At 36.9% G+C, this 111,979-nt stretch overlaps 2 protein-coding genes and 1 long non-coding RNA gene across 4 annotated transcripts; 2 read left to right on the top strand and 1 right to left on the bottom strand.

Annotated features, from left to right (window-relative positions):
- Positions 1 to 2,031: 2,031 nt before the first annotated feature.
- Positions 2,032 to 5,011, bottom strand: LOC128864828 (uncharacterized). The gene is made up of 3 exons (XM_054104586.1): positions 4,516 to 5,011; positions 2,091 to 2,416; positions 2,032 to 2,049 (listed from the first exon to the last, which is right to left on the bottom strand). The coding sequence occupies exons 1-3, from the start codon at positions 5,009 to 5,011 to the stop codon at positions 2,032 to 2,034; spliced, it is 840 nt and encodes a 279-aa protein (XP_053960561.1).
- Positions 5,012 to 5,147: 136 nt separating this feature from the next.
- LOC128863515 (neural cell adhesion molecule 1) lies at positions 5,148 to 83,474 on the top strand. Of its 2 annotated transcripts, XM_054102720.1 has the most exons (8): positions 5,148 to 5,217; positions 5,309 to 5,462; positions 48,076 to 48,270; positions 56,388 to 56,576; positions 57,158 to 57,289; positions 61,130 to 61,282; positions 72,487 to 72,975; positions 82,409 to 83,474. In XM_054102720.1, the coding sequence occupies exons 2-8, from the start codon at positions 5,375 to 5,377 to the stop codon at positions 82,630 to 82,632; spliced, it is 1,470 nt and encodes a 489-aa protein (XP_053958695.1). In that variant the 5' UTR covers positions 5,148 to 5,217; positions 5,309 to 5,374; the 3' UTR covers positions 82,633 to 83,474. The 2 variants fall into 2 exon arrangements, with proteins under 2 accessions (XP_053958695.1, XP_053958696.1); XM_054102721.1 differs by lacking the exons at positions 5,148 to 5,217; positions 5,309 to 5,462 and adding an exon at positions 27,703 to 28,886.
- LOC128863516 (uncharacterized) lies at positions 25,793 to 27,217 on the top strand. Its single transcript, XR_008454608.1, has 2 exons — positions 25,793 to 26,400; positions 26,578 to 27,217. It is a non-coding gene; the product is annotated as an uncharacterized LOC128863516 (long non-coding RNA).
- Positions 83,475 to 111,979: the final 28,505 nt, after the last annotated feature.

Here is a 111,979-nt window from a genome sequence, read left to right as displayed (position 1 = left end):
GGTTGTTCTTCTTGCCCAAATACTACAATTTTACTTATTTACGCAACCATTAGGCCAAAAATGGGTTTCATCGCTGAACACCGTAAGGTGGCCTGAGCGGGCTATGAACACTTTTCACAGAGTGCCGATTTTCGTAATAGAAGTGTAAGATTTATAAACGTTGTAAGGGGCGTAAGTCTTGCCATGATGAAAAGTTGAACGAAAAAAATTATGTATTTAGTTCGACAGTAGTCACGCGTGATCTGTCAAAAAACCCTTTATATGTCATTTGATTAAAAGAAGAAATTACAATAGTTGGCGCAAGGGGTGTGCGCTGAATTAAATTTTTCCAGTCTATTGTTGGGACCTCTTTGCATTTATTCTGCCTTTAGCGTTCTCCATGATTTTGCTTCTAAGTTACTAAATGTCTAAGCTGTCCAGCTAAGTATACAGAGTGATTCTGGACACATAAATACCTTCTTCTGATCTTCCTTTCTCCGATTCGTGGGTGACTTCTTTGCTCAGAATCCAGCAGTGAACAAATAATCAGCACAACGTAATCGTTTTTTTTTGTGCTACCAGAATCTGAAGCTGCGAGTCTCTCTAAAAAGATACCTATAAGGGCGCACTTCAAACCTGTCGGCAAGTTAATGTTGGCACCGGTTGATATTCGCAGCATCTCAGCTTGAAGTTAGGTGGGTTATTTTTTTTTTTTTTTTTTTTTTATAACTTACTTTATTTGCAATCTATCTACTATAAGACATTCAGCAAATTAGATGTTATAAGATAATGGCAGCGGTAGTTTTGCTTTTGTGCAAATCTACATAGAAATTACAACAGCTTATTAACTTGTACAGTTCGTTCTTAAATTATTAAAATTAATTAGTACTTCAAGATTGCTTAAATTCATTGTTTGTTAATATTATCACTTAAGATTAACTTACTTAATTTTACCTTCAAGTTTATAGGTTGAGTAGATTCATACTAGAGGAATGGCAAGTCTAATATATGATTGCGTTTTAACCGTATAGTTTCATTGGTTGGGTCTAATAAACAAATAGCAGCTGGATTTATGTGATTAGATAATCGTTTCAGATATCTAGTACTATATTTTCGAATTTGATTCTTTACAAAAGGAATACCTAAGTCCTTATGGATAGATTCATTGGTAATAAACCAAGGGGCATTAACAAGGCTTCGCAATGTTTTCGATTGGTAACGTTGCAAGATCTCCACATTGGAGTTGCTAGCAGTTCCCCATAGCTGTATTCCGTAGGTCCAAATGGGTTTCAGAATAGCTTTGTAGATCCGTATTTTGTTTTCTAGGCTAAGTTGAGAGTTACGGCCAAGCAGCCAGTGCATACGTGTTGTTTTAATTTTTAGTTGTTGTTGCTTAGCCTGAATGTGACTTTTCCACGTGAGGCGTCGATCAAGATGCATCCCTAAATATTTAACTCTGTCACTAGTGGGAATTTGTTTATTATTTAAAAATACAGCAGGGCATTGCTCTCTTCTTAATGTAAAAGTGACATGTGTAGATTTTTCGGAATTAACTTTTATTTTCCATTTGTTAAGCCAAGACTCCAAAATTTGGAGTTGATTTTGCAAAAGATATGAAGCTTCTACAGGGGACTCGTTATAAGCGATAAATGCTGTATCATCAGCAAAAGTTGCTACTTCTACTTTTTCTGAATTGGGCATATCAGCTGTAAATATAGTATAAAGGACAGGACCTAAGACACCACCTTGGGGTACACCGGCATTAATGTTATAAATTTCAGATGAGGCATCCCCGTACCTTACATAGAAGTGTCACTTAAATAAGATTTAAGTACCAGATAGAAATGTGCTGGTAATATCTTTTTTACTTTGAACAGAAGTCCCTGGTGCCATACCCTGTCAAATGCTTGTTCAACATCTAAAAAGGCTGCAGAACAGTATTTTTTCTCTTCCAGTGCAGCTGTAATTACATTTGCGACCCTGTGGCACTGCTCTGGTGTACCATGTCTTACTCTAAACCCAAACTGATGTTCAGGTATGATGTTATGATCCTCAATTACAGGCAACATTCTTTGCAAAAATATTCTTTCGAATATTTTCGAAAATGTTACCAGCAGACTAATAGGACGGTAAGACTTGACACTATTCTCGGGTTTATTGGGTTTTGGTACCATGACCACAATGGCACATTTCCACTGGGTGGGATAATGGTATAAATTAAGAATAGCATTGTATATTATGGTTAGGAATTGTATAGCTTTTTCAGGAAGAGCCTTAACTACTTTGCTATCGATGTAGTCATATCCAGGTGATTTGTAGTTATTTAATCTATGAATTTCTGTAGTAACTTCATTATTTGATATCTTACTGATTGGTAAGTCCATTTGACATGGAGATTCGAGAAAGTTCAATATCTCTACTTCATCACTGCTGGTACCTACGGAATTAGGTTGAAAAGTTTCAAAGAGGTGTTTTGCAAATGCCTCTGTTTTGGCTTCGTCACTCCTACACCATACGCCGACTGAATCTCGTACTGCTACTTTACGTTTGGTTGGTCGCTTAAGGTATTTGGTTGCTTTCCAAAGACTGTGATCATCATTTTTAGTGGGTTCAAGGTTCTTAATAAACGAGCTAAAAGTCTGGTTTTTAAAATCAGCAAGCTTTAATTTCAGTTGTTTCTTTGCTCTATTAAGATCTCTCTTTTGAGCAGGGTATCTATTTTCCTGCCAGGCTTTCCTTAATCTTCTTTTGGTATTAATGAGCAGCAATATCTCTGATGGGACTTGGGAATGGTTATTAGAAATGGGTTGGTCCTTTGTCGGGCTAGACAGGTATGCGGCCTCATGAATAAGGTTCGTAAATGATTCTATTGCTGCTTCTAGCTCAATTCCCGTTTCTAACGGCGCATTCAGATCAATATGTTTATCAATCCAATATTGAAAAGATTCGAGGTCAGTTTTTGGACGAAGTATTTTATATTTCTTGGAAATGTGATAAACGTTGTCATTGTATATAACAATTAAAGGAGAGTGATCTGAACTGAGATCATTACTGTTCTGAATGCTTAACTTACAACTGGGTATGCCAGTGTATACCACAAAGTCAAGAAGGTCCGGAATTTTTTTCGGATCGCTTGGCCAATAAGTTGGTGTACCTGTAGATAATATAGAAAAGTTTCTTTGGGTAATGCATCTTTCGAGTTCTTTGCCCTTTGGGTTGATGAGCCTAGAGCCCCACCAAGGGTGTTTTGCATTGAAGTCTCCACCAACAAAAAATTTGGGTCCAAAATTTTTAAAAATCTCAACATATTGGTCAGCTTTAAGATTGAATCGCGGAGGGAAGTATACTGAATATATTGGTAACTCATGGGTATAACATTTAATTTTAACCCCGGCTGCTTGTAAGCATTGTTCTTTGACTTCTTCCAGATTTTCATATTTGATCTCAGATCTAATTAAAATGGCTGAGCCACCATGGGCTTTGTTGCGTGGATGGTTTGCACAAATAAGATCGTACCCTACAATTTTAAAGTATGATTTAGTCGTGAAATGAGTTTCGGACACTAGCAAGATGTCAATATTGTTTAAATTGAGGAACATTGTTACTTCCTCGGTATGATTACTTAAACCATTGGCATTCCAGATCGCTATTCGTAGATTTACTTGCATAGTTTTTCCATTAAAAGGGACATCATTTTAAACAAGCTTTGAGTGAGTTCAATTTGTTTAGAAAGTAAGTTTTCAATTTTTTCAAGAACATTATTATCTTGATTAGAATTACTTTTGACACATTGGGCATACGATATGTTTGGATTGGCATTTATGTTTTCTCTTTGTGTAAAATTATTTAGTTGAGGAAAACCTTGAGCAGTGTAAGAATAGGATGCAAAATTTTGCCTCCTATCTGAAATGTTTGGTTTTTTGGCAAGGCTTTGGTACACCTTGCAACCCTTATAGTTCGCTGGGTGGTTTTGCAAACAGTTAATGCATTTGGCAGGAGTATCTTTGCTTTTTACGCATTCAGCTGTTGGGTGATCCAGACCACATTTCACACACCTGTACGGCTTAGAGCAGTATGATTTGAGGTGTCCGAACTCTTGACACCGATGGCATTGCACAACATCAATTACCCTCTTTGGCGGCTCAACCTTAACAATAGCATTACCAAGATGTTTCAAATTAAAGATATTTTTATTGTTGTTGTTTGGTTCTAAGTCGACAAAATGCATGCACAAGGGCATGTTAGTAAATCTACTTCTTATATTGCTGACGTTTCTAACTTGAAAACCTAATGCTTCTATTTCTTTCTTTATTTCACCTTCTGGAGTAGAAAAATGTAAATTCTTTAAGACAATTCTATATGCACGCTCCTGCTTAAGTTGATATGTATGAAAGTTAATTTCTTTCTCTTTCATAGCTTTTATTAAAGTTCTGTATGAATCTATAGACTTCACCATTACTCGAATTTGACCATCTCTCAGAGCTTTATAACTAAATTCGCATTTATTTATAACACTTACAAAATACTTAATCATACCGCTAATGTCGCTTATATTAGGTATAATAATTGGTGGTGGTTTTGGTGTAGTCTCTTCTTCATTCTGCTGTCCATTATTACCGTCTGATTCGTCTTGTAATCCGGCAAACATGTTTGTGCTGCTGGAATTGCTGATTATGATATTGTTGTGGTTGTTGTTTATAGTATTGTTAATATTTTCTACTATGTTTTTATTGCCTTCTGTCCTTGTTCGCTTGTGATCAATAGTGGGAGAGCCTAACTGACGTCTTTTGCTTGTCACAGTTTGCCATTCCACTTTACTATCACTTTCATTACTCATTTCAAAGTCCTCAGTAGCAGAATTATCATAATTTTCGCTCAAAGGTGTCACATTAATTGGGTTGCCTTGTAATACAGCATTTAGATTTGTTGTTTGCGTTTGGTATTGATAAACCAGAGCATTTAATTCATTGACTATGTCAGTTGATCTATGCACAGAGTGACCTTGCTCTGAAGGTGAGCGTTGGTCACTCATTTGTTCACGTGTTAAATGTTTACTGTGATAATTTAATTAACAAAACTTCACTTTGGGATAATAACACTGTTGAACTTAAATATGTTCAGCTTTAAAAAGCAATTGTTAATGTTTATTTGGTTGTTGTAATTAATATTGATAAATCGAAATCGACTTAGAGTTTCTGATTCACATGTGCACTTGTTCACTCTCAAAAATGCGAGCAGGTGGGTTATGAGGATAAAAAGTTAGGTGACATATTTATCTGCTTCTTTCCCACGGCACATATTTTTATCTTAATATTATTTTTTTTCTTAGAACATTGCGAGAATTTCGTAGAAATACACGAATCAAGAAATTTTCAAACTTTGACCAGTAATCAAGATGTGGCAAATCCTTTGTTTTGCTTTTCGATTGAGATTATCGTCTTTGCACTTCTTGCCGGCACAGATATTCCCAGTTGTAGTCCAAGGTAAAGAAATAAAAAAATATTGTTTTTTTTCTGTATCACATTTTCATGATTATTTTTTATTAACAAAAAATACTAAAAAGCAATAAAAATATATATATATAAAAGTATATAAAACACGCGACACCCTTAATTTAAAACATTGCTGTTATCCATAGATGAAATTGTTATTGCGAGAAATCATTAAACCAGAGCCAGGACCAAGTCGAAAATAATAGAAAGGAAATCAGAGTTTCATAGCGTCCTTCGATTCCATTTAACCATAGTAGACATATGGGTATGTGGCCACAGCGGGATAAGTGCTGTAGTAGAATTGCGGATTAGGCACAGGGTTGGGTCCGGCCACAGGTGTGGGCACGGCCATCGCAACAGCGAGGAGAGCGGCAATAACGAGAAGGATCTGCAAAGTGAAGGAAATGATTTTAAATAAATGATTTCGTTTTGAAGGATTCTCCAAGCAGTAAAAACTTACCAATTTCATCATTTTGTTGGATTTGTTTTTGTAGATATTACAAGTGCGAGAACTGCTAATGGAATGCTAACATTAAGTGCCCAAAGCGCTATTTATACCAAAGTTGATATTTTGTTTGTTTTGCTAGCTTCCTTTTGGTTTTGCTGCTTCTGCCGGACATTTTGTCATCGTTACCAAATTCGGCACTTTTTTGTAATAAATGCCCCAACAACAATGGAGAAAAATAATAACAATAACAATATCAATTAAAGCGACTACAAATATTTTTCGAAAATCCAAATTTCATTAACGACAATGACATAACATCATTACGCACATTACCATTAAGCAGTTAAGCCATTCCGCTACCCCACCGCCGCACTTATTGTCGTCCATTTAATACACACTGAGAACACTTTCGCTTTGTTAACTTGGCTTTTGAAATTTTAAATTCTGTGTGCGCCCTGACGAAGGTAAGTGCGAGCATTTCTACATGTACATACATACATACATACACAAACATGCATGTGCTCATACGAATTTATTTATTTACACGCATACCTATGAAGGGTACGTGCATATTTCTTATTCGCTCCAACAGTCGTCATCTTTTATTATTATTGTTTTGGTTTGTTTATGTCCACTGTTGGCTTGCTTTGCTTTGGGGGGAAAAAGCGAAAAATTCAGAAATTTCTAAAAATTTAAAAATAATTAAAAATTTATGATTTATGCCACAAACAAATTCTCAGTTAGTTGTTTTGTTGTGAAAAATCTTGAATGGTTCAGAGAAGGTAAATATGTGGCAGCTCTTTTTCTTTGTAAAATAATAATTTAAGTGCTATTTTTTGTTTAATAAATAGAAGTAATCGAGTTAATGTTGTAATTTTTTTAAGTTTAATAGTTAGCTCACATTAATTTATTTACTTATTTATTTTTGCTTTCTTCTTTCCATGAAATGGGGTTGGTTGGCTTGTTACAATGTTTTACATGAGCGCTTAGTTCAGGACCAGATTGACTCCCATAACGTCAGCTAAATACACTTCATTTGAAACTTCCGCTGTTTATTGTTGTTGCTGTTCAGTATTACATTTAAGCATTTCGACTTTTAACCTACGCTAGGTGAGTTAGGTTAGCCTGGTTGCTTGTCTAAGAAAAGATACTCGGAGCTCATACGGCCCATTGTGATATCTGAATTTAATTTGCTTCCCCTAACTAAGTTGCCTAAACCACTTGGTTCTTTTTAAGAAGGTAACTAGTCCCTCCATTGAGATATTTCGCAAATTTCCCAGGTCTTCAAAAAAATAATGGCCAACATATTTGGCACGGCTTCTTTGAAATGCAGGACATTCCCAGAGGAGGTGTGGTACCGACTCAATCTCTTCTTCATCTCTACAGCTCCGGCAGGAGTCATTATACACCCATTCTACTGATTAGTGGGATATGCAGTGATGTAGGGATATGAGGACGCTGGTGGTTGATCTGTTGAATCCACGAAGACAATTCGTCCTTTTAAGATACAGTTTTGGCCAGAGCGCTTTGGAGATTCTGCAGTTAGTAGTCAGAGATCACCTTCTATTGGTTTCTGCGATTACGCTCAAGTCAATCACAGTGCATAATTCGGTTAGAGGAACTCCAATGTATTCTACCACCCGCTGAAGGTCAAGCTCAGAACCTTTCCTTGCGGCCTCATCCGCTCTTTCATTTTTCTCCACTTCAGAGTGGCCGGAAACCCATCAAAGTGTGGTGTTGTGTTGTTGTATAAGCGAAAGCGACCTCCTGCAGTCGTCAACACATGTTGATCTGATACGCATTGAGACCAGTGCCTTGTTCGCTGCTTGACTACTTGCTCGAGGTAAGTCCATCAGCCTTATCGTTTTTGCTGCTTTGTCTAAAGCGTAGATCTTAGCTAAGAAGACGGAACACCGATCTGGGAGTCTGAAGGAGCAATTTATGGAAAAGCACAGACAGTGCACTCTGCTCAGCATGTGCATCTGCCCAGCCTTCGCTAGAATCAGGTTTCAGCTCTTTGGCACTGTTGCGTTAAAAGCTACAACCTTGGCTCCTTGGCACCACAAGATCTACTAAGATTTCTTCGGAGGTCGCGCAGATTTAAAGAAAATTAAAAAGGGAACCCGAGTGCAGTACAATGGACTTAATTGTGTCTGAGTGCTGTACTTGCTAGTCTGTCCCGACAAAACAAAAAAAGAAAAAAAGCTTTCGAAAATCTTTTTTCAGTTCTGCATTGAGCCGTTTACTCACAAAGCTGTTGTAAAACCATTCCATTACTTTTCTTAAGTGCACAGTTCCGGAATCAACTGCTTTATGACGTGCGCTTTAATTTGCCATTGTCTCAAGATTCCTGGCCTTGAGTAGCTAGGAAATTATGGTTGCCTTCTTCGTGAGAGATACATATGAAATGTTATGTATATTTCACGTCAGTGCAATTTATTTGGATTTTGACAGCCATTTCACGTGAAACGGGAGCTTAGTTCCATGCTTAAGTTGTTAAAGTTTTACCGGTGGCTAAGATATCTAGCTACGTTTACAGAGATATTCTGGACACATAAATATTGGGAGGTTGAATTAGTTTTAAAGGTGACACACAGATGGCGCTATTTATCACTTTATCGCGTTGGCAATACTGAATATATATTCATGACAAAGCCTCATCCCTAGGCTTTGTTTATCAGTATCTGTCATTTCGCTGAAGTATAAACAACGCAGTGTTTTCGTGCTCCGAGTATGTCAACTTTCGTGCCGTCGAAACGTAATTTGCGGGAAGCTTTGCTTTTCTGCTTCAATTTGAAAAAAAAATACAGCCCAAGCCCGTGAATTGCTGCAGGAGGCCTACCCAGACCATACTCCGTCGATTTTAACATGTGAGTACTGGTTTCGACGATTCAAAAGTGGTGATTTTCACACCGAAGACAAGGAGCGTCTTGGCCAGCCCAAAAAGTTCGAGGACGCGGAATTGGGGGAATCGGTAAACGAGGACTCGTGCCAAACCCAAGAAGAGCTTGCTGAATCATTGGGCGTTGATAAATCAACCGTTTGCAAGCGTCTAAAAGCGATGGGAATGATCCAAAAGCAAGGACATTGGGTCCCGTACGAGTTGAAGCTGCGCGACGTCGAACGGCGATTTTTTACGTGCGAATTGCTGATCGAGCGACAAAATCGGAAGGGTTTTTTGCATCGGGTGGTGACTGGCGACGAAAAATGGATCCACTACGATAACCCAAAACGCAAAAAATCATGGGGTTTGCCCGGCCACGCATCAACGTCGACGGCCAAGCAGAATATTCACGGCAAGAAAATCATGCTCTGCATTTGGTGGGATCAGGTCGGCGTCGTATATTTTGAGCTGCTCCAACCGGGCGAAACAATCACGGGGGATCGTTACCGACTGCAATTGATGCGTTTAAGCCGGGCATTGAAAGAAAAACGGCCGGAAACGGTAAAAAGGCACGACAAGGTTATTTTGCAACATGACAACGCTCGGCCGCATGTTGCTCAACCTGTCAAAAAATACCTTGGAACGCTTGGCTAGGAAGTGTTACCCCACCCGCCGTATAGTCCAGACATAGCTCCCTCCGATTATCATTTGTTCCGGCATATGAGTCTCGATTTGGCGGACCAGCGGTTCTACCAAAATATGGGTTGAGTCATGGATAGCCAAGCAGCGGCCAGAATTTTGGAGAAACGGCATCCGGAAATTACCCGAAAGATGGGCGAAAGTTGTAGCTAGCGATGGCCAATACTTCGAATAAAATATTTTGTACCGTTTTTTCACAATAAAGCCCCAAATCTTCGAAAAAAACCTTTAAAACTAATTCAACCTCCAATACGTTCCTTCGATTTTCCTCTTTTCAGCCCACGATCCAGCAGTGAACAAGTAATCAGCACAACATAATTGATTTTTTTGCTACCAGAAGCTGATCCTAAAAATATACCTGAAAGTGCACACTTCAAACTTCTAAACAGATTTATGCTGACTCTGATTGATATTCGTAAAGCCTCAGCCTGAAGCTGGTGGAAAGTTTCTATTGAAGTTTCTTAAGGGAAAATTTATAATTTTGCTAATGGCGTTGTAGCTCAATCATATTTGACACTTGTGAATTAGACAGCTGCAGTATACAAACAGACAAGCAATGGAGCGCGTAAAGGTCAAAGTTAGGATTTCCAACACTCAAACTAGTTTTTTTGTTCAGCACAAAAGTTATGCAAAATTAGCCGGTACACACGTCATCATAATAGCTTACAGGGTCCGGCACCCGAAGTGTAACCAACTTCAGACCGCTCGCGCATCTGATGCACCACCAGGAGGCAGTACCTGCCACAGGTAATGGTTTGGGCCGCTGTAACCCAGATAGGCGCTCCTTAATCGTTTTCATCGAGCCTGGCGCAAAGGTCAATGGGAAATAATATCGCGAAAGTATTCTGACGGTTGCCGTGGGCAAACAAACATTTCGGTGGCAGACTATGGACGTTTCAACAGGACTCCGCACCGCCTCACAATGTTCGGGTGAATCAAGAATGGCTAAAAAACAACGTTCCGAACTTCATAAGCTCCCAAATTCACCAGACTCGAATCCGATGATTCTCTTTGGGCTATTTTCGAGAGCAAGGCCCGAACTAAAAGATTCACCAGTCTCGAGGCGCTGGAAAAAGCCATCGTCCGCGAGTGGAACAAAATACCTGCAATTCACATTCAGGCAGCTTGTGATTCGTTCCTGAATTCTAAATTGATGACCTTTTTAATGGGTTCCACTTCGAGTGCCGGACCCTGTATTTAAAGTTTTACTTAATTATATATTAGTTATATTTTTTCATAAATGTTTCCCAACTATTCGAGTTTATATTTCCATAGATGTGTCCCACCTCGATCAAAAAGTTACCGGAATATATTCAGAAAATTCAAAATAAAAGTTTATTCCTCGAAGTGATATCATTCCCTCGTCTATGCCACAAATGTATTCGTCATCACAGGCTCTCTGCACTTCCGTTATACTTTGAATTTTTGAACAAACTTTGTTATTTGCTGGCTGCATATTTTAAAATAGTTAAGATTTCGAGACGTCAAAAAGTATTTTGAATCAACTGATTCTGCCAGCGGAATTTTAATACGAAACTAAAGCAAAATATTATTATTCTAAAAATACTTTGCTAATATACATATGTATGTACTCGTATGTACACTTGTGCTCACATAATTAAGTCACTTTATCTTTTTGCAATATTCCCAATACTTATCATGCTAACTTTTTTTCATTAATTTTCTATAAAAATATTTTTAATACACATAAAATTATATAAAATAAATAAATATATATAAAAGCTTTCCGAGCATGTGCTTTATATGGAAAAAAATTATCAACATTGTATGCGAAAAAGAGTTTTCATAAACCAATGCGAGTTTTGAGCGACTACAAACTTTGTTTTTATGTATTTAATTGTCTATAAAATTGCATACAAAAAAAAACTCCTAAAGATTCCGATTAAAAGTTGAATAGTTGAATGATAATTTTTCGGTATTTATTAAACTTTTATAAATTTTGTGCAAAGTTTGGAAGTTGGATTTATAAGGTATAGTTTTTGTTGCACAGCGAACTATATTTGTATAAAAAATTAACAATAAAACGAATATTGTAAAAAGCTAAAGTGACTTAATTATGTGATCACAAGTGTATATATTTTTGTGTACTAATGCTATTATTAGAATTAAATGAAGCAAAAAACCCGTAATCAACCAACATAAACTGAAAAGCCACTTTGCTTAATTGATATTCAAAAACCGTGCAGAATCTATGTAGGAAAATACTAAACAACTAAATTTTATTTATGTTGGTTTTTGGGCATTTCCGTGCGACAAAAATTAACTTTTTTGGTATCTAGGAAAATTTTCATATGGACGTGAAACTACTCGTATAGATTTTATGTAGTGATAGTCAGTATTTTATTTTATCAGGAATTTAGTTTTTAAAAGACTTTAAAGAACTAAATAATAAAAGAAAAGGGTTTAAATACTTATACTCGCTCTATAATATTAATATGGATAGCGGCAGAAGGAGAATATATGCAGCCAGATCAAATATGGATTTTTTAGAGTATCCATTCCTTTCGCAGAAGGAAGTCCAAATATTTTAAGTTTATTTATTTATTTTTTTGCGTTTTTTTATACAACAGGAAGAACGAAGTTGAAAGGTAAAGAAATATTTTTTTTAACAGCTGGATATTTCACATCCATATTAAAATCATCGAGTGAGTATAAGAATTTAAAACCATATATTAAAAAAGCAACCCTTAAAAAAATTAAATAGTTGTGAGAACGAAAAAATTAAAATTTTTTTAACTAAAAATTAAATGGCATAAATGCTACGAAAATTTATTTTCTTTCCAAAAAAATATAAATCACTACATATTATAAAACAAAGTCGCTTTTTCTGTCCCTATGTCCCCGTATACGCTTAAATCTTTAAAACTACGCAACGGATTTTGATGCGGTTTTTTTTTAAAGATAGATTGACTGCAGAGGAAGGTTTATATCTATATAATGTGAAGAAATATATAAAGGGGGCGTGGCAATCGGTCAAAATGCGGCAAAAAAACATGATTTTTTTGTTTTCAAGGCCATAAATCATAAACGAATGAACCAATTAAAATGAAACTTTCTTAGAGTTTAACTTTGAAATATTTACTTTCGTTCTGCATCAAAAAAAAAATTGATATATTTGTTATTTAACCAAAATTGTTTAAACAAAAGCAGCTCTTTTTCCAAAAAAAGCTGTTTGTGTGTTTGTTCGCTGTCAACCGAATGAAGCAACAGGCGTTAAGCGATAATCTCACCACACCTCATTAATGTTGAATTACATCGTATGGTGACGTATGTATGTATGTATTTACGAATCGCTCGCATTATTTCATTTAGGACGTATGTACATATGTATCTATGTATGTACTGAATTCCATGTAATTATATGCACATACAATTTTACAGCGAAATAAAACGCTATTTTCACGTTCTATATTAGTAAATCGCACATACAGTGTGCAAAGTTCGTATTAGTACACCCTCTTACAAATAAAAATACCACGTATATTTTCAAATTTACTTTAAAGCAATTGATTTCAGTCGTAGTGCGGTATTGTATAATTCATAAAAAAGTAGAATAATAACAAAAACTCCGAAACATTTGCATAGAATTGAAAAAATAGCTTTAGTAGCAGTGTAGCTATTTCTACTGCAGGCGAAATTCGTATTAGTACACTTAGTATGCGTTGAATTTGTAAACAATTTGTTGGTATTTACCTTTATTTTCGAAACGATTCAATGTTTAACCTTGGGCAGTTGCGTTTTAGTAGCCATTTGTTCAAGTTCGCGGAGTTAGCTTGCAATGTCGCCAAAGTTAAACGAAACTAGGAGATTAATAATAAATATGAACAAAAACGGAAAGTCTTTACGCGAAATTGCGAGAACATTGCAGAAAAGTGTGTCTACAATACAAAACTTAGTCAAAATTTTTAGAGACAGTGGAAGGATTGACAAAAAGCTTCGAAATGTGAACAGGGCAAAGCTTGGACAGAGGCACAAGACTTATTTGAAACGCCTTATGAGAAAAGACCCCACCGTCATTGGAGTTTCACTAGCTGCAGAACTAGAAAAATACTTTTCTATCAAAGTTACACCTCAAACAGTGCGCAATTATGTAAAAAAATTGGGATTTAGAAGCAGAACTGCGGTTAGAAAACCGTATGTAAGCTCAGTCAATAGAAGAAAGCGTGTTATATTCGCCAGGCAATATTTAAACAAAAATATGCGGTTTTGGAAAAGGGTAATTTTTTCAGACGAGTGTAAATTTAATATAAAAATGTCCGATGGACGCATAAAAATTTGGAGGGAGTGTAATACTGGCCTTCAAAAACGAAATCTGCAGCCTTCTTTCAAGCACGGTGGTGGTTCTCTGATGGTATGGGGATGTTTCGGGGCAAACGGAGTAGGAAAGTTGCATTTTATTGATGGAATTATGACTGCGAGGCAATATATTGATATTTTAAAAAAGAATCTACGCAAAGGTGCCAAAAAATTGGGTTGCAAAAAAAAATGTATATTCCAACAAGATAACAACCCTAAGCACACGGCGTTGGATACAAGGTTATGGATGCTTTATAACTGTCCAAATTATCTCAAAACACCACCACAAAGCCCGGATATTAATCCCATAGAAAATGTATGGTCGATTTTCAAAAAGCAGCTGGAACATCATCAAATAAGGAACCGAGAACATTTAAAAAAAGTCCTCAAATCAAAGTGGAAGAAGATTTCTCCAAATCTCAAAAAAAAATTGGTGGAATCTATGCCGAAGAGATTGTCTGCTGTTCTAAGGCAACGAGGGTATCCTACAAAATATTAATTTTCTGAACTATTTTTTATTTACTCTTTAAATCATTAAAAATACATGTGTACTAATACGAATTTTGCTTCTGTGAAAAGTGTTCATTTTTTTCTTTCTTATTTTTTTTTTGCATTTCAATACACTTTGTGAGCGGTTTTTTTATTTGGCCTTATTTTAGTTAATTATCTATAAAATAAAACGGTTTCAAGCATTTGTTTTAAAATTAATTTGAAAATATACGTGGTTTTTTTATTTATTAGGGGGTGTACTAATACGAATTTTGCATACTGTAATTAAAATACAGTTTTTGAATAGTTTTTATTGATTCGGAGCGCGTTTAGCTTGCTATCGATTCCATACAATAACATTTTTTGTCATTTACTTTTTACGACAACTAATAGCTTATTTTCGAAGCGATTTCAACAAATAGGTACAACATTAATCCTTATCCAATTAAATACCTTAAATACATTGTTGTTTTCATATAGATCTATGTATATGGCTCTTTACAGCATATAATTGAAAACAATATTTTTCAAGATATTACATCAGTAGTTAGTAATTGAGATCTACTGGAAAAATTGCGTTAGCTGTTGCGTCATCCGGCATTGCCGCTACTCCTTTGGAAGGAGGCCGAACCGCACACTCTACATTCAAGCTCCCGCTGAAAATCGCAACCGATGATGATAACAGCGTCTGTAGTGTTTCTAGACAGAGCAATACAGGAAAATTGATGCGTGACTGCTCATTAATAGTCTGGGACGAAGCTATCATGTCAAACAAGACGTCTGTGGAAGCATTGGATAGGACAATGCCCGATTTGAGCAACAAAAATTCACCTATGGGTGGATGTACAATTCTGTTCTCAGGAGATTTCCGTCAAATCCTACCAGTTGTGACTCGAGGAACACGTACTGACGAAATAAATGCTTCGCTAAAAAGATCCCACCTTTAGTCGCATGTCAATAAATTAGATCTTAAAACTAATATGAGGGTTTCGTCATCTTCACGTGAGAACAGGCTATTTCCAGAGATCCTGCTAAAAGTTGGCAATGGAGAATTAACACAAAGTGAGGGAAGGATTAACCTAGAAAACCTTTGTGTTTTGATAGACAACATCCAAGAGTTAGTCAACAATGTCTATCCTGACATTGATAACATAAGTTATAAGACAATATCTTGGTTTAAAGAAAGAGCTATTCTGTCACCAACTAATGAACAAGTAGATAAAGTAAATAATTTGATTATTTCAAAGATTGATGCGCCGACGAAAATATACTACTCGGTCGATACTGTTCTCGATTTAGAAGAAGCTGTTCAATTTCCTACAGAATTTCTAAATTCTTTGAACCCGTCTGAACTCCCTCCTCACAAAATGGAGCTGAAAATAGGTTGTCCTGTTATTTTATTAAGAAACCTAAGTCCACCTAAACTTTGCAATGGCTCGCGTTTGCTGGTAAAATCACTGAAAACTTTCATAATAGAGTGCACAATACTCACAGGATGTGGTACCGGAGAAGATGTATTGATTCCCCGAATCCCTCTGATACCATCGGATCTACCACTCCAATTTAAACGCTTACAATTTCCGGTAAAGACATCTTTTGCAATGACCATTAATAAATCTCAGGGTCAAACCTTCAACGTTGCAGGCTTAGATTTGAGTGTTGACTGTTTTTCACATGGCCAACTGTATGTCGCTCTTTCAAGAGTAACCTCTTGAGAAAACATGTTTGTATTGTCTAATGACAAGAAGGCTATGAACGTTGTATATAAAGACATTCTGTAATATACCATAGTAATTGTTGTAAAAATAAAATAAATACATATGTAAAAGTGAATATGCAAAAATGTAGGGTATGAATTTAGATATCCCAAAGATAGCAGGAAATCTTCATGCTGTAAAGAAAGGGGAATTGTTTTACTCCAAATTTAACGCGTGCGGGCCACGGGCAGTAATGAATAAGCCAAAACTACTGGATCGATTTTAATCATTTTTTCAGTGAGTGACATAGGGTATATATTTTATACCCGTGCGAAGCAGGGCGGGTTGCTAGTATTATATAAAGGAAAAAAAATTTGTAAAATATAAAATTTAGTTCAATGAATATTTGATTATAACTTTTTTTTAATTTTTGCAACAAAAAAAAATTAATAAATATTAAAAAAAAAATTATTATTATTTAAATTAAAATCTTTTTTTTTATTAAAAATTAAATGCCATAAATTCTACGAAAATTTATTTTCTTTGCAACAAAAATATAAATATTATATAAAGGAAAAAATGACAAATTTGTAAAATATAAAATTACACAAATTTATTTTTAAAAATTAAAAATTTAATTCAAAATTTAGTTCAATGAATATTTAATTATAACTTTTTTTCATTTCTGTATTACCTAAATTTAAAAAAAAAAATTATTTTGAAAAAATAAAAATTTAATTCAAAATTTAGTTTAATGAATATTTAATTACAATTTTTTTTTTCATTTTTATATTACAAAAATTTAAAATTAAAAATACAAAAAAAGAATTTTTTTATTCATTTAAATTTTGTTTTATCTTTACATAAAAAAAAATTTAAATTTAAATTAGAATTTTACATTACATTAAAAAATTTAAATTTTAATGTAAAATTCTAATTTTAATTTAAAATTTTTTAATGTAATTTTAATTTTAAATTTTTTAATGTTATGTAAAATTCTAATTTAAATTTTAAATTTTTTAGTGTAAAGATAGAAAAATTTAAATAAAAAAGAAGAGTTTTAAATTTTAATTTTAAAAGTTTTGAAAGAATTAAAAAAAAACATATAAAAAAATTATTAAAAAAAAGTTTCTTTGCTGAGTTGAAAGTTGTACCTTTAATGAGATCAGCTTTTTGTAAAGTGAAAGTCCACGCTTGCAACTTGGTAGAAAAGAAGCTGAACACAAAATAATCCACGTTCTTTGTATCGGTATAGAGATAGATCTCTGTAGACCAGTTAACTACGCCAGTTGAATTCGCAGCTGAATTGGCGAAGAAGGAAAATACGTGCCTAATAAAGAGTCTTCAAAAGACGCGCCTAGACGTTGTTTTGAAATGAAATAAGTAAAAATGTATTTGCTTAAGGTTTAACTTTTTTATTCGAAATACGGCTCTTAAAAATTAAATGTGAAAATTGTCATCATTTAAATGCCCACCATGAGTACGCCAACTGATAAAATCCGCCAAACAATCGAACCATGAATGCTTAATTGTTGAGAACGTCGGGATATCGCTGTTGAAGGTTGCTCAGCAACACTTATCGCTACAGCAGCAATATTCTCAACAGAACGTCCAGTTTTTGGTCTATCAGTTCTTTTTCTATTGTCGGCAGAACCAGTTTCCTGAAATTTGTTCATCAACCTTTGATTGCCGACTCATTCGGACAATTATTTCAACCAAAAAGTTATGAATTTTGCTATATGTTGTTTTTAAAGATCAACTATTTTCATAATAAGTTTCAATAATTTTAAAGTAAGAAAGGGTGTCGTCTAGGAATTATTGACTGACTGACATAACAAAATTTCCTCGAGTAGGCAAAAAAAAAGAAGAGGATCTGAAGAATCCATATGCGGGATAATATGTCAGATCTAGCCTCGAATGGATAAAAGAAGATTCCTGTGATGAAAACCAATACTTAATAATGCATGAAGGACAGTATAATGGGGTTTCCGGCAAACCAATTTTTTGCAGCTGACTCCTTGAAGATGCAGAAATAGAAATCGCGTAATATCAAGGGTCCATCAATTTTACTTACATCAACACTTCTTTGATTGCCTGCTCGACCAGCGTGCGATGATCATTTAATCAAACAAGCAGGTTCGGCTTTTAGAACAGCGGTACGACAATAATTGGGTATATCATCACAATGGGATCTCTGAGTCTAAAAGTGCCGCCTAAAAACTAACCTAGCCTAAGCTGTTTGCGGCCGACCTTAACTTCAAGAAAGACTTTACGGCACGTTTTCGATCGAGAGTCGAATGGAGCAAAGGGAAGGTGATTGGAAGATACGATATTGAAATTTGCACTGACGGTTCTAAGTTGAACTGTGGTGTGGGAGCTGGTTTCCATTCGGAGCCACTCAACCTATCTCAGTCAATTCGACTTCCTGACTATGCCAGCGTGTTTCAGGCAGAGCTTTTAGCGATCAGAGAAGCATGCAAATCACCAAAAGAAGTAAAAAGAAGTTGGTGCAAGAGTAGCTATCTTTTCAGATAGTCACGCAACTCTCAAGGCCTTAGACTCCAACTCCATTTCATCCAAACTAGTTTTACAGTTTAGAGAGGAACTAGAATTGCCTAGCCATTGACTTGAAATTACTCTGATATGGGTTCCCGATCATAGGAACATACGGGGTAATGAGATAGCGGATGAGCTAGCAAGAAAAGGTTCGACACTAGACATAGCAGAGGCGGTGGCGGTCTCCACCCCACTGAACACAATAAAAGCATCCACTGCTTCACATTATCATGCCTTAGCCGAAAGAGGATGGAAGCAATTAACTACATGTATTGCAGCAAAAAACACATGGTCGTCGTACAATATCCAAAGGACGAACCACCTGTCAGGATGTTCTCAACCAAACATCACTGCAACCCTTACAGGTCATTGGAAAGTAGGGGATCATGCAGCCCCAGACTCAACCTCCCCTTCAATTTCATCTGCAGCAGCTGTTAAGCGGAAGGAGTGAAGAAAAGTCTTCTCAATTCTTCTTCATCTTGATTGAACTTCAATTATGCCCTCTATGTTTGTTATATATTAAGTAATCCATTTGTTATTTGTCCACTAAGTAGCTCCAGGCATAAGTCCATTTGTGTGGACTGTTTTACTTAGAATAATTTATAGCATGGAATATGACGTATTATTTTCTGTTTGAAATCCAATCCGTTCTAATGTCCATAATTTGTATTGATTTGTACTTTCAGCTTTCTACTTTAGTACATACATATTTTAATACAAATTTATTAAAAAATAACAAAATGGCGAACGGATGCAAATGAGCTAATACATATGGTCGTATGCCTCTATGAATCTACCGGCTTAGACGAATATCACAAAATTTTGCTGCGTACAAAAACAAATATGAATATATAATTAAGTATGTAGTTGCACCCTGTAGGGTATTCCAGTAGAACCGAATTGGTCTTTAATGGAGAATTGAATTTGAACATGGCCATGCTCAAGGGAGTGTTAGGTATCATATATCTCGCTGCAAATTTTTCCCGATAGTTTGGAAGAAATGTTAAATTTGGCAAATAACGAAATCTAAAGGAAACAAAACTGTTACCTTGCTTTGGCATATTATTCATAAGGACTGTCGCGTATAGAGGTTATGTTTAGTTAGTAATATCTCTTGGAAGAACACACACCAAGTTTCAGCCTCGTTTAAATCGAGGAAGTCGACAAGACACCAGGTCATGCCTCAGCAGTTGTGGTCGCAAAATTAAAGGAAATAGGGCTCCATCTTGTTTCACATCCCTCCTATTCTTCACACGTGGCTCCCTCGGATCCCTCAGACTACTATTTATTCCCCAATTTGAAGAAATGGCTGGCAGGAAAAGGATTTTATTCAAAAGAGGAGGTGATTACAGAAAGAAATCGCTATTTTTTGGACTTGGACAAATCCTATTATTCGGAAGGAATCATCAAACTATAAGGAGAATAGCACTGGTCGAAGTGTTAAAGCCTAAAAGGATATTAAGTCCAAAAATAAGAAAGGTTTACCCCAAACAATTAAGTAGTTTTTATTTTTTCACGCACTTTTTAAACGATCCTCGTATATATATATATATATATAAGTACTTATTATCACCTTCAAAATGAGCCCTGCTTTTATTCCGCAAGTGTTCTATGCGAATATTCTATTTTTCGTAACAGTACAGGAAGTATCATATTATTGTGGACGCTCACCGCCGACAATTCTTTAGCGGAATTCAGCGAGAAAGTGAAGGTAGAAATGTAGACTTAAAATAACCACGTGGAGGTTCACAATTCTATGAATATAAAAAAACAAAAAAAAATCTACAGCTCATTTTCGCTCTTGAGGGAATTAGATTAGTCTATGGATTATCGTCATTTGTCATTTGAGGGCCGTAGGTAATTAATATATCCTTTGTAATAAGTTGAGGACATTTTATATGACATTATTTGAGGCAGACAATGGCTTAGTGACGAAGTGCTAACATATACTTATTGTCAAATATTATTTAATGTGCGGCCGCCGTAACCGAATGAGTTGCTGCGTGACTACCATTTGGGAGTGCGTTGTTTCGAATCTCCGTACATGAAGCAGAAAAATTACAGAAAAATTGTCTTCCAATAGCGGTTACCCCTCGGCAGACAATGGCAAACCTCTGCCATGAAAAACTACCAAATAAAAAAAATTGATGCTCGGAATCGGCTTAAAACTAAACCTACGTCCAGTATTGGAACAACATCAATATGCACGCCTCAAATAGGAAGAAGCTCAGCCAAAGACCTAACAGAAGTGTACGCGCCAATTATTTTTTATTTCTTTTTATGAGTATATTTGTTAGTATCATTGTTTGCATTCACTGTTTCGAGGCAGCAATATTAAAGAAAACATTGCTCTGCTCTCGCTACTGCTCTGAACTTGAACATATGAGTAGTAGAGCAGGTAGCGCACAACACGACATCAACAGTTTTCAATCTACTTTTCGTTACCGCCAGTAGCTGAGAGCAATAGCTAAAGCCATATCAAGTTGTGGCAGTAGTAGCAAAGAACTTGTAGTCAGCCGGAGCGCTACTTGTATAATTATTCATGCGTGCTCCAACTAACGCTATTGCTCTCGCTTCTGTTGCTCTGCTTCTACTTCCATAGCTGCTATTTAGTCCTGTTGGTTTTAGTTTTGTGGAATGCATTTTTGTGCGTTTTCCCGCTGCTGCATTGAAAATATAACCGACGAATTGTGTAATGTAGGTTGAAAGTATGGCTGAATACCACTTAATCAATCCACTGATGGCGTTTCACGTATGCGTATTTTTGCTCTACCAGCGTGAGTCTCTTCGTCAGTAGCAGTAGGACTTGTTGAGGAAATTAATGAAGTCGCACTAGTTTTGCAGAAGAAATTCGTTTTACAGCTCATGTTTTCCCTACAGGGTATGCAATCATATCTACTTATGTCTACCTATACTTACGCACACATTCATATGCATGCATACATATACAACTGTTTAAGTACTCAGAATTTTATCCAAGCGAAGTGACTCTCGCTTTTTCCTCTTTCCTCCTATTAGCGGATCACCAGCCCATTCAATTTTTGCCATTTGCCTGACCATACTTTTAAGCCATACATGAAATTATTATAAATGTGGTGAGCTACCAAATGGTTTTAGCTGTATATCCAGTAGGCATAATTTATTTGGGTACTGTAAAAACGATAATCATTTTGGTTTTGTTTTAAGCTATGGAAAAATATAATATAAATACAATGAGTACGTGATTTTTGCGGCACTATGTGTTGCCACTCCTCCTAATTTAAAATATTACTTTTCAGGTCTGATGTATTTATGTATGTAAAATTTGTAAATTAAACGGGATAATATTTGCAATAAAAACACCTTTCGGAAATTTTTGAGGATATCGAACAAAGCGGCAATAAAGTCGCTCTGAAAATAAATTAGAGTAAAACGAAGTACCTAAAGCTTCCCCGATGCGAAAGACAACGCCGACCGGAAAATACGAGTATAACTGTTGGAAGGTATTGTTTTGAAGGAACCGAAAACAATATGCGCTACACAATACAAAACCGAGTTGAGGCCTCAAACAAAAAATACTTTGCCAATATATAATCATGGACACTCACTCACGCAGATGAGCACTGCCTAGAAATTTTCGAGCGTAAGATACTCCGAAAAATCTTTGGACCACTCCAGGAAAGTGATAACACATGTAGAAAACGGTACAACGACGAAGTGTTATCTTTATGCAAAGGAGAAGATGTTGTTAAACACATTAAATTATAAAGAATACGTAGGTTGGGTCCTAGCAGAGGTGCTGTCTGAGGACATACCCCAGACTCAATTAGCACGAAAGGTGCCATTTTGGTACAGCACTAGTAATTGGCGTTCTATGTGGTAGAACACCCATACCTAGGCACTCACACAGATAGTGGAAAACTGTCTTGCTAGAATATTCTTAATTGCAACTTCTATATCTATCCGATAGGCCAATGGCCGGTTATTCTAAAGATGTTTGTTCTTGGCTTTCTTAACAGCTCGTCAGTTCTGAACTTGTTGTAATCTGGTCACGTTTCCGTCTGCTTCTGGAATTGCAAACTGATCTCCCTTTTGCAGACGGTTGGGTCTTCTTGAACGCATGAACAATGACCGCTCACCAAAAACCATGACCACTTACATATAATCTGCTGGTTTCGAAAGCACGAGGACGCCCAAAAGTGCATTGGCTAGACCAAGTCATGATTGACCTAAAAAAGATGCACATAAACCCTTGGAGGGAAACAGCCAAATATCTTGGCACCAGAAAGAAGATTGTAAATGAAGCTAAAGCTGCAACGCTGCCGGATGATGATATTTCCATAACTTTTGAAAAATAAATAATTGATTTAATTTCTTCGTTTGTTTTGTTAATAATATGTGTTTCTACATACTGATGCATATAAGTGTATATATGTATATATGTGAAATAATGTGCAAATGCTAAGAACATTTTTTATGGCAGGAATTATTCTTCCAAAAATAGTTCCTTGTCGATGGACGAGCAACTCACTGTTAAAAAACCATATCAAATCAATGATCTCTAAAATCTCACTCATAGAACACAAGGGCAAATCTTATCCGAAAAAAAGAGAAAGTTCTTAAAAGCTTATTTGATTATCTTCATAATATATAAAAAACTCGACTTTAGAGGCGCCATGCTTACTTGATATTAAATTGCTAGAGACTAAAAAATTTAGCAATCGATTCTTACTCTTCTGCAATTCACTGAAACTGACATCCAGAGAATACTTAATTTATGGAAGTAACAAGCGATTCATTATTAGCACATAAATTAAAACAACAAAGCTGACTTATTCTTGGTTGAGCATCCAAATAAAGAGTTAAATAATTTTAATGCAGAATAAAATAAAAAAAAATAAATAATTGGCGCGTACACTTCTGTTAGGTGTTTGGCCGAGCTCCTCCTCCTATTTGTGGTGTGCGTCTTGATGTTGTTCCACAAATGGAGGGACCTACAGTTTCAAGCCGACTCCGAACGGCAGATATTTTTATGAGGAGCTTTTTCATGGCAGAAATACATTCGGAGGTTTGCCATTGCCTGCCGAGGGGCGACCGCTATTAGAAAAATGTTTTTTATTAATTTTGCTTTCACCGAGATTCGAACCAACGACCTCTCTGTGAATTCCGAATGGTAATCACGCACCAACCCATTCGGCTACGGCGGCCGCCAAAACAGAATAGGGGCAGACTAATACAGCACTGGACTTTGAGTGGCACCGAAAAAGTCCATTTGCGGACAGATTGTGAAATTTGTGCAAAGCTGCACGTAACAAGACTACTTTGTTCTAAAAGTCCTTTGGTGCACATTGAGTAAAGGCTTCAACAGTGTGAGTTAAGCAGAGAAATGAAATTTCCACATATACGTCTGTATTCGGTTTAGATTAGCGTAGGTTAGTATGATGGCGAAAAGACTAAGTACGCAAATGGCAACAAAGTATGATTTTGATGCCATCGTTCTTGGATGATTGTCTTCAAATCGCGAAAGTAGTTGAATACACATTGTGGAGGATATGATTGAACACATCTAGCAGGCACATCCAGGCATTTCATTTGGGCTGGACGTCTGCAACGAATACGCTCAACTACCTTCTGTTGTAATAATTATTATTAGCTATGTCCAGCCTTCTGGCATGGACTCTCTCTGGCTAACTCGTTGTCGACCTAGTTGTCCTTTGATGCTACAGAGTAAAAATGCTTGACATAATAAAGTTCGATAGATCTTTGGTAATGGGCTAACGCTGTTAAAGTTCCGCACATCTTAAGCCCGAGGCTGATAGATGCTAGCCATGCAATATTAATTCTGCTACCCGCTGGTGATAGTTGGAAATTCAGACCGACAAAGACTTTGACGCTTTACTTGAAAAACAAAAAAAACGAAATTGTAGCGCTTAGCTGCCTTAGTCGCTTAGAATCCTTGACGATGGCAGGTATGTCTAAGTATAGAATAATTTTTTGCTTTTACAGTTTGGTAAACTTCAGAAGCTAAAGGTTAAGCTAGGTATATTTCGCTGATCTGAATAGGTCTCACATAGACCACAAGGGTCGTGATACTTTTCGCGGTGAGTTTTAATAAACAGCTCAAACTACCATCAGCAAAATCCTTCAGAGATTAAAAGTATACCGATACCAGGCAGTTGTAACGAGTTCTGCCTAGAGCAGGGAAGTGACAAAGGAGGTGTTTTACGTACCCCTTTCTTCTTCGCATAAGTTATACGCATCGTTCTGGAAAAATCCCATTTCAGATGCGTGATATGGAGTGAGGCAATGTTTTGCTAGTAATGAGTGATAAAATAAAGTTGGTTGTTTCAGAAGCTAAACATATCTCTAGGTGCGTGCGAAGTAAATGACGCAAGAGAACATTTATTTTGAGTCATTACATTGGCTAACGAAGCAAGGTTGATATTTACATAATCAACATTTAAGATGAAGTTGCATTGAGAAAGTTTCACTAGGCTTTCAATGAACTGCGGTTGGAACTTTCAACGAATTGTTGTTGAAACTTTCAAGGAGCTGCGTTTAAAACTTGGGAAGTTCAGTAATGAGACTCTGAAAAAAAGTTTCACAGCAGGTGCTCCAACAAATATACTGAGATTCCTTGGCGTTTATAGCTAACAATGAATTATTGCAGTCAGTGTCGTTATCTTTGAGTCGAGTTGAAAACTTAAAATGTATCTATATAAAAGTAGAAACTGTTATACAGCTTTCATATCGTTGTCCTTGCCATAAATTAGGCAGCTTTGGAGTTTCACCAACGTTGAAAGCTTTTCGAATGGACTTAACTACTAAACTTTTCTCTCTCTCACTCTTCCTTTCACTTGCCGGCGTTCACTCACATTTCACACATCTCTCAGTTACCCACATTTATTCACGCATGTTTGCTGCTCCTTTGGCAACATGTTGCCAGCAATAAGCTTCAGCGCCAGACGCACTCACACCTGCATGTACGAGCACTGGCGCCGCATGACATCATTTCGAGACTCGAAAAGTTGGCATTCATTGTGTCATGCAACATGCTCGATTCGCTGCTGATGATGCCATACGCAAAGGACTCGCATGCACACATACATACACACATGCTCATACCCAAACAGGCAGCAGCGACACAAAGTGTGTCAACATGTTTAACGAGTTGCATGAACTACATTTTTGGCCAAAATAAAGGATACGACAGGATGCGAAGTGACTTCAGTGCAATTTCTGTTACAGCCGAGATTTGAACGCGGCGTTCGACATTACGCTGAAATAACAGTAACCGTGGCGTGTGCGTATGTACGGCTGCTTTAGTTACGCTTTCAGTATTGGACTCGGTGCATTGATGCTTTTGCCTCAAATTTTTTTGTTCGGTTATTTAAGCGTGTTGCATTGTTATTGCCAGCGTTGGAGCATCGTGTAACCGAGTGAGTGAGCCACTCGTATACGCTTACTTTGCTAACCGTGTGGCAAGGATCTCAACTCGTGCGTGTTGGCCATCAACGACATCATCATTTGCATCCTTGGCTTGGCGGCAGAACAATTCAGTCATCATTCAGCAGTGGCGGCGAATCGACGCGCCTTCTCTTAGCCATGACTTATCGGCCAACGCTCGCCAACGTAAGGTTCGAAGGCTAATAGACGCGAGTGCAGTGCCTAAAGCGTAAAAAGATAATCGGGTAACAATACAAAGATTTTTTGCATAACAAATGCGGATGCAGTGAATACGAAATCCTTGAGTCGCTAGGCCGCTGCCGGTCGTTTTTGTTCGCGTGTGAGTGTGTTGTGTTGTTTTTGTGCGCTATTAACAAATCCGTTTGAAACTGGAATTTCATGTTTCAAGGATAGGTTGGTGGCAGTTTTGGAAATGTTGTCATCGCTGGCGGCATATCGCTGTGGGTGTTGTTGTTGCGAGTATGGTTTATAGGCCACCGTAAGGGAGGTGGTGGCGGCGGAATTGAGGTTATAGTGAGTTACTTTGCCAACACTATCTTCTTGGCAATTATGTGCTCGTATTGATAAAAGTTTCAGAATGATGTCATGCGGATATTCTGACAGTGAGAAAAATATTTATGACGACGTTGAATGAGTAAAATTGAGCAATGGTATGACGACAATAAGTGGCAAAGAAGTGAAAGATCAAAAAGAAAAAAAAGAAAAAGCAATATGAACAAAATAAATATTTTGGAAAAAATTAAGGGAATGAGAAACTTGAAAATGCAACAACAAAGAATGATGTAAAATAGAAAAAAAATATATAATAAAAAAGACAAACAAATTTTAATAGAATAAGGTGAAAAAATTAAGATAAAAATACAGGTAAAAAAATATTGTAATAAAAAAATAATAATAAAAATAATAAAACAACAAATTGTACAATAATCAAATAAAGAAAACAAAGTAAAATTAAACTAAGTGAAATAAAACAAATCAAAATAAAATGAAATGAAATAAAACAACATAAGAAATGTAAATGAAACAAAATAAAACAAAATAAAATTAAATAAACTAAAATAAAATACAATAATTTGACACATTAAAAAAATTAAAAAATTATAACAAATACAAATAAACCGAATGAAAAAAGTTAGTAAATAAAATCGAATAAAAAACAAATGAGTCAAAGTGGAATAAAATAAAATAACATAAAATCAATTAAATAAAAGTTAAAAAAAGAAATAAGCTGCAATAAAAATAATAATAAAAAAATATAAATATAAAGTGAAAGGTAAAATTAACCAAAATTATTATGAAACAAAATAAAACAAAAAAACCTTAATTAAATTAATTGGAATAAGGTGAAACAAAATAAAATAAGATCAATTAAAATAAAATACAATAACAAGAAATAAAGTTATAAAAAACTTTAAATAAAAAAGAAAATCGTATAAAATAAACAAAGTAAGTCAAGTGAAATAAAATGAAAGTAAATAAAATAAAATAGAATAAAAAAATACAAATAAAACAAATGATTATTATCTAAATTGAATGAAATCCAATGGAGCGAAGCAAAAGAAAATAAATTAAAATAAAAGTAGCTAAAATAAAATTAATAATAATAAAATATAAAAAGTAAAAAAGCCAAAACTAATATAATACAAAATAAAATAAAAAATAAAAATAATAAAATGAAATAAAATAAAATAAAATAAAATAAAAAAAATGAAAACAAATCAGAATAAATAAAACAAAATAAAATTATATAAATTGAATGAAATGAAGTAAGGCGAAACGAAAGGAAATAAAATATGCTGAAATAGAAAAAAACGATAAAAAAAGTAATTAGTAAAAAACAAATTAAAACGAATATAAAACTAAATAAAAAATAATAAAATAAAGTAAAAAACAAAATTTTAATAAACCGAAAAAAAATATCTAAATCAATGATATGAAATAACGTAAAGTAAATGAAATAAAATCGAATAAAAAACAAATGAGGCAAAGTAGAATAAAATAAAATAACATAAAATAAAATAAAATAAGCTACGATAAAAGTAATAAAACGTAAAAACAAAAAACGTAAAAACAAATAAACTAAGCCGAATATAAACTAAAAACAATAAAATAAAGTAAACTAAAATAAAATAGAAAAAACAGAAGAAAATAAAATAAACTGAAATAAAACAATTAATAAAAATATTAATGGAAAATAAAGAAGTAAAAGTAAAAAGGGAAATAAAACGAGCTAAAAAATAAAATAAAAATAAACAAAATAAAATAAGCTGCAATAAAAAAAAAATATAAAAAAAAAATAAAAGGTGAAAAGTAAAATTAACTAAAAATAATATAAAACAAAATAAAGTAAAATACAATAAAACAAAAAAAATAAGGTCACATTAAGTAAACTATATAAAAATAAGATAATATATAATAAGGCAATATAATAATAAAACACGGAAAAAAATCAACGTTCAAAATCTACAAAACAGCGTAACACCCCAGTAAAAATCCTTATATGCACTATCATTAAGAAAAGTTTGGTATATATCTCGCCACCATTCGACAATGCGTGTCGTGCAATATGGATTTAATTACCCATAAAGGATTACGCCTACACTGAAAGGGATAATTTAGCAACACATCAGCGCCGACCATTTTGGGGCAACCCAGCTCCAGCAGCAGACCAGCTGCATGCGTGTGGTTTAGTGGATTACATTCAATGTGACAAGAACAACAGCAAACAAATATCAAACATAAAATAGCGGCAATAATAACATTAAAACACGCGTGCGAGTGTGTGTGTGTGTGCCAGCTAACAAAACAGCAACCTTAACAATTCGCAATGGATTTATTATTTCTATTACAATTACTCGTCCTGCTCGTCAGTCAAAATGGTAATACGCTCATACACGCATACACACATACACTTACGTACATTAACTTTGTCAACATACTAATTGCACAACATGAATTCAGGCGTTTTGCGTATTATTTGAATGCTTAGTTTTTGTCTGTTTCATTTATTTGCGCACCGCAAATATCCCTTTCGGTTGTCAAGGTGTGCTCATAATGCATTCATAATGGTAAAATGTCATAAACTGTAATGTGATGAAGTTGGATGAGATCGTTTTGCTCGTATGATTTGTAAGCATGGATACCTGAATATTATGTGGCATTCCTCTGGTGGTATTTATTAGAGGACTGAGAGTAAATCCTAAGCATGCCGGCTTAGTTCAGGAAAGTTTAACAGGAAAGGTAAACTAGCCGCATTTCGAGGCTGATCCCCATACTTGAACCCCCTGTGCCCATATTTGCTTAGGTATGGATTTATGGATCAACATTTTGATATCCAGTGATAATGCAAATTTTTGATTGAGTAGCCAGTAAAGTGAACGAAGTTTTAAACTTTCAAGAATATATGTGGAAGCCACGGCGGCCTTCTACCGAGTTTAATACCCAGGTATTTTGCCTGATCAGCTTGCGGTTGTATTTTGCAGTGATTTAAAGTTTTTGGTGGACGCGAGTCTTTGTGGTGTGTGAAAGTTAGCTGATTTGGTTTGATTGGCTTTTATACGCCATTTGTTCAACCAGGTATTGACTTTGGCGAGGTTGTGCTGCAATAGGGATGAAGCTGTAGAGGCAATATCATTTTTTGCCATTATTTCGTTTATTTTAAGTCTAAAAGATAGTTACTGTTTTTACAGATTTTTAATTAGAGCTAAAAGAAAAGAGTTTAGAAATGTTTAAAATTCATTCTTTGAAACCGTAAAGTCAAGCGGAACAGAACTCGAGATCTCATTCAATTCTCTTAGAGCGCGGGCAATACGAGAATTACGCGCAAAATTCGTGTTAAGAAATTTAATATGAAATGGGAAAGTAGTAATGCGTAGAGCTCTAGTAGGAATATGGAAGTGAATGCCCTTAAATTACACTAAAAACAAAAGACAGTGAGAGTATAGACCTTTTACTCTCGAGAGACTTTAAATTAATTAAGATCAGACGGGAGTCATAGGAAGGGATAAAATAAAAATAAATAATTGGCGCGTACACCCTTTTTGGGTATTTGGCCGAGCTCCTCCTCCTATTTGTGGCGTGCGTCTTGATGTTGTTCCACAAATGGAGGGACCTACAGTTTCAAGCCGACTCCGAACGGCAGATATTTTTTATGAGGAGCTTTTTCATGGCAGAAATACATTCGGATATTTGCCATTGCCTGTCGAGAAACGACCGCTATTAGAAAAATGTTTTTCTTAATTTTGGTGTTTCACCGAGATTCGAACCGACGTTCTCTCTCTGAATTCCGAATGGTACTCACGCACAAGCCCATTCGACTACGGCGGCTAGGAAGGGATAGGATATGAGAATTTTAAGGTATCGTTCGCATATGTAGCTGTGTGTGTGTCCTTTGTCATGGGTAGATCGCCAGTACATAAAGTGGATGGGACAGGTCCCAGAACTCTAGCTCGAGGGATTTCTGTTCAATTTCGTGAAGACTAGTAACTTCATTGTTGATTTTACAAGAAAGTCTTTATGATTTAAGCACCTTATAATAGCAGTGAGGACGATTCATTTTGAGCTGATACATCAATCAAACCAAATCATCTAAGAGACAGTTTCGCAGCTACTCACTCTTTTCTAGCGCTTCTCTATTGAAATTCTATAGGCAAACCTAAAATTTATTATCAAATGTCCAAGAATCTATTTTGAACTACGCGCTTAGCACTTATCGTAACAAAGATCAAAACGTAATTCTAAATCACACGTCTTTAGACCCAGTCTTAAACGAGGTGACATCACTATCTGTGCAACATCGAAGACAGGCCTCAAACAGATACTTACTTTACGCTGTCAACCTAAAAGTTTTCCCTTCGATTAGGGGTCCTGAAGATGCTTCTAGTTTTCAATTAGAGATCAATAGATTGCACTTATGATGTTGTCGGTCTCTCCTTTTTATCGATATCAATAAATGTTATCATGTCACGTTCTCCGAACTACGTAACGTAGTATGAACTTCATTGCACGATTATATCTGGCAATACCCTTCTGTCTGTTGAGGAGCTCAAAGTCTTTGATGCCTCTTTTTCATTCTGCAACCACATCAATTTTATCAGATCTAAATCATATGCTGCGTTGGGCTTTGTTCGTCGAAATAGTTCTAATTTTACAGATATCTACACTCTGGAGTTACTCTATACATCTATACACTTTTAATCGTCCAAAGCTTGAATATGCTGCATTCCTCTGGAGGCCTCATCGCCAATTTACTATTGATGGAATTGAGCGTATTCTAAAAGTCTCCTTTAAATATTTCCTTTCTTCCCTTAATTTCTCCACTCCCATTCCTCCGTAAAATTTTCGCCTACTTTTGATTAACGTTAAGTCCCTCGAAAGCAGAAGGATTATTCTTTTTCTGTATTTTGTGCATGATTTGGTAAGTGATGTAATTGATTGCCCGGTATTTCTGCTAGGTATCCGATTTCTTATTCATGTGAGAGCACTTCGTGTTAATTTTCCTTCTTATGTCAAGTCCCTTGGTATGAATTACGCAAGAAATGCCCCATTAGCGCGTTCACTAAATATTTCGTTACTATTTAAATGATTCATTGCGTAATAATTTGAACTTATATTTAAATAGCGATAAATCAAACGCCAAAGAACTTGAAATGTGGTTAAACTCATTCAAAATTCTAATCAAAGTTCTTTTCGAGGCATAAACAGTTCTAACCCGCCGTAGGGGGTATGTGAAAATGAATGCGTTCTAAGAGTAAAGGCGAGTCAACTGTCCCATTTATAATAACGAATACAAAGCATATTGAAAATATATTAGGCTGGGAAATAAGTTTCGTAGCATTTTCACCGAAGCCTTTTATTATTTATTATATTTGAACAAAAAACAATAATTGTATCAATAAGTTAATCAACTATATATTCGCCGTTGCTGTTTACAACCTCTTCCCACCTCACGACCAATTTGTTGATGCCGATCCGCCAAAAACGCCTGGTCTGGTGTCAAAGAAGTTGTTGAGCCAGTTTTAAGGGCCTCTTTGTTATCGGAGGTAACGCCCTTCATATAGTTTGACAGGGAGCGGAAAAGATGGTAATCGGTCGGTGCAAGGTCCGGAGAATACGGCTGATGTTGAACAACCTCCTATTCGAGCTCTTGGAGTGCGACTTTCACGACTTGTGCAACATGGGGCTTGGCGTTGTCGTGAAGGAATATACCTCATGGAAATAAGTATATGTGCACAAATTTTTTTTTCTGTATCTCTACTAAAATTAACGGTACATTTATTTTTTATTTATTTTTGGTATACACAATTGAGCCTACTGCAAGAATATTACTGTAAAATTCTTCTTCGTCACCATTCGCGGTACCGTTATCATAGTTTTGTGTGTCATCATAGCACACTTCATAGGAAATAAGTATATGTGCAATATGACATTAGTGGGTATTTGGCAGCGATCGCGATCACATTAAAATATTTTGGCAATTCTTTTTAATTTTTTTTTAATTATTAATCACGTAAGTAATTAATTAAAAGCGTGAGCAATTAGAAATTGTCATATTGTTGTTGAATTGAACTGTAGAATGCCACGTGGGACCCATTTGACCGCTGAAGAGCGTGGTTTGATCCTGGGAATGAGAGAAAGTGGCAAAACAATTGCAGAAATTTCTTCCCGCGTAGATCATCACATCAACACCATAGCAAACTTTTGCAAAAATGCATCCAGTTATGGTAAAAGCAAGCGCAGCGGCCGACCAACGTCTCTTAAAGAACGCTCCAAAAGGGAGATTTGGCGTCTTGCTGCCCAAAAAGAGATGTCCTGCAGCGAAATTTGCAGCCATCTGAACCTCAACGTTTCCAGGAGACGAGTCAACCAAATAATTTGCGAAAATAAGAATCTGTCATATGCTTTGCGAGAGCCTGTACCAAAGCTACTACCACGTCACCTTAAGGCCCGCTTGGCATTCGCGAAAAAATACAAATTTTGGACTCACGAGTTCCGAAATGTGGTTTTTTCCGACGAGAAAAAATTTAATTTAGACGGTCCAGATGGCTGCCACAAGTATTGGCAAGATAAAAGACTGCCCCGACAAACCCGTCACAAACGCAACTTCGGTGGAGGGTCGTTAATGGTATGGGCTGCCTTTGGATATGCCGGAAAGTCCCGAATATGCTTTATTCCGACAAGAAGCAACGCGGAAATGTACATACAGCTTCTTGACCAAGAGCTCATTGATTATTCGGAAACATTTTATCCTGACAAGTGGACTTTTCAGCAGGACAATGCTCCAATACATACTGCAAACTTGTCCAAAATGTTTTTTTCATCACAAAATATTGATGTTTTAGAGTGGCCAGCATTAAGTCCTGACCTTAATCCAATAGAGGACCTTTGGGGCATACTTTCTGCCAAGGTTTACAAAAATGGACGTCAGTTTGAGTCCATTGTGCACCTCAAGGATGCTGTGGTCGCTGAGTGGGCAAAAATTAGCAAATCCACGCTAGAAAAATTGGCCGACTCAATGCCCACTCGCTTAAACAAAGTTATTTCAGCCAAAGGCAACCATATTAATTATTAAATTAAAAAAAATAAGTTGAAATCATTGAACTTCGGCAAGAAATGCGACAAAATTGTGAAATGCACATATAATTATTTCCTATTAAACTTTTTCATTTTATTTTTTATTTTTGTAAGTTAAAAAAAAAATGAAGTTTTTGTTATTGTTTTTTAATTGTTTTGATTAGATTTATAAGTAAAAAATAAGTCAATAAATTTTATTTCATTTGAAATATATTTTTTTCACATAAATTGTCATGCACATATACTTATTTCCATGAGGTAGTTTGACCATGTCGATCAGGTATTTTCAGCCGAATAGTCTCATTCACACGGTGTAGCTAGGCAATGTAGAGCTCACTTTTGACCGTGAACATTTCCCTGTGCACCATGCCATCCCCGTTCCAACCAAATACATCTTTCCTTCATATTGATGTATAGGCCACATAATTTCTCATCTCCCGTGACGATTCGGTACAAAAAGCACTGTTTATGAACGCGTGTTGCTCGATGACGGGCGATATGCTGAGAAGCAATTTGAAGGTGACTTGTTTTGTTTTTTTCGTTGAGCTCGTGAGGCTCCTAGGCTCCTAGGCTCCCAATTTTTCGGTAAATCCTATTGAAGGAAGGTGATTGAGAATCGTTTTAAGATTGCAGCTCATTTTCTCTGCAGCTCCCCCCTGGGAATTCTATTTTTAAGCCTCAAAACTAATAAAAAATTAAATAACTTCAAAATACAATTAACATAGTTTCGTAGAGCAGAAAGAGTTCGATCGACTGAATACTTTTTACCAAACAGCAAACAAATCGTTGTATAATAAAAGAAAATGTAAAAACGTTATGAACTTATTCCCAAATCCAATACTTCTACTTTGTAACGATTTTAAATTTAGTAATGCATACCTTGAATTGTATGAAGAAATCGGATCAGTGAAGTTCAAAGGTTTGAGTGCAAAGCGAAGAAATTTCTTTTGAGTGTCTTCGAGGCTATTGATGTGGCACTGATGATATGGCCTCCAGCTTGGATTCTGTGAGTGAAGTAAATAGTGGCTTTAAAGTGTAGGGGTCCGTAAAATCGGAAGCAAAATGTCAAATGAAGGCAAGTGTAGGAATACAATTTGGTGAAGACCAAATTCAAATGACTAAGACTCTGAAAAGGAGAGTCAAAGATTACTCCCAAATCAGTAATTTCAGCAAGAGTATTTGGGCGCGAGTTCTTAATATTATATTTAGTTGAAGTAAATTCCTATTACCCCATGCCACAACGTTGTTGAGGTCTGAATGAAAATTGAATGAATCAGACAGGCTTTGTATAGTTTTAAAAATTCTTAAGTCATCTGCATATAAAAGAAACTCAGAGAAATGGAAACATTCAGATATGTCATTAATAAAAATTACAAAAAATAAAGGGCCCACAAAGGCTGCCGTGAGGGACACCGGAAGAGACAATAAAATTATAAAAGGATACATCATCGACAACTCAATCTCGTTGCTGGAAGTCCATAGCGATACCAAATAGAGTTCATTAATTCTGCTTCTTCTTGATTGGTGCGATAACCGCTTACGAGATTTTGAGTGAGCTAAACAAAGCCCGCCAGTCGTTTATATAAAGGATGGTTAAATTTCAAGGACCAATGTTGAATGTGAACCACACCTAAACGTCAACGACACCGTTGGACTTCTTTCTTTGGGGTTATTTGAAATAAAAGGTGTACACCGATAAGCCAGCAACAACTTAAGAGCTAAAAGATGAGATAATTCGGCACATTAACGGCATAGAACCTCAATTATGCCTCAGCGTCATCGAAAATTTGGACCATGGGATGGAGGTGTGCCGCTAAAGCCGCGGCGGCCATTTGGCCGATATTTTGTTCTATACGTAATTGAGCTATACCAATATTATCATAATAAAGAGAATTGACAATAATTTCTTTAAAAATTGTATTTTATTCAAAATCAACGGCTGCCCTTGAAACTTAACCACCCTTTACCTTAAATTTTCGAGCGCAAGACCACCGGGACCCCTTAAGTATCAATTGGATAGTTTATTAATTATTTGCAGTATTTGCTCTTAAAGAGAAAAATATACAAGAATTACAAAAATGTATCCCAAAAAACAAATAGTAAAAAAATGGAAAGTATCGAATTATTCCTTGTGCTATGCATGGCTAAAAAATTTTCCTTAATAATTTCTTTTTGCTTAAACATTTCAACTTTAGTTTTTTTTAATTTCAGGTTTTTATTAGATCATATTTGTAATCAGTTGCTTTGTTTCTCAAGTAAATTGTTGCAAGTAAAAAAGTTGCCCAGTAAGAATTTGAAGCTCCCCCTGAAAATTAAATTCCATATTCCTCTCTAAATTTCCCCTTCCAAATTTTTTGTGTATGAAAGCATCATAACCAAGGATGCTTGATACCAGGTTTGCTCGTTAGGTATGGTGCAAAAAAATTTTTTTTGGGGGAACTTTGGATTCTACACTATGAAAGCTAAAATTTGAAACACAAAACGAATGAAATTTGCTCAGCACCGAATAACGGTCTGCTAGGTAGTACACCTCTAAAAATCTGTTCTCCATGCATCATAACCTTAAAAATTATCACGTACATGAATAGAAGTTAAGTTAACTCGAACAGCTGACTTTTGTTTACATGTAAAATTTTCTAACAACAGAGAGCTATCAGAGCTGCCTGTATTTTTATGCAAACTACATATTTCTGAGTTGCATTTTTGGCATTTGTGATTTTCACATAATGAGAGTGTTTACTTGGTATATTCGGGAAAATATATAACACTCACTATATGTGTATTGTAATGGTATTGTGGATGACCGAAAATTATTCCAACACTCAGGTAATATTGTGTATTGCATTTAAGCCCAAGAAAGAGGATTTAAAGAATGTGAATGAGACAGGTGGGGGGAACTAATTACTCCTCGCCAAACTTCCTAGTTTTTTTAAGAATCTTAGTAGTTTGCCAAGGAAAAGAGAATGCAGTTCGTAAATTATCTGTACATCTGACCGAAAAATGTACGACCTACGTAAGTCTGGCGGAAGCTGGACTGCGGCCAATAAAGTATTTCTAATACTGCTAACACTGATAATAAGCCATTTTCTATTGAGCCAACAAAAATGAGATAACTCCGCCCTGAAAGTGAATTAATGCAAATCGATACAAAACAAACAAAAAAAAAACAAAAATGCATGGCAATTTGGACATTAAAATTGTAGTTCTACATAAACTACAGTTAAACCTCAATGGAAATAGGCTATATAAAATTGGTTCCTCAGAATAAATATTATGCGTGCATTTTAGCGAATATTTGACTTAGGTTACGAACGAAGCGTGGAGTCTTAACGCAATGAAAAAGATGCTATATTTAAGGCAATCTACAGTGACTCACAGCTTATTTGATGCAGCCAAAAAAAAAAACTCATTAAAATATAAAGTATATTTTATGGTATTTCTATAACAGAAAAAATTCTCATTTTTGTTATTGTTACATAACATGTTTTATTTAATAACTTGATTCTTCATAAGAAAGATATGGCAAATAAAAATAACTTATTTACAGTTTTGAGGTCACATCTTAAATGATGCACTAAATTAAAATTATTCAAAAAACATAAACACATTAATATTTCGATTTCATGATTACGGCTTATACTTAGTGGGGTATCCCTTTTGATTCAGAACAGCTTTTAATCGCGAATTCATAGATTCTACAAGTTTTGCTGTACAATCGGAACTCATTTTAACCTCTTCCTCCTGTTGTTCCCGTTTCAGATCAGAGGCATTAGAAATATTGTGGTTTCTTATTTTATTTTCCAGCACTGTGCTGGTGTCTGTACTACATGTGGGCAGTTTCAGATAAGCCAAGTTTTTACAATACCAGACGTTTGCTTGGAATCGTTGCCTTGGTAGAACCTAAACGAATCTCTAATGCCCATTTTATACGCACTTTGTACTAAATTATCTTTTAGTAGATCCAGATACATCTCTTTATTCATGTTTCCTTCGATAAATGTTAAATTTCCGACGCCTGAATAGGACATGCAACCCTTTACCATCACACTGCCTCCGCCGTGTTTAACTCTAGAGCGCAAATTACATGGTTGAAGCGCGGTGTTTGGTTTTCTCCATACGCAGGACTTCCCATCAAACCTGAAAAGGTTCAATTTGCTTTCATCCGCAAAAACAACGGACTTCCAGAACGAAATGTCGTTGTTTAAATGTTGTCTGCACAACTCTATTCTTTGTTTTCTATTACGAGCATTAATCAACGACTTATTTCGGGCAGTACTTCCATGAAAATTATCTTCGCGGAGAACTCTACGAACATTTTCAGGATTACACATCTTGCCGAAGTATTTTTCGACTTCGTTCGTTAATTTTGGAGCACTTAAATCGGGGGTTTCTTAAACTTTGCGAACAATCCACCTCTTATCTGCATCATTAAATATTTTATTTGGCGCAGATCTGCCTTTATCTTCTATCCTGTTCTCGTAACGAAATCTTTCTACAATGTGCTGAACAGTTTTGGAACTAATAGCAAAAATTTCTGCAATTTTTCGTTGACTTTTTCCCTCTTTATAATGACGAATAATGTCTTCCCTTTTTTCAAGTGAGGTCCGTTTTCCCACTTTAAAAAATTTTAATTTTTTTAACTTTTCTTTACAATTTTTTTTTGAGAATGACTTAAGACGCTAAGCTTAACAGAAAAAAATACATTTCACCGTTATTGCATTTTCAGAGAAAATATAAAATACACTTCATCATTTAAGCTGTGAGCATATTTTGATGAGAAAACTATTTACTTCCATACTTTTTCAGCAAGCTTTGTTTTTGTTATTGTTCTTTCTGCAGTGGTAAACAATATATACATATCTAATTACAAGTCGTATACATTTTTTTTATTAAATTTAATAAACATGGAGTCATTTTCTTTTTTCTAAAAAAGTATTACCTGCATCAAATAAGCTGTGAGTCACTGTATGTTTATTTTGCGTAATTTACCCCTTGTTTAGGCCGGCGGGCCAATTAGATGTCCTAAATTCAGTAGTTTTCGCGAAGCGTTGTAGGATGAGAAAAAAAACAATTAGCCAAATGAAGTTTTGGGGATAGTTTAATATATATTTGAACTAAAAAAAAAAAATTTGTACAATCTCCAACAATATATTGTAAGCCGAGTTATCAATAGATTCCCAGAGCGCCTTGCCACTGAAGTATCCAACTTCTGTACAAGATACAACTTGCAATTTTCATCTGAAAACAAAAAAAAAAAGATTATTAATTTTGATGTAATTATCTTCGATGTGAACTAAGTAAATTGGGAGAAAACGTAAAATTCGAATTTTAAAAAAAAGTGGGTTTTCAAGGAAAAAAAAACTCTTCAACTGGGTAAAAAAGTCGCTTAAAAAAAGTTTTTGGATGTTTTTTTTAGGTCACATAGAAGAGAAAACAATTAGTTTTTTTGCAATCGTGTACATAAATTAGGTAAAATCGTGAAAATGAAAAGCCGAGAAAACGCGCTTCAAAGTTACAACAATAAGCGCACGGTTGCTCGACGCCGCACTACGCTCGGCTCTGTAGCTCTGCAAATACTTGGAATTTAACTCTGAAATTTTGTGTCTCATGTTCTTGAATATCTAAGCTATTGATTTCAGGAAAAAAAAATCGATTTTTTTGACCTTTTAATTGGCCCGCCGGCCTTTATAAAACCATATGCTTTGTTGACACTCATGAAGAGAGAGTGCGATATATGAGAAAATAGCGTTATAAATCACAGTCAATTATCGATTGGGCGAGTCTTGCGAATCGGGCACTTTATGGGAAGAGCCTTGTTCTTTTGAGAAGAATATGCAGGAAAAGCAGACAGGCAGTGTACGGAGTCAATTTGCCATTCGTAGGCCAACTGAGTGAGGCTGGGCAAATGAAATCATAAGCCAACAGCACATCTTGTTGCATACTTATAGGCGAGGAGAAATATTAAGCACAGCTCTCTTTGTATGACTTTGCATTCCTGTCCAATAGACAAGCATGTATTTGCACAACTTCATATTTACATATTAACGTAATTATTAAATTAATTCATCTTTCGAATATTTGTTTAAAATATAAAATGCTTAAAATTAAAAAAAAAAATCCCTTTTAAATTAAAAAAAAAAAAAAAAATTTATTGCAATTGCTTGTCAGTAATATTATTTACATGCTAATTGCAATACTATAACGTCCCTGTGAATTGTATAAGAAGCGTTAATAAAAAATAAGTAAATATAAAAAATGAAAATAAATATATTAAAAAAATAAACTAAAATAAAAAGATTAAAAACAAAAATATAAAAAAATTAAGAAATCATAGGTAGACATCTTCGCACAAAACCACAGAAAAGATGCGAGGTAAAAAGTTTATTCAGCTTTTTAATTATCTAATAATTGAGCGGAACTTGCAAATTGCCCGACTTTCGACCGTTGCGACATTTTCCATGTATAAGTAAATACGGCTACAACACAGTGCATTCAGCTGCAAGTCAAATGTTTCTGTCAGAACGGACGCTTCGTATTCATTCTGACGGAGCTATTCAAAGTGATTCTTCCGGTTGAGATTACATCCAGAAAATGACGCAATGCGCAGTTGGAATTGTGCAAACATTAACTGCTGCAGACAAATTGTAGCAACCTATTTAAAATCGAAATGCAGTAAATATATAAATATAACGGGTGTTTTGTTTCGACTACTTTATGTTGTAAGGTCACTGTTTTGTGTGGTTTGCGTAGCTGCAGATGTGTAGTTTATTTATTTATTTCAGTTTATGCACATAATTCATGCAGACTAGTAGAGGAACAGTTTAACGCTGCTAGTACAAATATTTGCATTGCAAAGTGGTTTGAAGAAGATTTAAAAAAGCTGGTTTTGTCACGGAGAAATCATTGACGATTCTTTAAGTTCTCGCCAGAGAAGCATTTCCAGCAAATCGTGTTTTGTATTTTGCTAAGTAAAATGGATAAGGCGCCCGAAGATTGCGCTTGGGAATATTGAAAATTATTCTATTCAAAAGACAAGGGCATTCTTACACACTAACTACACTGACGCCTTGAGTAACATTAACTCTCAAGGTTAAATTAGAGGTGTCATACCATAACGCCATAACCATAACCGCGCCCTTAACCATCATGATGTTTACTGCCATCTACTACTGGTGCCAAATCCGTAAACTGCTGATATTTACATACGCAGTCATTTTGTTGTTGTTTATTTCGAAAGTGCAAAAACTAAAGAAAATACTTCAACATGCGTCTCAGACCCTATGATCAAGAAGTACCGGGAATGTTTAATTTAAACGAACCGCGCATGTGGGAACCGGTCCATATTTTTTTCTTATGTTGGTAGGACTGTAAGACACACATCTGTCACTTTTTAGCAATAAATTCAATTCAATTTGCATGATGATATCGCGCCACCGCACCGAGCACAATTGTGCTGACGTATTTGACCAAACACCAAGTAAATACCATCGTGCAAGCACCAGATATAGCCCCATGCGACTTCTTTTTGTTCCCCAAGTTCCAAGTTACCACTTCGAGGAAGGAGTTTTCAGCCGATAGAGGAGATCAAAGAGAATGCGACGAAGGAGCTGAAGGACATGCCCTTCATCGGCCTAGCAGGGGTGCATGGAGGCACCTGGCACATGACTGTTGTTTCAGATGGATCATATTTTGAAGGAGATAAAATAAATTTGCCTGAAATATAACTCTGTTTTGTTTTCATTAAACATTCCCGGTACTTTCTGATCATAGGGTATGCCGAAGGGAAGAAATTAAAGTGGAACAGTCGATGGCATGCCCATGCCACTAAAATGGATTGATTGATTTGTCATACAAACACGGGCATCTTCGCACCAATTAATTTCTAAAAAATGTTGAAAATAAATAAAAACCCTGAATATGAAAAGAAGCGGAGTTGAAAATTGCAAATTAAAACTCACCGAAGTAAAGCGAAAGCGAAAAATAAAATCACCATTAAGCTCAGGGTGAGCTTTAGCTTCGTCCACAATCGTCTTCCAATCTGCACGGTTCATAGCAATAGACTTCCAGCTACTCACACGTAGATTTTACAGGTCGACTATGACTCGGTTAAGCCAGGTTAAACTTGGACATTCTCGGGCCAGGGTCGTTAATGAGCTTGTTTTTAATCAAGATTTTTGCTGTGTGCCCTAACCATCAAAGCCTTTTGGATTTAATGTGTTTAACGACACCTTCTCCCCGGCATAAGTTCAGCAACTCAGCAATAAAATAAAATTACCATAAATGCAATAAATCGGTAATTAGCTGTTTAAGGTTATAGAGAAAACTTCAAAATTTCATTGATATCTATCAAGGCGAATCTATTAAAGCTGATAGCAGTAGACCGGCTGATTCGCTTTTTCCCTTTAGCCGTGTATATTCGGATGCCAGCATAAAATGAAATGACGAAAAGTCGTTCCATTCGCACTATCGTCGTATGTGTCTAGCTTCAAATGAATGTCGGCTATTGAACGAAGTTCCTCCTTTTCTCTTTATTTTCTATTTTCTTCTGTCACCACATTCCAATCTACTACACGTTGTTGTTGGTCTAGTGAGAACATCTTAAATGAATGCGCCTTGATATCTATGTGTACGGTTATGGTTATGGCATTCTGGTATGAAACAGCTGATTTGGATGGCTATAAAAATGACACCGTTAATTTCAACTTTACGCTCTAGCGTTTCAAGATTTACAAGGTTTGCTCTTTAGGTAGGTAGGTAGGTAAGTATAGCGGTCGTCGGTTGACACACCTAGACCTGCTGTAGGTCCATTGTGATACCACCAGGGATGTCCCCTCTCCTCCCTCTACATTGTCCTCATTGAACCAACCTGTGGCTTTAATATATCTAACAAGGCTGGTTATTTTTATACTGTTGGCTACTTCTGCCAAGTTATTCAGGGAACTGTTTCCTAAAATATTGAACCTTCTTCTATCCAGAGCCATGCACCCGCATAGAAAGTGTTCTATAGTCTCTTCTTCTTCAATGTCGTTACAGCTGCTGTAATAGTCGTTATAGGGTGATCCCAGTTTACTGGGATGCCTGCCAATCAGACAATGACCTGTTAGGACCCCGAGAAGATTTCTCATGTTCTTCCTGTTTTAACAGTCGGTTTGCGCGGCCGATGTTCCATTCCGACCACGTCATTCTACTAGTTGCACAGGTCAGGGACTGAGACCATAGCCTGTTGGCAGCCCTGATAGTGTGTTTATCTATGAGCATTTTACAAGTTTCTAAAGGTATAGGTATGTATGTTCGCTTTGTCTGGTTGGATCGGTATTGTGGTACCCAATCTCGCTATTTCATCTGCTTTGCTGTTGCCTTCTATGTCTCTATGAGCCGGCACCCAGAACAAGTTTATTACAAAATATTGTGATAGTTCTGTCAGAATGTCGAAACATTCTTTTTTCGTATTCGAGTTAATATTAGGCGATTTTAAAGCTTTCAGGCCCGATTGGCTATTTGAATATATGTTTATATCTCTTGTGGTGAGGACACTTTTATTTAGGGTTAGCAGGCCTTCCCTGATAGCCAGAATTTCAGCTTGAAATACATACAGTGAGATGTTGGCATTCATTCCTTCAGAATGAAGACCTCCGCCTACATGATCATTTAGCCTGGAACTATCAGTATAGATGCTGATTCCGCTTCTATTGTCTATTACCCCACTGTCCCATACTTCTCTCGTTGAGAAAGTTGTGGTAAAGGTTGTGTTTAAATGCAACTCTACTGAGTTACAAAAGTCTGTCGTTTGATGTATGTAGGAAGGGATATTCGACTAGTATTCTTGCGTGACCCCTTCTGTTAGTGGCTAAGTTAGAAGATTCTCTTAACCTAAGTGCCGATTTCGCCGTCAGCTGTTTGATGTAGGCCTCAATCGGTAATAAGTGCAGCATGACAGTCACCACTGTTGTGGGCCTAATCTTTAGTGCCCCGCCCATGCAGAGACTAGCACCCCTTTGGTTGCTCCGATTTTTTCTCGAATGTAAAGATGCCATGCATGAAAGATTCTGTAACTGAAAATGTATATATAGCCTCTTCTGTTGCACGTCATTTAAAATCAGCATGGAATATGCAAATAAAAGACATTCTGGTCCTTTCCATGATATGAATAAATTTACTGGAAAAGAAATACCTCTGGATCTTAGCTTCATAAAATGATATCTGCTTTCAATATTTGACGTTGGTGATTCCAAATTCATATATTTTGCTAACTGACAACTTTTGCATCAGCTCACTTAATTACCTACTGGGTTGCTTTTAGGTAGCAGTTCTGTCGTGTTGAACACCACAGCCGCCGTTTCATTTTTGCCGACCGCTGATTTACGGCTTTCCAAAGATTGTAAATCTTTCAGCTTGCGAGATGTCTGAGAAGAAATAAGACCCTCAAATTTCAGCGACCGTAGAGCAGATGTAAGCAAAATATTTTGTATACTTTCTATTCTGTTTATTGAAAGTTGGAACATTCAAACTAATTCGGCATATTCGAGATGAGAACGCCCAAAACTTGTAAACAAAGTTTTCAGATTGCTTTACCCCTTCTCTGAAGTTCGAGCCAATGTACCTACTACTGTAAAGATTCATAATCTTTTAACCATCCGTTGGGCACCGGAACTGGACAAACTGGCTTTTTCGACTTTGGGCGGGAATTTATTTATTTCATATTTCTATTAAAGCTAACGACTTGAGCTTCGAGGTAGTTTACTAAACTTTAATGTTCTATCGATTTCTGAAAATAACCTTTTAAAAAGGATCCCAACCGAAGGTTTTAAAAAAGGTGTCCAATAGAGGGGCATTAATTCTTTGTATTTTATTAAAAGAAAAAAAACAATTCCTCAACTGTAAACACACACATTTGCAAGTTGCAAGAAATCATAAAACGCTCTTACGTCCAGGCGTGATGTGCTTTTAGTATTGAAAGAGAAGCAAAACATTTTCACTATAAAAAGTAGGTAAGCGGCTTTAACTGCTAGAATAAAAATCGAAAGTATGTCGTAAATTTACAATGTTATGAAAAAGCAAAATATACGAAGTTTAGTTTTTTACAGTAGTATCTTCATGCTGACACATAAAATGCCACATATAAATATACGCCATATAAACTTGCTCAGACATTTTATTTTACTCAAAAGCCAGATTTTCAGAAATTCCTTCCTGAGTCAACTCCAATTCCAATTCCTCCGATTCCCGTTGAGTTTGCCGTTTACACTGACGTTAAGGTAGTTTAACTTCGAGAAGGTTGTGAGCTCCACACTGTTTGAGCTGGGAGGCTTGAGAGAGAATATTTTTTCGAAAACAGTACGATTTCGGTTTGGCAGGGTTAGCATGAAATTTGCTCATCCTACTCCTCATATTCATGTTTTATTCAGCTCGTTAAATTGTACGGTGTACAGAATACAGAAGGTGGCGCCTTCCAAAAAAAGGGAACTTAATTTTTCGAAATTTTAACAAACGGATGATGTCAGCAGTGCAAGTAAACAAACAAAAGGAAGGGAAGTTACTTTACTGATTTTAAAGTTCGACAATTTAAATTGAACAAACTAATAAATTTTAAGTGCCGCGTGCTAAATTGTGAAAGTATGAACAGCAAAAGTACCGCCTACATTTTTCGCTTTTCTTCCGATTACGCCGTGGCAAGAAAGATTGCAATACTTTCCTCTACTTTTCTTTTTTCTTTTTGTTTATTTGTTCTCAGCTCTGACGTCACGGCGAATTGGGAAGGCGCAATCTTGTATTCTATCTAAGGTGGTATCAGTAAATCAGCTGATTTGTTTTTTTTTTTCATTCGCCGGGTTCATCCAGACGCCAGCATAAAATGAAATGACGGCAATGACATTCACACCATTGCTTCTAGCTCCAACTTCATGTCGTGATATTACAATGTACAAAACATTGTTGTTGGTCTAGTGCCACCAGCTTTAATGAATGCACCTTGATTCTATCATTATTGGTTAAATTCAATGGCAAAAGGGATAAAACGTTTGCCTGGGATATAGCACAACTCATCCTATGTATAATTATGAATGCATCCCCATTGGCGGCAACGTTTTGTATTTGCAAGAAAGTTGACGGGCTCAGAAAAAGTGATGCGATACGAAGTTTTAATCGAACACACTGGTCCTTGCAAACATCGAAAATCGTATGAATAATCCCGACCAACCCATTTGGCTACGGCGGCCGCCATTTATATTTTACTGTAGGTAAAAATCCAGTATGTCAACAGTACTCAAAAAACTCTTATACATGCTTTGTTAGCCTTCCACCGAATCCATAAATGAATATAACGAACAAAGCAAAAAAATCATGTTTTCCAGAAACCAAAATATTTTCAGCGGTTATTTTTGCTTCCGTAGGTAGCTGAATGTATGCCAAAACCAATGAAAAAGGTAAGAAATTAAAAATGCATTGTAAATGCTGCGCGTTTGCCACATATTACCATGCAAATGCATGTATATACTTAGAGGTCTGGTTAGACCCGGTGCCCAATCCAATTTTTTAAAAAATATGTATAAAGAAGGGTTAACATAGTTATGTATTGCTAAGTATCCTTGTCCAAATTGTGGTACCATTCGGCAGTAAGCAGACACTTTCTCACCTGCTATCCAAAAGCTGCACCCGGTGGTTGATAAGTAATCAATGGATTAGTGTTGCTTCCATTTTCATTGCATTAGTTTACTTGGTAACCACAGAAGCTAATTGAGTAGCCCAAGAACTACTTGTTCGGGCTTGCCCTATATATTCTTTGACCTGCATGACTTTTGTTCAATCAAAGCTGGCCATCTGGGCCCTCAAAGAAATGGTTGCTCAAAAATTTGTAACGAAGAAAGTGCGGGTCGTTCTTTCTCCTGTATTGATCCTACTTCTTTCTCGTATCTGTAGCTTTCACATAAGTTGACCCCATATACACATTACTACTTCTTTGAAAAACCTTGTTTTTGAGAACTTTAGTAAGTGTCGTCTTCTTCCTTCATCTGCATCTCCTTCCTTCAGTGCGAATGCGATCCTAGGCATAGGTAAGCTCTTATTCAATTTGTGAATATAACACCTGTCTCAAATCCGTGCTTCTCATTTCCTACCACGCAGATTGATGCTGTGTTTTCGAAGAGCTTGTAAAATCTTCGACATCCTAGAACAAATTTCGAGTTAGACGTTATCGACTCAAGGGTCTTGATTGCAGTTTGACTATTTGTTTGACAAAGAGTCCGAGTCTTGAGGGAGTGAGGTACCATGTAAATTGCACAGTCTGGAAATCTGTACCTTATTCTCAATGAGAATAGATAGACGACAGCTCCTAATCCAAAATCTATTTTTAACAAGTCTGTATGAATTGGAATCTCTTCAGCGAGTAGAATGACGTAAGATTACTTGTCATATCTGTCAGAGAGAGAACGTAAAAGTTATGACAAAAGCCGAACCATTGTGGCCCTGCGTATATAAGTATGTTCTGTGTAAGATAGGGGCATCCCCATTATCCGCAGCACGCTAGACTCCCTACGCCTGAGCATTTGAAATGTATGTACAATTTCAACAAGTTTCTATAGCATCACCTGAGGCGCCGAGCGAACTTCCGCCGCTACACAGAGACGTACCAATCGTTGCAGCTTTTGCAATTTGAGCAGATAATCTCATTTCTTCTTGATTGGTCCTATAACCCCGTAAGCAATTTTGGCCGTGCTAACCGGCGCTAGTTGGACACACCAAGTGAAGCCAAGTCTTTCTCTACCTAATCTTTCCAACGCAGAGGAGATCTTCCTCTTTCTCTGCTACCACCAGCTGGTAACGCATCGAATACTTTGAGAACCGGAGCGTTTGCATCTATTCGGACGACATGACCCAGGTAACGTAGCCGCTGGATCTTTATTGGCTGCGCTTTTAAGTGGCGGGTCCCAAACCCAGCGCACAACCAGCTATCCTGGGGTGCTTCGTCTTCTCACGTTGGCTCACTTCCGAACAGGTGTTCGGAAGCTACCCAGAGGATACTTGGGCTATTCCCGGAAGATGTGAGCTGCTTGAACCATATGTAGAAGAATCGTCGTGCCCACTCCCAAGTGAATGGCGATCAGTAACTTTCCCTACTTGCGTGGACTTCTAGATATGGATCCTCCTATAATTTCATTTAGTTGCGACAATTTTGCCAATCCCCATAACAACTAAAGCACAGTAAAAGTGAGTGCATCCGCTCCTGGGTGTGAACGCAACGCTCTGTGAATATTTTTTACTGACAAATGAAGACCATTTTTTAAAAGCAGCTTGGCCATTATTAAATATGTGGTAATACTAAATAAAAGTATGGTATGACATAGCAAATTAACTGTTCAAATTCAAAGAATTTTCATCTTCATTTGTTATGCGTGTTTTCTGTTTTAAATTTTTTGATTACACTTTTGCTCATTTTCCTTAATTTGACTGGAATTGTGTGTACAAAAAGAAATTATATATTTGCTCTCTTTCTTCTTGCAGTTGCTGTACTTGGCCAATTGGATGGCAGCTGGCTAACCTTGGCACCCTCAACGCCATCTATCACACATTTTGTAAATGATTCCTTCATTATATTCTGTAAAACAGTACAAAAAGATGTGAGTGCGAAATGGAAGGATCCAAAAGGGGTGCCAAGGGAAAATACAAAGGGTCGTGTGCATATCGAAAAGAAAACGGGTGGGTAAAATAGTATTTTATGGTTTTTATGTTCTTATTTTTGCGTTACAACTGAAGCTGAATCATTGATGAGTCACCGGGCGCCTACAATACCAGACCCTTCCATTTTCCCTGCCAGTTAGTTAGAAATTTTTTAATCTACCTTACAGCGTTTTTAATTGTGTATAATTATATGTGGGTTTCCATGCAACTTGGTGTCAACATGTGTAATCAATTAAAAACAAAAATTAAATAAGTAAATAAGTAAAAAAAAAAAAATTAAAAAATCTGACCAACAAATTACGTGCCATGTCAACTATCCACGGCAACTCGTCATGTCACATCCCACATCCCACTTCTCTCATCCAACTTAATCCGCTATTATCTCTGACACTACTCCAACTCCGAGTTACGAGCCCTATTAGCTCTCTTCCGCTGCTGCTGTGACTGTTTCTGTTCTTTGCTACTGACAGCCTTCGAATTATGCAAAAGAACCAACGCCTTTTCAACTACGGCATCATCACACAGTCAGAGCTGCTTTAAAAGGCTGAAAACAGCGCTGCATACCAGACTTTGAGAAGGAGGGGTTGTAGATTTTATAATATGAAAATTTCCTTTTTTTATTTTATTCATACATTACATAACAATAAAATTATTAAATAAACTAAACTAACGCAGCGCTAGCTTCGTGAAAATGGAAAACATTTAATTATTTTAGCTTTTATAGTTTTATTCTATAGAAAACAATTTTATTTATCTGCCTTTGATCTATTTTTACCAATTTTTTTGTTCACGCAGAGTTCTCAAAAAATGCACAAATTTCACAATTTTCTTTAATAATTCCCCACTTTTTTACCTGTCTCAAATATTTACTGAAATAAATAGTTTTTTCAACTTTAAAGTAAAGAAAAAGTGCATGTAAGATAATAAATAAATAAAAATGTCATGCATCCGATTATTGCTGATTTTACGGACCGTCGATTCAAATTATACAATTTTTTCGGTGTTTAGCTCTTTTTCTACAGGGTCCGATTTAAAAGATTCACCAGTCTAGAGGCGCTGAAAAAAGCCATTGTCCGCGAGTGGGCCAAAATAACTCCAAGTCACATTCGGGCAGCTTGCGATTCGTTTCTGGACCGTCTCAAAGCCCCAGTCAAGGCAAAAGGTGGTCATATCGAGCAAAAGTAAATTGATGCTTAATTTTGTATTATTTTCACACATTTTTTACTTTGAATTTAAAAAGAATAATTATCCAAACTAAATTCATGCCCTTTTTAATTGGTTACACTTCGAGTGTCGGACCCTGTATTTAAAGCTTTACGTAAATATAAATCACATTTTCATAAATGTTTTCCAACTATTCGCCTTCAAAGTACTCCCCATCAATGTACGTATACCAGCGCTTAATCCAGCTCTCCAAACATTTCTAGTGCTCTATTTTCGGCGGCCGCCGTAGCCGAATGGGTTGGTGCGTGATTACCATTCGGAATTCACAGAGAGGTCGTTGGTTCGAATCTCGGTGAAAGCAAAATTAATCAAAACATTTTTCTAATAGCGGTTGCCCCTCGGCAGGCAATGGCAAACCTCCGAGTGTATTTCTGCCATGAAAAAGCTCCTCATAAAAATATCTGCCGTTCGGAGTCGGCTTGAAACTGTAGGCCCCTCCATTTGTGGAACAACATCAAGACGCACACCACAAATAGGAGGAGGAGCTCGGCCAAATACCTAACAGAAGTGTACGCGCCAATTATTTATTTTTATTTTATTTTCGGTAGAGCCATCAAAGCCGTTCCCATTACTTTCTTTCGGTTGTTAAAACGCGTTCGCCGGATTGATTCTTTGACTCGATCAAACAGAAAAGAATCACAGGGAGCCATATCAGGTAAATTTGATGACTGTTGGATTGTACTCGTCTCGTTCTTGGTCAAAAATTCACGGATACTGATGCCACTATGCGATTGAGCGTTATCACGGTGCAAAATTGTTTTCCCGCATATCCTTCCGTTTTTGCCGATTTGCTTTACTTAAACGTCTCATTAAGGCCCAAATAATAGTCCTCTCTGACCTACTGGCAAAAAATCGTGGTGTGCAATACCGTCCATGTATACACAGATGGCTCAAAGCTCGAAGACAGGGTGGGCAGATGGGGCATCTGGGGATCTCCTTCAGTTTTCGGCTTCCCCACTACTGTAGTGTCTTTCAAGCTGAACTGATGGCAAAAATGAAAGCCGTGACACTGGACAACCTCCAAGATAGCCATGAAATGCCGCGCATCTCTTATCGAGATGGCTGAGTCATTTCACCTAATGATAACATTGAGGGGAACTGCAGAGCCGATGAACTAGCGCAAATCGGTACCAAATTTACTGATAAGTACAAACATGTAAACTACGTATCCGCGAGGAAATTGTAAGAGTAGCGAATGAAAGATGGCGTAATGAAGCCACTTGCAAAAACGCCCACAGTTGTGGCCGACTCTCAATGCTAAATGCACGGAACTTCTACTAAGAAGAGATAAACACAGTCTTAACACACTGATTTCAGTTATCACGGGGCTCTGCCTAATCGGTGTGCAAACACATTATTTCTGCAGAAGTTGCCTAGTCGAGAAAGAGGTAGAAACGATTGTGCACCTTCTGTGTCACCGACCTGCTCTATCCAGATGTAGACGCGCCATTTTGGGCACCTTCTGTGTCACTGACCTGCTCTGTCCAGATATAGACTCGCCATTTTGGATGGACAATCCTTTAATGAATTGGAAGATCTCGGCTCTGTCGAAATTAAGGATCTTACAAAATTTTTGAAAAGTACACATTGGTTTTGGGAGGGATAAGGGCTAGTTCCCCATGCGGCATCACAATGGGCTATGAGCCTGAGTGTGGACAACCGCTTCAACCTAACCTAACCTAATACCGTTCTGATCCGTAACGCTTTCTTTTTTTACTGAAAACTACGTGGTTATTTTGGTCTTGGTTCATGTAGAGCTCCCCACCCACTCGTTAATTGCCTGGCTCTCGTTAGCTTGCGTGCAGTTCTCATAAACATACGTCTCGTCTCCACAATTGATACGTTTGATGAATGTCGGGACGGATGCAGCATTGCAAATCATGACTTTGATGATATTTACGCGTTTTTGCATGAAATTCAGTTCCAACTTGGGATCACCTTTGCAGCAACATGGCACAAACCTAAAATCATTGATTACAATGTCCTGAAAGGATCCATAAGCAATGTTCAAGTCTTCTGCTAGCTCGTTGATGGTTCATTTGCGGTTATTGATTAACTTTTCTTTCACTTTATTGATGTTTTCATCAGTTTTAAGTTCGCCCTCCTCGATCTCTACTGGCTGCCCGAAGCCACGCAGAGAGCATTTTGGGCCATAGGGATACCAGGTCAGAGTGCTGATGTGTAGATTTACTCAAGACGGCGTAACTTTTACAAATGTCAATTCCGGTGGTATTTTTTGTAATCTATACTATAAAGGTGAATGTACGTTGTCCGCGCATCACTACGAAACGACAACACCAAATGACGTAAAAATTTTTATATATTCATATTTTCACCCAATGATGGTTATAGTCATGTTTTTATGATTGAACTCCCTTCCCACAGCCCCCAGGCCGCGCCAGCACTCTCATTCGTCATTAATAATCGAATACTTGCTTAAATTTAATCTAAAAAATCTTAGTTTTTCCTATTTCCCACTATTTATAGCACACTCTAGACTTCATAATCCGCATAAGCTGTTGAACTATGACCCAAATGCAAAGTTCAAAAGCGATTTGAGATAGAAAATTAATAAAAATAATTTTGCTTGATATTTTTCTGATTGGTTGTTTTGATTTTATTCAACGAGGCATAGCAACGGATGCCGGGTATTGTAATATTATGGTTATTAATAAAAAATTATTTTCTATGAAATTATTGTTTGTAATTCTTTTATATACATATCCTAAGTCCCTCAAAACTACTCCTACGTGAGCGGGGCCGCGGGTTAAAGCTAGTAAAAAATAAAATAAAAATTTTTCAAGCATGTGTCTCTATTTAAATATACATAGTAAACAAAGGTCAGCCAATGAAATTGCTTTAATAGTACAAGCAAACTTCAGCCCGGTTAATAGTTACGTATTGAAGCTAGCAGCTTTGTAGTTTTTTATGACTCATCATAATTTATCGGGGAGGTTGGATGTCAGAGTCATTGCCAATGATGACATCAATGCCTAAGCGCCAGATGAATATTTGTATCTGCAGAGGAAATTTATCATCTAAATTTGTGCAAGTCATTGTACACCCAAAAGCCGTCAAAAACATATGGCACTACATGTTTGTACATATTGCTTTAATAATAATCTAAGTATTTAACGATTTGCCATTGATTTTCCTCCCGATGGCTACGCCACTGTCTTATGGCGTTGATAGTTATGCTGACATTGCAATAAACAAAGGCAAGAAAAGTGCCAGTCAACCAAGCGACCGACCAACCAACGAACCGCATTAACAACTGTTATACAAATGCAAATTTTCCAAGAGAAAATAAACCAAAAAGAATTATCCTTTCATAAATCTCGCTTATACATGTATATATACGTATGTGTGTATATGTACAGTGTTGTGCACAACTTAAGCAACTCGAACTTATAATTTATAAGCAACTTCGTTATGAATTTTCGTATTAAATAGATATTAAATTCTTCTTTTTGTCAATTTAAGAGGCAGTGGTCCAAACTATTTTATATGATATTAAATTATGATGGGCAAGCAACTGGAAAGAAAATAATAAAATTCCAAAAGTTAAGTCTGGTCAAACTGGAATTTTATTTTCACATTTGTTGAATGAGAGTTTCAACAAAGTTTGACATTAGCGGAAACGTATTCAAAATCTTATTTACCTAAATCAAATTGCAAGAGAAGTTATTTCAACGCAGAACTAACATTTCAGTGTAATTGAATTATTATATTAAATGAAGCAGTTAAGTTCGTATATATTTTTACTGTAAGGACAGTAGTGGAAATCAACTTAGTGACACCAATCACATTCTGAACAAATGTGTAGAGTACCTACTTTGATGAGCATCTCATTGGAAGCAGCGAATCTGAAGATGTAATTGAATTCTCGATTCCAGAACGCGATCCAGACTTAGAAGAATTAAATTTTGATGAATTTGAAAGAGCTATAATCCGCCTTATAAGTCACAAGATTCTAGAGGTTAGACAAATCACCTCCAGGTATTTACAAACATACAGTGACTCACAGCTTATTTGATGCAGGTAATACTTTTTTAGAAAAAAGAAAATGATTCGATGTTTTTTAAATTTAATAAAAAAAATTTATGCGACTTGTAATGAGATATGTATGTACTGTTTACCACTGCAGAAAGAACAATAACGAAAACAAAGCTTGCTGAAAAAGTATGGAAGTAAATAGTTTTCTGATCAAAATATGCTCACAGCTTAAATGATGCAGTGTATTTTATATTTTCTCTGAAAATGCAAGAACTGTGAGATGTATTTTTTACTGTTTAGCTTAGCGTTTTAAGTCATTCTCAAAAAAATTTTGTAAAGAAAAGTTGAAAAAATTTAAATTTTTTAAAATGGGAAAACGGACCTCACTTGAAAAAAGGGAAGACGTTACTCGTCATTATAAAGAGGGCAAAGGTCAACGAAGAATTGCAGAAATTTTTGCTATTAGTTCCAAAACGGTTCAGCACATTGTAGAAAGATTTCGTTACGAGAACAGGATAGAAGATAAAGGCAGATCTGCGCCAAATAAAATATTTAATGATGCAGATAAGAGGTGGATTGCTCGCAAAGTTAAAGAAAACCACGATTTAAGCGCTCCAAAATTAACGAACGAAGTCGTAAAATACTTAGGCAAGATCTGTAGCCCTGAAACAGTTCGTAGAGTTCTGCGCGAAGAAAATTTTCATGGAAGGACTGCCCGAAATAAGCCGTTGATTAATGCTAGAAAACAAAGAATAGAGTTTTGCAGACAAATTTGAACACAGACATTTCGTTCTGAAAGTCCGTTGTTTTTGCGGATGAAAGCAAATTTCACCTTTTCAGGTCTGATGGGAAGTCCTGCGTATGGAGAAAACCAAACATCGCGCTTCAACCATGTAATTTGCGCTCTACAGTTAAACTCGGCGGGGGCAGTGTGATCGTAAGGGGTTGCATGACCTATTCAGGCGTCGGAAATTTAACATTTATCGAAGGAAACATGAATAAGGAGCTGCATCTGGATATGCTAAAAGATAATTTAGTACAAAGTGCGTATAAAATGGGCATTAGAGATTCGTTTAGGTTCTACCAAGGCACCGATCCCAAGTATACATCTGGTATTGTAAAAACTTGGCTTATCTAGAACTGCCCACATGTAGTACAGACACCAGCACAGAGTCCAGATCTCAACGTTATTGAGAATTTGTGGTCAGTGCTGGAAAATAAAATAAGAAACCACAATATTTCTAATGCTTCTGATCTGAAAAGGGCACTACAGATCTTCCTGGGATAAAATCAGTTCCGATTATACAGCAAAACTTGTAGAATCTATGAATTCGCGATTAAAAGCTGTTCTGAATCAATAGGGATACCCCACTAAGTATTAGCTGTAATCATGAAATCGAATTATTAATGTGTTTATGTTTTCTGAATACTTTTAATTTAGTGCATCATTTAAGCTGTGATCTCAAAACTCAAAACTGTAAATGAGTTATTTTAATTTGCCATATCTTTCTTATGAAGAAACATTTTTTGTTATGTAATAAAACGTGTTATTTAACAATAAAAAAATATAAGATTTTTTCTTTAATGGAAATATCATAAAATATATTTGATATTTTAATAAGTTTTTTTGGCTGCATCAAATAAGCTGTGAGTTAGTGTATATCATAAATATCTCTAAGCGCAATATTCCTCCTATTAAAAAGGGCTTGGCAGGATGAGCGTATGCCAGAATAGTGAAAAGGCGAAATAATCTACCTACTCCACAAAAAGGGAGTCAAATTCAAGTGTACAAATTGTTGACCCTTCTTAATATTTGCTATAAAATATGCTCTAATATTTTGTAAGAGCGGTTACGCCCATTCGTTGATAAGATAGTAGGAAATTATCAGGCTGCTTTCAATTCAGGAAGGTCTATAATACACCAAATGTTTACCATAAGAGAAATCGTTAGAAACTCAAGAAAACAATGTAACCACATTTCATTTTGGTTTATAGACTTCAAAGCTGCATTTGATAGTATTATACGAACTCATTTCGTCGCTGCTATGAACGAATTTGGAACCACAAACAAACTTATCCGACTCACAAAATCAACACTGCGCCGTAATTCGACAATCTGTAAACACCAATTTTGAATGACTCGCTGGATGACTTCGGTCGGTTTCTCGTGAATAACTTTAGTAATGTTGGCTTTCAATGCCTCAATCGAATCTGGTTTATCTACAAAGGAAAACCCTATAGGGAAAAGTACCTGCAATCTGATCACCCTTTACAATATTCACTAAAAACGGCAAGATTAGACTCTGTGGGCCGTCCAGTGACGATTCCATACTGATTGCACGAAATTAGGCTTTTAGTGGCAAAGGTCGTCTTTTCATTGGCAATGGTTTCAAAAAGTTTAGAAATTGTCGAGAGCTAGAAAATTGAGCGACGTAACTCGACTAATCCTTTTATAAGAGAAAATTGATTAAGTTTCAAATGTGCGAAGCAAAAAAGGTAATAAATATTTTTATGTATGAATACATTTTTAACTTTTAATCTCTAGATTGACGAGAGAATTAACTGTAAATTTTCATGGAGATGTAATACTTAGTTATATGACTTAGCAGCAAAGGTTGCTTAGGCTTTCAACAATACTGTATATATAAATATGTGTGTGTGCGCGCTCCACTTTTCATTTGTTTGTGTTTATGTGTCTTCATACTTACATATTGCTTGTTGCTGTTGGCAACTTTTCGGATTACAGGAATGTAGTAAAATTTTCGCTTACTATTCATTTATTCATTTGTTCCCACCACACCGAGCCCTTTTCATTCACCACTCTTTATGTGTATTTCTTGTGCAGCTTCTTCTTCGTTTTCTATTGTTCTTACACTTTGCTCTGCTCTTTTTTCTCTCCTCCCATGCAATCATAGGATTCTTGGCGCTGGTGTTTGAGCACATTGCGCTGACGGACAAGGGCAACTGGACGTGTGAAGCCACGTTGACCAACAACAACAGCAACAACAATGAAGCATCATCATCAGCAGGGGCAACAACAACTGATTCTGGGCCTCTGGCGGCAAGCGGAGAGACAAGAAGGTCTTTTGAGCTACTCGTAAATCGTACGTTTACTTCCGCACAGGTTTATCTTGTGTAATTTATACACTTACACATGCCCAGATTTCCATACACACACAAATACATTAATTCACCAAAGCACTCCACAAAATACTTGTACTAATTTAAGCATTGTTCAAAGTGTCACAAATGACTTCCTCGTCATGGTTATCATTGAAAAATAATCTCTGCTACAGTTTAGTTACAACTACATGCACTGACATATACACCTTTACCATGCAGGTTTACACACTTATATTTACTTGCATAGAAATGTATATTTGCACCCACTAAATATCCGTTACATTCTTCTCTTTGCATTTCCTTCTATTTTTCTTAACATTTGCTTACACATCATTACGTAATTTCTTGCTGGGTCGACTAACTTCGTATACTTACATGCATACCCATATCCTTAATGTTGGTTACTTATACGCCCCATTTACCGCTTCGCAAACGCTTTGTTGTGGTCTTTGGATGCCCGCCTGCCTTATTGCGGTTACTGCGAATGGATTTAAACGAAAAAATCTCAAACTGAATAAAAATCTGCCATTCATCCACTTCACCAACAACAACGGGAGAACAGAGAAAATTTCCTTTGACAAAACGGAGCTGGTGCAGTCGGCGGGCGAGGGTCGTGATGCTACGGTCAAGTGTGTTGTTAAAGGTGACCCCCGTCCGGACGTGTCGTGGCTATATAATGGCGAATACATAAACAGTGAGTAGGCATGCGATGGCACGTTTTTCAATCAAATAAAATTAGGTATTTTTGTTGCAAGTCAGTGGCAAATAAAATGGGTGTAGTTTACCTAATTAAGAAGAATTAAGGGAAAATAAAACAGTGCAATAAAAATTGTTGAACGAATGAATAAAATATCTGTTCTTCGATCCTAAAATTATCGTAGACGTGTTTAGAAGCTTATTCGTAACTTCGTGTTCAAAATAATGAAAGTTCTTGGGTGTGCAGTCAACTTTTCTCTGATCTGGGTCTATTTGACTGTTGGGTATTGCACAACTTATTTCTCAGGAATGCTCAAAACAGACATAGCTCCATTTCTTCATGTGTTATTTTGAAAACACTTTGGCCGCAATATAATAGACGGAGGACTCAGAAAGTCCTGGGAACTCCACGCCATTCAATTTCCAAACTCGTAGCTGTGTTTACCGGTCATTGGACAATCGGCACACCCGCAGAAAAGCTAGGTTTACCATTTAACCTCCATTTCAGAAGCTGGGAAGACCTTTCAGACGGATTTGGCAACTAGACGATTGAGGTCACTGGTACTCCCTTCTTAACAGCCTGGAAAACAGATGGAAATGAACCAGACAGGTGCAAAAAGGAAGAAGGGGCTTTGGATTAGACGATGACGTCAAACAGAAGCTAATTACGTTCATATTAACCGCTTCAAGCTACTGATGAGTTTCATCAGGTGTGTGATATTTAAACCCGCAATATCCACGTCGAGAGCAGGGCAGCTGAGAAGATGCTGAGATGATTCCACCTCATCCTCCAGACAGCTTCTGCCGAAAGAACTTTAAGCAATCCCAAGTATCACCGCATAGATACCTTATGGACTATGCCCGGTAAAGATACCTACCAGATTTGAGAGCTGCGGCCTTGTTAGCATTTGAAGTTCCCTCAAGCGCCCCCGATTTACCCGTGGCCAGAAGGATCTCGCGACTTTCGGCGTTAGCGCACAAGCCCAACGCTCGCTGAATTGACGCAATACTCATATTTCCAGTCGTAGACCGCAGGTTCTCAAGGGAGCTTCAACCCTCTCATTTTACGATGAAATCACCTCCAGGGTCCCCTGTCTAGCCAGCTCATCCGGCCAGCAGTTTCCCTCTATGTCGCTATGACCGAGAACCCAAATGATCCTAATATTGAAGTATTCGGATGCAATCGGGAGAGAAGTCAGACATTTCTCGACTAATTTGGAACTCACAAACAATGAGCGGCTTTAAGTGCCGCTTGGCTGTCGAAGTAGATATATACATTCTTTACAGTAATTACCATGCCCTGTCTCTAAAGGTTACACCCTGCCAACTCCCTTGAGGGAATAGGTATGCAAAAAGTACCCCTCGGGCCCAGCACCACGGGGATAAACTCAAAGTTATTAAGAATACTAGGGTATCCGTAGCTTATGGTCCGAAATCTTCAATCTGATTGCAGCGTGTGCAGCTGCAGTTTTCCCTTGCGTTGAGCTTTAGAGTAGGAGTGATCCTCTCCATCCTCTTAACTAATATTGTCCTTTCCAGCAAGTTCCACCAGACAAAGGCTCCGTTGTGTTATAAAGCCAAAAAATAACATTGGCGCGAAGCCCTTTGCCGATGGCGCTCCTGCAACCTTTCAAGGAGAATATTGCCTTCCTAATTATTTCCTCAATGTTGAGCTTTCACATTAGCGCTGAATGACTGGAAAAGTTATTAAAAAATATCTGTCCGTTCATCTCTTTATGTATTGTAAAAATTGAGAAACTCGGCACACAAATAAATCTCCTTGTGAGGATTTTTGGTATTGAAAATTTGTACGCACAATCGGAGAAGTATCATTTAATGGCGTAAAAATTTTTAAATTTCAATAACCAACTTATTTTGGACGGTTGATTTAAGTTTCGGTGTCCAATGTAAATAAACATTATATGATAGAAAATATTTATTTTTTCTCATAGTACTCGCCTTTCGGAAGGCAATGGGAAACTTCGGGGAGCATTTCCGCCGTAAAAAAGTGTATGGCCACTTGGCTTTACCGTAAATTGTAGAGCTCTTCATTTTTAGGACAAAATGAAGACGCTCGCCATGAAATTAAGAAAAAGCTCAGCCAAACATCTAACAAAGTAGGTAAGCACGCGGCAAATATGTAAAGTCTCCCTTTTCGAAAAAAGTCAAATCGATCTAAGAAAAGTTCACAAAATATGTATTTTAACACATTGTCACTCGCTCACTATAAGACCGGTGATTTTAGACCTGAAAATTACTTTGGAAGGCGTGTAATAAAAATAAAATTCATAAAAATATCCGTAAAAGTCCTCCGCAATAATGTCTCCCTCATCCATAAGGAATATAAATAGAATTATTTGTTACTTTACCATACTATAAGTACCAATCACTCCGAAATAGAAACCGAACTGAAATCTTACTTAGAAACACAATGGATAATGCTCAATAGCAGTAACCGTTGTAACGAAAACAATCCATGAATTATTTATTATTATATAATTATGCTTATAGCCGAGACTAATAGAACAAAACAAGAGTTCTCCTTCCTATCTAACGAAAATGAGAAAACTCATTCCCAGTCACCAACACATGTCTAACGAAAGCGAAAAATCCCGTCCCCGGCCACCAACAAATGTCTACTAAACTCGAGAAATCTCACTCCCAGTCACCAGTAAAGGTCTAATGAAAACGAAAAAACCCGTCACTAAGAAATGTCTAATGAAAACGAAAAATCCCGTTATCCGTCACCAACAAATGTCTAATGATATCGCGAAATTCCGTTCAGAGGCCAAAAAGTGAGTTTTTTTGACTATGTTGAAGTGAATAAAAATGTTTCTGTCTCAGGATTACTAACCGATGGCGAAATTTTATCTGCGACAGCTACGAATGAAAAGAGCAACGATGAAGACGATACATCAGAACTTTTGGCATAGGTGTCAGTTAAGGTGGCAAGAGCCTCATTCGATAACTTACAAAACTTTTGTCTACAAAACGAAAGTGATGAAACAGCATATCAGGCACTTATTCTCCTTAAAGAAATGATTGAAAAGTCTAGGCAGCAGCAATGTGCTTCGAAGCAAACGCGTATAAATGAGTTTCTTACAAAGATTAATTAATTCACATTATGAATATGTGAAACGTTAGCAGTTAAATAAAAACACTTGATAATTCGAAGTTTTTTTGATTTTCTATCAAAAATTTCGAATCATTTAATATTTCAAACACACGATTATTCGTAATATTTTAAGAGTCCCTCGAATTTCGAATTCACGAGAGACGACTGTAGCAAACTTCAATGATCTATAAAATTGCACACCCGAAATTTTTCCAAAAATTCTGTTTGAAATTTTGATGAAAATTTCCCGAATTTTTACAATTTTTCTAAAAAAGTTTGAAACTTTGCATTATATGGTTTTTGTTGCAGTATAAATTATAATTTTGTATAAAATTCATTAAAGTTGAAAAAAGAGTTAAATAAATGGCCAAAACGTATCAATATATGGCGCCTCAGTTTTCGCCTTATTGAATTTATTTTTACGTTGACTGTGTGAACTCGTAAAAATATTTTCTGGCTCTCTTTTATTTCAAAATTTTATACGTGGCAGTATTTGTTATACGTAATAAGAAATTTAACTGCTTGAAAAGAAAAAAGAAAAACGTTAACATTTTAAACAAATTGATGCTCTCTTTACCCCTTTGAATTGTGGCACAACTTTGATGCTATTGTTCTATATTCAATGCAATTACTATTTCTAAATTCTATAGCCTCTAGGTGGATTAACGGGAAATAACAAAGTTGTATAGAAAATTTCATGCTATTTTGATTTGTTTCACACAGCTGTCAACTCGACCAAATACAAAAAACTCTCCGATGGACTCTTCATCAAGAATGTACAGCAATCGGATGCTGGTGAATACACGTGTCGTGCGATGCGAATCACACCAACTTTTGCGGATTCCGAACAAATTACGATTCTGCTGAGGATACAACGTAAGTGCATCCAATGGGCCACCATACCACACATACACACACATACCTGCATATGGCAATATATATATGTATATATTTTTAAACTTTCATGCAAGCCACGTACACAGTCAATCTAATACATGAACAGCTGAACACACTCATCCAAATATGCACAAGTGTATGTATGTATATGAATATGTATGTATGTATGCGTGAAAGCGTATTTCTGCAGTTCAGTGCAAGTGTCAATTCCGTAGAGTAAGCGGTTCTAAACCCAACTGCAAATGTATGAGGGTGTGTGTGTGTGTATTTGTGTTTGTGCGGGAGTGCCTGCGTTTGTGTGGGAGTATGAGTGTATGCAGTATCAGCTTAAACCAACGCAGCGGCGCATGCATTTAATTTACAGTTATTCGGCGCACTCTCCAAAGTATTGGTTGTGGGTGTGTATGTGTTTGCCTCTTAGTACCCATAAGGGAGCGCAAACATTCATTTAACTACATATGCATACACATAAATGTGCATATACATATATGCATATACTTGTAGATGTGTGTAGATTTCTATGGAATATGCATGGAATGCACTGAATGTTTGTATGTTTGCATGTATGAGTAAGCCTGCCGCCATACATACGTGAAAGTGTTTTCACAGCATAAACTCGCTGCACAAAATATATCAAGTATAAATATGTATATTTTTGTATGGATGGGTATATATGTACGCGTATATAAATATGCATGTATGTATTTATGTATAACAGCATTTGTGTATGTATGAGAAGTGTATGCTCAGGCGGCGCCAAAGTGCACTTCATTACCAAACCAAAAGCGACGATACCCACACACACTACACACACACATCCACTCATACTCATACACACTTTCACGCACATACACTCATTATGTGAAATTTGTTCTTTCTTTTCTGTCTGTTTGCACGTCCTTTCAACAATTTGTCTACTCCATATTCTACCTTAACTATACGTGTACATTCATATATGTGAATGTGTGTGTGTAAGCGATCGAATGTTCGCAGCCGTATAACTTTATTGAATGTAGATATGTATGTATGACTGTATGATTATAGCGGTTGGTAGGTTTCATTTGTGAGTTACGTCTCACTTAACTTTTATATATTATAAATTGTGGCAGAGAAAGTTATTGCTTTAACAGAAGTTTCACCACCACCAAAGCTATGTTTTCAATGAGTAAAAGTACAAAATTATAGCACTCCTGTGCTGCATTTTTCACCAGCAATGAATTTGGAAACTAGAAATATGGTGAATGAAGCGCAATTTAAATATGTTTGTACTTTCGTTTTTGTTTTTCTTACTTTGAGAAATTCTTAAAGGAAAGTCTTGCGTAAATATTCAAACTAATATTCTCCAACGCTAACCGCTACTTCCGACCCTCTGCAAGGTAATTGTCAAACGCTTATCGAAAACTTACATTTAATTAGAAAACCAATTTTAAATTTGATCGGTTTTTTGTTTCATTTTTTCTTGCATGTCGCCCGTGAAGAGCAAACTCTCATGAGTACTGCTATACCTGCATTGCAGTGTGCACGACTTGTAGCCTCACAGCTACACCTGCGTACTAAATACATCTACACAATCTACCTTTCTCCCCGCGGAACTGCCAAAAAGGCTTATGGATTATTAAGGATATGTTTCTTTTGCACACAGATTCCCTTTCAATTATCACCTAACTTCAACATAAAGTCTATAATATTTCCTCCGCTTACAATTTAGACGAATTTCGTGAGCATTGCGTGGGCATTGGAACAAAACGTGATCAACATCTTCCACATTGGGCAGTTTGTTGAGCTGTCATGGTCAAATCTATGGAGATAATTTCTAAATACCCCGTGCCTTGAAAGGAATTGAGTTAGGTAGTAATTGGCTCCCCCACCGTTTCTTTCAAACCACGTCATGGGTATTAACTCGGGTGTCCATCTACCTTTGGGTTATCTGTTCCACCGATTTTGCCAGTGGGCGATCGAACGATACCTTTCTTTACGCCTTGCTCTATTGCCGTGTTCGGATAGCCTTATATATAATGCCTTCATTTCTTTGATGAAAATGCCAGCCGGAATTAGTCTTTCAATGACGAAGGAAGCTTCTTCAGATAGATGAATATTAGTTTTCTCCAATAGCTTTTAATGTTCAATGCGTCAGCGCAGATCGTTGTCGCGTATAAAAGGGCCGAGCTGACAACCCTACTGTATAGTAGCCCTTTGCTACGGCTAGGGCCATCGTCGGGCTGGTGGAGTAATACTTACCATTTGAGTGCTTTCAAATACGCATGTAAGCATTGTTGTGACAACATGTGACCTATGCCGGATTGTCACTCAAGAGAGTTTTGTTTCGGTTTTCGAAGGCTTATTACCACCTCTTCTCATCTAGTGTCAGCAGCTCATACCAAGTACAAATACAGAGTATAAACTCCGATATATGTATACATATTTAGAAGTGGCATTGATGTAGACGGTGATGGTGACACCAGCTGGACAGGCTTACCTCAGTAAGCTCTCTTTTCTCTTAGGATCATCGTAATATAGGATTAACAACGCCGTAGCTTTCGAATTTGGTAGGTATCCTTACTAGACATTGTCCGTAAGGGGTCCGTGCGGTGAGACCCAGGATTGCTTCAAGTTCTTTCGGTAGAAGCTGTCTGGAGGACGAGGTGTAATCATTTAAGCAACTTCTCATCAGCTGCCCTTCTCTCGTCGGGCTAAGATTTAGACAACTGAGCTCTCACATTTTTACTACACCTGCGGTTATTGCGGGTTTAAATATCACACACCTGGTGAAATTCATCAGTAGCTTGAAGCTGTTAATACGAGCGTAATTAGCCACTGTTGCTCGTCATTCTCTAATCCAAAGCACCTTTTGCCACCTGTTTATGTTTTTTCCTTTTGTTTTCCTTCTCTCTATGGTATCACAACGAATGAGTTTTGATTATTTGTCAAAATGCGCCCCCTCGCATGGGCAGCCTATCGTAAAATATTCACGTTCACAACTAAATATCCGTTTCTTAATTGGCGTATGAGCAGAAATTCTCATAGACCGTACTTTCCGTTCAAGCTTTGAAGGAGTTAATCTCTTTTTTGCCATCATTAGAAGTATGGAACAATGAAATATATTCGCATCGCATAATCTAAACAGCAGAATCTCTAAATTAAGACTCGTCGGACTAAACGCTGTTTTTGTTAAGCTCGCGAAGCTTTCTCCCGGTATTTCGCTGATGTGGCGCACTGACTAACGTCGCGCATATACCTTCCCGTTAACTTTTCTGCAAAATACTTCCTTTCAGTACCAAGATATTGTTGGACAACTTCGTAAAAATTGTGTTTATATGGCCACAGCTCATATACCATGACAGTTTGTTTAGTCCATTGGGTGGATTTGGCTTCCTTGAAAGATGTGATTTGACGGTACTCCACAAATTTTCGTTTGAATTCATTGCAGGCGATTAAGGAGGTCACTTGAAATAACAAAATTCTTAATTTGTAGCCAATGTCCCTAAAGGGTCATTTTAAGACCCAGTGTGGATATAAAACTCTCATCCTACTGTAAAGAGACAACTACTTTTTCAGCTTTCGTAATCGACTTCTACAAAGAGCTGGTTGGTTGGTTGAAGTACCCGACTAGAATTACAGTGAGGCATGCCGAAAAATCAGTTAGACCCGAATTAGGCAGGCCTTACTGAGGCACGCCTCACTATTACCTTACCAGGCCCACGTTAGGCAAGTCAAAGATTGGCATGCCAGAACAATACCAAATTTGCTGGTGGTCACGAAAATCTGTGGCGGTGTCTCACTTAGGCATAAATTGGAATCCCTAACTGATTAGTAGAAGGGACTCCGGAGTATTACCGAAGTTCCGTTTTTCGAACCTGCGCCTAATGAGGCAGATGTGTGGCGATACCTTTCGGGACTTGGGCCTAGTTTGGCTGCCTTATGAGGCGCAAATTTGGAATGCGGTCTGCCTTATTTGCGCCTAATCACCGCCTTACCAAAATTTCTAGTCGGATAGTGATTCTCCAAGAATCGAGCTAGTGCTTTCGCACCTCGCTACCAACAAATTATATGGGATATTCCTTCATGACTGTATCCAGTCTGAGAAATCTTATAAAGTTATTAAGTCTATACCAGTCAGTAGTGCCATGTTTTCCAAAAGCGGCCTTCTCACCTTCCATAGAGCAGTGCATTCACAGAGGAAGTGGAAGATAGTTTTCTTTTTCTCCGGTTGATTACAACAATTACAATGCAGGGTTTGATTGAAAAGTAATGAGCCTTATTTTGTTAAAGCAGTTTTATTAAACCTTTTGGCTTATACAACTAATATTCTTCAAAATAGGACCCTTGAGCGTCAAAACACCGCTGGGAGCGGTCCCTCCACTACAGGAAACATTTTTTAAACTCATCCGCCGGAATCGCGTTCAATTCGGCTGTCGCAGTTTTTTAGATCGCCTCGATGGAGTTGAAACGCCTCCTCTTCAGCTTTCTTCTCAGGCGCGGGAACAAGAAGAAGTCCGGAGGGGACAGATCTGGGCTGTAGGGAGGGTGGGGAAGCACGGAACCCCCATCTTGGCCAATCGAAAGGTGCAGAGGAAGGCGGTGTGCGCCGGCGCATTGTCGTCGAAGGCCTTCCAGATCGCTGTTCGTCTTCGACGTCCTCCCGGCCTTCCTTGAACGACTTGTGCCACCGTTTTACCTGAGCACTGGCCAGAGATTGGTCCCCGTAAGCCTCCTTGAGTAGCCAAATGGTTTCGGTACTCGCTTTGTTTGGCTTTACGCAAAATTTTATCGAGTAACGTTGCTCCAACGATCGCTGCATTTTCGCCACTGCAAAATCCTAACACACTTTTAAAACAGCTTTCACGCGCGGAGCGATGTTGACTGCACCGCTGTTGCCAGCGAACTGGGACCGGTTTCTAGTGGAAGGTGAAGGTCCTACGATAATTTTCCCCCCCCAGCCGATTCGGTTGTTCGCTTGGCAGACGCTCCGCGCGGGAAGGCTCATTACTTTTCAATCAAACCGTGTATAAATATATTGTAAGGGATACCCATTTTAACTGCTTGCTCCAGAAGCCAGTTAGCTAGTGTAAGCTAATCTTCTTCCTCGGTCGACTTTCAAAAATTGGTATTTTATGAGTATACGCTTAATGCCAGATTGGCCAGATTAAAAGCCACATTGATTACATCCAATTAATAGGTTTGCAATTTTCAAACAAAGTTCGTGATTCTGCGGCAGTTTGTCGTATACTGAAGGTTCCCCGTCTTTGAATTTGATGGAACTCAGTTTAAATTTTGGTCGAGAGGCATGTAAAGTACATATTTGCACTTTGCCTGGCTTTTGATGACGTATTGGTATTCGTAATTGCACACAGTCGAACAAGGATGTCGGATAGTGTCATCGGTTGCCTAGAAGTTTTCTCAGTCCAGCCCGCAGTAAGCCATTTGTAGAATGTGCTCTCAGCATGACCTCGCTCGGTCATTTATTGATCAGGTCGTTAATGCCACTCTGACATCACTAAAATTGAATATTATTCCCAGACACTAATCCTTTTGAGTTCTACCAACGCCGGCGAATGAAGCATGACTTGGCTAAGCAGCATTTCCGTTCTTACGACTACTCGTGATGCTACCTTTTTTTCGACCTCGGCACGCATACTGTCAGAAAGTTGGGAAAAAGTTGTGGCTAGTTGAAAAAGTTACAGCTTCAAATGCTGAAAACAAACCACGATTTTCCATTTGCATATCGAATAGCAGTGAAACATTTGGCTTTAGAATGTTAGCTACTTCAAAAAAATATACCTTAGTTTTGTTTTTTTTTTTTCATTTAAAAAAATGTGCGAAAGCCTTTCTCTTTTTTATTGTTTCCTTCTCCACATACGCACATAAAACATTTCCAAATGCATTTAGCCAATTGATTTATCCTCAAATATGCTTTTAATTGCCAGCAAATTTGCAGCTTCCTTAGCACTTTTTGAAACTATAGAACAAAATGGAATGGATTTGAAAATATTGCTCTTTGTTAGTTCTCGTTCTGTTCTTTTTGTTTTTTTTTTTTTGTTGAAGTACGGAGTTTAAAAGTAAACAAGCGATAGAGGAACGAATGAAGGCATCAATCGACGGATAAGCGGACAGACCAAAGGCTTACGGACTGGCACGCAGGCACGCAAGCCGGCAACAGTGCCCCCAACGCATTTGCCTAATGAATTGAAACTGAAACTTTAAAGCCAAATGCTCCTCCACTTACTTTGACATAATCAAAGGGTGCCAAGGAGAGTGAGCAACTGGAAATGGATGAAGGTTAGTTGGTATTAGAGGGTGGCGTTCTACTTCACTTTAGCAGGAAAGCGCATTTTGCATTTCCAGTACGCACTAACTAGCAGTTACTCTAAGACCACCACCAGCAACAACAACAATGACACCACCATCACCTTTAGCATCTTCCTTTCTACTCCATCGTTGCTGCGTTGCTGGGCTTGGATTGCACTAACCACTATTCAAATTGATTGGATTGGGCAAAACGATATGTTGCTCTGCTATTACTTACTACTCGTATATGCAATGCTATACGCAATCGGAATAAGTGAAGCGAGGGGGAATGCAAAAGTTACAAAATGTGGGCGGAATTGCATTTTGGTGCCTGAAGCAAAAGTTTTTAGCAAACTATTTGCAGCAGAAGTTTTGCATTAAATCCCCGCTAGAAAGGGTTGAGAGTTCAGTACCACATATACATACATACATTTTTATGTGTATGTAAATACTTTGAAATTGACCCTGTTGGAAAATTCGCTAGTTGCGAACTTTTATGTTTTTAGCGGATTTGGTACGGTTAATGGTACGAGCGCCTTTTCAATTTCGCATATACTTGTAAATATAAAGCACTGATAAATTTTCAATAGGAGTTTCATAGGAAATGTTAATTTTCCACCGTGTACTCCATTTTGGATCTCGTTTGGAACTATTTAGTAGTAAACTCGATAGTTGAGGATAGTACGCTCTGCATTCGTTTTTCGATATTTCAGTCCCAGTACTATACCCAAAAGCTTAGATCTGTAAGAAAGTAATTTCGAGTATGAGAGAACTCCATATAACAAAGGAATACTCGTATATGATGATAGAGTATAGCATGAGAGAATACAGAAGATTACGAAGTCCGTGAACCGACAAACACGTTCTCCGTGAATTTGTATGAATCAGCTCATTTGTTGAGAGTTAAATAGTTTTGCGCTCATTTTCACTTACTAACCACCCTGTGTATAGGAATTTTGCAGTTATTTTTGAATTTCAATGCTTAATAATTTATGATTTCTGACGTTCTGGTTGTTTTAAAATAAAAAAAATTTAAATTTTAAATCTTTTAGTTTTCACTATTTTTATTCAAAGTACGGCTCTTGACAATTATACGAAATATGCGAAAATGGAATAATTTAAATGTCCACCATGAGCCCGGCTACTATCAAGTCTGTCATACGAGAACCAAAATTTTCAAAGAATCGTCTTCACTTTGTCGTATTGAGTTCAACAATTGGCTAATCCACATAGACTTTACTACTTTTCAAAAAACTACATAAACACTTACTGTTTTGTGACAAAAAACAAGTATATTGTGGATATGATCATGCTTGGTGATGGAGCGCCAATGCCCACACAACTTATAAAAAGTTCAAAAATTGTTAGCTTATTCTTATTAAAATCAATATTAGTTATATTTCATAAATTTATTTCAATTGCGCATTTCTCCTTTCTTGCATTGTTTACATTAACCTAATCTAACTTTGCATTGTTGCGTCGATTTTAAAGTTTGCTCTCACAAAAAATCTTGAACTAAACTTACAACAAACTGACTCTCCGATTTTCACAACAGACCGTTAACCGGCTCTCCGCGACTTTGAGACGAAGTGATAGTGATTTGTTTACGAGATTGTGTTGGTGATATACGAAAAAATTAGCGCAGCCATTGTTCATGTTACTTTCTTGCTGTCTGAACCATAGATAACTAGATGCGAAACTCTTTTTCTCGTGAGAGCGCTGAAATAATGTGCATTTTTTATAACATTCGTCTGTAATGCCACAACGGAAGATGCACGGAATAGGTATTTTTTAAACAAAAATTGGGAATTTTCAGTTTCCACACCACCATTAAGGCTAGTATTTAGAGCGCGGTTCCCCAGTATGCAATCAGTATAAATAAAGAGTTTTCCAATAAGAGGTGTTATTTTGAAATTCAAAGAAAAATGCTATTTTTTAATATAGGGTGGGCCATATGGCGTTTGCTTTTTGAACCACCTATTTTTTTGAGAATGGTAACACAAATGACATGTCAAATGAGTTCATAATTTACTTAAAGGTTTGACATTTACGAAATGGGACGCTATACGCTTGAACAAAATTGGGAAATATTGAAAACCTATTTCCAAAGTGGTGAGTCGTCTTCTTCTTCCGCGGTTACAGTAAATGGCGAGCGTTACCATGACATGCTCAACGAGTTTTTGTTTCCAAAAATTGAAGAGGATGACATGGACGATATTTGGTTTCAACAGGACGGTGCAACTTGTCACACTGCCAAAATTACACTCGAACTTTTGGTTCCCGTTTTGAATTTCGATATTAATTGGCCGCCTCGCAGCTGTGATTTAAGCCCGTTGGACTATTTTTTGTGGGGAGCCGTTAAGGACGAATGCTATGCGAGCCATCCAGAGACGATTGATGCTTTAAAACACGAAATCGAAGTTGCCCTTCATGAAATTGGAGCCCAAACAATCGAAAATGTGCTTAAAAATTGGGTTGATCGAATGGCCTACTGTAAAGCCAGTCGTGGCAGTCATTTGAACGATTTTATTTTTCATTCATAAATGACAATGTTGAATCTTCAAAATAAAAAAAAAGCTTGAAAAAATATTGATTGGTTTTTTTATAGCCGATTCAAAAAGCAAATTTTACATGGCCCACCCTATATAAATGATCGGATGTTTATTGCATTATAAAGAAGAAGGTATGCCATTAATAGTGGAAAATAATATCAGGCAAATGACCACCACGACCACGCTTACAGGATAATATCCTTTTCATGAAATTTTCCATAACCGAATTGCAACGTGGCTGCTCTATGTCCTCGATAGCCTCACGAATTCCATATTTGAGGTCTTGAATCGACCCTGGGCTGTTGGTGTAAACCTTCTCTTTCACGTGGCCCCAAAGAAAAGAAGTCACAAGGTGTTAAATCACAAGATTTCGGTGGCCAATTGTGATCACATCTTCGAGAGATAACACGGTCCGGAAACTTTTCCCTTAAAAGATCAATGGTTTCGTTGCTGGTGTGGCACGTAGCGCCGTCTTGTTGAAAATAAACGTTGTTCAGATCAATACCATCTAATTCCGGCCATAAAAAATCGTTATGTATGAAGACGAAAAAGATATAAGAGATTTTGGAAAATTCTAAAAATTCTTGATTTATATTATTTCGTTTCAATTGCAATTATTTTAAAATAAATAATTATAAATATTTAAATTGCGACATTTTACCATTAACGTAAAAACAAACTGTTTTGCCATTTATTTTTGGTGTCTTACTTCTGGCAGCTCGTCATTTCGTCTATCAGCTGTTCATCAGCCCAGGGCTTGGCAATGCTGCCAAGTATTGAAAAGAGTTTCTGGGCACGCTCTCACACAAAATGAAACAGTTTCGCATCTTATTATCTATGGTCTGATTAAATACTGATTGGAAGGTTGATTGTATGCAACTAACCTCACTTTACACATTTTCTTGCCATTCCATTCGCCTCTCTCTCTGTCAAATCTCTTATGACGTAACAGCCACATTTTCCCTGAAATCTGCGTAATCTTATATTAGGCCTCTTCTTTTCACCCAGCGTTAGCAAGTGGCGAATAGATGAAGTAACTGGTATAAATGAACCTATCTTGGCAACGCTGGAACAGAGCTGCCTAAAATTACATTTGTTTGTAAAATAGTGAGTTATACCAGTTTTATGAGGTATAATCATGGTGAAAAGATTTTTAGAGGTTGTGCTACGAGCAGACTGTTAATCGTCTCTGAATAAATTTGGCAAAATTAGCTGATGGGTTGATGTCTCTTAGCTCACGAAACGGTTTGTTTGCGAAAAAACTGAGATTGTGCTAGTTATACACAAAAACAAATCAACCAATTGCAACACTTCCTTGACATCTGAAGAACGACTCATTGGACGATTGTATATGTGTGTAGACGAGTGTGTAAATGTTTGTGAAATGATCATACAGAATTCGGCTGCTGAATCTCTCAAGTGACGTGTCAGCCAAAGTTTCCCTCACATTTTTTTCACCATAACTAAATAGCAAGCCTGGTAATCTGTCATCCTTGAAGTATAACCTTACTCGCTAGCGGTGAATCTTGCTCGATAACTTTGTTGTTGCTTTCACATAAAATTTTTTCGTTAAGTGAGTCGCGCAGAGAAGTGGCGAATGGAAGAGGCCTATTCTATCATTCCCGACATTGGCAGACTATCTTCGAAATAGCTAACGATAATTATTTTCAAAAATTCGTATTATTCATAATTTTATCCCTATTTTTCCATTGATTTAAGTTGGTGGTAAAAAAGAGTTATTTATTTTTTAATAGCACCACATTTAGCTTGTTTCTTACCTGTTGAACTAGAACGAAATAAAGTAGTTATGAGTATAAGTGCTGCATCAGACGTTTGCTTCACTACTCCAGATTTTTCCACATGGGCGTACTGTGCGAGTGTAGTGCGATTTGAAAGTTGAATAAACTGAAGAGGAATTCAAGGTATGCGAATTTTGTTTAGCTAACTGACTAATGCCAAATGGATTTCATACACAGACACATACTCGTGTGTACAAATATGTACACGTACAGCTAACCTCAAAATAGAGTATCCATGTATGTGTGTGTGCGTTTGCTAAAAGTATGCATTTAATAAATTTACAAAATCATCAAAGCATTGCTCAAACATCATAAAAATTAAAAATATCTGCCCAAACTCTCACTTTGCATTACCTCTATGCCGCCAACGCACGCACTTCCAATACTATGTATATATGTATGTACACCTACACATCTCACCTAATCATATTTGCAATACTCTCGAAACTAGCATTCACTTCAATTAATTCCATCGCTCTTCTTCATTCTGCCTCTGTCATCGCACAACCACATCTCTACATATTTCTCCTTACTTTGCCTCCCCTAGATAAGCCGCACTGGTTTGATAATGACACTTCATTGGTTCAATATGCGTATATTGGTGGTATGGTGAATATTTCGTGCGATGCAATGGGTGAGCCACCACCTTCGTTTACCTGGGTGCACGAGGGTCGGGCCATTACCGGACGCAATTATCGCATTTTCTATGCCGATTACGGTTCAACACTACAGATACATGTCCGAAATGAATCACAACTCGGCGATTATAAGTGCAAAGTTGCCAATCCATTGGGCATGTTGGAGCGCATAGTGAAGCTGCGTAAAGGACAGAAGCCTAGTGGACCGTCTCGCTTTCAGTTGCGACGTGCATTCACCGATGGCTTCGACCTCGATATTAGATCGGAGAAATATACGAATGTTGAGGAAAATATGCGTACATTCGGCTATCGTGTGCAGTATATGAGTGAAGGCGATTTTAAGCACAGTGCGGGCAATTGGAGTTATGCTAAGCACAAGGATTTCCATTTCCATCGAGGTAAGTTCGATTAGCAGATAGCTACGGTTATTTATGAAGTTTACAGGTATAAATAATAGTAAAATAAGTTAAATTGAAAAGAAAAAATATTGCTTTAAAGAGTTTGGTATTTATGTAAAATAAGACGAAACCTGACGAAACGGAGTCAATGCCTCGATATGACATGTGCACTTTCAGTAAGCTGAAATAGTATGCGAAGAGCGGTAGCTTTGACAGTTTCTGTGATGCTTTTATTTTTACCGCTGCTTCTGCTAGGGTACTAAACTTGAACGCACGGAAATACATGCAATTAGCAAACTGTACATTCCATATATTTTCTTATGAACATGAAAAAGAATACGCCTTCCTTTATGTATGCAAATTCACTTAGGATTCGCTGTGCTAAAGAAATGATTTCGAAAATCTCCATAAGAAGGTTTCCTAAGGAAGGTTTTAGGCTAACAAATAGTTTCAGACATGAAAGTAAACGATGCATTGCTTCAGCGAACGGTCAGAGAGATAACATTAGAGCTGGCCTGCAATACAAACACATAGAGCAAGTCTTGGTTGACTATCAAATCCAAAATGGTTAGAAGAAAAGAGGTTGTCTGTAAAGTCGGTTTACTGACGATAGTTTAACGTGACAACGTCATAAGAAAATATTGATGGAATGGTTGCAATTTTCAAAACAAAATTCTAATTTTATTTGTTTGATAGATATTTTGTATGGATATAGAGGAGGAGGTAAATGGAATTGCAATGGAATAGGTCAAGTTACATTTAAACAAACGTGAAAAATGACGAAACATTTATCAAATTCATGAAAGATATCTTCAATTTCGATTGTGCATCAGACGTTAAAAAGTCAACAACACTAAGAGGCACCATCATCGATTTGCCTTTTTCAAGACACTTTACACTCGAAACACTCCCTTTCATTTCCTACTTTTTCTATCATCGTCCTATTCTCAACAGAGAAATGGTTCATTACCATGCACACAGGAAGAAGGCATATGCAAATACAAATATGTGAATTTATATACAAATGCGCATATACATACATATACATACATATATATGCTCACTCAAGCATGATGGAAAGAATAATCAGATGGCGCCTATCGTGGTCCCGTTACTTTGCGTTCAGCGAATTTGACAACTAATTACGTGATTTAAGCTCCAGTATGGCCAGATTACCATTTTCGTAACTTGATTTAGCATTTTTTTTTCGTTATTTTTATTATTTTTTGTCTCGGAGTTTTAGTTCTTTCTTCATGACATTTTTCTAGCTGTTCTATTGTAATTAAAATGTCATGTTTATAATTTTGTAAAATATACATTTTTTAATAATTATTTAAATAATTCACTCAGTTTTATTTAGCTTTACTTTTTTTTAACATCTGGTGGCATTGCCCGCGATTGCCGGTGTTGTTGGTGCTCTTCTGCTTTCGGCAGTCAAATCTCTCTCTCGCTACTGCAGAGTTGCCTAGCTTTGGATATAAAAACGCACTAAATGCCCATTTAAAGAAAATAAAACACGAAATTTTTATTGTGTTACTTAAAGAACTTTGTATGCGTGACAAATTGTCTGTAGAATGTGCGTTTTTTTTTAAATAAATGTCTTATGCTTATGTACAATTTAACTTATGAGTTTTTTTTGTTAAGCGAGACTCTTTTGTTAAGGGAACGACTTTTTTGCTATATTTATCTTTAGTATTTTCTGGTATTTTGTTGCTTATTTTTACTATGAATACACCTCTTGATGCTCTATGTCTCACTAAGGATTGATGACCGGAAGAAACGATTACACCTCTATGGTTTTAATTTGCATTCAATAAATTCAAAGGCTTTTTAAAATGTGTAAAAAGGTTTTCAATCTTAAGAAGTGTTGAGAGAGGGGCATTTAATATTTTTGCATAGCCTTAAATGGAGCCAAAAATTAAATTTGCACTTTCAAATTATCAAATTTTATAAGAGTAAAAAAATTTTCATTAGCACTAAAATCTTCTCAGAGTGACCTTTTTTAACCTTTTTTCGTTTAATAATATAGCCTGTTTTTTAACCTAAAGTTTCGGTAGCCTTAAATTAAAAACAAAAAGAAACCAAACTTAAAAATTGTCGCATTTTCGGTATAAAAAAACACTAAATTTATTGCGAAGAGCAAATGGTTGGCAATACTGCATAACTCAGCAAACGTGACGTCACGTACGCTCTGATGGGCGCAATCTTCTTTCTATCATTCTTGTCACTCATGTAGGACAGATCCAGATGTCGAACGTTGCCGAACGCGGGGGCCGATTGTGCTCTTTGTCGTTCGTTCCGCCCTCTCGCTTGCAGTTCAAGCACATTAGCTTACATTTGCTTGCGTACGGAATAGATTCGTATATTTGATATGTCCATATGATTTGTATGCATCTTTACATATAGATTTGTTCTTTTTGAAAATTTCGCGAAATTGTATATGTATATGCATGTTTATATAATAGGACTATGAATAAGTTCGTGCGGTTTTTTTCGAAATTTGAAACTTTATTGACGTAAAATGGTTACAAATTTAATATTCAAAATATTGTCCATCGCTTACTACTACTTTTTCCCATCTTTCTGGCAATTCACGGATTCCCTTTGTGAAAAATTCGGTCGGTTTTGCCGCAATCCACGAATCGATCCATTTTTTGACTTCATCGTAATTACGGAAGTGCTGGTCAGCCAGGCCATGTTGCATCGATCGGAAGAGATAGTAATCGGATGGCGCAAGGTCTGGACTATACGGCGGGTGGGGTAGGACATCCCATTTGAGCGTTTCTAAGTATGTTTTGACCACTTGTGCAACATGTGGCCGAGCATTGTCATGTTGCAAAATAACTTTGTCGTGTCTATCGGCGTATTGCGGCCGTTTTTCTCGCAGTGCTCGGCTCAAACGCATCAATTGTCGTCGGTAGACATCCCCCGTAATCGTTTCATTCGGTTTCAGTAGCTCATAATACACAACACCCAGCTGGTCCCACCAGATACACAGCATAACCTTCAGGCCATGAATATTCTGCGCCGACGTCGATGTTGAAGCATGGCCAGGGTATCCATACGTTGCCCGACGTTTTGGATTGTCGTAATGGACCCACTTTTCATCGCCAGTCACAATTCGATGCAAAAAACCCTTTCTTTTGTGCCGTTGAAGCAGTTGTTCGCATGCCATAAAACGGCGTTCAACGTCTCTTGGCTTCAATTCATACGGCACCCAATGGCCTACCTTTCGGATCATTCCCATGGCTTTTAAACGTTTGGAAATGGTTGATTGATCAACTCCCAAAGTTTTTGCAACCTCTTCTTGCGTTTGAGCCGGATCTTGATCGAGCAATTCCTCCAATTCGGTATCCATGAACTTTGGCGGCGCACCCTCGCGTTCTTCGTCTTCCAAGCCAAAATCACCACTTTTAAAGCGTGCAAACCACTTCTGGCACGTTCGCTCAGATAGAGCATGCTCACCATAAACTTCCACCAAGATACGATGACTTTCGGCTGCTTTTTTCTTCATATTAAAATAATGAAGAAGAATTCCCCGCAAAAACACATTATTTGGCACGAAATTCGACATTTTCAAGTGTGGTAAAAATATTGTTGTTTACGCTTCAAATAAAAAACGTATACTGACGTTTGTGCCTTACGACAGTAGCTCTCCAATGAATGTTTGGAAATGTGGATCGATGGAATAATAATCAAGTTACGCCATCTGTTGTAAAACCGCACGAACTTATTCATAGTCCTATTATATACAGTGGTGGTCACGATTTTAGCACACTATAATGCAGTGACATTCATTTTGCGATTATTGCTTATATTCAAATAATCTAGCGGCAATATTTATCCCTGGCGGGTCTTTGTAGAAAGGAGAAAGAGAGGCCTTATAATCAGAACCTTGCTTTTTTCTCCTTACTTATTAAAACTGGTTTAAATACAAGCACCCTGTAATAATGGAGGACACGAATTTAGCACACATATGGATATTTCTCGTATATTTTCAAAGAACAACACATTAGTGAAAGAAAAACTTAATATTTAGTTGGATATCCATCACTCTTGAGAACAGCATCGCATCGCCGTGGTAGACTTTCCACTAGGGCAGCACATCTCGTTTGGGGTATTCCATACCAAGCAGTCTTAATCTCCGACCACAACTCGTTCAAATTCCTCGGTTTCACGGCTCGAATATGCTTCTCGACATCATTCCATAAATTTTCAATCGGATTGAGATCCGTGTGATTGAGCTGGCCGCTTCAAAACACTAATTTTGTGATCCTTCAAGCAACTCTTCGCCAATCGTGAAGTGTGCTTAGGATCATTGTCATGCATGAAACGCCATATTAAGGGCATATTTTCCTCCGCATAAGGAATCATGACATCAGTTAGTATGTTTTTGTAAACATATTGATCCATACGCGAATCTATTTTGTGTATGGGTCCAACACCTCGCCAGGAAAATGATGCCCAAACCATGACGCTTCCACCACAATGCTTCACCGTTTTTAATGTGTAGCGAGGATCATGTTCCTTATTTTGCGGTCTCCAAACATATTGTTTCCCGTCAGATTCGAGACGACAGAACTTCGATTCATCGCTCCATAAAATATTTTTCCAGAAATTTATTGGTTTATGGATATGTTCCCTTGCAAAGTTCAGCCTGGCCTCCAAATTTTTTTTTTGACAGCAAAGGTTTGTGTTGAGCTATGCACCCACGCAACCCGTTTTCATTTAAACGCCTTCTAATGGTTTTGGAAGATATATTTATCCCATATTCCGATAAAACTTGCGATTTTGTGGCATTAGAACTCTTAAAAGGGTCTGTTCGCGAGGCTTTGCATATTAGTAAATCCTCCCTAGCTGTTGTTTTTCGGCGTCGTGGGCGTTGTTTTACCTTCTTAAATGTCTTATGGCGCTTAATATGAGCAAGAGCATTATAAATCATTTTGCGTGAACACCTTAGAAGTCGGGATATCTCAGACACAGAGCTCCCAGAAGAATTCATACGTTGAATTACTTCCCGCTGCGCTTCGGAGCACCAAGAACCTTTCGCCATGTCTAACATATTTTTTTTCACATTAATTACAATCAACATAATAGCTAAAATATAAAAACTTACCATAAAGTTCAAATACTTAGAAAAAATTTAGTGGGAGGAATTATTTATTGATATGTGCTAACTTCGTGTCCAGCTCAAACAAGCAGCTCTTGCACTCAACTGAATTTTAAGAAAAAAATTGCAAAACAAATGCTACGGATTATAACGGTTCTTGTTATTTTAATTGTAAACAACACCCAGAGAAAAATATTCGTAGTGAATTGTCGAAAAGCAAAGAGGAAAGTGGGACAGTGTCAAGGTTGTGTATAGTGTGCTAAAATCGTGACCACCACTGTACATATATTAGTATACAACATATCTTATAAGGTATGTGGTAAATATTACCATACATTTTTTCCTTCATATATAATAAAAAAATTAATAATAATAACATTAAAACAACCGGTATTATTAACAACTTGGTTTTATTTTAAATTCTTCAAGTAAATCAAATTAATAATAATCAATAAGAAGGCATATGCAAATACAAATACGTGAATTAATATATGTACATATGCGCATATACATACATATATACGCTCACTTAAGTAGGGGAGAGCAAGATGTCGAACGTTGCCTTTCGTTTGCTTTGTCGTTAGTTCCGCGCTTTCGCTTGCAGTTCATCCTAGGTAATGACAATGAGCAAGGTAACGACAAATGAGCAAGGTAACGGCACATTTTTTCGTGCGTGCAGCCGGCTAAATCGAATTATAAGACGTTATCACGTCAAAAAATCTATTATTTTTTGCGTAAAATTCAAAACTTTATTTAAAATGTTTCGAGTTGTCCGATTCGGCTCAAATATGCACCGTTTTGTTGCATAATTTGTTGCCATTTTAAAGTTAGCTTCGTAGTGCCTCCCTCATAGAAGTCTTGATCGTTATTGACGAAAAACTCTCGTAATCGATTTTCACAATCTTCTCTTGCACCCAGTTTCTTACCACTCGGGAAGTTTTGCAATGAGAGAAAAAAGTGGTAAACACTTGGTGCCAGGTCCGGCAAATATGGAGGAGGCATTAAAATTTCCCAGCCAAACTCCCGAAGTTTTTGGCGAGTCCCTACAGACGTGGATGGAATACAACACCTCTTCTGTTGGCCAATTCTGGTCCTTTCTGGTCAATCGCTAGCTTCAAACGTTCTAGTTGGCCTTGCGGAAGCAATTCATAATAAATTGTTCCTTTCAAGTCACACCATTTTTTTCCCTTGTTCACTCCACTCGGGAGCATAGGGCCTCGACAAGACTCAACCTTGTTGCGTTGGTTTCGTTAATCTATTTTTTTTCTGACAGCGTAGGTGATTAGCCTGCCGCTACACAGTAGAATCTCCCTGGCCGTTAGTCCTGGTGTGGCCACTGTTTGAGCTGTTTCATCACGCTTTGCGCCTTCACACAATATTGTCATATGTGACCCATTTCTCATCCCCACTCAGCATTCGTTTAAGAAATGGGTCGATTTCATTCCGTATGGCCAAGGCTTCGCAAATGGAAATCCGATCCATCATATTTTTGGTGTTAATTGGTGTGGCACCCAAACGTCGAGCTTCTTTTTGAATTCAGCTGACTGATTTATGGTCGATCTTTAGCTCCTGGGCGATGCTACGACTACTAACGTGCCGGTTAATTTCGATTATTTCTGTGATTTTATCGATATTTTCGACATCTTTCATCATTTTCGGTGCGTCTTTAACATCAAAAATGCCTGAACGGAATCGACGAACCCCGAAATCGCACGTAATTAACTATTGCAGTATTGGCACCATAAATACCATTCACCATTCGAGCGGCCTGGCCTGAATTTTCGCCTTTATCAAAAAAAAAAACTGTAAATTGTACAGAATTTTCTCTTTGTTGACTTCAACTGTTAACACTCTGCCACTCGCAACTGAGTGGAACAAACAAAAAACAGCAAAGGAATTTGTTTAGTGTGAAATATCACCTTAACAACTGAGCATAAACTTTAAATTGTTTGATCGATACTTTACGAGATATCGATCACTACAGCCATCTACCGAAGAAATAATGGATTTCTTTTTTCCCCTAACTAGTATAAACAGTTAAGGATAGTTAGAAAAAAAAGACTTCTTAGTTCTCATGAATTGCACGGAAAATATCTTAAACAACTACGGATATGTATCTGACCCTTTTTTCTTTCCTCTAGTGCCTCATTTTCATACTCTGTGCTATGCCGAGCAGAAATTTTCCATGCGACTTATGTAATGCGTTGTAAGCGTCAGTCCAAACAGATTTTTACCATGGAACAGTACACGACACGCGAGCGCTCCCAAATTGTTGAAATTTACATTCAACAAAAGAGGTCAATTGTGAAAACTCAACGTGCGTATAAAAATTTAAATAATGTGAAAAGTGCGCCTTCTAAGAACACCATTAAACGTTTGTACGAAAGGTTTTGGACTGGTGATGCTCTTTCTAATCCAAAGAGGCCAAATCAAAACCGACCAAGGCGATCGGATGAGAATATTGCTCTTGTAGGGGCCAATGTTGAGACGTCGCCAAGGACATCCCAAAATCGCCGTTCTCAGCAGTTGGGCATTGCTCGGACCACTTTACAACGAATTATCCGCATTGATTTGCATTTACTCCCGTATAAGATGGAAAAGTCCTGCTCTGTGCTATTCTTGAATAACAATGAAGAACTAAAGAAAGTGGAAAAGGATCAGATACCTATCCGTAATTTTTTCATATATTTGCCATGCAATTCATTAGATCTAAGAGGTTTGTTTTCTAACTATCCTAATATCCTTATATTTATCTTTATTTTATTTATTTATTTATTTATTTAATCAACAAACAAGAGGCTTACAGACTATTACATAGTTAGATACAAATTAAGACCTTATGACAAGATTCTTATAAGTAACTTCTTAAACGTAAACTTAGAGTAAGCGAAATGAAAGACTAAGGAAGAAGTAGTAAATTGAGCTAGCGTCCTTCTAAAAGGAGCATGCATTCCATTAACAGTTTTAGCAATATCCACAAAAAACAGTTCATTACAACGGAAAATGCGTGAGGGGACATTCAAATTAATTTTATTGAGAAGATACGGGCTATCTATTTAGCCCGCACAAATATCGAAGACAAAACACATCGATAACAGAACACGCCTAGACTCTCAGGACATTCGATTTATTAATAAGCAACGAGCCCGATAAGACGGGATGGGATCAATGAATTTCATCGAGCACAAAGCAAAACGCACAAAAGCTCTCTGAACAGACTCGAAACTATTAATATGGACTGCATGAAGCGGTCTCCAAACGAATACCGTGTATTCTAACCTGGACCGAACTAAGGACGAGTACAACAGTTTGAGAGTATAGGGATTAGAAAACGAAAACCTATTTCGACGAATAAAGGCTAACATTGCGAACGATTTAGAAATTATAAAGTTTTTCTGGGTAGTGAAGTTGAGCTTTGAGTCAAAAGAAACACCCAGATTCTTTAATTCACTAATTGACTTCAGCGGCGAGTTCGAGATGTAGTAAGCTGTTGGAACAACATTAAAAACTTCGCATACGAAGTATAGAGACATTTACTGATGTTTTAGGCACAAACGATTACGCACACAGCAACTATACTCGTATAAGTTATTCAACTCACATTGGAGAATGGATGAATCTTTTGGACATTTAATTTCATAATAGATTTTTAGATCATCCGCGTATAGAAGAAAATTACACAATGAAAAACTGCAAGAAATATCGTTAATGAAGAGGATAAACAGTAGTGGACCTAGGACACTACCTTGAGGAACACCAGACAAAGCAATAAAAGAATAAGACGATACATTATCAAGTCGAACGACACAGTGCCTATTATTGCGGTAGGAAATTAACCACTTAAGAAGTTGAGAGTGAAAGCCGAAACGCTCAAGCTTAGCAATTAATATTGGGTGAGATACTCTATCAAAAGCCTTAGAGAAATCTGTATAGATCGCATCCATTGGGAAACCTCATTGAAATGTTTCCAAACAGTCCTCCGCAAAGACAGCTAAATGTGTTAATACAGATCTGCCCGGAATAAGCCCATGTACATTGGGACATAACAAATAAAATATGTTTTCTAGGCTTTTAAACTTTCTAAGGCGTGGAAGGTATTTGAAAATAACTACCAATTAGTACCTAAGTTAAAGCAAATAACATGGAACCTCCAACCTTTCGAAACTTTCGAGAGCATAAATGATTCCTCCTTTATTTAGCATATGAAACAATCAATACGTTCCACTGATCTTTCGCTTTCACATATTTTTCATAAATTATTTATTGCATTTATCCTCTGCTTTTTAACATTTATCGCACTTATCTTTTCACACTCTTCCGCAGGTGGACGATTTGTGCTCAACGCTTTGGATCGCAATACCACGTATTTGGTGCGTGCCGCAACGCGTAATCAAGCTGGTCTCAGCGATTGGAGCTCGGTGAAAATTTTTGCAACACTATCGAATTTCGCCCGGAAAACCGCCGCGCATATTATCTGGCAAACATGTCTAGTAGTTGGCTTAGGATACTCACTTAGCGAATATGTCAAATTTAGCGCATATGTTTAAGTTTAATGCGACACGCACATATACACACATGTTTAGGTGTATGTTCGTACCCACACACATGTGCATGCATCTGCCTGCATGCATATGGGCACTTTTATGTTACCCCTCCTCCCCACACCTGCCACATGCTGTCCTTGTTCCTTAGCAAATGATTGGTGTAGTTGTAGCGAGTAAAAAGCTCTGTTATATAGACATTTTATGTTAGTTGTTAAATGTTAACGATTACCGAATTGCATATTCGATATATATTAATTTTATCTGGATTTGTTCCAGTTACGTTTTTATGTACCTAATTTGTTGCGAAAACTCTACGCAGACCCACACAATACGCATACCCACACACTTATGTAGCTACAGTGGCATTACAGTGAAAGCTACATTCCTTTAAAATACAAATTACACTGCTTTCAGATTCTGTGATAGATTTAGTCCATTCCTCTTGATTGCCTTTGTTTGTTCAGCCCTCATTTAAGACCTTTTTCAACTTTCTTTCAACACGTTTTTAACGAGTCATTCACAAGTATTTAAACATCGTTTTTGTACTTTTTTAAATGAAATTCTTCAAGAATTTTACATCAGCGTCGTAACGAAAAAAACAGAAAACACTCACAAAACAAAAGAAATAAAATAAAATAAATAACTTGAAAGATTTTACTATGTAAGTGAATAAGTCCAAATGAATGAGAAACCAGAAACCAAAACTGCAATGAAGTATGAAAATGATGAAGTAAAAAAGAAACGATTATTGTAGCTTAAATTATTTAACATTAAAAAACTAGTTAATATTAAATATAAAAAAAATTCGTAAAAAAACAAAATAAAGTGAATATAATTCCAATGAATGTGTGAAAAATATTGTTTCATTTAAAAAACGGATCTTCTTGTTTTACATAAAGGGTGTGTCACATGCTAATTTCTTTTTAAGGTGCTATAAAATCCATCATCCAATTATTTGCAATAAGTTTCGCTCTATTAGGGGGAGTAAACATTTGAATCAATTGAGAAATATTTGTAAAGTATAACTTCAATAGAATGGCCGCCTCGACTGACCAAGGTGAGATTTAACCTGTCAACTCGATTTTTAGAGCTTTGGTCAGGCGAATATTTATCTTAGAGCCCAGACAGATCGGGATTAATGGCTTAATTTGGAATTATCTTAGGAATTAAGTACAACTAATGCGAATTGTTTTTGTTAACAGATGCCTTCGAAAAATTCTCAAAATATTCGGGCCAAATATTATCTCCAATGCTGACTTATGGGCCCGAACCAAACAGAAGCCAATACTATTGGAGGTCCATCCGAATTGGCGGGGTTCTACGCAGAGGAAATGAGGAGTTAACAAGGGTCGCCATTCACTCGAACCCCCAAGGGAGCCGCAGACGTGGAAGGCCAGCGAATAGCTTATAGTCCAGCAGTCTTGGAGTTAGAAATCCACGCCATGCAGCTTAGCTCTAATGAAGTTAAGGGGATATTCTGGTCTAGAATAGAATATTTTCAAAGTTTAGACCTTCAAAAATATGCCGTTCATCGGATTTTTCAAAATTCGGATTATTTTCGGAGATACAGTGGATTTTGTGACGTGGCGTCTAAGCCGGACGGATTGAGGACTCGGTCTTTCCAGAAAATCTTTTGTATCTCACACAACCTTAATTTATTCTATACATATATATATACTTTATACTTCTATAATATATACCTGAAAATATATCGCCGATTAATCCAGAGAGAGTAGTAAATATTATGATCTTAGTTATTCTATTGGAATTGTTGCTCAAATTTCAAACGCGATTTTCTCAAAACTGCTTTTTTTGAGATAGTCGTCATGATATCTCAAGTTCTACTTGACCGATCGCTTTGAAGTTTGATAAACATTTTTTATTCTACATCTATCGCGCCTGCCTCAGATTTTGAAAAATTTAAGTGTGAAGTACATATTTTTAAAAAATTTGAAAAGGTAAAAAAAGAGGGTAAAATTTTTTTTTTTTTTCAAGTTGACGCCATTTTGTGATTTTGTTTTTTTGATTTGGCGTAATCCGATAGCGACATCCTAACTAATGAAGAATTTTTTTAATTTGTTTGTTTTAGATCACTACAAGGATTGGAATCATGTCAACCATGAAGCACCGATTTTTATGTAGCCCCCACTCCGCCGGCCTGTAATTCCACGATCTTTTTATACTTTTCCAATATTAATAAAAACCATAAAAAATTGATGTTTTTCATCTTTTTATCTTAGTTTTAAAAATACCTCAAATTAAGGCGTCTAGACCAGAATACCCCATTAAGAGATTGGCGCAAGACAGACCCAAATGGAAGGAATTCGGTGTGGTCCTAATGTATTGTGTACAACTAGATTTAATTCTCATAATTTAAGCGGATTAGGGGAATTTTCGATAGCAACATTGCCAAGAAATGGGAGTTAATATCTATTGTGAATGAAAAATAATGAAACTCTTAAAGAAAAGAACAAGGAAGGCTGGACGCAATGCCAATGAGCTACTTAATGATTCCTGATATCCTTTTAGAAAAGCTTATTCTTATTTCAGAACAAATTTAAAGGAAAAAGTACTCAAAAGCATATCATTGAAAATCAAGCCGAATATGTATATTACAGGTGGTAGCAGTAGGCCAGCTGATTTGATTTTTTTTCTTTCGCCGTGTACCTTCAAATGCCAGCACAAAATTGAATTATGAAACATATTATCATACTTACGCTCAATTTTTTTTCATTTGGAAATTGAAATTTTGTAGAGAATTTAAATTCAAAAGTTATTATGAACGTTTTAAAATAATTCCAACGCGACAAATTAATTGATTATTTTTCCTTATTTTGTTTTCACAAATAAATCACTTCTTTCCGTTTTACTTTGACGTGACATTCGAATGTACAAAATGCAATACTCTTTCTGTTGTGCTTAAAAACGGAGGCAAAAGAGGGCGTTAAGTTCGTTCATTTCACAAATAACTTTTCATTTTGAGTAAAACCGTGTATCGGAAGAGAGCAAAGTTGTTTAGTGATGCTCTTGCGATGTCTATTGAAATTCTGCACTCTCGAATCAGCCCGAGACCCACTCTTGACACTTGTTGACACTTCTGTACAAGCAGGGAAAACCTCTTTTTATTTAAAAATAGTAGTTTTATTGTTTTTTTGTTTCGGCTGAAGGAATAACTTCTGAGACTGAATAAATTCAAGTCCAACTTCAGCCAAATACTTTCTAAGGGTAGATTAAAAAGTAAGTTGGAAGACCCAACGAAAAGTTGCAGCAACGCAGCTGAATATATAAATTTAAACTCAAAGTGACTAACAGCGGTTTACCGTCTGCAGACAAATTTAAAAAAAAAAAAAAAACAAAGCTAGTAGAAATAATTCGAAACGGAGGTTTGCAAAGCACGAAAATGCATTTACCGATTCGAAAAAGTGGTCTGAAAAGTTAGAGATTAGTTGATAAAATTTCATTCTTCGCTTATCCGCTTAACTTTGATTTTTAAAAACTTAAATTTCAGCTCCGGAATAACCTATTGGCAACGCCAAGACGTCGGATTACCCGATTATCGAGCTTTATTACCAAAAATAGCAATAATTTTACGGACTGAGGTGGGCATAGTACGCAATTCTGCGGAGATCAGAAATCGTCCAGGTTCACATCCACAACTTCAGCTCACAAAACGTCGGTAATCATGGTTTTTTTTTAACTAAAATAGCCTTTCAAGCAGCATTTTCGACAAAAATCAGTTGATTATAAGTTACCGGAACGATCGGATTTAAATACAGTCAATCGCTGTTCCTTCAGCAGCATTTCCAAAAAAGTATACTTTAGGATGTTATAACAACAAAAATTTGCCAATAATGCTGGACTGTTCACCCAATATAGTGTTTCGGATTGCAAAATTGGCAATCTCATTTGGCAATCGAAGTTCGTATCGAACAAAATTTGCTCTCAGACCACGAAGCCATTGCATTCACTTTAGAATTAAATTTTCGAATTTCCAATGGTTTCTCAAGCAAAAAGCCAATCCATTTCGTGCCCGCATGATTCTGGTTCTCTGCCACGGTTTTAAGCACTAAATAGCTGTCGGTGTCAAAGCAACATGAGAATTAAAAAGAAGCCAGCCGATAATGCACTCCGCTCTTTCTAATTATGTCGCTGTCTCGATAACTAACTGTATGCAATGCAACACAAAGTAAAAGTTTAAAGTCCATTAAATGCTTTTCGCACACACACAATTTTGTACTGCAAGCAGAGTGGTGCTGGATTGAAACCGGAATGTTGCTACGCCTATTTTTCATGCTAAAAAGTGCAGTGGTATGCCTGGTGAAACAAATTAGTTCCAGGCATCGGAAGTTTTTATGCCAAACAACGGCGGTTGTCCGTTTTGAATGTTGCGAGCATGATGCCACCTTGTCAAAACTTTTTGCAATTTTGGCCAACGTTTCGATGTCGCTTTGCTTCAATTTTGGTATCAGCCAATTTCCTGTAATTTGACAGAGGGATTACAGAAATACGGGCGGGCCATATAGCGTTTGCTTTTGGAACCACCTATTTTTTTTAGAGTGGTAACACAAATGACATTTCAAATGTGTGCATAATTTACTTAAAGGTTTGACATTTACGAAATGGGACGCTATACGCTTGAAAAAATTGGGAAATATTGAAAACCTAGTCCAAAGTGGTGAGTCTTCTACTTCTTTTCTGATTTTCACATCGGTGGCTACGTCAAAAAACAAAATTGTCGGATTTGGCTCAGAAAATCCACACGTTACTGTAGAGAAGCAAATGCATCCACAACGAGTCACTGTTTGGTGCGGTTTTTGGTCTGGTGGCATCATCGGGCCATTTTTTTCGAAAATCAGCGAGGAGCCGCGGTTACAGTAAATGGCGAGCGTTACCGTGACATGCTCAACGAGTTGTTTCCAAAAATTGAAGTGGATGACATGGACGATATTTGGTTTCAACAGGACGGTGCAATTTGTCACACTGCCAAAATTACCCTCGAACTTTTGATTCCCGTTTTGAATTTCGATATCAATTGGCCGCCTCGGAGCTGTGATTTAAGCCCGCTGGACTATTTTTTGTGGGGAGCCGTTAAGAACAAATGATATGCGAACCATCCAGAGACGATTGATGCTTTAAAACTGAAATCGAAGTTGCCATTCATGAAATTGGAGCCCAAACAATCGAAAATGTGCTTAAAAATTGGGTTGATCGAATGGCCTACTGTGAAGCCAGTCGTGGCAGTCATTTAAACGATATTAATTTTCATTCATAAATGACAATGTTCAATCTTCAAAATAAAAAAAAAGTTTGGAAAAATAGTGATACGTTTTTTTTTATAGCCGATTCAAAAAGCAAATTTTACATGGCCCACCCTATACTAGCTTACGAGTTTATTCTCTCCTTACCTTTCCTACTTGTATTCTGATACCTCTCCAAGTTTTTTAATTTGCTCACATTATCTTAACCAATCTATTTCTCTTTGTTACATAACAACAACAACAATTCACTATTACTTTTTAAGCTTTTGCTAAGTTTGCTAGCTTAGTTGTAAGAATTATGTAACCTTGGAAATCATTAAAAAAGCTACCTTCGGAAAGAACGGATTATTGTTATGTACTAACAAAGTACACTGTTTTGTTACGCAGCCAAAGCGTTACGCCCAACAGCAAAACAAGCGCAAGCAGCGCAGTTAGTGTATTAGCTCAGCAGCTCTGCTCTCACCTGCAGACATACACTCATACATATGTATATTCATGTTTTCCGAAGCATGGAGAAATAAAAATATGTGTGTATATTTTAATACACATACATATATAATATTTATTGTTATTGCACTCTGCACGTCTTTCGCCCTACGCGTCGGCGCCAGCAGGTCTCTCCCCTTTTGCATTATTTTGATAATTCGTTCTTGATCGCCTCCCAAACTGCACGGGCTAATACGGGCCTGTCTGCAGTCAGCTCTATTTTAATTAAAAAAATGTAAATTTGGGAACGAATTTCATCTCTTTTATTCTTTGCAATATTAGCCTCCGAAAAGGCACAGTGGCTACACATACAATATTTACATATTTGCTTTATCAATTGTTCGGCCTCGGCGACGTGGAACAGTTGAACCCCTCTGCATATTTCTTTAGTCTGCTTCAGGATACCCTTTACAAACTAAGTTTACATATTATAGTATAGAAAACTTCAATAACAAAAATGAAACCTACTAAAGTTGTGATTTTCTAATGTGTAAGTATTGCATCAAAGGATGGCTACAAGTATTGTTATTGTTGCATGTTTTCCATTTTCAAACAAAATATAACAAACGAAAGCTGACCTACTTATACTCGTATAGCATTTACGCAGTTGTAGGTACTCGTATGTATGTAGGATTTTAAATATTGATGTTATTATTCAAATTTATGCTTACATTGCAATACACTTTTTAATGGTAAAGAACTGATGATTAGGCAGAACGCATTAGTATAGATTTATGTGTTTATTATAAAGCTTGTGCACTCATCTGACAAACCCTGCGGTAAATGGGACGAGTTCAAGATTAATAGAGAGTGAAAACGAAGCTATCACTATATAACTCATTAGGTGCTATCTCAAAACTCCATGGATTAGAACAATTTTGTGGACTCACTAAAATCCATATAAAGAAATTTAGCAAAGACTGGAAGTACAGGAAATTCGCATGATGGAGAGAAGAGAACAGAGACAGGCTAAATAGTTTATACCTCTCACAAGAATAGCATCAAATAGGCTGTTAAGCTATATAGAGAGCGCTCACAAAATCTTACTGGGTACTACGTAGGACATTGCACCTTCGCTATAATTTCAAGAAACTGGCATAGAACTAGTCGTACTAATGTCTGTGTAGCTCTCGGAAGATGAACGAACATTCGTACACCTACATAGGGAACTCTAAATACATTAGTGACATGGAAAAAAAAGCCTCAAGAGGTACTAAAACTCATTGGAGGGGTCTAATTATAAGCTGGCGGTAAATAGACCACATCAGAGGTAGCACTATAGTGCACTTATAGCCCAAAAAATAATATTAGTAATGATAAAACAGTAATAATTAACAACTAATATAAACACTATTAGAGATTATTTAATTACACGAGTAGTACTGGTGGGAATCAGACACACTTCTGCCTGGATACCCACTTTGCAGAGAATGATCATCTCATCCTCACAAGCTTTTGAATAGGTTTGATTAAACACTAATGCGATTCGGCATATCGAAATCATTTATATTACAGTCATAATGTAAATGTTTCTGTTAATGTAACATACACAGGGCAATTGCCTTGGATGCTACGGAGAATGCAGTGGCGTAACAATAGGGTGGCATGGGTGGCAAAATACCACGGGCCCCCGATCCAAAGGGGCCCCGGGCCAACAGGCCGCGAGCTCAAGAACTTTTTTTATATTGTACATGAGTAATTTATTTTATGTGAAAAGTATATTTTTACAAATTCTGCTTAAAATCCAATCAATAAATCGTTAAGCATTTCAACCGAACTTAACAAAAAGATGTTTATTCCTTTTTAGAGGGAAACTTTTTGAGTATTGATGAGTTATTAGGAAAATACGATCCGATTTTGCAAGAGTTGTTAAATAAACCAAAGGGCAAATGAAGTGTTTAAGTTCGAAAATACAAAATGAGCTAATTTCTGTCCTGGTTTTAAATTCTACTCTATCATATTCGATACAATGCAAGATATTTCAAAAATTGATCAAATGTGTGAACTTTACCGTTATTGTATGATCAAAAAAGATTGTAATTGGATCCCTAAGGTACTTGTCATTAAAGAAGCATTTTTGGGATTTCATGAAGTTAAGGATCAAACTGCCTTAGCAATGTCCAAGCAAATTATTAAATCCATAGATGACAAAAACATTCTTGTAAATAAGTGTCGAGGACAAGGATATGATGGTCCTAACACAATGAAAGGGACTTATGATGGAGTTCAAAAATTCATAAAAGATGTTGAGCCAAATCCCAGGGGCGGATCCAAGGGGGGAAAATGAAGCTGTTTCACTCAAAAAGAAGATCGAAAACTACAATTTTTGTTATGTTACTGGTTTTTCATTGTAAGATCCTGCTTACTACCGATGCAGCCTCTAAAGCACTTCAGTTTAAAGCCACCGATCTTTGAAATGCCGTTAAACGTTTGAAAATCTGCCTAGAAGTATTGGAAAGGTATCGACATGAATTTGAAAATTTGAAGATGGAAGCAAATAGTGTAGCTGAAAAATAGTCCATCATTCCTGAATTTTTTAATACTCGTCAGAGGAAGGTAAAACGCCATTTTAACGAGCTCTGCGAAGATGAGCGCCTCCAAGATCCGGAAAGTTTGTTCAGAGTGAATATTATATATTTTATCGAGTATTGGACTTCATTATACACCAACTGAAATCGCTTTTCATTCCAATGAATGAAATGATTTTAAATTTCAATGTTTTACAGCCTTCCACGCTCAAAGTTTTAAATGACACTGATCTATTAAAAAATACTCTAGAATTTGTTGAGATTTATAAAAAAGACATATATGAATCATTTGGCAGAGAAATTCTAAGTTTTCGATCCACCTTTCGAGGCGAAATAGAAAAATTGTCGCGTATTAGAGACCTTGCTGATTTATTAATAATAAAAAATTATTTTATGTCTTGCAGCTTTCCTGAAGTAAGCATTGCATTAATGTTATTTCTCACAATTCCTGTGACTACAGCTAGTGCTGAACGATCATTTTCAAAATAAAAATTGATAAAGACTTATTTAAGAAACTCTATGAGACAAGACAGGTTATGTAACTTGGCTATTCGATCTATTGAAAATTCTATGACCCGATTTCTAAACTTCGATGATGTTATAGACACTTTTGCGGAACAGAAATCTTGAAAAAAAGATTTTTCTTAATAAATAACTTATTGAAATTAAATTGTTGTTTTGTTTATTAAAATCATTTGTTGAAATAAAATTGGTTTCTTTTAATCAAACTGAGTACAACGTGATTGATAGAGCCCCATCATAAGAATTTGCCACGGGCCCCAGATGTTGTAGTTACGCCACTGGGAGAATGCATTATGCTGGGAAGGGACATCCTTGGTCGTTGACCTGAATCACTTTTGATATACGTAAGTTACCTTCCTCGACGGCCGCCGTAGTCGTATAAGTTGATTCGTGACTACCAATCGGAAATACGCAGTGTTGAATTTTCGTACTTGAAACACGATCGCCTCTCGACAGATAATGGCAAGCTTCCGAGTATCTTTCTGCCATGAAAATGGTTCTCTTAAAAACCATCTGTTATACGGAGTCGGATTAAAGCTGTAGGTCCCTCCATTTGTCGAACAACATTAAAACGCACGCCACAAATCGAAGGAGAAGCTTGGCCAAACACCCGCAAAGGATATAAGCTCCAATTCATTCAGTCAGTATTTCTTGAAGGTTCCTTTGATGTGAAATACATACCTATATCCCACGGAGTTTGCCTTGGATACTATGCGAAATTTTGTGTAGGAAATTCCAAATCATTAAAATGGCCGCTTCAGAATCGCTGGCAGAACTTCAGCCTAAAATGGGCCTTGCCAGAGAAGATGATTTTACTTCTATTTTTCGTATGGAGCTGGAGCTTGGAATTTTTATTTCAAAAATTTCCACATATTTAGAAAGATTAAAACGATGTGTGATGAAATGCTAAACATATTTTGACAGTTGAATGTCACTGGTAATTTGAGTCCTGAAATTTTAAGTCAATCCCAGTAAAATTCTAAGAGTAGACCCTTCAGAAGTTCCGCTCATTAGGCCACGTCAGTTGAGCGCTTCGCAGGTATACATGTTTATCTCAAAACTCCATCTTTTAAGTCGGTGGCCACGATATCTCGAAAAGTTATAAAGCGATTTGGTTCAAATTTTGTACAAATTTTTAAAATAACATTATCTAGTTATTGAACGAAGGATTTTTTTTTTTTTTTATTACAACTATTTTTTTTGAGCCAATGTATGTCGAAAATTTCACTACAAAATGTGTTTTTTGGTTCAAAGCCTGTCAAAAATTAAAATTAACCCCTGAGGGACTCCCGTACTTCGATTTCTGTAGAAGCTGTCTTAATACAGAAGCAGAGGAAGCAGTCAGACACCTTTTATGTGAGTGTGAAAGCTTAGCTACAAGGAGGCTCCGCACTCTTGATATGGCATTTTTAACTGATGCTCGGGTGGTTTGAAAAGGAACCCATAGGGTAAATCTGAGTTCCAGTGCTATCACAATGGACCAGAAAAGGTCTAAGTGTGTCATTGCAACATACACTCCACCACCTACCTACAGTGTTTAGATTTACTTTATTTAGCTTAGCATATCGCTCGTTATTTAAATCGCCTCTCTTGGTGATGGACATTTAGCGATGCCAAGTAAATTCACAAACGTTCACAAGTTTACTCATAACAATTCACCAAGACTTCATCGCCATAATAATAAGAATAAGGAATAATTTAACTACCAGTACATCGTATGCTCTGTTGTTGGCCTTCACTGAAATCGGTGTTTTTGTGTGGCGGGTCACAAACCCTGCACATAACCAGATATCCTGGGTCGCTTCACCTTCTCACATTAGCTCGCTCTCAAAAGGATGTTTGGACACTACCCAGAGGATATTTAGGCGAAGCCCGGAAGTGGTCAACTCCTTGAAATGTATGCAGAAGAATCGTCCCAATTGAATCACGATCAGGGACTTTCCTCACTTGCGTGAACTTCTACACATGGAACCATCTTCTATAACCACAGCCATACAGCCGCTCTTGGGGTATTCGAGAGAAAGATACTTCGGAAAATATTCGGGCCTCTTCGTGCTGGCGATAACTACTACCGCTGAATGAACCACGAACTCTACGCATCAATATTCCGCGCTTGTGATGGCTGGGGCACGTCGAGCGTATCGATGCAGAAGCTCCAGGAAAGAAAGTGTTCACATGACAGGTTAGAGGACAATGACGCAGGGAAGATCATACCACCTCCGATGAAATAACCAAGTCGAGGGAGCCCTATCATCGGTTGGTGAAACAAATTGGAGAAGCCGCACGCCTTAATCCGTTAACGGGTTGTGATCCTTGATTAGGCCATATAAGTAAGTAAGTACATCGGAATGACATTAACCAGTTGCTTAAATGCAAATGTGACGAAACGTGTACGAGTCAACGTTCCAAATTCACTAGTAGCGCACTAGTACGTTAGTGGTGACATTCCATGCGCGTATTACGTGCAGTTTTATTACGAGTTCGTATGCTAACATGCGAGCACTGGTTTGTATGAATTCATATGCCAAGTATTATGTTACAAATTAAAGCGAAAGTAGGTACTTAGTTTCTGTTTTCAATCATCGAATGTGGCCTACAAATACATATGCAGATGCACTTTATATGTGTGAGTATTACAACATGAATTTGCTATGATTTATTTACTGTTAAAGCAAAGCGAACCGCAGGGGTAAAAAGTTAATTTTAAAATAAAACTAGGAAACCATTAACGCCATCGATTCCATATTTGCCATATAATTTATTCATAATATTCTGTTAATTCAATTTTAATTACATTGTAATCAATAATGTGCGTACGCGAATGCATATCTATTTATGTATATGTATGTGCATATGTATATGTAAGTGAGTGAAATATTATTATTTTTCGCTAAGAATAAACAGTTGAGCGGATATTATTTAGTTTAATTTTTGCTGTGGGAGTCAAGTTGTATTAATTTGTGGTCTTTGCCATATGTACGAGTAAGCGAGTATGCGAGTATACAGGCATTCCTAAAATTTAAAGCTTCCGCCTTATTGGCCTCGCTTTGGCCCAAAGGAAAATGGACGCAAATGTTTGTTTTTTATGTGTTATTAATTTGCTCGTATCAATTACTGATGTGTCAAAAAATGAAAAATCATCAACACGGGCAAACGAAATTCTTCATATATAAATATGACATATAACAAAGCGATACTCACCGCTACCAATTAGTACCGTAAATGTTTTCAGCGTTTTGGGGTGGTGATCAAAGTTTTGTTGTACATTTACAAAATCATAAACGAGCTAGGAAATGTCTTGTTGAGAACCAAAAAAAAAAACCAAAAGAAAACTCCAAAGAAATTCTCATTTGATTTGTAATAAGCACTTCCGTACCCTAAAATTTATGTTTCATTAGATGTATGCCTGGGATGAAACGACAGTTTCAAGAAATGTCCAAGAAGTAGCATCATGTCGATGGTTAAGTCAGGTGATCTTAGGGGCCAGTCGATGTCGCCTCTTTTTGACGCTAGATGCTCCGGGAATTTTCGTTGGGAAATTCAATTGTTGCATTCGCAGTGTGGCATGGCGCACCGTCTTGTTGAAACCAGTAACCGTCTAAACCTTTTTCACGCATTTGCGGGCAGACATAATGAGTCAACATCCATCGATATCGATTTCCATCGACCGTTTCGTTTTCTCGGTAAAAATATGGCCGGTTGGCACATGGTTTTGGCGCAAATGCCGGCCCTAAGAGTTACTTTCCGGTCATGAAATGGCGTTTCATGGAGCTCGTATGGATTCTCAGTTCCCCAATTGCAGCAATTTTGTTTATTCATGCTGCCAGAGAGGTTAAAATGTGCCTCGTCAGTCATTAAAATTTGCTTCCAAAAATTTAGTTCAATGTCAACTATCCGAGCGACTGTTTGGCCGTATTCCAAGCGACGTGAATGAGCTGTCGGCAATATTTTTTATGTCAATTGCACTTTTTATGGAAACAAATTTAAATCATCCTTTAAAATGCGCCGCATTGTGGTTTCACTGACGCCAAAATGCTGAGCGCGACGACTATACGACACTGTTGGGTCCTGGGCAACGCTCTCCCTTACTGCTTGAACGAGTTCATTGGAACGTCTTGAAAAATTAAACTTTTAAAATGCTCTATAAAACTTCTTTAGATGATTCTAAATTCGACTTTTTGGATATTTCTCCTGAAAGAGGAAGAAATGTTATTTAATGTTAAGTCAATTCCTACTTTAAAAACAACATTTTCGTATGAAATTCACACAAAATTTCATATCTATATATATAAAAATTAAGCCGAAAGAAGTGTGCATTTCTCGCCGGTAATCTCAGCAACGCGTGAGACACACACATTGTTGGTGTTTCTTTGGCAAAGGTTTCTGTGAAGTTTGGTTGAAATCCGATAACGCGTGTGTGTGCGATGCGTCGGTTAAGTGAGTGTGTTTTTGCTATTTGCCGCACGTTTTTTTTGTACCGCACATAGCATTCATTAGAATTGAATACATTTTGGTCGTGTGTGTCTGGGCCGATTATTATGAAATTTGGTATATATAAATATTTTTCCACGGTGAAGGTTAGTATAATATGCTTATTGATTCCACTCGCCATCAGGTGGCGCTGCCGAAGGCCAAAACGAGGACCCGGGTAACCCTAGGATGTGTTTTTACAATGTGGGTATCAAATCAAAGCTACTGATGAGTGCTTTAATACAGAGTATTTTTTAGATCTCTGAGTGACCAGGGTCTCGAGATATAGCCGAAAAGGTGGACCAAGGTACCCTTGGATGTGTTTGTACAATATGGGTATCAGATGGAAGCTGTTGATGAAAGCTTTTAAGTGAAGTAATTTTTACTGCCTGTTTCCGGGATAAAGAAAGGAGATGGAGCTGGAGATGGAAGAGGAAAAGGAATAGCTACAGGAAGAGGAAGAGGAAGACCACTTACTATTAAAAATTAAAAAAAAAATTCTAAAAAAATTTTAAAATGTTACATATACCCTTATTATATAAACGTTAATCTGAAGTCAGTTATAGTGAAAAATTCATTGTATCATTGCCGACGTGATTGGTGATCGTTTCCTTAATTTTTTGCAGAAAAGTTATGCTAATATGAGATATTACCTATATCATTCATATATTTACGTATTACCTGTGTACTCACAAATATACGGTTGAAGCAAATATATGTCAGTTTTTTTACTTCACCTGGAAAAGTTTATATAAATTTAAGAAGAGTAAATAGAACTTATTTTATTTCAGACTTCTCGCAAAAAAGTCATTTGCAACTGAACACATAGCTGGGTTAAAGCGGTAGGGAATAGATCAGTTCTCTTCTCCTTCTCCGCTTTTTCGCACACGTAATTGTATGGGATGAGTGCACGATGGCACATGAAAAGTCACTGGAAGCGCTTGATAGGACATTACGAGATTTACACAGTAAAAATGAAATGTTTAGTCGTGCCTTAGTGCTGCTGGCAGGTGATTTTAGACAAACACTGCCTGTTATTCCTCGAGCAACTGTAGCAGATGCATTGGCTGCATGTTTGAAATCATCATATTTGTGGAGACATGTTCAAACACTCAAACTAACTACAAATGAACGTGTTCTAATGCAAAATGCTCCATCAGCCGCTGAATTTTCACAGCAATTATTGGATATTGGAAATGGCAAAGTTCCTGTCGATAATTTAACTGGCTTAATAACTTTACAACCAAACTTTTGTCAAATAAGTCAAACGAAAGAACAGTTAATTCAAAGTATTTTCCCAAATTTGCCTCAAAATTACAAAAATCATGATTGGCTTAGTGAACGAGCCATCATGGCTGGAAAAATAAAGATGTGAATGAAATGAATGCGGCTATTTTGGCTAACATACCAAGTCCAGAACAAACATTTCGATCCGTTGACACTGTTACAAATCAAGATGATATTGTAAATTATCCCACTGAATTTTTGAATTCCTTTGATTTACCTGGATTACCGCCACACATGCTAAACTTGAAAATAGGAGCACCGATTATTATGTTGAGAAACATAAATCAACCACGACTATGTAATGGCACTCGATTAACAGTTAAGAGATTCATGAATAACGTCATTGAAGGAACAATTTTGAATGGAAAATACTCTTGTGAAGACCTTTTAATACCGCGAATACCAATGATACCATCGGATATGCCGTTTGAATTCAAACGTCTTCAATTTCCTGTTCGCCTTGCATTCGCGATTACTATTAATAAGTCACAAGGTCAAACTGTATCAATTTGTGGTATTGATTTAGAATACCCATGTTTTTCTCATGGCCAACTTTATGTTTCATACTCAAGAGTTGGTAAGCCGGCGGTATTGTTCATTTATTCAACAACGCATGGAAAAACGAAGAATATTGTATACCAAAGAGCATCACAATAAAAAAAGTAATAAAGTAAATAACATCAAACGTTTTTTAATTGCTACTACTATTTAAAGCTTCTTTCATTACTATTCATGCGCGAGCATTTTTATAAAATACACACAGTATTTTTCGGCTTAATTTAATTAATTAATCTAGATTTTTTTAAAGACGACCAGCGGAACGGGCGGGTTTTCGCTAGTAGTTTATAAAGATGTTGATTGCCTTACGATGAATGTGGTTTGAATGTCCACTTTGCATGGATTTACGTTTGCCTTCTATATGTACGCATGGTATGTGAATACATATACATATTATATCGTACTCTGTCATTGTTGTATCTCTCTCTAAAGCGAACACCTAACGGATTGAAAAATTTGTCCTCTTATGGCAAGCATCCGCTTATGAGAAAAGCATAAAAAAGTTAAAATAATTTGTGACGTAGCCACCGATGTGAAAATCAGAAAAGAAGAAGAAGACTCACTCAATTTTGTTCAAGCATATAGCGTCCCATTTCGTAAATGTCAAACCTTTAAGTAAATTATGAACACATTTGACATGTCATTTGTGGTACCATTCTCAAAAAAATAGGTGGTTCATAAAGCAATCGCTATGTAGACCACCCTGTATATGAAAATATTTATATGTATAAATAAATATATGGTGCAAATGGAAATTGCCAAGTGTGATATTAAAACAAAAAATGGTTTAACTTAATCCAATAATTGTATTTTGTGAATTAATTTGTAAGTGAAAAGCCGAAAACGAAGTTGGGAAGTTTCACCAATATGAAACTGTGATGTTACCTAAGCAAAAAATTAGTTCTTTCACAGAAGAAGCGGATACATCATAAATTTGATCGACTAAAAACAAACTTTGAACACAGCTTTCCTTACTATGCTTTGCCAATCTAAGTTTAGAGTTCTGACGCCCAAGCCATACTTGTTTTTACATTACTAACCAGTAAAGGAAGTCTGTCAACCTTTACTCATTAAAATTAATTACATATTATTACATTTAGAGGGCTTTTTTAATAATTTTTGTTTTATTTAGTATATTTTTTAAAATTGTTTATTAATTACGTTCTTCGTTCTCTTTATTTAATACGTTCTTTATTTTGTAAACATAATCTTTTTGACGTCGGCGCAGACATTCACCTGCTCTAGACACTGCATCCAGCCAGGCTCTTTCGAAACAGGTTCCGTTAATTCTAGCTTTCTTTTAATGAAGCCTGCAAAATTATAAACACATCATCAAAAAGAAAGCTTTTTGAATTCAGTATGTCAGGATGCACTCCATGCCATTCTGCTCCTGGACATATCGATACAAGCCCTTGACCGAGCAGTGGTCCCAAGCGCACCTGAAATCGAAATGTTTTTTCCACAAATTTTACTTTTTCTCCACTTTTATACAAAATTTCTAGAGGTAGCAAACCAGTGTCTTGCTAAGCGATGCGATTTATCAAGAGGGAATGATAAAGCTGCTTACTTACCAAATCTTTTATTATTTAATCATAGAAAAAAGACGAGAAATGTAAAAAATCAATTTTTTTATGCAATGTATTCAAATTCATTTTTTACCTGCCAAACTAATAAGGATCGTTAGCGCAACACCCACAAACACACAAGCAAAAGTGATAATTCAAGGGAAGCTCACAGAGTCGTTCCCTATTGAAACAGGTGTAAAACAAGGTGATGCCTTATCAATAGTCATATTCAATTTGATGCTGCACTTTGTCGTAAGGGAAGTCAACAAAGGTGGTACCTTGATAACTAAAACAACCCAAATATGTGCTTATGCAGCTGACATCGCTATTCTCTCAAGAAATAGGAATGACTTAAAAGACATTTTCTTAAAAATTAACAAAATTGCGAACGATGTTGGCTTTTTTGTAAACGAGAGCAAAACCAAATATCTGTTGAAATCGAGGCGGCTTGCACAGATGCCAAATTTCCATGTGGGAGCCTATACTTTTGAAGCATTGCAGCATTTTAAGTAGGTACCTAGGAGTTATGTTCGCAACGCCGCTAACGAAGCGTATTACGCCCACCTTAACTTGTTCAAGTCCCGACTTTTGTCTAAAGCTACAACGTTCACTATGTACAAGACTCTTACTCGCCCAATCCTAACATACGGTTGTGAGGTGTGGATTCTTAAGGTTGATGTTTGTGTTCAGACTGCTCGCATGGAAAGAAAAATTTGAAGAAAGATCTTTGGCCCAATAAGAATGGATGATGGTACCTATAGAATCCGATTGAACTCTGAACTGAACGATATAACTCAGAACGAGACAGCTGTGCGATTTGTTAAAGCGCAGCGCATAAGATGGCTAGGTCATGTGATCCGTATGCCTGTTGACTGTATCGTGAAGAAAGCCTTGACAGGACGCTAATGGGCGAGAAGGCCAAAGGCAGGCCGAGGAACCGTTGGATAGAAGCAGGAGAACACGATCTCAAGAAGCTGGGAATACGTAACTATGAAGCTACAGCTCAAGATAGACCGCTTTGGAGGAGCATTTTGAAGGAAGCTTTGACGCACCCCGTGTTGTAACACTATGAAAGAAGAAGATTCAAATTCATTTCAAAAAGTCAGAAATTTTAACTTCATAAGTTTTTCCTTTAATTTCAATATCTTGGAGATTTATTTGAAAATCTGTTAGCAAATCAAGGCCTTGAAGTCGCTGTATTATAGTTTTCTCGTTGCTCAATGAGTCTCTTTATAAAAAGTTAACTGGCCGTCAATCTCATTTTCTCGTTCATCTTCGCAAGTTGGCCAGCGAGGGTTACCACTTCAGTCTAGATATTTTTTGCTTCTTTATCATTTATGAAAACTTGATTACCTAAATTAAGACAGTTTCTAAATTAAATTTGTTTGTGCGCTATGTTAATAATGTTGGTGAACTGAGCAACTGCCGATGATGGGAGCTCACCCTCTGCGGTATAACCGTCGTATCGTCATTACTGCAGCCCATCTTTTACTGACAAAACTATCCAATAAGCAAATAAGCTGTTTACTAATCCGCGTAACAGCCTTCTGTCAAAATACAATTAATCAGAATTAACTGCGCCCGTAATTCCGATTACAACCGCCGCCTGTCTAGGCTATAACAAATTTATTGATTTTGAAACTCCAAGGCAGAGTTCGTAAGCTGTCCGCTTATGAGAGGACTAAAATATCTTTGGTGAGGGGAAAAAAGTGTCCGCGATCTGTTATGGGCGGGTTGTCCGCTCATAAGTGGAAAATTAAAAAATTTTGCGGTACTGAATAAAGTGTCCTCTTATGGGAGGAGCCACTTAAGAGAGGAGTCCGTTAGGAGAGAGTGCACTGTAAATGTGTGTAAGCATGTATGTGTTTGAGAATTTATACGCAATAGTGCAAATAACATTACAAATTAAATAAAATATTTTCATATTCATAAAATTCAGCATTCAGGGGTTATGCGGTAAAGGATTTCATTCACTTTCAGTACAGATAAATGCTAAATAAATGACGTTTTGATTAAATCAGCACTTTTAATTCAAACCGCAAATTCATACATACGACTACAACATACCAATGAGGAATAAAATAAAAACAAAAAAAGTTTACAAATATGGCCAATGATTCGGTAAAATGGCTTTAAGCAATAAAAATAAGTAAACAACTTAAATATTAGTTCTGTGAATGTTACAGCTATACTTGCATATTACATACATACACACATATATGTATGTATATGAATGTCTATTAATACTCACGTGTGCTGGCATGCATGCATGCATGAGCACAAAGGCTGCTAAAAAGAAAACAGAATCTTTTCACGGCAAGTGAATTTCATTGAATTTAGCCAATAGATAACATTGAAAGTAGCAACAATGCGCTTATCGTATTTGCCAAACGTTGACAGGATATGCCTGGATGTGCATATGTATGTGTGTATGTAAGAGTATGCGTTTGAATTTTTGTAAATATAAATTGCATAAGCCAATCGATTGTAAACCATTTGCGCGATTGTTTTGTTTCATGGTTTTGTTTTACGGTTGTTGTTGTTGTTGTTGTTATGGCGGTGCATTTGAAAGCTGTTTTCACTGCCGCCACAATTTTATTCAACGCACAATGCGAATATTAATTTAACCGCAAAATTGCGATATGCCATCATACAAACATCAACATGTGCACACATACATGTAAACAATGTATTTTTACAGAGGCTTTTTATGAGCCAGGTCGATCGATGTTTTCATTAATAACCTTTAAATAAACTTATATATGATATTCAAAAGTTATAGAAATTGCCAAAAACAAAGAAAAAAATTGGTTCAACTATTAATTGATATTTATTTGCTGTCTTTCGAAATAATCTCCATGGCAACCAGCTCACATACATATTTCAGCTCTTATATAATTTTCAAAACACTTTTTCGAGGTTTGCTTGGGAATCGCTTTCAGCTTCTTCAGAGAAGTATTCGTTAATGCTTCCATCGACACTTTATTCTCTTTCCACGAAGTGGTTACTTGAGTCGTGGAAACAAGAGAAAGTCACTCGGCGTAGTGTTAGGGGAACACGCGGACTTCTGGAAAGCTAATACCGCAAATAGTCGCATACGCAGTGAGATGTGCTAGCCTGGGCATTGTTGTTATGAAGAAACCATGAATGGTTTCCTTATAATTCCAGTCACTTGAGACGAGAATACTTCTTTAAATATTTTATAATAAAGAGTGCGTACGGTATTTGAGGGTATTCATATATGTGGCTTTTACTTTACTTTTTCAGCGAATATCTAATTTAATAGTCACATAGGCTATATTCTTAGGAAATCTTATTCAGCATTAGACTTCTTTAATGCGGAACCATGCACAGATCTCTGATTCATATACTTTACATTTAAACTGCTTCACATGCCTCTCGTACGTTCCAATTGGGAATATGCTGCGTTGGCTTAGATACCTTATCACAGTAATTTTAATAATCGTATCGACCGGGTTCAGAATACCTTTCTTAAATTTGCTTTGTGATCTTCGAATTTTTCTGAACCTAAGCCTTTTTATAAATCTCGCTTGCTCTAATAAACCTTAAGACCTTGAAAGCTAGGAGAACTGCACTCTCACTGTGCTTTATATTTAATGTTGTTAGTGGCTCTTTGGATTGTACAGCTTTATTAGAACTGTACTTTCACTGTTCTTTATGTTCAATGTTGTTAGTGGGTCTTTAGATTGTACTTCTTTATTAGAACAGATCAGTTTTAATATTCCCCAAAAAAGCCTCCGATTTTATGGACATAATTGGAAAGCTGAGTAAGCGCTACGTGCCACACAGCAAACGCCATTTTCTTCCATTTCAACATCTACCCGCCCTTATTGAAAAACCCTTTATATAAATAAATGAATAACTGGCCGAAATCATTGGTTTTCCTTTTATGCTTTTTCAGATAAGACATGGAGGATTCCAACTTAACTCAAGAAATGAAGAGACATACTTCAATGTTTCTGAAAATTTTGTTGGCGAGTTGTTCATGAAGATATGCGGTATAATTCCTCCGGTATAAATCCTGAGCAGAGGACAGTTTATATCAGAGCAAACACGAGACCAGCGGATCCGATCAAAACGCCATCTAAACAAAATTGCACACCCTGAAACGCCTAAGAACACCGAACTTGTGGTCGCCTATCTCCCCAGATCTTATTTCCCTTACGTAGTAGGAACGTAGTTCAGCTTGTAACAAATAAGCTTCCTCATAACACCATTTCTTTTCTGACGGCAGCATTAATACCGTTATGATCAATATAAAAGAGGAGCAGCTTCATTACACCGCATCGGCGCCCATATCGTTATCGAACAGCTAACATCCTGGGGAGTTGAACCAAAGATATATTGTACAATCTCATAAAATCATTCCTCACAAATCGTAAATTCTACACACGAGTAAACGGTTTTTTCTCCCCCATATACTCACTTAAAAACGGTATTCCACAGAGCTCCCCCCTTTCCGTAGTCCTCTTTATTATAGCCTTTGAACAGTTAAATAAAGTCACATCCGTGCACAAAAGTTTAGACTTCAGAATATATGCCGACGACGCTTTCTTCTATACAAAATCTAAAGACATAAACAACGTACAAAGAACTCTGTCGAAATTGCTGGAAGATATTAACTCCTGGGGGCAATACTCAGGAGCGATCTTAGCACACGACAAATGCAAAATTCTACACATTTGTCGAAAATCCAACTGCCCCCAGCTACACAATGAATACAATCATAGAAAATGTCAGTTACCTGAAAGTACTGGGCATCATTTTCGATACCAAGTACACATTCAAAGAACATTGTATCTACCTAAAAAAAAAACCTTATGGGCTATAACTACTTAACGTAATCAAATACCTTACCTCAAAACACCTACATATTCACACCAACACACTTGCGAACATAACCAGGTCTTTGATTCTATCCAAAATAGACTACGGTCTTCCAATATATGAAGGATGCGCCAACTCTCATCTTAAACTTCTCAATAAACCTTATCACACGGCAGTACGCAGAAGCGTGTACGCCTTCCCAACAGCTCCAATTAAATGCGGCCTCGCCGAGGCCGTGCTGCCATCTATCCTTGAACGATACAAAACGGCCACTTTGAGGCTCATTCCGAAAATATTGACCACAACCCACAGACCTCTATTTGATATCTTGAAAAACGCCTCCATGCACAAAGGAACTTACAAAATAAAGTCCGCCATACGACATTGCATCTCCAACCTTAACGACCTGGATATAAAAATATAACTTAATCAATTATAGTCTTCATTCCTTCAAAAAAAATAACACCAGTCCTGACACATTTAAACAGCTGTATCATGAATTAGTCAACAAGAAATATTTAGCCAATAGATCCCTATTATTTACCGATGGGTCCAAAATCGACCACAGTACAACTTTTGCTGTCGTTGATAACAACGGCAAACTATTAACAGGTGGTCGACTACCAAGTTACAGCTCTATCTATTCATCAGAAGCCTTCGCAATTCTGAAGGCAGTAACCCTCGCATCTAATGCAAAAGCAAGTTCGCAGTCTTCACTGATAGTTTCTCTGTCCTCCAGAGTCTGGACAATATTCACAACAGCAATCAAATAATCTCCCAAATACGCGACCATTTAATAAAAAAAACCTGGCAAAACAAAAATAATATGGACCCCAAGTCACAAAGGTATTACCGGAAATGAACATGCCGACTCTGCAGCCAAAAGTGTACACCTCTCTCGCGTCATCACGTTCAACCCTCTCATGCAAAAAAACTTCCGCAAGCTTATCACTCATTACCTCTACTTACAGCAACATAACACCTGGACTCATTTCAACCACCCTTACACTAACCTCAACCCTGAATGCAAAAAGTCAATTTTCCCATCTACACTATCGAAAACGCAAACCAGTATCTTCACCCGCCTAAGAATTGGCCACTCCAAACTAACTCACGAACACCTCCTCTCATCCACACCTCCTTCTGCTTGTCCATATTGCAGAAACAACCTAAGCATACTACACATCTTCGACAACTGTCCAGCTCTGTCCACCAAAAGACAACTCCACTTCAATTCCACACAACCTTCCAAACTCCTAAAAAACATAACCGTAGACAATGTACTTAAAATATTCAATTTCATAAAAGATACCAACCTAATCAACAGCATTTAACCAATATCGACGAATTAAAAAGGCTTAACAATTTTCTATACGTGTAAAATAGCATATAAAGTTATATTTAAAACAATAGTACTGTAGTCCTAAGTAGCTAGTGTGCTCTATCAATTAGTGTTATATTTCATATTGCTCTAATAAATAATAATAATAATAATAAAAGAGGAGCATTTGATTCGGGCATGCAATAATTTCCGAATGCGGATCGAGGAAGTTACTGCAGCTCATGGAAATTTTATTGAACGATCTTACAGACTTATATTAAGTTATTGTTGTGGAAAAAATTCGTGAAGTTTCATTAAATTGTATTAAAAATAAAAACTAATTAGCAACCCAGCTCTATCCTATGTTTAATAAGGGAATTTGGTCAGGATGAGGTGCTGTGATGAGTAGAGGGCACAAAAGACCATGAGGTCAAATCGCAAGCCGCCAATAAATCTAATTTAATTTAATCTAAAAGACAATTAGTTTTACTCTCAAGTTGTCCTCAAATGGTGTCTGAAAGTTCCCAGCGCGGAGAGAATGGGGATAAACCCCGTTAAAACGTGTTTTTGGGTATTTTTATCACTACTTTTCTCAAAAAATTGATGCCCTAGAGATTTTAGTCTATACTCTAATTATAACCTCGTTCTTATACTATAATAGCCGTTTATTTTCAAAAAATAAAAATAAAATAAATGGATAAAATGGAGTTAGCCCCTTAAGGTCCAGTGATTACAAACGAATTCCAATACTCGCAGGTTTGTGGGATAGTTGGTTTCAAATTGGGTGTCAGTTTTTCAAAATTCAAATTGGCGGCTTTAAGTTAACCTTAGCTAAATCTTTTGATTCTGCGTCTATCATATTAATGGTGTTCTGGGCACTAAATACATCAGACACTGGTCTCCTAAAAAAGTAAGGCGATGCAGAGCTTGCTTATTGTTTCCTTTCAAAGTGACTTCGATAGCATTTTGGCCCAAAGAAAGCGTTTTCTTGGCGATAGCAATGCGAGGACGTTATGAAAAAAATGAAAAAAGCTACGAAAATGGCATGAAAAAATTGGAGAAACACCAAATCACTGCCTTTGTGTGTATTCTTAATATTCAATTTTATGTACTTATTGAACCGCCCTTGTATATAAAACTGTCCTTTATGTGAAGCAGTACTTAAACAATTATTACTATCAAGCGTCGATAAACACATTTTCATTTGAATCTGCTGTGTTAACGTTAATTGAGTGCATACCGAATTCCCTTTTCCTGATTACCTTTTTTCTTGTTTTTGTTTCTATCATTTTAATCGCTCGTAAATTGTACTGTTTGCTTGCATTCAATTTCCAATCAGGCTTTTTAACCACCGATGATGCAATTACAATATAATTATGGAACAACATCTGCCAAATGTAATTAAAATTATATGAGCGTAAATAGGCGAAATTCATTTGAAATTCATGTTTAATTGCAAACAAATATATTGTGTTAACTCAATTGATATTTAATTGTATGTTACAAAATAGAGTTTTTACTAAAAAGTAATGCTCTATGCCCTTTTTTGCTTTCTTTGTACAAACGATATCAGTAGTTGCTTTTTCTATGCGAAATTCCTCTTTACGCAGCGACTTTCTTTGAATTTTTTTTTCCTCCAATTTATTACATCTGTCAACTTTTGACACTTAATATTTTTATAACAATTATGGAAATATAAACGTAGCATTAAATCAGTATTTAAAGTGTATTTCTTTTTACAGCATAAGAGAGATAATGCATATGGGAATTATATGACATAAAACGTAGTACAGGTTGATATTTATTTTGGTGATGAAGTATCTGCTAGGGCTGTGGTAGTTATTCGTTTTAGTCTTCGTTTTTGCAGTTCTGAATGTGGAATGTTCAGCATTTCTTTGTTTGTGTGTGTTAGTAGTCTGTGAATATGATTCTGCATTCTCGAATGACGTCTTCCATAAATTTAACTTTGAGGTTCCTTTGTATATCGTCATTGGTTATGTACCAGCCTGCTTTTGGGACAGTCCTTAAGATTTTTGATTGTAGTTGTTGCATTATTTTAAGGTTTGATTTACTAGCTGTTCCCCATAGTTCGATGCCATATTTCCAGATTGGAGTTGTAAGCGTTTTGTAGATTAACAATTTATTATCAAGTGAAAGTTTCGAGTCGTTTCGTAGTAGCCAATAGAGTGGTCTGAACCTGTTTTTAACTTAATTTCCCTTTTGAAGTATACATATGCTGCTTCCAGGTCAGATTTGCATCAATTATTATGCCTTAATTAATGTTTATTATTTATAGTCAATATTCGTGGATCACTTTTTCTGTTTGTATACTGGGTTGCCCATATTCGACGGACCCATATGTTTTTTTTTTTAATCGAAGAAAAACACAATTTTTTTGATGTTGACGATAATAATCATTTTATTTGGTTCAAGTAGATTTGTTGACATCACCTTTTGAATATGATATATCTCAAATGGCGGCCTTGAGCCTGTACGGCGTATTGTGCCCGTCTTGCAGCATTTTCCATAGTTTTAGCTAACATTTCGGCTGGAATAGCGGCTATTTCCTCACGGGTGTTGTTATTGAGCTCTTCTATGGTCTTTGGCTTATTAATATAAACCTTTGATTTTAAATATCCCCACAAGAAGAAGTCAGGTGGCGTTAAATCGGGCGAACGCGGTGGCCGGTCAAAATCGCCATTTTTCGACATCAAGCGACGAGGAAACAATTTCTTCAAAAAATCGATTGTGGTGCGAGCTGTGTATGGTGGAGCGCCGTCTTGTTGAAACCAGAACTGCTTCATACGCTTTCGACGAATAATTGGCATCACAAAAGTGGTTATCATATCGTGATAACGCTCCTGATTGACGGTAACAGCTTGACCAACTTCTTTTTCGAAGAAAAACGGCCCAATAATCGTTTTCGCACTAACGCCGCACCAAACAGTGATTTTTTCGTCGTCAAGAGGTACCACTTGAATTTCGTGAGGATTTTCAGTGGCGTAAATATGGCAATTTTGCTTGTTTACCGTCCCATTCAATAAGAAATGAACCTCATCGGACATGATGATTTTGTTCTTCTTCTTCTTTTTTAGACTTTTTTTTGTTGAATGTAAATTTCAACAATTTGGGAGCGCTCGCGTGGCGTGTACTGTTCCATGGTAAAAATCTGCTTGGACTGACGCTTCCAACGCGGTATGTCATTAAGCGATCTGACGTCTCTGTCAAAAGATACAGGGTTCTCAGATGGGTTCGTCGAATATGGGCAACCCTGTATATTACTTGGATAGTTTTATCTGTATTAATTTCGATTCCCCATGTATTGAACCAGGCCAACGTTGAGTTAAGTAGCTGTTGTAGTTTTTTGTGGCAGCATTTATGTTTTTGTTAGAGGTCATTAAAACGGTGTCATCAGCAAAGGTTGCAATCATGATATCGTCACTTGGGCAGGGTATATCATTTGTATAGATAATGCATAAGAGTGGTCCCAAAACTCTTCCATGAGCATTCGTTCTAATATTTAACAAAAATATATGTTTCATTAAGGTAACTCCGCAAAAGTAGATAATAGTCAGTTGGAAGAAGTTTTTTTTTTTTTAATTTGAGTAATAGTCCGGGATGCCATACACTGTCAAAAGCCTTAGCCATGTCAAGATAGACTGCGACGCAATAATTTTTCTTGCCAATTTCCTTTTATATTTTGTTTGTTACTCTGTGAATGTTTTCGCCGAAAGCCAAATTGATGTGAGTGAATGATGTCGTTAGATTCATAAATCAGTTGTTTAAATAGCTTCGACAAAATAGGCAAGAGACTTATCGACCTGTATGATGAAGGCTTGTTGGCATCTTTATTTGGTTTTCGCAGAGAAGTTTTTTCAGAAACTTTCCAAGGCAAAGGGAAATATTTGAGACTTATTGACGAGTAAAATATATTTCTTTGATGCTAAATATATTTCTTTGAATTTGAGGAAATGTTTTCACATGACTTCATCAAAGACTTGTAGCATTCTGCATTCAAACTACAGTTTGTAAAATTGTTTCCTTAGCGAAATTAAAGGGCTTTGAGCAATTTTGGATAACAGGTTCGCTTTTACTACGCATACCAGCTGCATAACATCGAGGTCCTACTCCGTTCTACCGTACAAAGTAAGGCGTAATGCCTCTAAAGTCTTTGATCCGTATACCTTCTTCTTCGCCACTGGAAAGGATTTAGCGGCCACCTGCTCTGTGCATAACAGGAGCGGTGAAAACCACTCAAACGGCGTCGCTGGAAGTGATACTCAGCTTACCACCTATTGACCCTATGGCGGAAAGTCTGGCATCCGCGGGGAGGTTAGTGGTGCTGGAGTATTAATTTGTAGAACCTTCGGGCATAACTCAATAGGAAAGAGGAGTTCAGGTTGCACAGACTACATGACTCCGTACTTTAATTGGGAAAGAAGGTTTCATACTACACTACAATAGCTGTACAAACTGCACTTTGCTCTTGGAATGCATGCATCTGTGCTTCAAGCGGAGGTGTATGCTGTTCAAGAAGCGATGAACTTTGTTGTGGAAAACCGATGGAGAGGCAGATCTATATGTGTCTGCAGAGACAGCCAAGCTGCGCTCATGGCCGTATACAACCCCCAACCACATCAGGGGTAGTCGAGTCCTGTAAATCTAGGTTGAGCTATGTCGGTAGACATAATAGCCTGATACCCCAACGAGACCTCTGACTCCTTAACTAGGATGAGCTTTAATCCCAACTTCTTTGGCCCGGAGCCCGTTCTGTCACTCCCCTATGCAGCCATCAAAGCCGTGGTTAGCAAGTGGGTTACTACAACCCACAAGCGAGCTTGGCAGTTTGAGAAAGGCTGCAGATGGGCTAAACTGATGATGAGGATGAGACGGCGGTTCAATTTCTGTGCATCTGCCCCGCCTTCGCTCGAATCAGGCTTGAGGTTTTGGGCACTGATGTGTTAAGAAGCGACCACCTTTCTTCAATTTACTTTTATTTATAACTGAAATAACTGAATTATTAAGATTTCAAATTCATTCAAAGGAGAGATACGAGAATATTGCGCGAAATTTTCTTACCCTCATGCAATTAAAACTAAAATATACAGTAGATGTTTAGACAAAAAAATGTATATTTTACTTTTAGTATGTTTCCATTATTATTAATTGGATGGAAAATTCTATTTGGCATTCAATTAATTAATTTCCGTAGTGTATTTATGTCCAGATCCAGGCACGCCTGCAAATTTATTGTTTTCAGTTCTTACACCGTTGAATACTGGCGACTACTTAGATGCACAACCCTTGCAATTATGCGCCAAACATTTTCAATGGAATTTAACACCGGACTTCTGGCTGTCAAGCAAAGGTATCGATCGTTCCCACGACAGTCGGTTCTACGTAACCGGAACGACTCGGATTTATATCCAGCCAAGGACTGTCACTTCAGCAGCATTCCTCTATATGCACGGGGAACAACAACAACATCGGGAAGAAAATAACTCTCTAACTGTTTTTGTAACTTTTTTTATTGCACGGAAACTAATTTATTGTTGAATTTTACAAAGTGAAACGCACAAAAATTAACATTTTTACATCTAGCATACCCCAGCATATTTAGCACAAAAATCGTGCTCACTAATTGAGATACAAAAAATCGTTTTCTCTAAATATTTGCCAAGGCAGTTTCTGTTCTGTATACTTATATTTCGTGCTTCCGAAAAAATTCTTTCGCATGGGGCAAAATAATTCACCAGAGAAAAACGAATTCTATCGATTGGCCTCTCATATGGGAACTCTGTAGGGAACTCATGTGATAATTTAAGATACGAGGCGTACTTTTAAAGTAAGTACAGTTTTTAAATTACGCCGCCGCAGCGCTGCGGACGCCGTTTAGCGCACGCGCAACGTGTAGCTACATCTGGTGGGAAGCCACAGACGCCATTACGGAACCATCCGATCGAGTCTACATCTGTTTGCGTGATTTTAAAATGCCTCCACCTATTGAGAAACCCGCCGACTGTGAAGTGCATGCTGTAATACGGTTTCTCTGTGCTCAAGGCTTCAAATCAGTTGATATCGATAATGCCCGTCTACACACAGCAAATCGAACACAAGACCCCACGCACTTCTTTTGACTGGGAACAATTCGACCACCCCCCATACAGTCCCGATCTAGCGCCGAGCGACTACCATTTGTTTATGCACTTGATGAAGCATCTGGCAGGGCAGCGCCATTCCCATGATGACAAAGTGAAAATGATTGTCTAATTAGGCGGCAATCTTCTTTGACGATGGCATACAAATGCTGATACGATAAATGCCTCAATAGTAAAAGGGAATTATGTAGAAAAGTAAGGTAAAGTATAACCTTTCAAGTGAATAAATTATTTTTGGAAAAAATTTACTTGTTTTTTTTATGTCAAAACGGTACATACTTTAAAAACACGCCTCGTAGTAAATGAGGTGTATTTTTGTTTTGTGTTTTTGACATAGAAGTGTAATTAA

The sequence above is a fragment of the Anastrepha ludens genome, chromosome 5 (genome assembly GCF_028408465.1).
Source record: "Anastrepha ludens isolate Willacy chromosome 5, idAnaLude1.1, whole genome shotgun sequence".
Classification (NCBI taxonomy): Eukaryota; Metazoa; Arthropoda; class Insecta; order Diptera; family Tephritidae; genus Anastrepha; species Anastrepha ludens.
This window is presented reverse-complemented; position numbering and strand designations above follow the sequence as displayed.

What these genes read in the sequence shown, in the direction of transcription:
- LOC128864828 (XM_054104586.1), bottom strand. Translation starts at nt 5,011, where the DNA reads ATGAGTGACCAACGCTCACCTTCAGAGCAAGGTCACTCTGTGCATAGA. An exon ending in TAATATAAGCGACATTAGCG is followed by an intron (nt 2,417 to 4,515) that starts GTATGATTAAGT and finishes CTAATTCCGTAG; the next exon opens with GTACCAGCAGTGATGAAGTA.
- LOC128863515 (XM_054102720.1), top strand. Translation starts at nt 5,375, where the DNA reads ATGTGGCAAATCCTTTGTTTTGCTTTTCGATTGAGATTATCGTCTTTG. An exon ending in ATTCCCAGTTGTAGTCCAAG is followed by an intron (nt 5,463 to 48,075) that starts GTAAAGAAATAA and finishes TTCTTCTTGCAG; the next exon opens with TTGCTGTACTTGGCCAATTG. An exon ending in TTTTGAGCTACTCGTAAATC is followed by an intron (nt 56,577 to 57,157) that starts GTACGTTTACTT and finishes ACGGGAGAACAG; the next exon opens with AGAAAATTTCCTTTGACAAA.